This window comes from Vicia villosa, linkage group LG2 (assembly GCF_029867415.1).
Source record: "Vicia villosa cultivar HV-30 ecotype Madison, WI linkage group LG2, Vvil1.0, whole genome shotgun sequence".
Classification (NCBI taxonomy): Eukaryota; Viridiplantae; Streptophyta; class Magnoliopsida; order Fabales; family Fabaceae; genus Vicia; species Vicia villosa.
Genome location: NC_081181.1, coordinates 78,400,870 through 78,545,048, shown reverse-complemented (window position 1 = coordinate 78,545,048; position 144,179 = coordinate 78,400,870). Strand labels below are relative to the sequence as shown.

The 144,179-nt window shown below is 36.7% G+C and overlaps 2 protein-coding genes across 2 annotated transcripts; one reads left to right on the top strand and one right to left on the bottom strand.

Annotated features, from left to right (window-relative positions):
* Window positions 1-35,657: 35,657 nt before the first annotated feature.
* LOC131649417 (uncharacterized) lies at window positions 35,658-98,950 on the bottom strand. The gene is made up of 7 exons (XM_058919176.1): window positions 98,819-98,950; window positions 98,405-98,725; window positions 97,708-98,108; window positions 97,410-97,659; window positions 36,115-36,189; window positions 35,939-36,043; window positions 35,658-35,784 (listed from the first exon to the last, which is right to left on the bottom strand). Exons 1-7 carry the CDS (start codon window positions 98,948-98,950, stop codon window positions 35,722-35,724), a joined length of 1,347 nt encoding a protein of 448 aa, XP_058775159.1. The 3' UTR covers window positions 35,658-35,721.
* A 28,391-nt stretch (window positions 98,951-127,341) lies between these two features.
* LOC131649416 (uncharacterized mitochondrial protein AtMg00810-like) lies at window positions 127,342-127,659 on the top strand. The gene has a single exon (XM_058919175.1). The coding sequence runs from the start codon at window positions 127,342-127,344 to the stop codon at window positions 127,657-127,659; it is 318 nt and encodes a 105-aa protein (XP_058775158.1).
* Window positions 127,660-144,179: the final 16,520 nt, after the last annotated feature.

Genomic DNA, 144,179 nt, shown 5'->3' with positions numbered 1-144,179 from the left:
TGGATCAGTGAAGGGCATGATTCCCATTGTGTGGAATCTGTGCTGGCAGGGCCGTATCTTAATGATGTTGGATCGGTCATGGGTTATTCCCATTTGATGATGTTGGTACCACATGCATAGTGTAAGTTGCATTCATATGCATGACTTTTATAACATGATTGGATGTATTCCAGTGTTATAAATATTGATGATGTGTTGGTTGATTGTTTTGTGATGATGAAATTTGTCTGAATGTCTGTTTATGAACCAATTGGGTGAATGATGTAACTATGATGTGTTATTATTTATGATTCAATAACATTTGTTAATTTGAATGAGACTCACCCTTACTGTTGACATTTTCAGATTGGCGAGTAGCGGCTTTTGGCTTTGGTGAGGATAGCTCATAGGCCAGTTTGTTTAAGTATAGCGTCGGTGTCATGCTCTGATATTGTAACACTGGGGAACGCTAGTTTAGAGTCTATGATGTTACTCTATTGTGTTGTTATTGTATTAATTTTGTGGGATATTGCATAGATGATGTTATGCTTATCCGTATGATGAATATTCCGTTGTGTAAAAACATGATTTTTGTGAAATTGATGATTTGTTCCTAAGTGAAGCATGACAATTGATTTATGATAAATTGTTTTAAATTGAATTGTGGCACCCTTATTTTCATGTTTTACTCTGAATTATTTTATTAATTTCCGCGGGGTTTAGAAGGGTGTTACATACAGAGTCAGAGATATCAATACCTGAAGATTTCTTCTGCTTCTTGGCTTTCTTTGCAGCATGACCTTCTTTTGTGACCTTTCTCTTCAACTTATTCAGTTTCATCTTCTTATCCTTTTTCTTTAACTCATCCAAAGATGGAAGAGTTCTTCCACGAATTCATGCAGGGTCAACTTATGACTGGTCTCTTACACAAGATTCTAGATAAAGTTAAACAGATTCTGATAGTTCTTCCGTTTTCCGTGAACATCTGAGGGAAATCAACAACAAGAGTTCTCCTGGTCAGAATATCAGGAAACACCTTAGGAGTGGTGGTTACTTTTTCAATTAATTGCATTCTTCTCAACTTTTTCGGATCTTGAATAGAGCCAGCTGCTCTCAGAGTATCTGTCAGACCACTCTCAGTCAGAATGTTTGATATCAATCTTCCCATGGGAATGGTATTCTTCTTGATCTTGGGATAGTTCAGAAGTTCTGCTTCCCTTGATTCTTTTACATGAGTACACATATGATTGAATAGAACATGAGGCAGGTTGATTCTCATACCCTTTCCAATGCAGTACATAATGAACTACTGATCCTGACTTATGTTGGTTGCAGAATTTGTAGCTTTTCTATGAAAGAAAGATCCCAGAATGATCTTTGCCCAAACTCTGTACGAAGGCTTCAAATCTGTAGAGTGAGGTGAGCCTTTTCCAGAAGTAAACAACTCTGGATGAACTTTTTTCCAATCGGTTCTACCAGGGAGAGCACCAGTTATTCCACCCAAACCTTGAAGACTATCTTATCATATTCTCAGAGAAAATTACTTCTTGACCTAACACAAAGGAGATGATAGCAGTTGGAGTAACAGTGGCATGAGTCCAGAATTCCTTAACCAAGAGAGGGTAAACTGGTCCAATTAGATGTTTAAAATAGTTTGCCCATCCTTGAACCAACATATCTATTTTGATTTTTAATTCATATGCTAGAAGATTTTCAAAATAAACCATAGATTCAAAAAGAACTTCCAGTTCGTCGTATGGAATCAAACATGTTTTCAATGGAGTAGAGAAAAATTTCTTTTGTTGTTCTTGTTGAGAAGACGAAACATTGCGTTGAACATTGGATGAAGAAGCCATTGAAGCACAACTAAGATAATAAGGTTTCGTAACTTTAGGGTTTTTGAAAAGAGAGAAAAAGAGGCAAAAATGCATAAACCAATGAACAGTGAAGATGAATGGAAAGAGATGAAATGAGTGAGAGATGCGTTTATATAGGCACGAATTTGAAATATTATGCAATGAAATTCTGAATGAGAGAGATTACAGAATTTGAATTAATCACAATTAATGCTGAATGACGTTAAGAGAGATAACGTGAGATTTAAAATGATTTGCACAGTTACCTAGGGCGGCGTCTCATCACTGCACGCATGCTTGTCCCTTCAGAATGAACACGTGTTCATCATTTGGAATAGCTGGTAACAGCTGTTTTGCTTTAACAGAAATTTTGGATCAAATTAGACATATGAAACGTTAACAATAACAGAATCAGAGTATCTAAATGATCAACATATCCAGAACATCTGATAAGAAAATAAATACACATTTCAAATCTAATCCTTGTATCAGATCTTCTCATCCTTTCATTCTGGGCATAAATTCATACTGATGTTCTTCAGAATGAAGTTAAACCTATCTTCAGCAAGGGGTTTTGTAAAGATATCAGCCCACTGATGTTAAATAAAGAACACCCTTCTGAACATAGTCCCTAATGAACTGATGTTTAATCTCAATATGTTTAGCTTTAGAATGTAAGATAGGATTCTTAGATAAACAAATAGCAGAAGTATTATCACAAAATATAGGAATGTTACTCTCATATATCTAATAATTTTCTAGCTGACTTTTCATCTAGAGAATCTGTGTACTACATCCAGCAGCAGCAACATATTCTGCTTCTTTTGTAGAGAGTGCAATATTGGCTTGCTTCTTGCTATACCAGGAGATCAGGTGACTTCCCAGAAACTGACAACTTCCAGAAGTACTTTTCCTTTCAACTCTATCTCCAGCCTAATCAGCATCACAAAATCCTACTAAGTTGTATTCTTCAGATCTTCTGTAGACTAAACCAACATTAGTAGTATCTTTCAGATACCTCAGAATTCTCTTAACAGTAGTTAAGTGATATTCTCTAGGATCTGATTGGAATCTTTACACACAGGCATACACTGAATAAAATATCAGGCCTTGAAGCAGTAAGATATAGAAGAGATCCAATCATACCTCTGTAGAGTTTATGATATACCTTCTTGCTTACCTCATCCTTACCTAATAAACACGTTGGATGAATTGGAGTCTTTGCTTCTTTGCTTTCTGAAATATTGAACTTCTTCAGAAGCTCTTTCACATACTTGGTCTGATGAACATAAGTTCCTTCAGAAGTTTGATTAATCTGGATCCCAAGGAAATACTTGAGTTCTCCCATCATGCTCATTTCAAACTCTGCCTCCATAGACTTAGCAAACTCCTTTCCAAGTGTAGCATTAGATGTTCCAAATATGATATCATCAACATAAATTTGGAAAATTAAAATATCCTTTTTAAAGGTTTTACGAAAGAGAGTTGTGTCCACTTTTCCTCTAGTGAAACCATTATCTGGAAGGAAAGAACTTAATCTTTCATACCAAACTCTGGGAGCTTGCTTCAGTCCATATAATGATTTCTTTAGTTTAAAAACATGTTTTGGAGACTTAGAGTCTTCAGAACCAGGAGGTTGGTGGACATAAACTTCTTTATCTATATAACCATTTAAATAGGCACTCTTAACATCCATCTGATACAGAGTGATGTTATTCTGAGTGGAAAAGAAATTAATAGACGAATAGATTCTAACCTGGCCACTAGTGCAAAGGTTTCTGTATAGTTGTGGGCCTCCGTTTTCGGCCATACCTCTCGCGGAGAGATACGTGAACTGACTCTTTTTTTTTGTTTCTGCTTTCGTATTTGAAAATCAGAGAGTCGCCACCGACCTTTTATTTTATCCAACTAAGGAAAGGTTTATAAAAGAAACAGAAAAAAGACCTTTAAGAAATTCTGGGTAAGGGGGTAGGTTCTACAAAGGGAAGGTGTTAGCACCCTTTGTATCCATGGTTATCCATGGGCTCTTTAATTTGCTTAGCTCACTTGTTTTCAATTGCTTTTAAATGCTCGTATGTGGTTTCAAATACCTTTGTAAATTGAATTTGTAATGATCCTTGTGCGGATGTATACAAAGTGTTTTTATCTTTCAAAAGATGCTTTGGAAAAAAGAGCGTTAACTTCGTAATGATCCTTGTTTGGATATATACGAAGTATTGTCTTTTTGAAAGTTTTATTTTGAAAAAACAATGATATATGAGAGATTTGTTTGTTTTGATTTGAGCAAGCAAATTAGGAGGTCTACCCTGAGTTATAAGGTCTTTATCCTATTTCCTTTAAAAATCTATCCTTTCACCGGATATAAACAAAAGTTCGATTTTGCGTTTGAAATAATAGAATTTGACTTTGATTTTGAAAAGAATGAGAAGGGATTACCTTAAGAGGTGCAAATGTGATTGTGTTTTGATTCAGGTATTTTATCTTTGAAGTTAGTGATCTAACGGTTCAATTTTATCTTTGGCATACACGCAGTTTATATGTGCTGGAATTTAAAATGCGGAAATGTAAAATGCGGAAAGTAAATCTACGCTATTACATCGATTGTGCGGGAAATGTAAACTACGCTATTTACATGAATTTGGCAACCTATACATTTATCGAGGAATTTAAATTGCAAGAAAATAAAAGAAATGTTTTTGGATTTTTATGATTGATTTTAATTATAATTAATGCATGATTAATTAAATTAAAATGAGGAAAAAGATGAAAATAAATTTCAAACCTAAAAATTAAGTTCAAAATGTGTTCAAAATGCTTCTTAATTAATTTTAAAAACAAAACTAATTTTTTGGTTTTTTTTGAAATTTGATTTGAAATCTATTAAGTTAATTAATACATAATTATATAAATAATTACACAAATAATTAAAACTTGAAGAGAAAATTATTCAAAATATGTACAAAATTATTTTATAATATATAAACAATATTTAATATAAAGAACAATTTTTTTTATGATTTTTGATTGGTTGAAAATAATTAAAAGATAAATATATGCATATTATCTAATTAATTATACAAAATATTTAAATTATGAAGAAAAATAAAATATTTTTATATCAAAAAATAATATATTATTTTAGCAACTTAAAAATATTTTTTGTGTATTTTTTGGATTTTTAAAACTATTTTTAATTAATTTTGCAAAGAAATTAAAATAAAATAGAAAAATAAATAAAGCAGTAATCAGATGTGGTTGATTGGAGAGTCTATGGTATGGACTGCCGTGTCAGGGACGTAGGATGAGCTGGCAAGTGGATCAGAAGGTGATTAAAGTGAGGCGTATGGCAAAAGTGTGGACAGCGTAACACAGGATCCAAAGAATTTGAAAAAGCAGGCGCGCGCGTATTGACCAACCAGAGCTTGCCACGCTTCATCTTCTTCATTTTAAATTTTTGCAATTGTAGTTTAAGCCTTTACCTACGGTTTTTTCCGTCGCTAAAGCTCCTGCAAATTGAAAATCACAAGATATGCAATATAAATACAACATGAGACCATGGATCGACTGTAAATGATCCACTGAACACAACCATGGCCTTATTTTCTTTTGATTTTGCCTTAAAAGAAAAACCCCGTTTCGAGGTCATAAAACCCTAAAGTGGCATATGTCTCAAACGTCCATGAAAACCCAATTCAAGCTCCAGAAACGACCAGAGCATCAAACCAAACACAAATATGCAATTACATCTTGTTAAACATGCATGTATGATTATATTTTGGTGGGTTTTGGTTTGAACAAACCGTGAGTTCTAGGCTCGTGTTCTTGAGGTTTCAATGCTTGCAATTGATCTGGATAGGTTCAGTGAAGTTCAAGGAACGTGTTTGAGTGTTTAATTTGTATTGAAACTAGTTTAAACTTAAAATTCGAATTTCAAATTTCTTTGAATATTTCAAGATGTTACAAGTGTGTTACAAGCAAGAGTTTGGCTCTGATTTCGTCCTCTTTCATTTGTGAAGTATGATAGCCCTTATATAGGCTATGTTGTGCTTAGAATTGAAGCCAAGAAGCCTTTGGTTGCCTTTGTTGAATTCTTGATTTTTAAACATTAAAACATTTGAATTGTTGACCAAGTCTTGCTTCTCTTCAATGCTCTTGCCTTGTACCTCAATCTTCTGCAGAAAATTAAAGATTCTTGGATGACTCATGCTTAGAAACTAAGCTATCCATTATCCTTCCATTTTCCATTTTCATTTAATCTTAAAATAGGATAAAATTAAACCAAAAATGGATAAAAATGGTGTGGGCTTTGTCTTGGTCGTGGGAGGCCCACAATATCATGGCAAACATTTTTGGACCATGAAAACTTGGCCCCATTTGGAAAAAATACATTTTTGAGCAATGTTGGTTTTATGCATTTTCCCAAAATTTAGCCAACTTCAACAAGGTGTAAATCCCTCAATTTTTGTCATATGAAGGAGATCTTGCACTTTATGGAAACCTCAAAGAGTCCTCTAACCAATTTCTTTGGTCTCATGTCAAAATGATTTCTGATGCTCCTTGTGTGTCCTTTTGAAAAAAGTGTCTTTTTGTTGACTTTGAAAATGACCTGTAATGTGTTTGTTCATATTTTTCAAATTGCGAATTTAATGACCATGGGATCAATTGAATTTGAAAGATAATTGAATTTCCTTCAAAATGAGCTTTGGTTTGAATTTTTTGGATGAAGGATGAGAGAGTTATGACCAGTCAAAGTTCAGTTGACGTTTTAGGAGAAAACCCTAATTTTGAATCTTAGGGTTTTGTTGATTTTTGATCTTTCCTTGATGAATTATGATCATCCAATGATCAAATGATGAATCCTTTGAGAAAATATGGATGTTGACAAAAAATTTCATTTTTGACTGTCTGTTGACTTTTTGGTCAAACGGGCCGTCTGTTGACTGTTTGAGCTGCTGACGGTGCGTCTGAGTGAATTGAAGTTTGAAAATTTGTATGATGGTACTTTGAGATGTATGGAGGTCCATGAAATCCATTTGAAGTCTCAAAAACTTGTTTCTCCTGAAAAAACAAGAAACCCTAGTCAGGGACTGTTTGTGTAGGAGACAGTTAAGCGTACCTGATTTTTGTGCAGTACTGAGTCTCTGCTAATCATGTGATATTCAGAAGACTTCTAGGACAAAAATCTTGGAATTTTTACATTGCAATAGTTTGATTTTATTGATGGTACAAAACACGGAGAATTGTACTGTCAGCAGTTTGACTGTCAACTGACTGTTCAGGTATTAATGTAGCAGTTAGAGTGAAAAATCAACAGTCAAAGTTAATTTTCTTTTTTGTTGTTTTTGTTTTATGTGAAAGATGAAAGTTTATTTACATGACTTGTTAAAAACACAGACATAATAAATAACTAATATTTACTGTACGCGAGCAAAATTACCGATAATATCCCTGAAAAACATTTAATGCACAGAAAAATAAATATTTGACTGCCAGAAAACACATAAAATATTATCTGAATAATTAAGCAACAGTATGACAAATAGTACAACATTTAATACTGACAGTACAAATATTACATACTATAATGAACAGTACGACGAGTAAACGGTACATTTAAGAAATAAGAGATACGGCAAACTTTAAGAATGACGATTGATAACCCATGCTACAAAAAATAACATGTAGATGATTGGGAGTGCAAGCATCCCATGTCCACAGTTTTCAGGGCTATGTAGACAGAAGAAAGACATGATTACCACCACGACGGTGATGATCATAAGAAAACACGTTTCCCACCGCTTCGCCATTTTGTCGGGGAAGAAGAAAGAATGGATATGAAGTAGAAATTTGAGAGATGATTTAGAATTTGATGTGAGATTTTATGGAAAAAATGAGAGGTATTTATAGAATGAAAAGAAAGATAGAGACGTTGGGGAATGAAGTGATTCCGTACAAAAGGAAAATTTGAGTGGAAGTAAGATTTGAAAGAAAGTGTATGATAGTGTTGGGAAAAAGAGAGATGTATAGAATAAAGTTAAGATTTGATTTTTGAAAAAAGAGATTTGAAAAGATTTTTGAAAATAATAGAATATAGTACAAGAGTTAGTGGGAAACAAAAATTAATAATAATGTACTTGTTACCAGTACAGTATGAACCCTCGACTCTGCGCCTGCAAAAGATTTAATTCTGTACCAATTGTGTCAGTACTATTTATCTGTAAGTAAATTTCAAATAGCATGTGTGAAGTAATAAACAGTACTTAACGTTTGCGTAAGAATAAATTCGACAGCGAGCCAAAATACTGTATAAGAAAAATTCTAAAACTAAGTATTCCATATGTCAGGATATTTATGAAATAAAAATCCATGATTATATGAGACTCTTAATTTTTAGATTGGAGTTTTCTTGAAAAAAGATGCGGGCAAATTTTGGGGTATAACAGTTGCCCCTATTCAATCTTCTTAAACCTGAAGAGATTGTCTGAAATTTGAAGGTGGAAGATGATTGAATATTTAGATGCCCTGAAAATTTGCACTTACCTTGATCAGAAGAGATGTTGGAAGTTGCATTTGAATGTTGTCTGAGAAATGTTGTTGGAAGATTGAAACATTACCTGAGATGGGCTTTCTGATGCCACCTGGCAAATGTGTTGAGGGTTTGTTCATCAGAATGAATCCATTGATTATATCTTGATGAAGGATTTGAAAGTCTTTGTGTTGACTGTTTCGGAACCACCCAAGGTTACCGCTTTAAGTATTGGAGGATGATTGTTACGGAACTTGTCCAAAACTTTTCCGTTTTAGATTTTGGAAGTTGATCATTATGGAACCGTCTGAGGTATCAGCTTTAGATCTTCGATGGTAGATCGTTCTGGAACCGTCTGAGGTATCAGCATTAGATCTTCAATGGTAGATCGTTCTGGAACCGTTTGAGGTATCGACTTTAGATCTGCGATGGTAGATCGTTCTGGAACCGTCTGAGGTATCAGCTTTAGATCTTTGATGGTAGATTGTTCTGGAACCGTCTGAGGTATCGACTTTGGATCTTCGATGGTAGATCATTCTGGAACCGTCTGAGGTATCGACTTTGGATCTTCGATGGTAGATCGTTCTGGAACCGTCTGGAGGTATCGACTTTAGATCTGCGATGGTAGATCGTTCTGGAACCTTCTGGAGGTATCGACTTTAGATCTTCGATGGTAGATCGTTCTGGAACCATCTGAGGTATCGACTTTAGATCTGCGATGGTAGATCGTTCTGGAACCGTCTGAGGTATCAGCTTTAGATCTGTGATGCTTGTTTTTAAGTTGATAAGTGATTTGAAAGGAGAAATCTCTTCAGAATGAATCTTCGGCTTGATTATATCTGAGAGAACCATTCATGGAATTTAGGTGAACACTGCATGTGATTGAGAACATCTTTGTTGAAGATATCCGTCTGCCTGAAAAAATCAGGTTAGTGATATGCAATGTTTATGATGCATGTAATGTGAGCTAAAGGAGAAATATGCATGTTATGTTGTGTATGAATATGTGTATGGATATGCGCATGATGCATGATGTATGATGTATGATATATGAAGTATGATATATGATGTATGATGTATGATATATGATGTATGATGTATGATGTATGATGTAAGCGTGTCAAGCTTCTAGTTGGGAAAATAAATTCCCACTAGTCATCTGGACATGAATGTATTGTGATTGTTGATGATCTTTTGTCTTGTTTGAGTACCCTCGGTTGGGGAACTTCTTTGAGAACCATGGTACTCTGTTGAAGGATCTTTGACTACCGCTTGGGAATGAAAGGTAGTTGGAAGTTCTGATTTCGATGTCCTTTTAAGTGGGAGAGAGGAAGATGCATAATCCTCCGATGCACTATCTGACCCGGTCTTGGTGTGGAGATCACACTTTCTGGAGATAGCAATCTGGAACAGCCCTGCTGGGGGATAAGACTTCTTGAATTACTTCTTTCGGGAGAGAAAATCTTATTGAAGAATTTGCTGAGAGATGTGTCTCTGTTGGGGATTTCTCTTCTGATGATGCCCAGATGATTGGGACATTTCCTGAATGCTATTCCTGTTTTTCCTGGTAAACATCAATCATATTCAAATGCACATGTTCATTCAAAATTATCATTGGGACGTTTATGTATTCAAAACAGAAAAAGTGAAAATGTTGATTTTGAGCCTAAGCTGCATTGATTTTTTTTTTGAAAAAGGGCCATGATAGGCTGATTAGTACAGGGAGACAACAATCCTAGAAGTAGGAAGTTGTCATAAAGTTTTGGAAAATATTTATAAATATAAATCGCTATGTGAAAACGATCCAGTCAAGTTTCAATTCTGCTATTGCCAATCTGTCTTCGAGCATCTCATCCCTCGCTTATTGGAAGAAAGTGATTGGACTGATCGGTGTCTTTGATGTATTGAATCTTGACGGTGAGTAGGCAGTTGAACGGAACATAGTTGTACGCTTATATTCCCTAACTTTTGCCTAGGCTGCCCATTCAGGTTTTCAGCCTACCAGGACAATTTTAGTCTCTAATTTTTGCCTGGATCGCCCTTTCAGGTTTTCAATCCACCGAGACGCTCATTTTTTGCCTAAGTTGCCCTTTCGGGTTTTCAACTTAGCGAGCTGTTTTTTAAGCGAAGTATTTTTTGACTATGTCCGCATTCATAGGGTGTGGGAAATCCTCGCCATCCATGGTGGTAAGCAACATGGCACCGCCGGAGAATATTTTCTTGATTACGAATGGTCCCTCATAGGTGGGAGTCCATTTGCCTCTGGGATCACCTTGTGGTAAGATGATGCGTTTGACAACCAAGCCACCAGTTTGGTATGCTTGACTTTTGACTTTTTTGTTGAAGGCTTTGATCATACGCTTTTGGTATAGCTGACCATGACAAATAGCCGCGAGCCTCTTCTCATCAATCAAGTTTATCTGGTCTAACCGTGTTTGAATCCAATCGTCTTCGTCTAGATCGGCTTCTTTCATAATCCTTAGGGAAGGAATTTGAATTTCAATTGGAAGAACTGCCTCTATACCATAGACTAAGGAGAATGGAGTTGCCCCTGTTGAAGTACGCGCTGATGTGCGATAACCATGAAGAGCAAAAGGTAACATCTCATGCCAGTCTTTGTAGGTTACTGTCATCTTTTGTATGATTTTCTTGATGTTTTTATTGGCAGCTTCCACCGCGCCATTCATCTTTGGTCGATATGGAGAGGAATTATGATGTTTGATCTTGAACTATGTGCAAAGTTCAGTAATCATTCTGTTGTTTAGATTTGTGCCATTGTCCGTGATGATCCTTTCGGGAATGCCATACCGACAGATGAGATTATGCTTAATAAATCGGGACACAACATTCTTGGTGACAGAAGCAAATGAAGCTGCTTCTACCCACTCTGTGAAGTAGTCAATAGCGACCTGGATAAAGCGATGTCCGTTGGAGGCAGTAGGCTTGATTTCTCCAATCATATCAATATCCCACATTGCAAAAGGCCAAGGAGCCGTCAGCACGTTTAACGGGACTGGAGGTACATGTACTTTGTCAGCATATATCTGACATTTGTGACAGGTTCGGGAGTGATGATGGCAGTCTGTTTCCATGGTAGACCAGTAATACCCTGCTCTTAGGATCTTTTTAGCCATTGTATGTCCACTTGAATGAGTACCAAAGGTACCATCGTGTATGTCTTCCATAATCTGTTCTGCTTCCTTCTTGTTTACACAACGAAGTAAAGTCGAGTCATGGTTGCGTTTGTATAGGGTTCCACAACTTAGAAAGAATTTGGAAGCAAATCTCCTTAGAAACTTTCTGTCGTTAATGGATGCCCCTTCAGGGTACTCCTGAGCTTTGAGATATCTTTTTACTTCATGGAACCATGGTTTTTCTTCTGTTCCTTCGGTATCGATCTCATTGCAATAGGATGGTTCATCTTGTCTGTAAATGGTGATCATCGGCGCCTCATTGTCCCACCTGACTTTGAACATGGATGACATGGTAGCTAAGGCATCAGCTAGTTGATTTTCCTCGCGTGGGATGTGTTCGAAAGTGATTTCTTTGAAATAAGGAATCAGACTCAGCACATATTCTTTGTAAGGAATTAGATTCGGGTGCTTCGTGTCCCATTCCCCTTTGACTTGGTAAATTACTAAGGCCGAGTCTCCGTAGACCTCTAGGAACTTGATTCTTAGATCAATTGCAGCTTTAAGACCCAGAATACATGCTTCGTATTCGGCTATATTGTTAGTGCAGTTGAAGCATAATCTGGTAGTGAATGGTGTATAACCTCCTGCAGGAGAAATGATCACAGCTCCGATGCCATTGCCAAGTGCGTTAGAAGCTCCGTCAAAAACCATAGTCCACCGGGATCCTGGCTCGGGTCCTTCTTCCGGTCCTGGTTGTTTGTAGTCATTGACTAGCATAATGTCTTCGTCTGGGAAGTCAAAATTCAATGCTTGATAATCATCCACTGCCTGATGAGCTAGATGATCAGCTACCACACTTCCTTTGATTGCTTTTTGTGAAGTGTATTGAATGTCATATTCTGTTAAGATCATTTGCCATCTTGCAATTCTTCCAGAGAGAGCAGGTTTTTCGAACACGTACTTGATTAGGAAAGTGGTGTGATTTAGCATATACTGTCTTAGTCGGCGAGCCGCCCATGCTAAGGCACAACAAGTTTTTTCGAGTAGTGAGTATCTTGTTTCACACTCGGTAAACTTCTTGCTAAGATAGTAGATTGCATGCTCCTTTCGGCCGGACTCGTCATGTTGCCCCAGTACGCATCCCATTGAATCTTCTAACACAGTTAGGTACATTATCAGAGGTCTTCCTTCCACAGGTGGCAACAAGATTGGCGGTTTTTTGGAGATACTCTTTGATTTTGTCGAAGGCTAACTGGCATTTGTCATTCCACCTTTCCACTTGATCTTTCTTCAACAGTTTGAAGATCGGCACACAAGTAGTAGTCATGTGGGCAATAAATCGGGCGATGTAATTCAGACGTCCCAAGAACCCTCTGACTTGTTTCTCGGTACGGGGTATAGGCATTTCTTGAATGGCTTTGACCTTGGCAGGATCAACCTCAATACCTTTGCTGCTGACGATGAAACCTAAGAGTTTGCCGGATCTTACTCCAAAGGTACACTTATTTGGGTTCAGTCGCAACTTGTATTTCTTGAGTCTGTCAAACAGTTTGTGTAGATGACCCAGATGTTCTTCTTCGGTGTTGGACTTTGCAATCATATCATCGACATACACCTCTATCTCCTGATTAATCATATCATGAAACAGAGCTACCATTGCATGTTGACATGTAGCTCCTGCGTTCTTTAAACCAAAGGGCATTACTTTGTAACAAAAGGTTCCCCAGGGTGTTGTGAAGGTTGTTTTTTCCATGTCTTCGGGTGCCATCTTGATTTGATTGTACCCTGAGAATCCGTCCATAAAGGAGAATACCTTGCATTGTGCGGTATTATCAACCAGTACATCGATGTGAGGTAAAGGGAAATCATCTTTGAGGCTTGCCCGGTTCAGATCTCTGTAGTCTACGCACATTCTGACTTTCCCGTCTTTTTTAGGCACATGCACGATGTTAGCTATCCAAGGAGGATAACTTACAACTTTCAGGAATCCGGCATTGAATTGCTTTTCAACCTCGTCTTTGATCTTTTTTGACATATCAGGCCTACTCCTCCGTAGTTTCTGTTTGACTGGAGTGCTACCCTCTTTGATTGGCAGGCGATGAACCACAATGTCCGTGTCAAGGCCTGGCATATCTTCATAGGACCAGGCGAATATCTCGACGTAGTCTTGCAGCATTTGAATCAGTCTTTGTTTGACACTGTTTTCTAAATCAGCCCCTATTTTGACTTCTTTCTTTTCCTCATTGTTGCCCAAGTTGATAACCTCAATTGGTTCCTCATGAGGCTGTATGGCCTTCTCTTCTTGTTCTAGCAGCCTTGCAAGTTCTCTTGGTACTTCACAATCTTCCTCACTTTCGTCCTCAGTTTGGTAGATCGTATTTTCAAAGTCATGACGGGCAATAGCAGAATCGTTATTGACTGGATCCAACGTGAATGTGAATATGCATGTTATTTATGTAAGTGTGTGTGAGAAAACATGGCTATTTGAAAAGCAAAGAAAGAAAGAAAAAGGATCACAAAATTTGAATATGCAAACGTCCCATGATTTTATTGAATGCACATGATCATGATATGATAAGCCCTTATAAAAGGACCAGTGTGCTTCGGGCAAGGCACACGGCTTTCAAGCTCGTGGTTCGATAGTACAGGAACCATTTTTATCTTTGCACAATATACACAAAGAAAACATGAAATTGCATTTACTCCTGGTCAAAGGAGATCACATCCTCAGCTTTCCAGTTGTTCAATCCATTGTTGTGAGCAGGGAGTATCCAGCTGTTCTAGTTACAGTTGTCTTCTTCATCTTCCACAGCATTGATTTCATTAGTGGGGAAATGAGTCGGTGATCTTTCAGGATAAGTGATATACTCTGCTGGATACGAGAGCCCAGGCTGAGATATCTCTGTTGGCTGAGCAAGATGCTCGATAAGGCCGTCCCATCCAGTCAGGATGATGTTTTGGATAGAGACTTGTGTATCCTGGTGAGGGGTGTATTCTGACAGAAAATAACCCTCGTTATTTGGTGTTTCCCTGGCTTCTTCAAGAGTAAAATTGTCGTCGTAATGTTCATCCCATCCAATTGGGACAATGTCCTCCATAACAATTTGTGAGCTCGGAGGAGCGGAATATTTCACCATATAGTCATATTTGCCACTGGGCTCTCCTAGCGTATCCCATACTTCTTTGGGTAGATTTTGATATTGTTCAGCGATGGGACTTGTGAAACTTTTGTCATTTTCAAATTGATCACCCCATCCAGTCGGGGTAATGTCTTCCATAGAAATATAAGAATTCTGAGGTGCGGTATATTGATAATTATATTCGCCGCTTGGATCTCCCAAAGTATCCCATATTCCCATGGAAATGGGTGGAATTTCATATGGATATGGCTGATTGATATGGTTCAAGAACACTCCATCGTCTCTAATGGCATTTACTCCTTCGCTGATGAAATGTGACATTAATCCTCCAGAACGAGGACTTTGATCATTCTTTTGATTTCCACTATCATAGCCCAGGCCTAGCTTGTCGGACTTGTAGGGTATATCGGGAAGCTGTCCCCATACCGTGCAATCACCTTGTTCGATCACAATTTTGGCATCTTTGAGAGAAGCCATAGTTGTAGTTGGAGTAGCAGAAATATGCTTGGTGGTAGAGACATCTGGAGAGACCACCTCAGAAGATTGGCAGGGAGTTTCGATGAATTCGTCATCTAACTCAACATATTTGGAATTTCTCAGGTGACTAACCACATATTCCTCTTCGCCGTAAACTATGACAATCTTTCCTTTTACTGGATACTTCAACTTCTGATGCAGGGTAGAAGTTACAACGTTTGCCCCATGTATCCAAGGGCGTCCAAGTAAACAGGAATATGCCGGGTGAATTTCCATTACGTAAAAAATAGAATCAAAGACCTGAGAGCCCACTCTGATTGGGAGATTCACCTTTCGGTACACTGTTCTTGTTGACCCGTCAAAGGCTCTTACCACAACATCGCTTGGTTATAACACAGTTCCTTCGAAGTCAAGCTTTTCTAGTACTGTTTTTGGTAACACGTTCAAAGAGGAACTGTTATCTACCAGCACATGAGATAGAGAGGTGCCATTACATTCAATGGAGATATGTAGGGATTTATTGTGATTCTTTCCAGCAGGGGTTAGATCAATATCAGAGAAACCGAGGCCATTGTTCACGGTTAGATTGGCAACACAATTTTCAAATTGATCGACTGAAATCTCTTGAGGCGCATGCGCAGCTTTCAGGAACTTCATCAGAGCTTTGGCATGAGCTTCTGAATATTTTAGCAGAGATAGCATTGAGATTTTTGAAGCAATATGCCCCAATTGCTCAACAATATTGTAATCACTCTTGCAGATGATTTTCAATATTTCCTCCATTTCTTGCTTTGATGGATCCTCAGCAGTGATCTCCACCGGTGTTTGAACTTGTTCAACTTGTGGCTCTTTGCCTCGAGCGCTGTCATCTTGATTAGGAACTGGGACCCGGACTAGACCAGCAGCAACATTTGGAGAAATTTTTGGTGAAAAGATTCTTCCACTTCTCGTGATCTTGCTGGTACCCACAATATTACCCACAGTTGGAGCAGTTAACTTTGTGGCCTCTTTAGTCGAGGTATCCTGCTTAACTCCATGGACATAGACATTAGTGTCGTAACCCCACGGGACAGCTTTGTCTGAGGAGTATGGAAATGGAGTTGGACTAGCAATGATTACTGATGCTACTTTGAGTGTAGTAGAAATTTTGAACGGAGCCTTGGCAGAGATTTTGAATGGTAAGCTGGAGATCACTGAGACATCCTCTATCCTCATCCCGTTTGCAAAGACTTCGCATAACACGTCCATAGAAGGGAGCCTTTCAAACATAATGATACGGCGATCCATCCACTTTTGAATTCCCATTCTCAGATTTTCACAACCGTTGGGTGGGTATGAGCAATAAAAGCAATCGGGGTCACACCCTAGAAAGTAACCAGCTTGGGTTAGTTTTCCTTTGACTTCGAAGAGTGGAGTTGACAATTCGTTCACATCATAGATGTAAATAGTGTCCAGGATAGCGTTAACAGTTTTGTCATGCTTTGGCATAGGTGCAGTGATGACGTTTGGGGTTTCTGGAGGATCGAACTCAATTTCCCCAGCATCTATCATATCTTGTATTTTATTTTTTAGGGCCCAGCAGTGATCTGCGTCATGTCCTGGACAGTTTGAGTGATACGCACATGTTGCATCGGGGCGATAACTCGGAGAGGAAGTGTTGACATTCTTTGGAGGATCTTTAAATGTGATCAGATCTGCTTTTAGCAAATGCTGCAATGCCTGAGAGATTGGCATATTGATTCTGGTGAAATTTCTTCTTGGCGCATCTGGTCGACGCGTATATTAGGCTGTTGATCTTTTTGAGGCGCAGATGCGGAGATTAGAACTGCCCCTACAGATTGGTGATGCTCATTCTTGCGACCCTTCTGAATTTGCATTGTATTGACCTCATTTCTCCCACTGATGGGCCTTTTTGTAGTACCAGAGGAGGAGCCTATTTGAATTTTTCCATTTTGAATGCCACTTTAGACACGTTCTCCGGTCAATATCAGGTCAGTGAAACCTGATGATGAGCTTCCCAGCAAATGACTATAGAAAGCGCCAGTTAAAGTGCCCATGAACATGTCGACTAGCTCGCGATCAGATAAGGGTGGTTGAACCCTTCCAGCCATATCTCTCCATTTTTGTGCATATCCTTTGAAACTCTCTTTTGGTGCCATGGACACGCCCCTTAGTTGAGTACGGGTTGGTGCAAGATCAGCATTGTATTGGTATTGTTTGTAAAAAGCAGCAGCTAACTCTTCCCAAGTATGAACCTTTGTACTTTCCAGTTGGTAGTACCACTCAAGTAGTGTACCCGACAGACTTTCTTGGAAGAAGTGAATCCACAATTTGTTATCTGTTGTGTGAGGTTGTATCTTCCTCACATAGGATCTCAGATGTAGCTTTGGGCAAGAAACTCCATCATATTTTGCAAAGACAGGAACTTTGAATTTTGGAGGGATAACAACATCCGAGATGAGTCCCAGATCATTGAAATCTAAGCCAGGTATTTTTTGTATCTCCATAGCTTTCATACGTTCTTCCAGCTGCTGGTACTTGTCATCATCCGGTTCGTCTCCAGAATGATCATGTTCTTCATTGGAAGAGAGTGAGGGTTTAGCAGAACCCTGGTTGCTGTGATTGTCCCCTTGTTCACCATCACCGACTATTTCAGGGATTGGTGGCTTTTTGAACCTTTTGGCTAGGATTCTGATCTTTCTTTTCAGTTGGCTCAAGCCTACAGATCCTTTGGGCTTCTTTTTCTTCTTGATCATCAGGGCTTTCAGTTCTTGTTGCCCCTTTGCCAGTTCCTGAATTTCCACTTGAACTTGGGCGTTCTGTGCTTCGAGATTCTTGATGCTCATTTCAGATTCCATCTCTTCTGACTGAAATAAACAGCGAGAAGATGAGAAATCCGTCATGTGAACCTGTTATGCAATGTGTATGAATGAATGAAATGTATATGCAATGTATATGAATGCAATGTATATGCAATGTATATGAATGAAATGTATGTGCAATGTTTTCAAGGATCTTAGAGTTTAGATTTGTTAAAACAAAGGAGAAACAAACATTAGTTAAACAATTTATTTCCTGTGCTTTTTTTTCTTTGCCTCATTTGGGCTTACAAAACAGAAATAAAGGAAATGAATGATCCCTAGGTCTCCCATGGACGCTTTCTCTTTGCACCTAGGAATGTGTTGATCTGCTGTTCTTCTTGGAGTTGTCCGGTGAGCTCCAATAATCTTCTCTCATAGTCTTGACAGTGTGCTTTGAAGGTATCTCTTTCCTCTTTTAGTTGAACTCAAGATTTTTGCAACTCTTCTAGGTTAGTTGGCATATCCGGGTGTAGAATAACTTGAGTTTCGTCTCCTTCGACTTCTGGCTCAATAGTCACAGGTAGAATAGCGGGATATGGCATGATGAGTTTCTGAGCATGAGCCCGCACCCATCTAAGGTAAGGTTCCATAGGGATAGAATTCCATTGCCCTAGAGTTTTGCTTTCTATTCTATAGACACTGCCCCATGCATGTATGAACCTTCGTCGGTGTCTATGGGAATCATTCTCGTAATCAAACACAATGCCACGGATAATCATGTTATGAGGACCGTTGCTCCTTGCATATCCGAATTGGCGTAGAGCTAAAGAGGGACTGTAAGTGATGCCCCCTTTGATGCCAAGGAGTGGCACATTAGGGTACTCTCCACAATGATCAATGATAGTAATGTCTCTTTGAATGAAGTTGTTCCACCAGATATCTGAATGAGACAAAGACATAATCCTGCGAGACCATTGCATTCTTTGTTCATTTCTTAACACTGATCGGGGAAGATGAAATGTAAATCACCTTGCCAGTAGTGGTATACAGCACATAAGAGTTCCTCGTTTCTTCATGGTAAGAGTGTGTAGAGAATGTAGAATGTCTCCCAGCAATGTTGGAACCGGGTTACGGGTTAGGAAAAGGTTGATAATGTGTACACTTATGAACTGGTCGGGATTAGGGAATAAAACCAACCCATAGATCAAAAGGGCCATAACCTCCTCAAAAGCTGGATAACTTTTGTTTTCTAGTAGTAATCGAGCCTTTTCCATTAAGAACTTAGCAAGCAAACCCTTAACTCCACTCTTTGTTTCCCAATTGGACTCGATTTCTGATTTTCGCAAATGTAAAGCAGCAGCAATGATTTCAGGTTTTGGAATCCTTTCTAAACCAGTGAAAGGTAATTGATCTCGAACAGGTAATCCAATTAGTTCAGAAAACTCTTCCAAAGTGGGTACCAACTGGTAATCAGGAAATGTAAAACAATGATGTTCGGGATCAAAGAACTGGAATAAGACCCGCATCATGTCTTCTTCAAATCTTGAAGTAACCAAATGGAGTAGGTGACCATGCCTTTCGGTGAACTGAACATTCCTGGGGAATTCCAATATTAGGTCCTTAAGTTCAGATGGTACCGTTGAGATGTTGATTCGGATGTAATCTCTGGTAGCGGGAGCCATTACCTGTAATAAACAAAGGTAAACTCTTTGATCCTTGAAGTGTTCAGTGAGAAAATGATATGCTTATGATGCTTATGATGTCAAACATGTGGCACACACAAACAAATCAAACAATAGCCTTTGGGTTTAAAGGCTTGCATGAAGCTGATAGGTGATACCCTCCCCACTGAAGTTGAGTTGGTTAAAACCTGTCCTAGAATAGTATTCGGGTTCTATGATCCTTGGAGGTAACATCTCAATACGCCGCTCGGACGGCCGATCAAAATATTCCTCGAGGATAACTAACTTCGATCAATTTCAAAGCTAGCCACTTAATAGGCCACAAGTCAAGTTCAACTAAAAGGTTCTAAGACAAATTAGTGTTTGATAACATTTCGGAAGCCTAATATACCCCTTGATCGTTTTCAAGGGACATCAGTATAAACCAAAGTATCGCACTAACGATGACTACCAGATCAACCGTATCGGTACATGCCGTACAGTTTCTTTGGTCTATTGTCATATACTTAAGGTATCTCGAGATTCGGGTTAGAATCTTTCACACAAGCAAAATACCCAAACAAACCTTTGAAAAATAGAGCAATCAAGTCAAACAATTGAAAATATCGAAGTGATCTATTCTCTAAAGGTAACCCCTTTTGAAAACATTTTGATTTTTGAAAGTATGTCCCCAGCAGAGTCGCCAGTTCTGTGGGCCTCCGTTTTCGGCCATACCTCTTGCGGAGAGATACGTGAACTGACTCTTTTTTTTGTTTCTGCTTTCGTATTTGAAAATCAGAGAGTCGCCACCGACCTTTTATTTTATCCAACTAAGGAAAGGTTTATAAAAGAAACAGAAAAAAGACCTTTAAGAAATTCTGGGTAAGGGGGTAGGTTATACAAAGGGAAGGTGTTAGCACCCTTTGTATCCATGGTTATCCATGGGCTCTTTAATTTGCTTAGCTCACTTGTTTTCAATTGCTTTTAAATGCTCGTATGTGGTTTCAAATACCTTTGTAAATTGAATTTGCAATGATCCTTGTGCGGATGTATACAAAGTGTTTTTATCTTTCAAAAGATGCTTTGGAAAAAGGAGCGTTAACTTCCTAATGATCCTTGTTTGGATATATACGAAGTATTGTCTTTTTGAAAGTTTTATTTTGAAAAAACAATGATATATGAGAGATTTGTTTGTTTTGATTTGAGCAAGCAAATTAGGAGGTCTACCCTGAGTTATAAGGTCTTTATCCTATTTCCTTTAAAAATCTATCCTTTCACCGGATATAAACAAAAGTTCGGTTTTGCGTTTGAAATAATAGAATTTGACTTTGATTTTGAAAAGAATGAGAAGGGATTACCTTAAGAGGTGCAAATGTGATTGTGTTTTGATTCAGGTATTTTATCTTTGAAGTTAGTGATCTAACGGTTCAATTTTATCTTTGGCATACACGCAGTTTATATGTGCTGGAATTTAAAATGCGGAAATGTAAAATGCGGAAAGTAAATCTACGCTATTACATCGATTGTGCGGGAAATGTAAACTACGCTATTTACATGAATTTGGCAACCTATACATTTATCTAGGAATTTAAATTGCAAGAAAATAAAAGAAATGTTTTTGGATTTTTATGATTGATTTTAATTATAATTAATGCATGATTAATTAAATAAAAATGAGGAAAAAGATGAAAATAAATTTCAAACCTAAAAATTAAGTTCAAAATATGTTCAAAATGCTTCTTAATTAATTTTAAAAACAAAACTAATTTTTTGGTTTTTTTTTAAATTTGATTTGAAATCTATTAAGTTAATTAATACATAATTATATAAATAATTACACAAATAATTAAAACTTGAAGAGAAAATTATTCAAAATATGTACAAAATTATTTTATAATATATAAACAATATTTAATATAAAGAACAATTTTTTTTATGATTTTTGATTGGTTGAAAATAATTAAAAGATAAATATATGCATATTATCTAATTAATTATACAAAATATTTAAATTATGAAGAAAAATAAAATATTTTTATATCAAAAAATAATATATTATTTTAGCAACTTAAAAATATTTTTTTTGTATTTTTTGGATTTTTAAAACTATTTTTAATTAATTTTGCAAAGAAATTAAAATAAAATAGAAAAATAAATAAAGCAGTAATCAGATGTGGTTGATTGGAGAGTCTATGGTATGGACTGCCGTGTCAGGGACGTAGGATGAGTTGGCAAGTGGATCAGAAGGTGATTAAAGTGAGGCGTATGGCAAAAGTGTGGACAGCGTAACACAGGATCCAGAGAATTTGAAAAAGCTGGCGCGCGCGTTCTGACCAACCAGAGCTTGCCACGCTTCATCTTCTTCATTTTAAATTTCTGCAACTGTAGGTAAAGCCTTTACCTACGGTTTTTTCCGTCGCTAAAGCTCCTGCAAATTGAAAATCACAAGATATGCAATATAAATACAACATGAGACCATGGATCGACTGTAAATGATCCACTGAACACAACCATGGCCTTATTTTCTTTTGATTTTGCCTTAAAAGAAAAACCCCGTTTCGAGGTCATAAAACCTTAAAATGGCATATGTCTCAAACGTCCATGAAAACCCAATTCAAGCTCCAGAAACGACCAGAGCATCAAACCAAACACAAATATGCAATTACATCTTGTTAAACATGCATGTATGATTATATTTTGGTGGGTTTTGGTTTGAACAAACCATGAGTTCTAGGCTCGTTTTCTTGAGGTTTCAATGCTTGCAATTGATCTGGATAGGTTCAGTGAAGTTCAAGGAACGTGTTTGAGTGTTTAATTTGTATTGAAACTAGTTTAAACTTAAAATTCGAATTTCAAATTTCTTTGAATATTTCAAGATGTTACAAGTGTGTTACAAGCAAGAGTTTGGCTCTGATTTCGTCCTCTTTCATTTGTGAAGTATGATAGCCCTTATATAGGCTATGTTGTGCTTAGAATTGAAGCCAATAAGCCTTTGGTTGCCTTTGTTGAATTCTTGATTTTTAAACATTAAAACCTTTGAATTGTTGACCAAGTCTTGCTTCTCTTCAATGCTCTTGCCTTGTACCTCAATCTTCGGCAGAAAATTAAAGATTCTTGGATGACTCATGCTTAGAAACTAAGCTATCCATTATCCATCCATTTTCCATTTTCATTTAATCTTAAAATAGGATAAAATTAAACCAAAAATGGATAAAAATGGTATGGGCTTTGTCTTGGTCGTAGGAGGCCCACAATATCATGGCAAACATGTTTGAACCATGAAAACTTGGCCCCATTTGGAAAAAATACATTTTTGAGCAATGTTGGTTTTATGCATTTTCCCAAAATTTAGCCAACTTCAACAAGGTGTAAATCCCTCAATTTTTGTCATATGAAGGAGATCTTGCACTTTTTGGAAACCTCAAAGTGTCCTCTAACCAATGTCTTTGGTCTCATGTCAAAATGATTTGTGATGCTCCTTGTGTGTCCTTTTGAAAAAAGTGTCTTTTTGTTGACTTTGAAAATGACCTGTAATGTGTTTGTTCATATTTTTAGGAGAAAACCCTATTTTTGAATCTTAGGGTTTTGTTGATTTTTTATCTTTCCTTGATGAATTATGATCATCCAATGATCAAATGATGAATCCTTTGACAAAATATGGATGTTGACAAAAAATTTCATTTTTGACTGTCTGTTGACTTTTTGGTCAAACGGGTCGTCTGTTGACTGTTTGAGCTGCTGACGGTGCGTCTGAGTGAATTGAAGTTTGAAAATTTGTATGATGGTACTTTGAGATGTATGGAGGTCCATGAAATCCATTTGAAGTCTCAAAAACTTATTTCTCCTGAAAAAACAAGAAACCCTAGTCAGGGACTGTTTGTGTAGGAGACAGTTAAGCGTACCTGATTTTTGTGCAGTACTGAGTCTTTGCTAATCATGTGATATTCAGAAGACTTCTAGGACAAAAATCTTGGAATTTTTACATTGCAATAGTTTGATTTGATTGATGGTACAAAACACGGAGAATTGTACTGTCAGCAGTTTGACTGTCAACTGACTGTTCAGGTATTAATGTAGCAGTTAGAGTGAAAAATCAACAGTCAAAGTTTATTTTCTTTTTTGTTGTTTTTGTTTTATGTGAAAGATGAAAGTTTATTTACATGACTTGTTAAAAACACAGACATAATAAATACCTAATATTTACTGTACGCGAGCAAAATTACCGATAATATCCCTGAAAAACATTTAATGCACAGAAAAATAAATATTTGACTGGCAGAAAACACATAAAATATTATCTGAATAATTAAGCAACAGTATGACAAATAGTACAACATTTAATACTGACAGTACAAATATTACATACTATAATGAACAGTACGACGAGTAAACGGTACATTTAAGAAATAAGAGATACGGCAAACTTTAAGAATGACGATTGATAACCCATGCTACAAACAATAACAGGTAGATGATTGGGAGTGCAAGCATCCCAGGTCCACAGTTTTCAGGGCTATGTAGACAGAAGAAAGACATGATTACCACCACGACGGTGATGATCATAAGAAAACACGTTTCCCACCGCTTCGCCATTTTGTCGGGGAAGAAGAAAGAATGGATATGAAGTAGACATTTGAGAGATGATTTAGAATTTGATGTGAGATTTTATGGAAAAAATGAGAGGTATTTATAGAATGAAAAGAAGGATAGAGACGTTGGGGAATGAAGTGATCCCGTACAAAAGGAAAATTTGAGTGGAAGTAAGATTTGAAAGAAAGTGTATGATAGTGTTGGGAAAAAGAGAGATGTATAGAATAAATTTAAGATTTGATTTTTGAAAAAAGAGATTTGAAAAGATTTTTGAAAATAATGGAATATAGTACAAGAGTTAGTGGGAAACAAAAATTAATAATAATGTACTTGTTACCAGTACAGTATGAACCCTCGACTCTGCGCCTGCAAAAGATTTAATTCTGTACCAATTGTGTCAGTACTATTTATCTGTAAGTAAATTTCAAATAGCATGTGTGAAGTAATAAACAGTACTTGACGTTTGCGTAAGAATAAATTCGCCAGCGAGCCAAAATACTGTATAAGAAAAATTCTAAAACTAAGTATTTCATATGTCAGGATATTTATGAAATAAAAATCCATGATTATATGAGACTCTTAATTTTTAGATTGGAGTTTTCTTGAAAAAAGATGCGGGCAAATTTTGGGGTATAACAATAGTCAATTCCTTCTTGCTGACTATAGTCCTGAGCAACCAGACTGGCTTTGTTTCTTACAACTTCTCCTTTCTCACTCAGCTTGTTTCGGAAGACCCACTTTGTTCCATTGATGTTAAATCCTTTTGGTCTTGGAACCATGTCTTAAACATCATTCCTTGTAAACTGATTTAACTCTTCTTGCATGGCAATTATCCAGTCAGCATCTTCCAGAGCTTGGTCAACAGAAGTTAGCTCTATCAGAGATACTAGACCAAATTGACATTCTGCATTATTCTTAAGGAATGCTCTTGTTCTGATGGGATCATCTTTCTTTCCAATGATAACATCTTCTGGATGAGCATAGTTGAGTCTAGAAGATCTTCTGAGTGTTGGCTCTTCAGATATTCTAAGATTCTCCAAAGTGGCTTCAACTTGATCTTCTGATATTTCTTTACTCTTGGGTTCTTCATGATCTGAGTTAGAGATATCTAAATCTGCAAAATTCTCAAACTGCTTTGGCTTTTCAAGACCAAGCTTATTATTAAATCTGATATTGATTGATTCTTCAACTACCAGAGTTTCAGTATTGTATACTCTGTAGCCTTTTGAGCGTTCAGAATATCCAAGTAGAAAACACTTCTGAGCTTTAGAATCAAACTTATGCAGATGATTTTTAGTATTCAGAATATAGAATACACATCCAAATGGATGGAAATAAGAAATGTTGGGCTTTCTGTTCTTCCACAATTCATAAGAAGTCTTATTTAGAATAGGTCTTATGTAGATTCTATTCTGAATATAACATGTAGTATTAATTGCTTCTGCCCAGAAATGCTTAGCCATATTGGTTTCATTGATCATGGTTCTGGCCATTTCTTGTAGATTCCTATTCTTTCGTTCTACAACTCTATTTTGCTGTGGAGTTCTAGGACAAGAGAAATCATGGGCAATATCATTTTCTTTGAAATAAATTTCAAAGAATATGTTCTCTAATTCACCACCATGATCACTTCTGACCTTTATGATTTTGCATTCCTTCTCAGATTGAATCTGAGTGCAGAAGTCAAAGAGCACAATATGTGACTTATCCTTGTGTTTCAAGAACTTTACCCATGTCCATCTGCTATAGTCGTCTGCGATGAATAATCCATATTTCTTATATCTGATTGATGCTGTTTTGACTGGGCTAAAAAGATCAATGTGCAGAAGTTCTATCGGCCTAGAGGAAGAGACAACATTTTTAGACTTGAACGCAGGTTTTAAAAACTTCCCTTTCTGACATGCTTCGCAAAGAGCATCTGATTTATATTTCAGATTAGGGAGTCCTCTGACCAGATTGAGTTTGTTAATCTGAGAAATCTTCCTCAAACTAGCATGACCCAATCTTCTATGCTAGACCCACTGCTCTCCACTAACAGACATAAGGCAAGTAACCTTTTGATTCTTAAGATCTGAAAGATCAATCTTATAAATGTTGTTCTTTCTCTTGCCTGTAAATAGGATTGAGCCATCCTTCTGACTAATAGCTTTACAAGATATTTGACTAAAGATTATGTCATAACCATTGTCACTTAATTGACTTATGGACAATAAGTTATGAGCTAATCCATCTACTAAAAGAACATTAGTTATAGAGGGAGAGTTACCAATACATATGGTTCCAGAGCCAATGATTTTTCCCTTCTGGTTCCCTCCAAAATTTACTTCTCCAGCATATTTAAGTTCCAGGTCTTGGAACATAGACCTTCTTCCCGTCATGTGTCGTGAGCACCCAGAGTCTAGGTACCATGATATGTTTGCCTTTGTCTTTTGAGCCTTAAAGGAGATATGCAACAGGAATTATCTTTTACTTAGGTACCCACATTCTTTTGGATCCTTTTGGGTTAGTCCTTATCAAGTTCTGATTAAGCTGAGATTTAGCATGAGGTTTAACATAAGATTTTCTAGATTGTGTAGCAACATATTTCTTGGTGTGTGTTATGTGGAAACTCTTAGCATGTGATGTGTGCCTAATATCATGAGGATGACCATACTTGAACTGATCATACAAAGGTTTGTATGTGATAATCATCTCATCAACAGGTTCATGTTTATATGGGGTTTCACCCTCATAGCCTATACCAATTCTCTTGTTTCCACTTACTCCATATATCATAGAGGCTAGCTGACTTCTGCCTATACCTCAAGATAGAAAATTTCTAAAACTCAAGACATATTCCTTAAAAATATTGTTCACGCTTGGAATAGACTTTTCTGAACTTGAAGATGATTCAACATCTTTAGATAGTTTTAAAACTTTTTCTTTCGGTTTGAAATTTTCTATGTCAAGTTTCTTAGTTTCAGATGCAAAGAGCTTTTTCAGCTTTTTGTATTTGATACTAAGTTGACCCTTGATTTCCAGAAGTTCACTTAAGTTGGAAACTAACTCATCTCTAGAAAGTTCAGAAATTACCTCTTCAGAATCTGAGTCTGATGTAGATTCTGATTCTTCATCAACAGTAGCCATCAGTGCTATGTTGGCCTGCTCATCTTTAGAGTCTAACTCTTGGTCAGAAGAGTCTGAGTCATCCCAAGTAGCCATAAGAGCTTTCTTCTTTTCAAATCTTTTCTTGGGCTTTTCCCTATGAAGCTTTGGACATTCATTCTTGTAGTGTCCAGGCTCTTTACATTCATAGCACGTCACCTTCTTCTTGTCAGATCTTCTGTGTCCAGAAGATTCTCCCTTTTCAGGTCTTTTGAAGATCTTGAAGTTCTTGAACTTTCTCTTCTTGCTTTTCCAGGGTTGATTTACTCTTCTGGATATTAGAGACAATTCATCTTCTTCTTCTTCTTCTGATTCTGACTCTTCAGAATCTTCTTCTTCGGCCTGAAAAGCGTTAGTGAATTTTTTATTACTAGATTTTAATGCAATAGACTTACCTTTCTTTTGAGGCTCATTTGCATCCAGCTCAATCTCGTGACTCCTCAGGGCACTGATCAGCTCCTCTATAGACACTTCATTCAGATTCTTGGAAATATTGAATGCAGTCACCATGGGTCCCATCTTCTGGGTAAGCCTCTGATGATCTTCTTTACATGATTAGCTTTGGTGTAGCCTTTATCTAGCACTCTCAATCCATCAGTCAGAGTCTGGAATCTTGAAAACATTGCTTCAATGTTCTCATCTTCCTCCATCTTGAATTCTTCATACTTTTGGATTAGAGCTAAGGCCTTTGTCTCCTTTACTTGAGCATTACCTTCACGAGTCATCTTTAGAGCTTCATAGATTCATGAGTTGTTTCTCTGTTTGTTATCTTCTCATATTCAGCATGAGAGATAACATTTAGCAATATAGTTCTTGACTTGTGATGATTCTTGAATTCTTTATTTTGGTCATCACTCATAGCTTGCCTTGTAATCTTGGTTCCACGACTGTTTACAGGATGTGTGTAACCATCCAACACTAAGTCCCATAAGTCACCATCTTGACAAAGAAAGTAACTTTCAAGTCTATCCTTCCAATACTCAAAATTTTCACCATCAAAGGCTGGTGGTCTATTGTAACCATTGAAGCTACTGCTTCCATTGTTACCATTGTTTTGTTCAGGAGTAGGAGTAGATAAAATTGTTTCAACCATTTTGACTTTGTGTTTCCCCCCCCCCCCCCCCCCCCGAATCTTTTGTCTCACACGGTTAAGTGGTTGCACCTATAACCGGCGCTCTGATACCAATTGAAGGAGTGAAAACACTTAGAAAGGGGGGATTGAATAAGTGTAACTTCAAAAGCATGGAAGATAAAAACAATAACCACAATTATTTTTATCCTGGTTCGTTGTTAACCAAACTACTCCAGTCCACCCCTGACAATGTGATTTACCTCAAGTGAGGAGTTAATCCACTAATCCAAATGATTACAATGGTTTTCCACTTAGATACCCTGTAAGTCTTCTAGAGTCTACAGATCACAACTTGATCACTCTAAGAATCCTTTTACAACCAATGTAAAATAAATGTTTACAAGAGTTTGATTTGCTTCTAACAAAGCTGTAATCACAACTGCGATATTTCTCTTAAGTTCTTAACTTAACACTCACTAAGAAATTACAAAGTTTGTGAGGTTGAAGATGAAGTTCTTTAGCTTTTGAATTTGACAGCGTTTCTGTAAGATTTTGCGCAAGTGTTGTATGTTGCTTCTGATCGGAACTTCTATATATAGGCGCTTGAGAGGAAATGACTGTTGGGATGCATTTAAAGCTTTGCGTGAATAGTATAACATTGCATTTAATGTTTCACACTTTTGTCAACTACCTCGAGTCATGCTTTTGCTGCTTTTACTGACATTGCCTTTTGTAGCTTCTAACGTTTCTTTTGTTAGTCAGAGATTTGACGTTTCAGCCTTTCATCTTGTACTTTCTTCTTGACTCACATTTGTAGATAAAAACGTTTGAATATCAGAGTCATCAGCTTTGGTGCAAAACATCTTTTGTCTTCTGACCTTAAAGAGCTTTGAGTGTGATACCATCAGAGCTTGTACTTCTAACTTCCATTCTTCTGATGCTTTCCAGTTCATGTTCTGATTCTGCATGACCATCTTCTGATGTCTTGCTAGAGCATGTTCTGATGAAGCCATCCAGAACCTTCTGAGTCAGTGCTTCTAAATGCTGATTTGTGCATACTCTTCATATATTTCCTAAAATGGAAAATTTAAAGGATTAGAGTACCACATTGTCTTATACAAAATTCATACTTAATGTTATCATCAAAACTAAGAATATTGATCAGAACATTTCTTGTTCTAACAAGGTTTAGGATATTCTCAAAATAACTCATGAAGGCACATCTAAGGTGAAACTGTCTAAACTTCAAATGCTTACCACTAAGTTTGAAAATCTCAAGATGAGAGAGGATGAAACAATTTATGAATTTTACATGAATGTCCTTGAGATTGCAAATAACTCAGGAGCCTTAGGAGAAAAAATGTCTGAAGCAAAACTGGTAAGAAAAATCCACATATCATTGCCTAAGAGATTTGATATGAAGGTCAGTGTCATAGAAGAAGTCCAAGACATCAGCAGCATGAAGCTGGACGAACTCATTGGTTCTCTACAAACCTTTGAGATGAGTATTTGTGAGCCTGTTGAAAAGAAGAACAAAAGCATAGCTTTTGTTTCCAACACAGAAGATGATTCAAGAGAAAGCAATGGTGGAAGTGATGAAAATTTATCAGAAGCCATAGCCATGCTTCGACAACAGTTCAACAGGTTTATACAAAGGGTTGATCAGAAGTCCAGACCCAATGTCAAGAGCACTTCCAATGACATCAGCAAGACCTATGATCCTAGTAGAAGATTCAAAGCTAAAGAGAAGCCCAATCAAGGAAAAGGGGTTCAGTTTCATGGATGTGAAGGATATGGACACATTAGAGCTTAATGTCCTACCTACCTTAAAAATCAAAAGAAAGGGTTGTTTGTCACTTGGTCGGATGAAGACTCTGAGTCTGAATAAGAAACTACAAAACATGTCACAGTTCCAGCAAGTGTCTATGCCTCTGATGATGATTCCAATTATGACGAGCTAACCTTTGATGAACTTGCTGCCTCATACAAGAAGTTGTGCATCAAGAATGCTGAAGTCTGCAAACAAGTGAAGAAGCAAGAGATAATCATAAAGGAGATAGAAACTGAGAAGAACAGTCATCTTGCAACCATAGACTCTATCAGTAGTTAAGTGAGCACGTTGAACTACAAGCTTGATCAAATGACTAAATCCTTCAAAATGCTGAATAATGGAACTGATACTCTAGAGGAAATTCTGGACTCTGGACAAAGAGCACGAGATATGTCTTGGGTAGGATTCGTGGCTAAAGAGGAATTCACCTCTGGGATCAGGAGATCAAAACCTAAAACATGTGACAAACCAGATGTCAGCGCCAATGTCACAACATCAAGGAAACAAAAGAGGGGGCCATAGAAAGAAAAAATTCCAAAGATGGAGGTGTCATCGCTGTGGAAGATTTGGTCACATAAAGCCATTCTATTTCAGACTAGTTGGATATCCAAACCAACCTCATCAAGCCAAACCTGAATATGATACCTGTAACAGAAAGCAACAGTGGGTGGCTGAGAATGTTGCTCTGGTAGCACACTGTAATACGGTGAACTGACTTTTATTTTAAGCAACAATGTTGTGGTGAGCAAGAGTCGCCACCGACTTTTATTTTATCCAATTAGGAAAGGTATAAAATAACAGGAAAGACCTTCTTTGAAAAAAGATTGAGTTCGGGGGGTAGGTTATGAAAAGGGAAGGTGTTAGCACCCTTTTCATCCGTAGTTATCTACGGGTTCTTAGTTGCTTAGCTCACTTTGATTTGTTTGAAATGTTTGAAAGAGTTTCGTGTGGGTTTAGAAAAACAGTTTGATTTTGAAATGTTTGAAAAGACAATGTTAAAAAACATGGTGTAAAAAGAATTTGATTAGGTTTGTTGTGAGCAAGCACTTAAGAGTTCCTACCCTAGTTCGTAAGGTCTTTCTTATTCTAAAGACTTTCCTTGAGCGATAGTACTATCCATACCATATAAGGGTAGGTAGTCCTATACATTGGATGTGAGGGTCATCGAAAGGTCATCGAATCGTCATAGAGGCTATCCATACCATAAAGAGGGTAGGAAGTCCTATGAGATGTGAATAGTCATAAAGGAAACCAGTAGAGATACCTTAGCAATCCGAAGGGACTATCATCATTTATCGAAGGCAACTCGAGGGACGAGATCATTTCATCGTAGGCAACTCGAAGGGACTATGATCTTTATTCCGAAGGGACGATGATGATTTTTAATCGTGGGCAACATAGGCTAAGGTATCCCTACAATTTGAGGGACTTGACTATTAATTTCCGAAAGGCAACGAGAGAGGAGCGTACCATAGAGGTGAGTGTGTGAATAGCAATCACGTGTGTTAGATTCGAATATTTATTTATCTTGAATTAAGTTAGCTAACGATTGGTTTTAGTCTTAAGCATACAATCCTAGATAATACATCTAGACAGTTATATCAGCAGTTAATATGTGCGAAAACTAAAATGCGGAAAATAAATCTACGCTATTACAGGGTTTCGGGATTAGGGGTACATAACCAAAAATCGGGGGATGCAGAAAGTAAATGCGGGAATTGAAAGTCCTGAGCTATTACAAAAAACCTTTGCAACCTAGACATCGATTTCTAGAATTTAAAATAACATAAGTTAAATAATCAAATAAATATACACGCGACATTCATTGGAATTTGAGATGAGAAGAAGAATCGAATTGAAGAAGTTAGGGTTTGTAATATATTTAGGTTAAAGAGAAACCTAGTTACTAAATTATTAACCTAATTAACTAATTATAACTAAATTAAACCTCAACGATTAATTGATTTTATTTGTCAATCTCAAAGATTTAATCGGGACCTAATTCGGCATAACAAAATTATATACAAAATCGAATTAATCAAACAAATTAAAGCCTAATAAATACTAATTATTTTTAATGATTTAAAATTAACTAAGTAACTAATTAAATTAATCATATTATTTAGAAAGATAATTATGTAAAAAAATAATAATTAGTTGATTATCTAATCTTAATCCTATTTTTTTTACTTTTTAGTTAATGATTAATAGTTGTTTAGTGTTAATTATTAGTTAATATATTAATAAAACATAAAAGAAATAAAGAAAAGAAATAAAAAGACAAACATGAAGGCGTTGCATCCTGTGTGACACAACCTTGGAGATCCATGGTATGCTGCTGCATTAGACGCATGGGATTCGATCTGGCCGCGATCCAATGGTCTGGGATGAGGGTGTATTGTGATCGCATAGAAAGGAGTAACGCAGAATCTGCAGACACACTATAACAAGCAATTTAGAAAAATAAGATGTCTTGAATGGGTCTCGGAACCAGGTTCATCACACTTACCAAACGCACTCCTCCTGCCAATTGAGCCCTTGTCATTATGAGTAAACAAAACTCATGATGTTAAATAAATATTAAAAGGAATTAGTAAAGTCTGTGCGGTCAAACATAGGGTCCACGCGTGGGTATCTAGCCAATCAGAGCAGGGATGACTTTTTGATTGACGAATCAAAACGCACGTGCAATCCACGCGGTCACCTTCTTCTTCCTCTTGCGCCTGATTTTTTTTGCTGCGGGTTTGCCATTTTTTGCTACGAAATAATTCCTGGTTATTGCTGCATAAATCAAAACCTAATAGAAATGCGTTAAAAAAAGATTATGCGTGCCCAGGTCCACTATTTGAGACCTTGCGAATACGATGGAGTATTTATTTTGGTCTGAAACGAGCTATATCTATGGACCCAAGCCGATTAGACCTTGAAGCCCTAGCCATGGTGGTTCTTCATACCTGCATGAAAGCTCAACAACAAGTGTTCCAAACAACTAAAAACATGATTATGGATCAGTATGCACGCATGAAACTCGTTTAAATGCCATGGATTGGAAGCTTAAATTTCATGAATGTGTTCAAACCGTGAGTGACGAATGTGAAGCCTTTCCATGTATTATGAGTTTGTATGTTAGTTGGAAACGACCCCGGGTAGCTTCAGGAAGAAGATGGAAGGGCTGGGATTGATTGAATGTGGCTGCAATAACAAATCTCGTATGCCCTATTTTTTGTATTTTTTTGCGATTTTTGGAAGGTGTTTAAAGGCTGCTTCAAGGCTTAGGGTTTTGTCACTTTCTTGTTGAGTATATATAATAGAGGAGAACAGGTCAATATTAATGGAAAGAAATCAATTGAATCAAGCATTTGATGATGATGAAATTTGTTTTGAAAAAAAGCATATAAACTTTCCAATTTTGACTCATTCTATTTTTCCAATGTTTTCTTTCACGTGTTCTCAGCCTTTAGGAAGGATTTGAATTAGTCAAAGCATTTGGAAAGTTGATCATATAATCTTTATCCTATTAAATTAAGATTTTCTTTGATTTAAGTTGAATTTAAATAAATAAATTCAAGAATAAATGAAATAAAAATCATAAAATAGATGAGAATTAGCTTATGGGCCTCTTTTATGCTTTTAATCACGTGAAAACTCAAAAATTATAGGCCCATTGCTCAAAAGTTGGAAATTGGTCAAATAGGGTTTCATGGGTTCTCAATTTTTAGCCAACTTCTGACTGTCATAACGTACTCAAATTCTATCCTATGAAGGTGTTCTAGGACTTTTTGGAAAGCTCAAAGAATCCTCTAAAAGATTATTTTGGTTTCATCTTCATTGAAATTTTCATGTTCGTATACGCTTCTTTGCAAAAAGATGACTTTTTGTTGACTTTTAGAAGGACCTATAATGTCTTACTCCATATCTCTCAAATGATGCATTTCTTGGTCTTGAGCCCAACATCAAAGTTGTAGAGAATTGAATTTCCTTGAGAATGAGCTTTGGTTGAGGAATTTATGATAAAGTATGAGAGAGTTATGACCAGTCAAAGATGGGTTGACTTTCAGTTCAAAACCCTAATTTACTTTTGTTAATTTCTGAGCTCTCCTTAATGGATCATGATCAAAACTTGATCAAATGATGAATTTGAATTTACAATATTGATGTTGACAAAATATCAGGAGTTTTGACTGTTGTTTGACCATAGTTGATTTTTAGGTCAAACTAGTCGAATATTGAACATTTGAATTGTTGACTGAGCAGTCTTATGAATCAGAGCTTCAAACTTGATGTGAGGATTCCTTGAAGCCTGTAGGAAACCATGAAGTCCACTTGGGGTGTCAAGATATTTTTTCCCTGAGAAGAAACAAAACCCTAGTTGGGGTTGATTGGTTTGGAGACAAGCAAGTGAGCCTAATTCTCGTATTGTCTTGAGTAGTTGGAGATCATGAGTCAAAATATTTTGAAATATGATGGGCAAATTTTGGGGTATGACACACACACTTCTCTAAGAATGCTTGCCAAGAAAGATTGGTACCTTGACAGTGGTTGTTCAAATCATATTATTGGGAGAAAGAACTCACTAGTAGACGTCAAACTTGAGGGAACAAGTTTTCTTCAAGGGTCAAAGGCTGAAAATGTTTAAAAGACCAAGAAAAATTTGAAGACATTATGGGTCATTTTGAATCACTTTTACTTAGAAATTTTGTGATCGTATCTATAGAGAGGATAACAAAAAGGCTCATCTTACCGAAATGGCCTCAGCTGAAATAGGGCTTGAGAGGAATATTGATGGGCCTCAGGCCCAAATTGTTTGTAATCATGTTACAACCTTTCATTAATCAATAAAGGGTCTTTTATTCAACAAAAAAACTAGATTAATCATTCCCTTGATTTTATTAAGTAAATTAAATGAGAAAAAATGTTATTTATTTTTAATATTAAAATAAAAAATATTACATAACTATAAATAAAATATAAAAAGGGATTGTTGGTAATGGAAATTTATTTCTGAGAGATATTTCCTCTCAATTTTCCTCACAACAAAGTGAATTGGTGATATATTTTTAATTAAAAATCAAATTTAAAATGGCGTCTAAGAAAAGTGATTTTATCTCATTTGGTGAGTTCATTAAGATAATTCTTTATTAGAAAAAATAATATTTGTAGTAGGAAGTTTTTCACTTGTGATAAACAATTAATACATCAAATACATGTCAAAGGCACAATAATCACAAATTTGATTCATTTTGTCTTGTGATCATGGAAAGAAAACTTTTCTTTGCGAAAATATATTATGAAGATTTTAAATATATCTTATTGTTTCAATTAATTTCACAGATAATAATTTTTACACAAACACAAATAACTCATTGAAACAAATGTTCATCAAATCTTTCAAATTACAAACATTAAAATTGTATCTAAGACAACATTTTATCTCCATATTCAAACTCTAAATTTTAACATTTGCAATAATATTATTTGTCTTAAATAACTCATACATATCACGAGCACAATCAAGGAAGAAAATTAGTAAAGTCGTCAATCAGATCATCATGGCCTATGAAAAGAAAATTAACCTGAAAATAATCCAATTACAAATATAATGAGTATCACACAAGAAATTTTTTTGTGTATAGTTTTATGATCTCAATTGTAATTGTGACAAATGATTCAAAATTTACTTCAATAGAGTCGGAATTAAAATCATCAAATATACAATACTAGACATACCTCCATAATGACATCATCAAGACTTTTTTTGTTTTCTGTATATGATTTTAGGATGTCCAGAAACAATGGATAAACATGACACTGCTGAACACGTTGAAATCGAGTCTGTATTAAAAAAGAAACATCAGTTGGCTTAAAATAATATCGGACTGCAAAGACTCTAGCATAAAACTTACCTCCACCTTACGCACAAATTTCGCAGCATATTTTATATCCACGGTTGGCTTCTTAACACCTGTTTCTTGCATCTTCTGTGATTTTAAATCCATAAAATATTTATACTATTAGAGACATCAATAATAAAATACTAATCAAAAATTGAAAACAAGAAAATTTCATATAGAAAATTAAAAGGAAAAAAACTAGCAGAAAGAAATAATTTGATTTATTTCATAGTATTTACTGAACCTTAGTCATCACTTAGAGTGTAATATGAAGACCACAAATTCTGAACGAGATAATGAAAAAAAAACCAAATGAAGTGAGTAAAACAATTCACCCTTAGATGATATATATATAAGAGAATAATGTGAAAAATAAAGTGTTCACTGGATTTTTCAATAAATACTATTAAATGAGTCTTGTATATATTTATAAATATATTTTCAAAAATGGCATAAGAAACAAAAATTTCGATTAAATTAAATGTATAGGTCAAAGAACATATGTAATATATATTATTATATTTCCTAGTGCCATTTTAGTATTGTATTTTGAAAGATGAATTTATTAACATACCTTAAATCATAATCTCATTCTGATATTATAATTAATTTATTAATAATTTAGAAAATATAATAATTAATAATAATATTTTTTCCCAATAAATGTGTATATCAATCATGAAAATTTAAATACATTGAGTTTCCTTTTATTCCCAATCCCATGAAACAAGTCCAAGAAAAAATGTTTATGCATATGGCTTACAATAATTGATTAAAATTTTCACCTCGGCTTTAAATATGTTTTTTTTTTTCAACAGCCAAAGTATCCAAGTAACACTACGCCAAAATTGGTTTTTAGCAGCACATCTACAAAAGCGCTTTTAGGCAAAAGCACTGCTATAGGTTTCGCTAAAAACAAAACTAAAAACAAGGAAATAAAAGCGCTGCTATAGGGGATCCTGAAAGTACTTTTTTAAAAGCGCTTTCTAAGGCTACCTTAAGAAAGCCCTTTATAAAAGCGTTGCTATAGGTAATATATGAAAGCGCTTTTAAAATTGCTGTTATGGGGGTAGGAAACGAAAACGGTTTTTTTCTAAAAAGCGCTGGTATAGGTATGGTTATGAAGGCGCTTTCAAAAGTGCTCTCGTAGCTTATTTAAAATTACATTTTTTAAAACAAAAGAAACAAAGAGCGTGTTTTGCCTTCAGTATTGTTCTTTTCTGACACAACCCTACCTCCCTCCGCTGCTACTGTTCATCCATTCTCCATTCTCAGTTCTCCTAGCCGCATAACAAAACAACAAAATCGAACAAAATCCAAAACCCTAATCCCAAATCTGATGAAATCGATGAAACCTTACTCCAAATTCAACGAAATCGATGAAAGCGTTGTTTAAATAAACGAAGTCGTCTTTCGACAACAACTTCAACCTCTCTTCTGTGTTTCAGGTAAGCAAATTTCTATTTTAAAGATTTTTAGTTTCATTTGAACCCTTTTCTTTCAATTTAATTCGTTGTTTTCATGACTTCTGTTTCTGAATTTTGCTTGTTCATGCTCCTTTTGTAGTGCTCATTCTTAAACTTTATTTGTTTCAATTTTTTAATTTTATTTGCTCCCGTTGAATCTTGCTTGTTCCTACATTGGTTGCTTGATGTGAATTTGATGTGAGTATTGGTTGATTGCTATGAATATGATGTTAAAAAAGAGAGAGATAGCATATGGGCAGTAGGTGGGTATTGCTAGTGTAAGTATGTGGTGCTTTTAAGGTGAACCCTAATATCTGGCTCATGTACATTCTATTTCCGACTATCCCTAGTTAAAAAACAAGCAACAAAACATAGAGTCTATTCTTTTAAAAATGATCCATATGAGGTTGCTTCCAATTTTGAATTCCTGAAATCCGATGGTGAATCATATCTCATCTTACGCAGGTATTGTTAGTTGATTTACTAGTGTTGTGAAAAACGATGTCAAAAACAAAGTATAATAGGAATTAGGGAAGAAAAGAAGAACACAAGAATTGGTTATAACTGCTATTCTTTTACTTTCTCTTAAAACAATATTACAAGTTTACAAGAATAACAAATAACCTCTCTCACCCTAAATTAGGATTTTCAGCTTAGCAATGATGAGAGACTAGTATGCTATTTATAATAAACCCTAACATACTAACTAATGGGCATTTTCCACAAGGCCCATTACACAAGCCAACTTAATAAACAAGTTAACTTAACAAATTAGGGTTTAAACACTAAACCTAATTTAACATGCTAACAACCCTAGCATCTTCGACACAAGCATGTGAACAACCTTCAACTTCATGCTTAATCTTGTCGAACGAAGAATCCACCCTTCGGCCATACTAGAGTTCGATCCAATTTCTCACAAATCTCCACCTTGGACCTAACTCTACAACATCAAGGGAACAAACTAGCTTTCTTCATGCAGCTTTATCAACTGCATACAGTGGAAAAACTTGCAACTTGGCAATGTCTTAGTGATCATATCAGCAGCATTGTCTTCAGTCGAAACCTTCAGCACTTGGACTTCTCCATGCTTGATTACACCTCTGAAGAAATGCAGTCTCACATCAATGTGCTTAGTTCGCTCATGATAGGCTGAATTCTTCGACAGGTGTATTGCACTCCGACTATCACATTTACCAATGATACTTCGACCTTGAAGTTTCAGCTCCTTTGCAAAACCTTCAAGCCACAATGCTTCTTTCACAGCTTCAGTTAAGGCAATATACTCCGCTTCAGTGGTTGATAGAGCAACAACCTTCTGAAGGGTTGTTTTCCAACTAATTATTATGCCAAACATAGTGAAAACATATCCAGAAATAGATTTTCTGGAATCGTAACAACCTGCATAATCAGAGTCGACATATCATTCGATTACTGCTTTACTATCTTCACCTAAGGCTCCACCATAAATTAGGACTCTATTCAGAGACCCATTTATGTACCTTAAAATCCACTTCAATGCTTGCCAGTGAGCCTTTCCAGGATTCTCCATGTACCTGCTTACAAGACTTACTGCGTATGCTATGTCGGGTCTAGTATAGACCATAGCATACATCAAAGAACCGACTATATTAGCATATGAGATGCTATTCATATAGGCTCTTTCGACATCAGTACTGGGACACTGATCAATACTCAGCTTGAATTGAGGGTTTGTTGGAGTCACAACTGGCTTCGAATTCGACATACCAAACTTTTCAATAATCTTCCGTAGATATGCCTCTTGATATAGGCATAACTTCGACTTATTTCTATCTCTTCGAATGTCAATTCCAAGAATCCTGGAAGCAGCTCTCAGAACCTTCATATCGAACTCCTTATTGAGTTCAGCTTTCACCCTCATCACATCTTCGACACTGTTGCTTTCTATGAGAATATCATCCACAAAAAGCAACAAAATAACAAATGAATTACCAGGTCGAAATCTGAAGTAAACACAGCTGTCGAACTGACTTCTAATGAAACTTATGTGTGCCATGAACCTGTCAAATCTCCTATTCCACTGTCGAGGAGATTGTTTCAGCCCATATGAAGATCTTTTTAGCTTGCACACATAATCTTCCTTTCCCTTTTCGACATACCCTTCAGGTTGCCTCATCAGGATCGTTTCATCTAAATCACCATACAAGAACGCAGTCTTCACATCCATCTGTTCCAGTTCAATGTCGAACTGTGCCACCATGGAAGCAACATTCGAATGGACCTATGCTTCACAACAGGAGAGAACACATCATTGAAGTCGATACCTTCTTTCTGAGTGAAACCCCTTGCAACTAACCTTGCCTTGTATCTTTTCGACGTCACTCCTTCAATCCCTTCCTTAACTTTGAAAATCCATTTACAGCTGACTAACCTTGCCCCAGCAGGTTTCTTGATTAGTTCCCAAGTGTGATTATCATGAAGAGATTTCTTCTCATCATCCATGGCCTTCAGCCATTCGTCTTATTTTGACTCCTCATATCTTTCTTGTAGTCTCTAGGTTCTTCGTCTAGAACCTCACTTGCAGAGATTAAGGCATAAGCTATAAGATCTGCATACCCAAGTATCTGAGGTGCCTTGTTGACTCTTCTCGACCTATCTCTCGATAATAGGTAGTCATCGACAGTTTTCTCATCCTCAGCATCTTCTGCTTCTTCTTCGACTTCATCTGGGATATGCAATTCAGCATCAACATGCTCCACCTCAACAAGAATCTCTACATGTTCCAGCTCTTCGTCAGATGTTTCTGTACTTCGACCAACATCATCAGTTTTCTTAAAAGCCATTTCAGCTTCATTGAAAACTACATCCCGACTACTGATACACCTCCTGTGACCTGGCTCTAGGCACCATAGCCTATAAGCTTTGACTCCTTCAAGGTATCCCATGAACATGCATTTCAGAGCTCTAGGTTTGACCTTGTCTTGCCTAATGTGAGCATAGGCTACGCAGCCAAATACTCTCAGTTTGTCGAGATTTGGTGGATGTCCCAACCTAACTTTTTCAGGTGTCTTCATATCTAACGCTGTTGAAGGACATCTGTTTATCAGATATGTTGCTGTCGAAACAGCCTCAGCCCAGAACACCTTCTTTAGTCCAGCACTAGTCAACATGCATCTGACTCTCTCCAAAATAGTTCGATTAAACCTTTCAGCCAAACCATTTTGCTGTGGAGTACCTGCAGTAGTTCTGTGCCTTGCAATACCAGAGGCAGCACAAAAACTGTCAAATACCTCATTGCAAAATTCAAGGCCATTGTCGGTTCTCAACCTCTTGACCTTTCTGCCAGTCTGATTTTCAACCAGAGTCTTCCAACTTTTGAAATTCTGAAAATTTTCATACTTAGTCTTCTGGATGAATACCCATAATTTTCTGGAATATTCATCTACTATGGATAGAAAACACCTTGCTCCTGAATGTGGTGGACACCTTGCAGGCCCCCAAAGATCAGCATGGATGTAATCAAGGGATCCATGTGTTCTTTGTTTGCCTTTGTTGAACTTCACTCTGCAAGATTTTCCAAGTACACAGGGTTCACAAAACTTCAGCTTTTCGACTTTGTCTCCACCAAGCAGATTTTGTTTCCCTAATTCGACCAGACCCCTTTCACTGACATGGCACGATCTCATGTGCCAGATTTCTGTCTTCGACAAAGGTTTCGTGGATGCAACATTTGTCGAACCACTTACAACTTCAGCCTCAAGGGTATACAAGCCTTGTTTCATCACGCCTCTCAAGACTTCCTTCAACCCCTTCATGAATCTTAGGATATTTTTCTCTCCTTGGAAAACATATCCTTTCTTGTCGAATTCACCAAGAGAAAGTAGATTTCTCTTCAAATCAGGAACATACCTGACTTCAGTCAACAACCTTATTGACTCATCATGGAGTTTGAATCTCACAGATCCAACACCTGCAATTTTGCAAGCTTTATTGTTTCCCAGCAGTACTGATCCACCATCTTGATCACATAATTCCTCGAACAAGTCTTTGTTTGGAGTCATGTGCCAAGTGCAACCTGAATCCATAATCCACTCCTTCCTAGAGTCACTGCTCGAAACCACAAGGACATCAGATGATTTGAAATCATCCTCAACAATGGCTGCATTACCATTATCCTTACCTCCATGATATTTCAGACGTTCAGGGCACACCTTTCTTGTGTGACCCTTCTTCTTACAATGATAGCATTGAATGCCAGATGCTTCGCCACTGTAAGACTTCGACTAGCTTTTGCCCTTCTTCTTGTCAAACTTACCATCCTTTCGTAAGAGTTTTCCTTTAACGGCCAAACCTTCGCCAACAGTCGAAGGTTTATGCTCCTTTCGTTCGTTCAAGTCTTTAGAATACAAGGCTGATTGAACTTCTTCAAACGTCAAGGACTCCCTTCCATACAGGAGAGTTTCTTTTAAGTGAGCATGTGATCGAGGCAAGGAACACAATAGTAACAGCACTTGATCTTCATCATCTATCTTCACATCAATATTTTCAAGATCAAGAATCAGCTTGTTGAACATATCCAACTGCTCAGCCAACAATTTGTCTTCAACAATCTTGAATGAATACAAAGCCTACTTCAGGTAGAGTCGATTTACCAGCGATTTGGTCATATACAAACTTTCAAGTTTCGCCCATAACCCTGATGCCGTCGTCTCCTTTGATACCTGTCTAAGAATCTTATCACCAAGGCTCGACAAGATTGCGCTGTGTGCCTTCTCGATCATAGTTGTCTTCTCCGCTGCCGTTAATGCAGCATTCATGGCTGCCTCTCCCTTCAACGCTTCCAAACAACCCTGCTGAACCAGTAGGGCTTTCATCTTCAAGCGCCATAGACCGAAATCATTCACTCCGGTGAACTTTTCAATCTCATACATTGTTGAAGGCATCTTCTCCACGCTCACCGCACCAATTTGTTGTGAAAAACGATGTCAAAAACAAAGTATAATAGGAATTAGGGAAGAAAAGAAGAACACAAGAATTGGTTATAACTGCTATTCTTTTACTTTCTCTTAAAACAAGATTACAAGTTTACAAGAATAACAAATAACCTCTCTCACCCTAAATTAGGATTTTCAGCTTAACAATGATGAGAGACTAGTATGCTATTTATAATAAAATCTAACATACTAACTAATGGGCTTTTTCCACAAGGCCCATTACACAAGCCAACTTAATAAACAAGTTAACTTAAAAAATTAGGGTTTAAACACTAAACCTAATTTAACATGCTAACAACCCTAGCATCTTCGACACAAGCATGTGAACAACCTTCGACTTCATGCTTAATCTTGTCGAACGAAGAAGCTACCCTTCGGCCATACTAGAGTTCGATCCAATTTCTCACAACTAGTATATCTCAATAGTCATGAGGGATGCTAACTTTTTAATATATAGATTGCAGCTCGAGTTTCCTCTAGTTCTTCATCATTACTCATACCTTGATTAGAATTAGGTACATGTAAGTTTTACAGGTTTTAGTTCATGTATATGCACACATATAGCAGTTTCCTGACTAACAAGTGATGTGAAGTTGTATGATCAATGGATAGTAGTTCATGTCTATAGGAAGAATTAGAATGATGATTAGTTTTTAACTTCTTGTTAATTGTTTGTTTAATGATTGTTGTTTGTTAAATAGTATTAAGTTTGATTGTGGAAATAAAACTGGATGTTAAAAACTAGTTAATAAGTTACTACAATGTAAAGTTCATTATATATTAATAATGTTGTTAATCGTTAAGAGATGAACTTACTAACTTTGTGAATTTGCTATAGGGGTTACTTGTGAAGAGTGAAAGTTTGATCGTTTTCAAGAATCTTACATTGTGTGGTCTAGAAGTTGCATACTTCTATACAAGTAATTAATTATTCTCTCTGATCAAAGTAATTAGTTGTGCTTTGAATGAACGGCCATGATGGATCATTTCCACTTTAATTAGTTGCTTACTTCTCTACTTATGAATGATATATAATTAGTGGTTGAGTCGGTTTTTATTGGATGAATTTTTTTATAATAGAAGTTTTTCTACTTAAGATAAGAAAAATAAAAAAGTTTAGCAAAGAAAATTAAAAACAAGAAAAATGAGTAAACAATTTTCACACTTTAATATAAAATAAATAGCTTATTCAAAAATTGAAAACAAGAAAGTTTCATATAAAAAATTAAAAGGAAAAGAAACTAGCAGAAATAAATAATTTGATTTATTTCAAAATAAATAGCTTATTCAAAAATTGAAAACAAGAAAGTTTCATATAAAAAATTAAAAGGAAAAGAAACTAGGAGAAATAAATAATTTGATTTATTTCAAAATAAATAGCTTATTCAAAAATTGAAAACAAGAAAGTTTCATATAAAAAATTAAAAGGAAAAGAAACTAGCAGAAATAAATAATTTGATTTATTTCATAGTATTTACTTAACCTTGATCATCATTTAGAGACTAATATGAAGACCACAGTTTCTGAACGAGATAATGAAAAGGAAAAACAATTAAGGGTCTCTTTGATAAAAATAGCGGTTGACTGATAAGCTAGCTGATAGTTTATATGGTTGATGACTGATGACTTATAGCTTATAGCGGATGGTTGAGACTGATAGCTTATAAGCTAATTGAAGTGTTTGGTAAAATTACGGTTCAATTAACTTATAAATGTAAAATGACATAAAAGATATTTAATATATATTTATTTTATTTTAAATTAAAATAAATTATAAGGGTTAAAAATGGATTTTAATTAAAATAATAAGAATAAAAAAGGAAGAAAAAATGATAAGCCATAAGACATAAGCTAAAACGCTATTTGAAATAACGTCCGAAAAATAAGTTATAAGCTAGTAAAATAAACTATAAGCTCGTGATGAAAAGACCGTTACCAAACGAGTCTAAATTATCATATGAGCTTATAAGACATAAGACATAAACTATAAGCTCGAAAACATGGCTTACCAAACAGAACCTAAGTGAGTAAACTAATTCCCTGAGATGATATATATGAAGGAATAATGCGAAAAATAATTTGTTGACTGGATTTTCCAATAAATACTATTAAATGAGTCTTGTATATATTTATAAATATATTTTGAAAAATGGCATAAGAAACAAAAAATTCAATTTTATTAAATGGTTAGGTCAAAGTACATATGTAATATATATTATTATATTTCCTAGTCGCATTTTAGTATTATATTTTGAAAGATTAATTTATCAACATACCTTAAATCATAATCTCATTCTGATATTAAATTTTTTTTTAATAATTTAAAAAATATAATAATTAATTGATAATAATATTTCTTTCCCAATAGATGTGTATATGAATCATGAAAATTTAAATAAATTGAGTTTCTTTTCATTCCCATGAAACAAGTTCGAGAAAAAATGTTATGGCTTTCAATAATTGATTAAAATTTTCACCTCGACTTTAAATATGATTTTATCTTTCAACAGCCAAAGTATCTAAATAATAATCAACCATTCTAAAGATCTAGCATTTTAATTTTCTTTTGTTTCATCAACTTCTTAAAAAGTTAAAATAGGTTGGATGCAGTGGCGGATCTATATGGGATAGTGGCGGAACCAGAAATTTTAGATAGTCTGGGCAAAAAATTTAACTGCAAATTACATGTGACATAATATATAAATAGTCATAAAGTGTGCTACATAAGAGAGATGAAACCTAACATGCGAATATTGTGCTAAATAAAATTAGGAGGTAAGTTCCCTCTCTAAGACCTCTTTGCGGTGAATGTTTGAATAATATCAACATCTTTAATTGATTTGAATATCTCCCGCTCGGTGTAACATATCATCAAGTCATTGAACCACAAATTGTTGATTTTGTTGAGCAAATTAGACTTGATAATCCTCATTGCTGAAAAAACTCTTTCAACGGATGTTGTCGACACCGATAATATCAAAGTGAACTCAATGAATTTGTAGACTAATATATTATTAAGAAGAGACTGATGCAGTTGGAATGCATGTGAACCTGAACTCTCAGAAGATTCTGAGTTATTTAATTTACGAATGAATTTAATTGTCTTAAATTTAATAATAAACTTAACTAAGAAAGAACTTGAGGAGAGCTTACAAACCTTATCTTAATGGACTGTTTAACTTAGGAGGAGCTTACAAACCTCATATCCTTAGTAGACTATTCTATCAATTAATTTATATAGGGGATATCAAACTATTAGAAATTAAGTAATTAAAAAAAAGAAACAAACAGTAGCAAAACAAAATTAAATAAAAAAATTTATTGAATAATAAAAACCTAATCAAATAAAATGACATGTTTTCTATTTTTTTAATAAAATAAATAATCTAATAATAATAAAAGAAAACATTTTTTGTGTTTTTTAAAATATTTTTTAACACTAGAATAAATTAAGTAAATTAGACAAAAGATTAAATAAATTAGTTCTAACAAACTAAAAGGGACTTGTTTTTGCTTTTATTTATTTTGATTTAAGTATATGCATTAAATACTTTTTGGGCTTTTTTTGTATATATGTTTTAACAAAGCAATACATTCATGTTATAGAATTATCATATATGTTTATTTTTATGATAGTCATGACTAATAATAAAAAATAATAATTAATGACGTAGGAATATATAAGACAAGTCCTATATATTAGGGAAATGTTAACCAGTGCTCTAAGAGCACTCTTTAAGTAATTAAAATGGTAAGTTTTTAAAAAAAATCTTTATTGAGTATCTTAACGAGTGCCCTGAGGACACTCGTTAGCAAGAACCTCTGTTGTAATCATTGTTTAGTTTTAACGGAGTTTTTTTTTTAATTTTTGTTTTGATTCATAAATAATTAATTGGGTTGGGTCTGGACCATTGGTTATTCATCTGTTTTAATTTTCACACTCTATTTTTATTAATTTTGCCCATAATTTTATCTAAAAATTGGTCATTGAATTGGGAAGAGTACAAAGAACATAGGGGTTGAGCCCGGGCGCATGCCCGGGCTGGCTGGGCCATAGAACCGCCGGTGATATGGGAGCTGGAGTGGACCATGGCACCCCTCAACTTTCTATGGCCAAGTGGAAAAGGTTATCTCTTTTCTACCAAAGGTGAAGAGTTCAACTCTTGTTAGCACCAATTTTGTAATATTTTTTCCAAAAAACAGCAGAAGAACTTTCATGTTTATAAAAATTTAAACATAAAATAATTGCCACATAAACTAATAACAAATAGTCATTTTTATATATTTTTTCATTTTTGGCACCCCTCAAAATTTCTTCCAAGATCCGCCACTGGTTGGATGCATGTCATGCATTCTATCATCCGCCATTTAAACACATTTTCCAACAATATTTTAATCAACTATCTAACTAACCAATGAAAGAGAAGAAGATATATTCAAACTATTCTATTTTTTTTATTATATTTTTTTATTACATAAATTTACACTAATAAACTGTCAAAAGTAATTAATTATATAAAGGGATAAATAACTGTTATCCCTGTCATTAAAAGGAGTTTTGATTTACGCCCCTTTAAAAAAAAATTGAAATTTCCCCTCGTAACTTTCAGATTTCTTCGATGTTATAGGCATGAGACAATTCCATAAGGCCAACTGATTGAATATGTTTAACATTAGAACTGAAACTAATATATTATATATGTTATAATTAACGTTTTTACTCTACATTTAGTTATCAATAATATTTTTTTAACGTTAATATTTTTTTATAATATAGTTCCAGTTAACATTTTTTCTAACGTTAATATTTTTTTATAATATAGTTTCAGTAATATATATATATTTTTTTAATGTTAATATATATAGTTAATAAGCATCATTTTTTCTAACGTTAATATATATAGTTTCAGTAATTTAATATTTGTTCTAATGTTAACATTTTTTTATAATATATATTATATTGTTTTAATAAATTATATTTTATATGTTATAATTTTAAATTAACTAACATTTTATTTATAAACTAATATTTTTTATAAACTAACAAACATTTTTATAAATTAACAAACTGCATGATTTTGAATAATTAAATTTATGAACTAACATTATTCATAATTATAATAATGTTTTATTATATTAATATTTTATTATAGTGTATATATTAACGTTTTTAAAAAATAATATGTTTAAAAAATACAGAATATAAAATAATTATATACTGAGTAGTTTATAAAAAATGATATGTTTAAAAAATACAATATAAAAAAAAATGTTATATACTGAGTAAATAAAAAAACTTTATAAAAAAAAACATTATAAAAAATGCTATAGAAAAAACGTTAATTAAATATAAAACATAAAAACAATTTAAAAAAAAATACTGAATTAATATATATAAAATAATATAATTATATTGAAAAATACTGAATTAATATATATATATATATATATATATATATATATATATATATATATATATATATATATATATATATATAATACTTATTGTTAACATATTGTATATATTTAACTTACTGTTATCATAATATATATTAAAGAGGTAATAAAACAAAGTTAGAATATATATATAATATATTACTATTTCAGTTGCAACATTAAACATAATACATGAATTTGCTTATTGGTAGTGCACTTTGTCCATCTCATTTGTGACATGGGTTCGAAACCCACATGTTACAAAATTTTGGAGAATAATCCACTTACTAAATTTTATAAACTTAACATAATAATAATTAAATGATTAAAATTAATTAAAAATATAAAAAAAAAAGTCACATGGAATTTCCCAAAATTAAAATAAATAAAAATTATTTAAGGGGGTCTATAAATGGAATCTACATATTACAAGGGGGAATCTCAATTATCCCTTATATAAATAAGAGAAGAAAACATGTCTAAATTATCTTAATTGCCCTTTTTTATTACATTAATTTATACTAATAAAAGATCAAAAGATAATAATTAGCAAATGTCTCAATATTATTCATTTTCATCAACCACAAAAGTAACAGTTGACTTCAAATATTTTTCATTCCGTTAATTTATTTTCAAATTCAACATTCTTATTTTTCATTCTCTTCTCTTAATTTAAATTTCAAATTTTAAATCTCTTCACACTTCTTTTCCTCTCGTTTTCTATTTTTTATTTTAATTTTCTCTCTTCCATTTTCGGTAGCTCAAAGTTTTTAACACTGTTGGCTGGGTCTGGAACAGCGCTGCCGCCTTCTGTTTTAGCAACAGCAGTGCTGAGTTTTTATGGCAGGAAATGAGTGATAACACACAGCATATTGTCCCTTTGGCTAATGTTGCGGACGCCTTTGCTTGGAACTGCAATACGGAAGGCGTGATCACGGTGAAGTCCTGTTATGACACGTTTAAACCGCTGTTGCCTGGCCCTCCAGTAGGGGTGATCAAAACTAAACCAACCCAATAGAAAACCGCAAACCAAACCAAACCAAACTGAAACCGCAAAAAACCGCATTTGGTTCGGATTAGTTTGAGTTATCTTTTAACAAAACCGCATGGTTCGGTTTGGTTTGCGGTTTGTATTTTATAAACCGAACCAAACCGAACCAAACCACATTATGTTACAACCTAACTTTTACTTAACTCACATCTAATCCAAACTTAAATCTATAATACTTTAACCTTATGATTACGAACAATTTTCTCATCTTTACACATGATTTTAGTCTCGATCTTCTCAAATCTCTAATAGCATTATCGCGTCTTCTTTGCCACATACATTTTCCCTCTTTTTCTATAATCTCTACTCTCTTATATTCTTTCTTTTTCACCTTTTCATTTTTAGGCAAATGTTCCCTATTTCAATTTCGTTTTTATCGCACATCTTCTTCTCTAATATCTCAACTCTTTTATTTTTTCTTTTTCACCTTTACTAATCTCCCGTATCTTCTATTTTTTTGTGTCATTCTAATAATTTTTATATTGGTTTATACTATTATTTTATGTTTATTATTCCACTTTTGTCTAATTTAACTTTTACATATTAAATAGAAAGTTATTGTCAAAATATGACGGGTTTTGTTGTTATTTAATAGTGTATGAATGTCTAAATACAAAGTTTCGTTATCATCTATATGTATATGAATGGTTCAATAAAATATTTCTAAAAAACCGAACCAACCGCACCGAACCAAACCGCATTAGGTTGGTTTGGTTTGGTTCGGATTTTTTTTAAAAGTCAACCGAACCAAACCAAACCGCACGATTTTTTCTCTTGCGGTTCGGATGATTTTTTTCGTCAAAACCGCCCAAACCGCACCGCGATCACCCCTACCCTCCAGTTAGCGCCAATATCGACAAAGCTGTTGCATTTTTATAGATGATCAAAGCGCCTCCAAAAATCCTTTTCTTCGGGTGGAGGGTGATTCATAATAGACTCGCAACTAAGGATCAATTAATAAAGAGGGGAATGCTGTTAGACCCTTGTGATCATCTTTGCGTCTTTTGTTTGGTGTAGTTTGAATGCTTACAACATTTATTAGGGTCCTGCAGTGTGGTTTCTAACATCCGGAGGAAAGTTTTTGAGTGGATTGGTTCGGTTGACAGTTTAACTTTGGAGGAGTTTGAGGGGTTTGTTTGTACTGCGGAGAAGCTGAAGAATTAAGACAAGAAGATTATGGTCTCGGTCACTTGGTTGGCAACGGCGTGGTGTATTTGGAATAGAAGGAACGCGATCATTTATATGAATGAGTCTTTTAGTTTCATAGAATGCATGTCGCAGGATGTTTTTAGTTCTTGGTTGTGGCTTCTCTCTTTTTATAAGTTAAGGGATCTTTGTAACTTCCACACATGGAATATTCTATCCTTTTCTTGTTTTGAGATGTAGGAGTTTTACTCATTGTAATAGGTTGGAGTACCTCTTATACTCTTTTTATAATTCCATTGCCTATTAAATTATTTTTTTAAAATTTAAATAAAAAAATTGAACCCCTTTTTAATGTAACTTAAAAAACAAAAAAAATATTTAATATTAAAAAATAATTCATAATTATAAAATTACTAAATTATTTTAACATATTATTCAGAAAACAAGTGAGTATACATGATTATTTAATACAATTGAAATTATATTATTATTATTATTTATTTTAAATTTACATGTGTATTTAAATACATATTATAGATAATAATTAATATAATTGTAAATAATTATCTTTTCATCTCACAGGTCAATATCAATGTATTTTATTTTATTAAAAAATTACATTTATTTGTGAGAAAAAATATTTATTGTTAAATATCAAAATTTTCCTTTTTTTTCTTTCTTCATTTTATGATCTTTTTTTTATATAATTATATAAAATAATTATATTTATAAAAAAATATTTATTTTACACTTAAGTAATTTATTTTAAATTTACACATCTATCTAAATATATTTTATATTATATCAAAAGGTATTTTACATGAGTGAAGCCATAAGTATCTTATTAGTTTTTTGGGCCAAACTACGGTGAGAGACCTTAATAGATCTCTCACATAAGCAATATGTACTTTTTTTTTCATTTTTAACATTTAATGACAGTTTCAAGCTATCACAAAATGAGTAGTAAAAGTATTTTGACACTTTGAAACTGTTCAAAATGAACAGCGAAAGGTTTCGATGGTTTTTAAACCATCACTAAATGAATAGTAAAATTTTTGCAACAGTTTGAAATCGTCACTTAATGAACAGTAATCATCATGAAATAAACAGTAAATTAGGTGAAAAATAATTAATTGGGCGCATGCCTCTTTCTGTCCCGAGTATTCCGATACAAGCTGTAAAGCTTGTCGTTCAAATAATTGTTAGCCTCTAAAAAATTAATCGAAATTGGAGACAATATTTTTATAATTAAATCAGGTAAAAAAGGATTGATTGGGTGTAAACCTCTTTATTTCCCGAGTATTTGTATACTAGCTATAGAGCTTTTCAAAGTTTATTCAAACTTAAATACCACTTTTCTAGATTGAATCGGGTGAAAAAGTATTGATGGGGTGTATGCCTCTTCCTTTCTGATTTTCTGGATCGAAGCTGTAGAGATTCTCATTTAGAGGCCCATCTTCCAAACAAATACACAATAGTTAACTGATCAGTGGTTTTTACACGTTTATTTACAGTTATTTTCTGTTATATATGATTTATAATGTTAAGTGTTTCATTGCATTCTTCGTCATTTTATGTGTTGTTTGTGTGTTTTACTGTTTTTAGGCTCGGATGAATAAATCGGCACAAATTAGTGCAAAACTTGGAGTTTCAAAAGAAGTTCAAAAATCATGCTTCATGAGGCCTGACACGGGTGTCCGTGTCACACGACATGGTGCGTGTCAAACCAACTGCACTAGGGACGTAAGAAAACAAAGTCACAGACACAGACACGGCTGCCCGTGTCGCTTGACATAGCCCGTGTTAAATCATCTGCATGGACATGTGATTTGAAGCAAGGGATACAAGTTGATAGGAATTCTGATTTTTTTGAAGTTTTAAGTGTTTTGGATAATTAAGGGTATTTTGGACATTTTGCATTATTGAGGGATGACCTAATACTATTTATACCTTATTTAGAGAAGAAAGGAAAGACTTTATTTTGGCAAGCGAAGAATATCACGAGAAAAGATTAGAGAAGACAAGGGTTTTGGCGAGAAGGGGATTTTCATTAACGGAAGCGATTGAAGATCAATTTCACCTCCAACACTTGTAATGTCTATAATTTATCTTTTGAGTTCTTTAAACAATATGAGTAGCTAAGCCCCCCAATGCTAGGGGGTGTCCTTGATTAGAATTTGTAATGACTTTGATTTCCCAATTTCAGTAATATATTTGTCTTTCATGTTCAATTAAATTGTACAATATTTCTAAAGCTTTCCTCGTCGAACCAATAGGATTGATGTATGACTAGCAATTAGGCTGGACCGCCATTGTTAGGGTTTTTGTACAATTAGAATATAGTAGATGTTTCATAGGAATATGGATATCCTATAGTAACCGGAATATTCTTGATAATTCAATGGCTTGATTTCATCATAATTCGCTAAAGAATTGTGATTTAGGATGAATGTTCATAGGTTTACCCATTGAGAAATTAGGAGCAAACATCCTAAGAACTAGTAATTGATAAGTTAGAATTTGTTATTGAAATAAGGATTCAGAGTTGATACATGTTAATGCACACACCTACCCTTGCATGTTACTCATATTTGGCCATGTCAATCTTTTACATTTATTTCCAAATTAATTCAGAATTATCAAAACCAAAACCCCAAGGCTTTTGTTTAATTGAATTCAAACAGAACTCTGTAACATCACACATTTCTTGAGATCAATAATTTGGGATTTCCCATTATTACTACATTGGCAGATTAGTACACTTCTTAATTTAGCGATCAAGTTTTTGACGTCGTTGCCGGGGATTGCCATAATATAAAATTTTTCTTTTAGTTCAATTAAAATTTTGTTGCTCGTCATCTAAAATTTTATTTTCAGCTTTATTATTATTTTTCTTCAATTTCTACTAATCTGTTCTAATATTTGTATGTGAGGAAAGTCTTTAACTAATTTACTTTTTGACGCAGAACCAGAAAGATCCTTGCACGCTAGGATCAAATAAGCCAAACAAGCAAGGCTGACCGAGTCAAACGAAGAACCGCTAATTCCAGAACCCAAAAAAGAGGAAGAAGCTTCTAATCATTCGGACACTGGTTCAAAATCAGATACAAAATTAGAGACAGTGATAGTAATGGGGGGAACCTCAAGAAAGGCTCCATCGAGATTATGGTGCTACAAATACACCGGGGGATAGACTAAATATTGTCCACATTTCAATTTCATCCAAGCTCCCTCAATCAGCTTGAAAGAAAACCTTTCACTGAAAAGGTTAATGAAGATGCAAACAAGCACTTATAGAGATTTTTGACCATGTGCACCATGTTGAAAATTAATAGTCATATGGAAGAAACAAAGGAAGTTAATGATGTTCCCTTTAACCTTAGTTGATAAGGCACAAGAGTCGTTCTATTCTCTCCCAACGTGGAGTATCACATTGTGGGAAGAGAAGGAAAAGGCCTTCCTGAATGAGTATTTTCCAGCGTCAGTATTTTTACGAAAAAGGTATGAAATTCCGAACTTCAAGTAGAAGGAAGGTGAGTCTTAGGGAGATGCATATAAAAGATTTAAGAGGACCCTCATGGCGTGCCTAACTCACAATATGGATCAAACTGAGAAGATCCACATGTTTGTGAATGGTCTTAGAATTAAGACCAAACAATTGATTGATATTGCAACCGGTGGCTCATCTAATTTTACCACAACAACTAGTATTAGATAATTGAGTCACGACGAATGAACATTTAGAGTTGTATGATAGGTGTGCAAGAAAACATGGAGGATTTATTGATCTGAAGATGGAAACCAATAAAATTCATGTTGAAGATCCAATAGTTGCAGAAGTTGAGAAAAAATGGAAGGCTATGAATATAGGTACACAACAGGTGGCTCAAGTTCAACAAGCTCTGCCTGTCAGGTGTAAAATTTATAGTGGCCCTCACCAAACTATGTATTGTTTTTCAATTCCTCAACAGATTGAAGAAATCAATTTCTTGATGCATAAAAATCCTTTTTCTAACACCTATAATCCAGGATGGAAGAATCATCCCAACTTTTCTTGGATAGATCAACAACAACAAACTCCTCAGAACGCGGAGTGGGAAGTAACTATCGAGAAAATGGATGCACACTGTTCTCAATTTCAAAAGAAGACATGGAACAACTAGAGGAACACCACATGTTCAATAAAAAAATTGGAAGTTCAAGTGGGTCAGATATCACAACTTCTAACTCTACAGGCACAGGGTACCCTTCAGAGCACAACTGTGACAAACTCTAAAAACAAAGAAAATGTCAATGCGGTCACAATAGATGATAACTTGGTCATAGAAGTGGATCTGGAAGTGAGAGAAAATCAGAAAGACCCCGAAGTAGCTGCACTCCCAATTAAACCACTTGAAGAGAAAAATAAGAAGGAGGCTAAAACGATGATCAAGTTACCGTACCCTCTAGAGTGGCAAAGAAGGACTCAAGAGAGAAAGATTTTGTGAAGTTTGCATCACTTTTGGAAAAGCTATAGATCAACTTACCTTTCTTTGAAGCACTTGAGAATATGCATTTGTACAAGAAATTCATGAAAGAGGTGATTTCTAAAAAGAGACCAGTGGGAGTTGCTCTTTTGAAGTTATTCATCTATTCAAATAATTTTTGAATTTTTGAACGGTTGTGAAAAACGATGTCAAGAACAAAGTATAATAGGGAATTAGGGAGGAGTAGAAGAACACAAGTATTGGTTATAACTGATACTCTTTTACTTTCTTTTAAAACAAGATTACAAGTTTACAAGAATAACAAATAACTTCTCTCACCATAAATTAGGATCTGCAGCTTAGCAATGATGAGAGAATAGTATGCTATTTATAATAAAACCTAACATACTAACTAATGAGCTTTTTCTACAAGGCCCATTACACAAGCCAACTTAATAAACAAGCTAACTTAACAAATTAGGGTTTAACACTAAACCTAATTTAACATGCTAACAACCCTAACATCTTCGACACAAGCATGTGAACAACCTTCGACATCATGCTTAATCCTGTCAAACCAAGAAGCTACCCTTTGACCATATTAGAGTTTGATCCAATATCTCACAAATCTCCACCTTGGACCTAACTATACAACATAAAGGGAACAAACTAACTTTCTTCATGCAGCTTTATCAACTGCATAGAGTGGAAAAACTTGCAACTCGGCAATGTCTTGGTGATCATATCAGCAGCATTGTCTTCAGTCGAAACCTTCAGCACTTGGACTTCTCCATGCTCGATTACTCCTCTGACGAAGTGTAGCCTCACATCAATGTGCTTAGTTCGCTCATGATAGGCTGAATTCTTCGACAGGTGTATTGCACTTTGACTATCACATTTAACAGTGATACATTGACCTTGAAGTTTTAGCTCCTTTGCAAAACCTTCAAGCCACAATGCTTCTTTCACAGCTTCAGTGAGAGCAATATATTCTGTTTCAGTGGTTGATAGAGAAAAAACCTTCTGAAGTGTTGCTTTCCAACTAATTGTTGTGCCAAACATAGTGAAAACATATCCAGAAATATATTTTCTAGAATCCATACAACCTGCATAATCAGAGTCGACATATCCTTTGATTGCTGCTTTACTATCTTCACCCAAGGCTCCACCATAAATTAAGACTCTGTTCAGAGACCCATTTATGTACCTTAAAATCCACTTCAATGCTTGCCAGCGAGCCTTTCCAGGATTCTCCATGTACCTGCTTACAAGACTTACTGCATATGCTATGTCGGGTCTAGTACAGACCATAGCGTACATCAAAGAACCAACTATAGTAGCATATGGGATGCTATCCATATAGGCTCTTTCGACATCAGTACTGGGACACTGATCAATACTCAGCTTGAATTGAGGGTTTGTTGGAGTCACAACTGGCTTCGAATTCGACATACTAAACTTTTTGAGAATCTTCCGTAGATATGCCTCTTGAGATAAATATAACTTCGACTTCTTTCTATCTCTTTGAATGTCAATTCCAAGAATCCTGGAAGAAGCTCCCAGATGCTTCATATCGAACTCCTTATTGAGTTCAGCCTTCACCCTCATCACATCTTCAACATTGTTGCTTGCTATGAGAATATCATCCACATAAAGCAACAATATAACAAATGAATTACCAGGTCAAAATCTGAAGTAAACGCAGTGGTCGAACTGACTTCTAATGAAACTTATGCGTGTCATGAACTTGTCGAATCTCCTATTCCACTGTCGAGGAGATTGTTTCATCCCATACAAAGATCTCTTTAACTTGCACACACAATCTTCCTTCCCCTTTTCGACATACCCTTCAGGTTGCCTCATCAGGATCGTTTCATCTAGATCACCATACAAGAACGCAGTCTTCACATCCATTTGTTCCAGTTCAAGATCGAACTGTGCCACCATGGCAAGCAACATTCAAATGGACCTATGCTTCACAACAGGAGAAAACACATCATTGAAGTCGACACCTTCTTTCTGAGTGAAACCCCTTGCAACTAACCTTGCCTTGTATCTTTTCGACGTCACTCCATCATTTCCTTCCTTAACTTTGAAAATCCATTTACAGCTGACTAACCTTGCCCCAGCAGGTTTCTTGATCAGTTCCCAAGTGTGATTATCATGAAGAGATTTCATCTCATCATCCATGGCCTTCAGCCAATCAGTCTTATTTCGACTCCTCATAACTTCCTCGTAGTCCCTAGGTTCTTCGTCTAGAACTTCACTTGCAGAGATTAAGGCATAAGCTATAAGATCTGCATACCCAAGTCTCTGAGGTGCCTTGATGACTCTTCTCGACCTATCTCTCGACAATAGGCAGTCATCATCAGTTTCCTCAACTTCCTCAGCATCTTCTGCTTCTTCTTCGACTTCATCGGGGATATGCAATTTAGCTTCAACATGCTCCACCTCAACAGGAATCTCTACCTGTTCTAGCTCTTCTGCACTTCGACCATCATCATCAGTTTTCTTGAAGCTATTTCAGCTTCATTGAAAACTACATCTCGACTGGTGATACACCTCCTGTGACCTGGCTCTAGGCACCATAGCCTATAAGCTTTGACTCCTTCAAGGTATCCCATGAACATGCATTTCATAGCTCTAGGTTCGACCTTGTCTTGCCTAATGTGAGCATAGGCTATGCAACCAAATACTCTCAGTTTGTCAAGATCTGGTGGATGTCCCGGCCAAACTTCTTCAGGTGTCTTCATATCTAACGTTGTCGAAGGACATCTGTTAATCAGATATGTTGCTGTCGAAACAGGCTCAGCCCAGAACACCTTCTTTAGTCCAGCACTAGTCAAAATGGAAGGATGCAATTGAAGCAGAATTAAACTCACTCTATAAAAGACAAGTTTTTGGACCTGTAGTCTGAACACCTGAAGGTGTGAAGCCAGTTGGATACATATGGGTTTTCGTACGTAAAAAAAATGAAAAAGGTGAAATTGTGAGTTACAAAGCTCGACTTGTCGCTCAGGGATTTTCCCAAAGACCTGGAATTGATTTTGATGAGACATATTCACCTGTAATGGATGCAAGCACTTTTCGATATCTAATAAGCCTAGTAGCACATGAAAGGCTTAATTTTCACATGATGGATGTTGTAACAGCTTATCTGTATGTTTCACATGAAACTCCCTTAAGGGTTCAATGTACCAGATGCACACAACTCCGAATCTCGAGAATGTTACTCCATAAGATTGAACAAGTCTCTCTATGGGCTGAAATAGTCTGGAAGAATGTGGTATAATCGCCTCAGTGAATATTTTCTTAGAGAAGGATAAACAAATAACTCCATTTGTCCTTGTATTTTTATAAAAAGATCAAGAAAGGAATTCGCAATAATAGCTGTCTATGTGGATGACATAAATATTATTGGAACTCCTGAAGAGCTCCCAAAAGCTATGAGTTGTTTAAAGAAAGAGTTTGAGATGAAGGACCTAGGAAAGACAAAATTATGTCTAGGTTTGCAAATTGAACATTTAGACAAAGGAATATTTGTAAATCAAGAAGGCTATATAGAAAAAGTGTTAAAACGCTTCTATATGGACAAAAGTCATTCGTTGTCTACTCTAATGGTTGTTAGATAATTAGATGTGGAGAAAGATCCTTTCAGACCTCGAGAAAAGGATGAAGAATTGCTTGGTCCTAAAGTACCATATCTCAGTGCAATTGGAGCACTAATGTACCTTACTAATTATACACATCCTGATATATCATTTGCTGTAAATCTATTAGAAAGATATAGTTCTTTACCTACATGAAGACATTGGAACAGAATCAAACATATACTTCGTTACCTTAGAGATGCAGGTTACTTGTCAGATCCTCATAATGGTATATCACAAACTGGTTATTTATTTACATGTGGGGGTACAACTATTTCATGGAGATCGGTGAAACAAACCATAACAGCAACATCATCTAATCATGCATAACTTTTAGCATTACATGAGACAAGTCAAGAATGCGTTTGGTTGAGATCCTTAATTCAGCACATCCAAAATACTTGTGGTTTATCTTTTGAAAAATTAAATACAACGATGATATTTGAAGATAATACCGCATGCATCGCTCAATTGAAAGATGGTTACATTAAAGGAGACCGGAAAAAACACATTTCCCCAAAGTTATTCTTTACTCATGATCTCCAAGAGAATGGTGATATAAATATCCAACAAATTTGTTCATGTGATAACCTTGCAGACCTTTTCACAAGGTCACTCCCAAGCAGAATTTTTAATCAACTAGTACACAAGATTGGTCTTCATCAAAGAAATGACTGTTTAACTGAGGGGGAGAAATAACAGGATATTATACTCTTTTTCCTTCACTAGATTTTTTTTCCACTGGGTTTTTTCTAGTAAGATTTTGACGAGGCATATCCTCAATGGACATCCAAGGGGGAGTGTTATAAATTTTTTGGACATCCTCAATGAAATTAATAGTAAATCAGGTGAAATGAATAGGAAATCGTCACTAAATTTTTGGGCGCAGAAGTTGACGCGGGTGCATGTTTTCAGTTACACGGCCCGTGTCGGCCAATGCGCTAGGAATTCTGTTTTTTGGAGTTTTAAGTGTCTTGGATCATTAAGTGTATTTTGGGCATTTTGCATTGCTGAGGGATGACCTAATACTATTTATACCTTATTTAGAGAAGAAAGAAAAGACTTTATTTTGGTAAGCGAAGAATATCAAGAGAAAAGATTAGAAAAGACAAGGGTTTCGGCGAGAAGGGGATTTTCATGAACGAAAGCGATTGAAGATCAATTTCATCTCCAACACTTGTAACGTCTATAATTTATCTTTTGAGTTCTTTAAATAATATGAGTAGCTAAACCATCCAATTCTAGGGGGTGTCCCTGATTAGAATTTGTAATGACTTTGATTTCCCAATTTCAGTAGTATATTTGTCTTTCATGTTCAATTTAATTTACAATGTTTCTAAAGCTTTCCTCGTCGAACCAACAGGATTGATGTACGACTAGCAATTAGGTTGGACCGCCATTGTTAGGGTTTTTGTTCAATTAGACTATAGTAGAAATTGCCTAGGAATAGGGATACCCTATAGTAACCGGAATATTCTTGACAATTCAAAGGCTTGATTTCATCATAATTCATTAAAGAATTAGGATTTAAGATGAATGTTCAGAGGTTTAACCACTAAGGAATTAGGAACAAACATCCTTAAGAACTGGCATTTGATAATTGTTGAAGCGGTAAAGCGGCGGGAAAAAGTAAGTATTTATTTAGTTTTCTCATATCGTCTCCACATGGGATTAGGGGTTATCGAATCGCCGTCCGACAATTTCTCGTGTTAATGAGTTTGAGTTAAAATGGGTTAAAATGGTAAATGCGGGAATTAAACTTATGAACATAAAAATAATTCATTTTTCGGAAAGTAGAGAACTCTCAGGTTTGCATTTCATCTACCTTATCAAATACTTAAACTTCCTACCCGGTTGTACTCAATCTAAATCACTCGTCAATATCATCACGTACCACTCACATAGAGGTTAGGTCGTTTTCTTTAGGTTACGTCTGAGGCGAAAGCATTGGCGTGCTGCGAGGAAGTTGTTACCGTGCACAATAAAGGCACCATTTTGTTGGAGCGGTAAAGCGGCAAGCAAAAAGTAATAGGTATTATTTATTACCGGGTGATATTGGTTATATCGTATCGTAGTCCACAGAGATTGGTGAGAAGAACTATCGTTCGACTATCTCGCATTCTAAGTTTCATGATTTGGGTGCGGAAAGGTAAATGCAGGAAAAGTAAATAAAAGCGAATAAACAATCTCAATAGTGTAAGAGAAATAGTTATGGAATTGCATTTCGTTCTACCTGTCTAATACTTAAATCGGGAGATCTTATCGCAACACACTCATAATACGCATCAACATCACCAAGCATCAATCGAGACACCACATCAGTGTCCATGTATGAAACATCGACAGAAGCTCAACCGCACTATTCACATCAGCGATGTCTCAACCGACACAAACAACACAGAGGCATTAAATTCGATACCCATGGCGGTTATTAGCCCTAAATCCATTTCTGAAATCTAGAAACTAGCAGTTATCATTACTAATCAAAATCTATGGTGTCCATTTCTGCAACAACACAAATCTAGAGCATTTAAGCAAAAAGATCAAGAACAACAACAATGATGATTTGTAAAGCGAATATATAAACGATCCCAAGATCGACAAATGTACATATAATAAAAGTAGAAATATACATACAAAACCCACCATTAGAATGAAACATAGGGAAGAAAGAAGATGAACCGAAAACTCTCACTGTGTAAAGGCAATCGAGACAAATCCATAGCCAATCCACATGATGTAGCACCCAATGGTGTTTCCTAAGCATTTAAACTATCAAAAATGGATCAGAGCTCTTCCATGGGGGGAATAGGTGATAAAAACCCTAGAAAATTTGTTCTAAACTATATATACAAAAACTGAAATCGCAGAGCGCGGAACGCGCCATAATAGCGCGCGACGCGAGCTATCACTAAAGGTACTAAACCGCCCTAGAACGCGTGACACGTCCTAATAGCGCACGACGCGCCCAAGCTTCTGCCTGAATTATTTCTTTTTCTCCTACAGTGCACGACGCGAGCTACACCAGAACAATAACTTTTATTTCTTCAAAACGCGTCCGCAGCCGTGTCTTCGACACTTTATTCCTCGAGGCTCCGAAATGCAAAAATACCTACAAAAAGACAACAAAACTATCAAACGATACATATTTACATAAAAACGTAATAAAACACAAACGATACAAATATACATAAAACGGGGAATTATTCAAACGGTATTAACAAAAAGTATCGATAAGTGCCACTATTTATATACACAAAATAACTACATTTTGGCACTTATCAAACTCTTCCCAACTTGAATTTGTTTGTCCTCAAACAAGGCCAAACACTCAAATCGCAAAAGTAAAAATCCAAAGAATCAAGAATCAACAAGATTTGGAAAAACGAAACAATTGTACGGTTCAAACAAAAACGCACAAACAAAGTAAACACTTACCACAATCCTACAACGAACATGAAAATGAAACTAATCATAAGTAAAAAAATCATACACAACATTCTAAAACAAAACAAGCTCAATCACGAATCACGCCTAGCAAAAACTCATCGGTAGATGAAAAACACCGAAAGGCGAGGACTTTGAACACTCATCCAACAATCTTGCAAACAAAAGACAAAATTATGCGTTCATCTAAAAATGGTATTGAAAATGCAAGGGCACGAATCACAAGGGCTTTCAAGGTTGTAATGTGGCTCGGTTAACAAACAAGGGATAAGACCTAAAGCTAATCGAAACAAAAACTTTTCTAAACCTAAGGAAGTAATTACTTCCACAAAGTTTCAAACAATGAAATTTCAATCAAACTTCTTCTTCATCACATGTTTCACACCAAACACAATATTGATTAATGATCAGTGGTTTTCACACATATTTTATCGTTGTTTTTAAGTATGTTTAAGTTTGGTTATTGAGTGTTTTATTTCTTTATTCGTCATTTTATGCTTTGGTTGTATGTTTTAATGTTTTCAGGTTCATATGGAGAAATCGGAGTAAATCAGTGCGAAACTCGGAAGTTTTAAGGAAGTTCAGAAAACATGCTACAGGAGGCCTGACACGGGTGGTCGTGTTGCCCAACACGGGCCGTGTCAGGAAGAGAGTTCAAGAAGGTGGAAAAAACAGGGGGCCAACACGGGTGCCCGTGTTGCACAACACGGCCCGTGTTGGGTGATGACGCTGATTTCAGTGATTTTTATTATTTAGTTCAGTGGTTGGCCTGCAGGGGTGTTTTTGGAATTTCCAACCAACTTAAGTGAGTCTGCACTATTTAGGAGGGTTTTCAAGATGAATTAGGGATCTTTTTGCCACACGAAGAATTGGAGGATTGATAGAAGAAGCCTATGCAATTGGAGAAGAACAGAGAACTCTCATGAGCGGAAGCCATTGAAGATCATAGTTCATCATCTATATTGTAATGTCTTTATTTGATATCTTTGTAATTTCTTTGGATGATATGAGTAGCTAAACCCCCCAATGCTAGGGGGGTGTCCCTGATTAACATTTGTGATGATTTTGAATTCCGAATTTCAATAACATGTTTCTCTTTTACATTCAATTTAATGGTATAAGGTTTTTAATGCTTTCCTTGTCGGACCAACTGGATTGATTTATGACTGACAATTAGGATTGACCTCCATTGTTAGGGTTTTTATACCATTATATTATAGTAGATATCACCTAGGACTAGGGATACCCTATAGTAACCGGATTGGTCTTGATTATAATAATATTTGATTTGATCACTAATTTCGAAGGACTTTGGGATTAGGATTTCAATGTTCAAAAGTTTGCCCACTAAGGACTTAGGAGCAAACACCCTTAAGAACCGGTAATTGATAAGTTGAACTTTGTTAATGAAATAAGGGTTCAGAATTGTTACATGTTAATGCACACACCTACCCTGGCATGTTACTCATATTTGGCCAATTCAACCTTTTTAAGTTTATTTGCAATTTAATTTGTAATCACAAAAACCAAAACCCCAAGGCTTTTTGTTTAATTGAAGTGTGACTAACTCTATAATCTCACGCAGTCCTTGAGATCGATATTCGGGGAATTTTCCCTTTATTACTACAGAGGCAAAATAGTACACTTGCTATTTTACCGATCAAGTTTTTGGCGCCGTTGCCGGGGACTGCCGAAAATTGTAGAGTTTTTAGTTTTATTTCAATTAGAATTTTGTTGCTCTGCGACTAAAATTTTATTTTCAAAAAAAAAAAAAAAAAAAAGAGAAAAATATTTTTATATTATTTTTGTTCCTCATTCTAATAATTGTCTAATCTGTTTATGCGAGGCAAGGCCTCAGCAGAATTTCTTTTTGACGCAGAAATTGAAAGGACTTTTCACGCAAGGCGTAGACAAACTCGTCAAGCTAAACTGGAATCTGAGGAAGAAGTAATTACAGTTCATTCTGGTTCAGACACCGAAAGTGAAGAAGAGATCATGGGCGAGGTACCACCACCAGAGAGACTTCTCGGAGACTATGGTGCTAGAAACACACCGGGAGGAAGACTTACTATTGTCAACCAACCGGTGAATGTTCCTAATTTTCAATTGCATCCAAGCACCATCACTCAGCTCGAAAGAAAGCCTTTCACCGGAAAGGTTAATGAAGATGCAAACAAGCACCTACAGAGGTTTCTGACCATGAGTACAACTTTAAAAATCGAAGGTCATACAGAAGAGGCCAAGAAGCTGAGAATGTTTCCATTCACCTTGGCAGAAGAAGCAGAAGAGTGGTTTTATTCCCTTCCAGCGGGCAGCATTACATCATGGGAAGAGATGGAAAAAGCTTTCTTAAATGAGTATTTTCCCGCCTCGGTATTTATAAGGAAGAGGTATGACATTCTGAATTTCAAGCAGCAGGAGGGTGAGCCCTTAGGAGATGCCTACAAAAGATTCAAAAGAATTCTAGTGGCATGTCCCACTCACAATATGGACAAGACTGAACAGATGCAAGTATTTGTCAATGGGCTCAGGATGAAAACAAAGCAGTTAATTGATACAGCAGCTGGAGGCTCGACAAATTTCACAACAGCCTCAGGAATCACCAAAATCATTGAAGCAATAGCTGCAAATGAGCATTTGGAATTGTATGACAGGTGTGCTAGCAAACCGGAAGGAATCATTGATCTCAAGCTGGAGACTTCTAAAACTCGGGTTGAAGATGCGATAGCCGCAGAAGTTGAAAAGAAATTGAAGGCAATGAATATAGGTAAACAACAGGTGGCTCAAGTTCAACAAGCTCAACCTGTCAGCTGTGAAATCTGTAATGGCCCACACCAAACGATGTACTGTTTCGCTACTCCCAAGCAGATTGAAGAAATCAAATTCCTAAGGCAAAATAACCCGTATTCTAACACCTATAATCCAGGGTGGAAGAATCATCCAAATTTTGCTTGGAAAGATCAACAACAACAAGGTACCCAGAAGGCAGAGTGGGAAGTGGCAATTGAAAGATTAGCTGGGCAGTGTTCTCAGTTCCAAGAAGAAACAAGAAACAACCACAGAAACACTTCAGCCTCAATTAAAAATCTGGAAGTTCAAGTGGGGCAGATAGCACAGCATCTCACTCTACAGGCACAAGGTACCCTTCCGAGCTCAACTGTGAAAAATCCGAAAGACCAAGAGAAGATTAATGCTGTTACTACAAGAAGTAGGAGAGTAGCAGAGTCTGAAAAAGAAAAAGAGGAAATAGATGACCCCATGGTAATAGAGGTGGATCTGGAAATAAGAGAGAATCCAAAAGAGCCAGAAGTTGTGGTGCCACCAGTTAAACCAATTGAAGAAAAAAATAAGAAAGACGCTGAACCGGTGATAAAACTACCTTTCCCCTCCAGAGTGACAAAGAAGGTTTCAAGAGAGAGAGACTTTGAAAAGTTTACAAAATTGTTCAAAAAGTTAGAGGTAAATCTACCATTCTTTGAAGCACTTGAACACATGCCCTTGTATAAAAAATTTATGAAGGAGGTGTTGGCGAAAAAGAGATCACTAGGAGGAGAGCCAAAAATTGCAACGGAGAAGTGTGGTATAGTTTCGACAGCAAGAAATATCCCAATAAAGAGGAAAGACCCTGGGGCGGTGGCGATACCATGCACTATCAAGAATATAGCATTTAAAAAGGTACTCCTCGATTCTGGGTCTAGTGTGAGTTTAATGCCTTTGTCCATTTTCAAAAAGCTTGAATTAGAAAAGATTAGTGAAAGTAAGACACAGTTAAGGTTCGCTGATCACACCGTTAAGAAATCATATGGGGTAGCTGAAGATGTACTAGTGGAAGTTGATAAGTTTGTATTCCCTGTTGACTTCCACATCATGGATATTCCGGAAGACGAAGAAACTCCTATCCTTCTTGGGAGACCATTTTTGTCGACAGGGCGCTGCAACCTCGACATTGAAAAAGGGACACTAACGCTAAAATCATTTGATGAAGAAGTAACCTTGAAGATGTTAGGAGTTAAGAAAAATAGAGCGGGTATGAATGAGAAAACTTCAGCTGGTATGACAGAAGGTGAAAAAGAAGAAAAAAATCCTAAAAATCTCCAAGAAAAAGTTTCAAGCATAGCCTCTCGGGTGGAACCAACTTATGTAGCTGTCAAAAGTCCTAAGAAAGCTAAAGGAGTCATAAAGAATGTGGGAAGCAAATTGAAGAGAGAAGTTATCCATGCTTTTCATCTTCATGAGTTCGTGGTTGCGAAAGTGACAAGCAACAAGGTTTGGAAAAGGAAATACCCTCCATAATAAAGGGTAATGGACAGTCGAGCCATGCGACGTTAAACGAAGCGCTTCGTGGGAGGCAACCAACGGTTTTAATAATTAATTTTTCTGTCTGTTTATGTTATTTTCAGGAAATAAAAGAGGACGTCTCTAGTGAAAGCTCGGAAGTGATCATTAGAGTGCATTACCCTTTGTGAGGCAGCTCTCTCAGGCTCGTTCTGAAACATTGAGGCCAATGTTTAGTTCAAGTTTGGGGGAGGCTCTTCTCTTTGCATTTTATTTTTATGTTAGTTTTATGTTTTTGGTATGATGTGAAACCATAAAGTGAATTCTGCCCAAATTTTTACCGAAATTTTAAATTTTTGTTGAAGAAGTTTTGATCCTAAAGAGCGATCGGGAATAGTATATAGAGATGAAGCGAGGATTGTTTGAGGATAGGAAGTGCGGAATAATGTGACAAGAGGTTTGTTTAAGCACCTTTGGTTCCCTGAAAGAGATACGAGTCTAACGTGTAGATTTGCACCATAGTACTTGTCTCCTGAGAAGTACTTCTCGAGTAGTTTATTGATACAGTCTGGCATAATTCGGATTCACTTGCATGATGGCTGGTTGAGAAAGAAAAAAGAGATATAAAGTTGGCACCAAATGATGAAAAGGCGGTAAAAGGCAATCGGCTCGCTAAGTTGGGTAACCCTCACCCGGTTATTCAGCCCAAAGGAGATTGATCCCCAAACGTCGTCCAAAAGGACAATATATAACTGCAAGGTTTGAAAATTTCATCGGTAATAAAAAGTAGCCAATGCTGCTAGTTTGGTGCCAGGAAAAAAATAATAAGAAGCCTTGATCCGTCTCATGCAGGTGATGATTATTATAAGAAATGCAGTGCCTTAATATGATTGTCCGAATGAAAGAGGAGGAAAATCGGAAAGAGACTTAAGTGCAAAGCATAGTTGGAGAGGTATCCGAAACGGGAGCTTGAGGATTAATGTGGTAACAAAACTCGTCGCGTCATGTGAATGCCAAATCACTGTTTCTTGATCATTACAGACAGATATCTCACGTATGAACACCGTGTGCTTTGAAGGTCATTAACTTTTGTAATTGTCGCTTGAGGTCAAGCAACGGTTTAAGTTTGGGGGAGTTTGATCAGTGGTTTTCACACATATTTTATCGTTGTTTTTAAGTATGTTTAAGTTTGGTTATTGAGTGTTTTATTTCTTTATTCGTCATTTTATGCTTTGGTTGTATGTTTTAATGTTTTCAGGTTCATATGGAGAAATCGGAGTAAATCAGTGCGAAACTCGGAAGTTTTAAGGAAGTTCAGAAAACATGCTACAGGAGGCCTGACACGGGTGGTCGTGTTGCCCAACACGGGCCGTGTCAGGAAGAGAGTTCAAGAAGGTGGAAAAAACAGGGGGCCAACACGGGTGCCCGTGTTGCACAACACGGCCCGTGTTGGGTGATGACGCTGATTTCAGTGATTTTTATTATTTAGTTCAGTGGTTGGCCTGCAGGGGTGTTTTTGGAATTTCCAACCAACTTAAGTGAGTCTGCACTATTTAGGAGGGTTTTCAAGATGAATTAGGGATCTTTTTGCCACACGAAGAATTGGAGGATTGATAGAAGAAGCCTATGCAATTGGAGAAGAACAGAGAACTCTCATGAGCGGAAGCCATTGAAGATCATAGTTCATCATCTCTATTGTAATGTCTTTATTTGATATCTTTGTAATTTCTTTGGATGATATGAGTAGCTAAACCCCCCAATGCTAGGGGGGTGTCCCTGATTAACATTTGTGATGATTTTGAATTCCGAATTTCAATAACATGTTTCTCTTTTACATTCAATTTAATGGTATAAGGTTTTTAATGCTTTCCTCGTCGGACCAACTGGATTGATTTATGACTGACAATTAGGATTGACCTCCATTGTTAGGGTTTTTATACCATTATATTATAGTAGATATCACCTAGGACTAGGGATACCCTATAGTAACCGGATTGTTCTTGATTATAATAATATTTGATTTGATCACTAATTTCGAAGGACTTTGGGATTAGGATTTCAATGTTCAAAAGTTTGCCCACTAAGGACTTAGGAGCAAACACCCTTAAGAACCGGTAATTGATAAGTTGAACTTTGTTAATGAAATAAGGGTTCAGAATTGTTACATGTTAATGCACACACCTACCCTGGCATGTTACTCATATTTGGCCAATTCAACCTTTTTAAGTTTATTTGCAATTTAATTTGTAATCACAAAAACCAAAACCCCAAGGCTTTTTGTTTAATTGAAGTGTGACTAACTCTATAATCTCACGCAGTCCTTGAGATCGATATTCGGGGAATTTTCCCTTTATTACTACAGAGGCAAAATAGTACACTTGCTATTTTACCGATCAATTAACACAAATCTTATTCCAAACTCTTTTTGATATTTTTTTCTTCAAATTTTTTCTCTTTTTTTTTTCTTTTTTTTTCTATTCTTTCTTTCTCACACTTTTTTTTCTTTTTCTTTTCTTTTCACAACCTCACATCAACCACAACATAAGCAAGCAAATATCCTCTCCCAACTTGAATTCAAACGTAACATAAAGTGAATACTCCCTACTTTCTAAGGCAAGGTAAAAATACAACTAAACATCATAGTTACGCTTCAAGAGAAATGATAATCAAAATACATCAAAAAGGTGAACTATGTCTCAAGTTCAAAAGCAAAATGGACAATGACAAAAAGGCTCAAAGGGTTACGAATGGTCACACACTCACAAGGTAAATTGACATTTGGCTATGGTAGTTGTGCTCAAAATCAAACAAGTGCCTTGATCACTTCCGTGCATTCACAAAATCAATTCAAAAGAAAGATTAAACATAATAATATCCAGTTAAAACAAGAAATGTCGGTCACTCGCATATGTACACAATGGAAAGCCACCTCACATTTATGGTAAAAAAGGAAAACTAATTATGATTCAAGTCATGAGCAAGTTATGCAAAAAGAATGAGTAGTATGAAAATTGTATAAATGAAAAGTCTCCTAAACATTCTATGCTATAGAAAGCGATAAACGAGTACCTTGCTATGTACAAATTCGATCAATCATTACCGTACAATCGGCATGTTGAAACAATCAAATTAAGAAAATTACCAATTGCGACCACAAGCAAACAAGCCAAAATTTGAATCTAAACACAAACAAGTGAATTAAAAATAAAACTATAAAATACTATACTATAAATCCTGGGTGTAAGTGAAAAAAAGGCTAGGCAAGTGAACCATTAAAAAGAATTCACTGGCCAAAAGCAACACAGCGCGCGATGTAACACCCTTCTAAACCCCGTGGCAATTTAAATAAATATATCAGAGTAAAAACATAAACACAAGGGTGCCACAATTATTTAAAATAAATAAACCAATCATGGTCAAGTCATGCTTCATTAGGAAACGATTCACCAAAATATAATCATGTTTATCACAGCGGAATAAGAAACATCGTCAAATACAACTAAATGGAATATAATCCAACACCAAATAAAATAGAGTAATCTCATAAAACTCTATAACTATCGTCCCCCAGTGTTACAAGATCAGAGCATGACCGATACGACCCAACATAAATGGATAAACTCTACGAGTCATTCTCACCAAGCACTAATGCCGCTACTCCTCAATCTGAAAATGACAACATGTAAGGGTGAGTTTCATTTGCAGTTAGTAAATATTATGCAATTCATAAGCAACAAGCATCATAATATACTGTTCACCCAATTATACATATTTAGATTCACATCTATTATTCATCAATTCACACAATAATAGATTACAACACATAACACAGAAATCCATACAATCATGTTATGACAAAATGCATATGACACAGCTAACACTATGCATGTGGTACCAATAAACTGTGGAATCAATCCATCTTACCGATCTACGCCTCGTCGAGATACGGCCCACCGACACAATTTCCTCACAATGAGAAATATTTCCACCAACGATCCAAACATCACCGGGATCCATCATCAAATGCATATGAATGAATTAAACACACATAACATACTTAAAACATCATTGAATCACGATGAACAACTCATCTCAACACCACATCACCGAATAAGTATGTACATGTTTTCAATATCATTCAAATAGTCATGCATTCATCACAATCATAATAATAATCACAACCAATTTTTCATCACATCGAATTCATTTTCACACCTATCTCATATACACACAATGTTCAATTCCCGTCAAGTAATTAAATCGAGTTTTAAAGAAATAAAGTCGGTCACTGCCCATATTCATCATTCATCATATAAAACATTTAATTACTTGCACAACGCCCAAAACGGCATTTAGAAAGGATTCACGACTCAAAAGATACGCCATTTTAAAGTTTTAGAAAAATTCTCGCACAATAAGGTTCGCTTAGCGACGCAAGGCAGAAGCGAATTCCTTCAGAACTCCGCTCATCAGACCTCTAGCAACGTTAGACAGAATCTAACCAGGTCGGGACCTTTGCTTAGCGGACGCCCCTCCGCTCAGCGGACCTGCGACTTTACCAATTCTCAAGTCTGCGACAGACCTGCGAATTCACACCCTTTTCACCCAAAAACGATTCCAGACATCATATACAGGTACACAAACATCAAATTTATCATCATACATCATCATACCTCAAAAATAATGCATTATAACCATCAATGATACAATTTCATCAATTCAATCCAAATCATAATACCCTAACCTAACAATCCCAATATCTAATTGAATCAAACCATACATCAATCTACCTATTACCTAAGACCACATAAGAGATACTAAAAGGAAGAGTCCCCCTTACCTCGATGAATCTCTTGAATGCTCTTCTTCCGGTCTCACGTTCTTGCCTCTTTCTCTTCTCTTGCCCTTTTTACGTGTTCTTCCTCTTTCTCCCCAAATGGTTCTTTTCTTATTTTATGAAAATAAAATAAAATAAAATAACTTAGTAAAAGGCCTAACCAAATAGCACCCCTCTTTTACTAACGTCACACCATAAGCCCAATAGCTCTTACTCCATCATTTTCCAATTAAATCCAAATAAAATACTAAAATTCCAATTATTTACTTTAAATCCAAATTAAATTAATAAACGGAAAATATGGGGTGTTACAACTCTCCCCCACTAAAAGAGTTTTCGTCCTCGAAAACATACCTTAGACGAAAAGTTCTGGTTAAGAGTCTTTCATTTGGCTTTCTAGCTCCCATGTAACATTTCCACTGGCTGGTCCTCCCCAAACCACTTTCAGCGTTACTATCTCTTTACCTCGCAACTGCTTCACTTTACGATCCTCAATCCTCATAGGTAATGTCTCTACAGTCAGATTATCTCGCACATGTATATCATCTACCTGAATCTCATGAGACGGATCTGCAATGTATTTCCTCAACTAGGATACATGGAATACATCATGCAAATTAGCAAGTGCAGACGGTAAAGTAATCTGATAAGCAACCTTCCCGATCTTCTTAGTAATCTGATATGGACCAATGAAACGCAGAGTTAACTTCCTCGACTTCAAGGCTCTCACAATGCCAGTCATCGGAGTAACTCGCATGAATACATGATCTCCTTCCTTAAATTCAATATCCTTCCTTCTTTTATCTTGGTAACTTTTCTGAAGACTCTGAGAAGCTCTCATCTTCTCCTGAATCATCTTGATCTTTTCAGTAGTTTGTTGCACAATCTCCGGTCCAACCACCGCATTTTCTCCAGATTCATACCAACACAACGGCTTCAAACGGAGCCATACCAATACTCGAATGATAACTATTGTTGTAGGTAAACTCAATAAAAGGTAAATAGCTATCCCAAGTACCACCTTTCTCCAATAAACAAGCTCGCAACAAATCCTCTAACGATTGAATCGTCCTCTCTGTCTGACTATCTGTCTGCGGATGATAAGCAGAACTCAACCTCAACTTAGTACCTAAGGCTTCTTGCACTCCTGTCCAGAACTTAGAAGTAAACCTCAGGTCTTTATCCGACACAATACTAGCCGGAACACCATGCAAACTCACTATCTTCTCAACATACAACTGAGCTAACTTCTCCATCGAATAATCCATTCTTATTGGAATAAAGTGAGCAGATTTTGTCAACCTGTCTACAATGACCCAGATAGAATCACAATTCTTGATTGTTCTAGGTAAACCAGATACAAAGTCCATAGAAATTCCGTCCCACTTCCAATATGGAACTAACAACGGCTCCATTAATCCAGACAGTTTCTGATACTCAATTTTCGACTTCTGACAAATTAAGCAAGCATAAACAAACTCAGAAATTTCCTTCTTCATTCTAGGCCACCAAAACAACTTCTTCAAATCATGATACATCTTGGTAGCACTAGGATGAATACTCAATCCACTTCGGTGTCCTTCTTCCAGAATACTCTCTCTGATCTCAGTAACACCGGGTACACACACTCGATCTCCAAACCTCATAATAACGCCATTCTTGTCAATTCGGAATTCACCTCCTTAACCTTGGTTAATCAATGTCAACTTATCTACCAAGCCAACGTCAGATTTCTGTCCGTTTCTAATTTCCGCAAGGATACTATTAGTCAACTTCAACATCTCCAACTTAACACTATAGAAGTACTTTCACATACAAAACTCAAATCTCGAAATTGCTCAATTAAATCCAATTCTCGCACCATTAGGATAGACATATGCAATGACTTCCTACTCAATGCATCAGCAACAACATTTTCTTTACCAGGATGGTAATTCCAACCGAAATCATAGTCCTTTAGAAATTCTAACTATCTTCTTTGCCTCATATTAAGCTCCTTCGGATCGAAGAGATACTTCAGACTCTTATGATCGCTAAATACCTCAAATCGAGAACCATAAAGATAATGTCTCCAGAGCTTCAACACAAACACCACAGCCGCCGATTCTAAATCATGAGTCGGATAATTCATTTCATGAATTTTCAACTGCCTCGAAGCATAAGCCACTACCTGCGTATCTTGCATCAACACACCGCCTAAACCCATCAATGAAGCATCACAATACACATTGAAAGACTTTGCTGGATTAGGAAAAATTAAGATTGGAGCACTCGTCAATCTCTTCTTCAATTCTTGAAAACCTTTTTCACATTCTGAATCCCATACAAATACTTGTCCTTTCCTCGTTAACTTAGTCATTGGCAACGCTAACTTCGAAAACCCCTCAATGAACTTTCAATAGTAACCTACCAGACCAAGAAAACTACGAATCTCTGAAGCATTCTTCGGCGTCTCCCACTGAGATACTGCTTCTACCTTCATAGGATCCACCGCGATACCATTCTTCGAAATCACATGGCCAAGAAAACTTACTTCCTTCATCCAGAATTCACATTTAGACAATTTCGCATACAACTTCTTTTCCCTCAATAACTCCAATACCACTCTTAAATGATCTGCATGTTCTTCATCACTCTTCGAGTAAATTAGAATGTCATCAATGAACACTACCACGAACTTGTCAAGATACGGGTGAAATATCTTGTTCATATACTCCATGAAAACACTAGGTGCATCAATAACACCAAATGGTAAAACAAAATATTCATAATGTCCATACCTCGTGCAGAATTCCGTTTTCTGAATATCTTCCGCCTTCACACAAATTTGGTGATATCCAGACCTCAGATCAATCTTTCTAAACACACAAGCTCCAACCAGTTGATTCATCAAATCATCAATCCTTGGCAAAAGGTATCGGTTCTTGATTGTCACTTTGTTCAGTTGTCTATAATCAACACATAGTCTCATTGAACCTTCTTTCTTCTTAACCAACAGTACCGGTGCACCCCACGATGACACACTAGGACGATTAAACTTCTTTTCCAACAATTCCTCTAATTGTTTCTTCAGTTCAGCTAATTCTGATGCCGACATACGATACGATGCCATCGAAACAGGACTAGTTCCAGGAATCAATTCTATGGCGAACTTCACTTCTCTTTCAGGTGGAAACTCACTAACATCTACTGGAAATACTTCTGGATACTCATTCACTACCCGTAGTCCATCAGTGTTATCGCCCCCTTTCACTTCCATTGAAGAGCACAACATAAATACCACAGCTCCATCATTGACAACCAAATTCATCTGTTTGACCGACATAGTCAAATCCTCAACACTAACCTCTTTAGGAAAAATAACCGTCTTCGTAAAACAATTGATATGAACTCGATTAAATTACAACCAGTTCATCCCCAAAATGACGTCAAGTTGTTCAAGAGGAAGGCACACTAAATCCATTCCAAACTTTCTACCAAAAATATCAACAGGACAGTTCAAACATGCGGATGAAGTAGTTACTGAACCCGACGTAGGAGTGTCAATAATCATACTTCCATGAATAACAGATATTTCTAATCCCAATCGTTTAGCACAATCCAATGAAATGAACGAATGAGTCGCTCCAGTATCAATAATGGCAACTAAAGGTGTGTCATGGATGAAACACGTACCTTTAATCAGACAATCTTCCGGAGTAGTCTCTGACCCAAACAAAGCAAAGACTTTCCCACCAGCCTGATCCTTCTTTGGTTTAGTGTAGTGTGGACTAATGTGACCCTCTTCACCGTAATTGTAGCAAGTCACGATCTTCATCCTACAATCAGAAGCATTTCTTCTCTCCACTCTTGCACTCGTTCCTTCTAAGCCCAGTCTCACCATAGTTGTAGCACCTAACGGGAGCACCAGAATCTCCCCCACTAGGCCTCTTCCAATCCTCAACTCTAGGATTTCCTCTACCATATGGCTTACCTCAATCCATAGGCTTATTACCTTTCTTGTCAACCAACCCGCGAGAGTGAGATGATTTCATCTTAAGGTTATCCTCTTTGAAGATCCTACTACAGTCCACCAAATTGACAAATCGCCGAATTCTCTGGTACCTGATTCCTTGCTTAATCTCATCATGAAGACCATTCTCAAACTTGATGCACTTTGAGAATTCACCAGCCTCATCATTTTTGTAATGAACGTTGTACTTCGCCAGCTCAACAAATTTCGAAGCATACTCTGGTACCGTCATATTACCTTCAGCTCAAAAAATTCAATTTCTTTCCTGCCTCGAACATCTTCAGGAAAATATGTAACACCCCTTTTCTAACCCCAAATATATCATACAATCAAACAGAGTAAGCATGCATAAAGGAAAAAGGGCGCCACATGTTGATTTTCACCAAATGAAAATCCCAAAATAACATACATACAACATCCATAATACGCAAAGATCATATTGTAACACAAATGTAATCTCATATTCTCATACATTATGCATAAACGCTTGCGGAAACAATTCGAATTTCTATTAAGGATTTTCAATGAATATATCCCATACTATATTCATCTACCAAATTCAAATAACATCAATATCTTTGTTACTTGAACATCACAATTCTAGGCTACAACGGCCTATAATTAACATATCCAAATGTCATCACATACATCCAATATTCAACAAAACATAGAAAATAGCAAATTCAACAGGAACATAAGTCTAAGAAAACCCCCAGGTGTTACATGATCAACGCATATGACTCTCTACCTAATCAAAACGAAACCTCAGAGCTCTTCGGCTAATCCACGAATCAAGCGACTACTCTTCTGAACCTGCACGTTACCAACCAAGGGTAACATTCAAACAGAAGGGTGAGAATTCAAATTCTAAATAGAAAATATAATAATGGGAAATGCAACACAACTAAGCATACATTTCACAACTCTTTACTCTTCTCAAAACATGCATTTATCTCCAATATAAAGTTAACATGTTCGATACAATTAAACATCACAATTAATTCACAACCTCATATATTGATGATTTACATATATACACATATATCATTCATACATATTTATATACTTCACATTTCACATCAAATATGTATTAATCACATATATCTCATTCTCATCACACCCTCTAATTCACATCAAATGATTCTCCATTCCACATATATACATATAAATTAAATTCACATCCACACATTCATACAACATAATCACACATAACAACATTTCACACCGACACGTGTGACTCAAGTGTGACTCTATGCAATATGCATGTGGATCCCTCCGTTATCATTTCCGGTCATGCCGTTTGTCATTCTCTCTAGACTAGATAACCACCTCAAAGCCCCATACTCGTTAAGCTTTCAAACCTCATACTCGTTAGGTTTGGGACAAGTAAATAACCTTCACGAGATTACCCAACATTTCCACTTTCAAAGACTCATGCTTGTGTACGTGTGCAACAAAACAAGACTCATGCATTTAAGACGATCTCTCTATCTCTTAAACTACACAATCACATCTTTCCAACTTTGCACATCATTACACAACATGACATTCCACCAATATCAAACATCAATTAGAATTTAGCAATCAATCACATAATTCACGGCTATCATATCATACAATGCCTCCAAGAATATTGATCATACATAATTCATCCATAACATACATATATAATTACATGTTATTCCCAATTAACATCATAATAAAATTAAACAATTTCTAATCCATTCTATTCTATCATATAGACAATTATTTAAGCTTCAATATGCTTCAAACGACACCTAAAGAGGAGTTACGGATCAAAAGTTATGATATTTCAAAGTTTAGAAAATGTTTTGTAAAACAGGGTCCCCTCAGCGAAGGGGTCCAAAAGCGAACTCCAAACAAGTTCCGCTTAGCGGAGTGCTAGCGACACCAGGCAGAGATTTTTAACTTTCGCAGCTCCGCTCAGAGGACCAGCTCCGCTCAGCGGGGCCTGCGATATTCAGAAAAACACAGCAAAACTCAGAACTGCGAAAATCACATCCTACCACTCCAAATCGCTTCCAAACATCAATAAACATCAAATACAACCAGTATTCATCATTATTGAACAACATATATCATTAAAATCATGTTTAATCATGTAAATCCATAGAAATAGCATAGAAATTAGGGTTCATACATTTCTCATGAAATAGTAAAGAATGAAGAGATTCACATAACACATACATTACCCAATCATAGATTCTACAAGAATTTGTATTCAAACCCTTACCTCTAACTCTTAATCCACGCTCTTCAAGAATCTACAAATTCCTTCTCCTCCTCTTCTATGTTCTTCTTCTCTTCTATACTCTTCTTTCTATCTTTTTCCTTTTTTCTTTCTAATTAGGTTATGACATAACATTCTCTCCTAATTCTCATATTTCATTGGGCTTAACCCACCCAATACTCTTTCTCACTCAACTAAGACTAATTAACTAATTTCTAATAAAATTCTACCATTTATTAATTAGCTAAATAACATATTACCACCCAATTAAATAATTACCACTCAAACAATAATTAAATAAAACACAAACAATTATCAAATATCAAATAATCCTAATTAATTAAATCTAATAAAAATAGGGTGCTACAACTCTTCCCCACTTAAAAGATTTTCGGCCTAAAAAATTACCTCAAACAAACAACTCCGGATACGATTCCCTCATGTTATCCTCGAGTTCCCAAGTGATATTACCATCGGCCACTCCACCCCATATCACTTTCACCAAAGCAATCTCCTTACCACGAAGCTTTTTCACCTCTCGATCTTCAATTCGCATAGGTGATGTGTCAACCGTCAAATTATCTCTTACTTGAACATCATCTAATTGAACAACATGCGATGGATCCGCAATGTACCTCCTCAATTGAGACACATGGAAAACATCATGAATATTAGAAAGAGACGGTGGCAACGCAATTCGATATGCCACTTCACCTACCCTTTCTGAAATCTGATAAGGACCAATGAAACGCGACGTCAACTTACGCGACTTCAATGCTCTACCAACACCCGTTATTGGTGTAACTCGAAGAAACACATGATCATCCTTCTCAAACTCAAGAGCCTTCCTCCTCTTATCATGATAACTCTTCTTCTCTTGAATAATCTTAATCTTATCTGTAGTCTCTTGAATTAACTCAGGTCCAACCACAACACTCTCTCCCGATTCATACCAACACAAAGGAGTTCTACACCTTCTACCATTAAGAGCCTCAAAAGGTGCCATTCCAATACTCGAATGGAAACTGTTGTTATAAGTAAACTCAATCAAAGGTAAGAAACTATCCCAATTTCCTCCTTGTTCCAAAACACATGACCTCAAAAGATCTTCAAGCGACTGAATAGTCCTCTCCGATTGACCATCGGTTTGCGGATGATACGCCAAACTCAAACGCAACTTCGTACCCAAAGCACTTTGCAAACCTTCCCAGAATCTAGAAATGAACCTTGGATACCTATCCGAAACGATACTTGGCGGAATACCATGCAAATACACAATCTTCTCAATGTATAACTTAGCAAGTCTTTCCATCGAATAATCCATCCTCATCGGAATAAAATGAGCACATTTCTTCAATCTATCCACAACAAACCAAATTGCTTCACAATTACTCGATGTTCTCGGCAAACCCGATACAAAATCCATAGAGATACTATCCCACTTCCACTCGGGAATAGATAACGGTTGCATCAAACCAGACGACTTTTGATGTTCAATCTTTGACTTTTGACAAGTCAAACATGAATAAACAAATTCTACTATATCCTTCTTCATACCTTGCCACCAAAACATTTTCCTCAAATCTTAATACATTTTAGTAGCACCGGGATGAATACTCAAACCACTTCTATTCCCCTCCTCAAGAATTCTCTTTCTCAAATCCACAACATCCGGAATACAAACCCGATCATGACATCTCATAATATCGTTCTCTTCAATCCGAAAATCACCACCTTTACCTTGGTTAATCAATGTCATAATGTCCACCAATTTCAATTCCGATTTTTTACCTTCTCTAATCTCATCAAGAATACCACTGTAAGCTTCAACATACCAAGCTTAACACGCGAAGACGTCGCTTCACAAACCAAACTCAAATCTCTAAATCGTTCCAACAATTCCAATTCTTGAATCATCAACATAGACATATGCAATGATTTCTTGCTCAATGCATCGGCTACAACATTCCCTTTTCCAGGATGGTAGTTCAAACTAAACTCATAATCTTTCAAGAATTCCAGCCATCTTCGTTGCCTCATATTCAACTCTCTTTGATCAAACAAATACTTCAAACTCTTGTGGTCACTATACACGTCAAATCTTGATCCAAACAAATAATGCCTCCAAAGTTTCAAAACTAACACAACAACGGCCAACTCCAAATTATGCGTCGGATAATTCCTCTCATGAATATTAAGTTGCCTTGAAGCATAAGCTACCACTTGCCCTTTTTGCATCAAAACGCCTCCCAAACACAACAATGAAGCATCACAATACACAACAAACAGTTCAAACGGATCCGGCAAAATCAAAATAGGAGCAGAAGTCAACCTTCTCTTAAGCTCTTGAAAATTCGCTTTACACAGCGAAGTCCAGATGAAAGCTTGACCTTTCCTAGTCAACAACGTCAACGGAAAAGATAACTTAGAAAATCCCTCAATGAACTTCCTATAATAACAAGCCAAACCAAGAAAACTTCTAATCTCAGAAACAGACTTAGGAGCTTCCCATTGAGATATAGCTTCAATCTTCGACGGGTCAACAGAAATACCTCCACTAGAGATCACATGGCCAAGAAAACTCACTTCCTTTAACCAGAATTCACAATTAGAAAGCTTAGCAAACAACCTCTTCTCTTTCAACACCGATAACACAATTCTCAAATGCTCAGCATGACCATTTTCACTCTTGGAATAGATCCAAATATCATAAATGAACACAACCACAAATTTATCCAGATAATCATGAAAAATCCTATTCACACACTCCATGAATACACCAGGTGCATTAGTCACACCAAACGGCATAACAAAATACTCATAATGACCATACCTCGTCCTAAAAGCAGTTTTCTGAATATCCTCCGCTTTTACATGAATCTGATGATACCCAGACCTCAAATCAATACTGCTAAACACACAAGCTCCAACTAACTGATCCATTAAATCATCAATCCTTGGAAGTGGATACTTGTTCTTAATCGTCACTTTGTTCAATTTCCTATAATCGACATAAAGCCTCATAGAACCTTCCTTCTTCTTAACCAACAAAACAGGTGCACCCCACAACGATACACTAGGACGAATAAACTTCTTCTCCAATAAATCCTCAAGTTAACTCTTCAATTCTTTCAACTCGGAAGCAGACATCCTATATGGAGCCATCGATACAGGACTAGTTCCAGGAACTAAATCAACCGAAAACTTAACTTCACGTTCTGGCGGTAAATCACTTACATCCTCAGGAAATACCTTCGTAAAATCACAAACTATTGGCAAATCCTCAATGGTTCATAGTTCTTCTCATGAACTCTCAACTGTCTTTATGCATAAGAAACAACCTTACCATTTTGCATGAGCTAACCTCCTAAACCCATATTAGAAGCATCACAATAAACCACGAACGATTCTTTCGGATTAGGCAATATCAGAATCGGTGTCGACGCCAACCTTTTCTTCAACTCAACAAAGCTATCTTCACAAGAAACATCCCATACAAAAGCTCTACCCTTACAAGTCAACTTAGTCAACGGAAGAGCTAACTTAGTCAATGGCGCCAATTTGATCCGCTGTCGCGCGCGGATCAAAAACAAGTTATTTTGAAAACGTAATATAGCAATAATGACTCGAGTCGTATCACAAGGATTCTTGTTTTGTTATTAACTAATATAAATAAAATTGGGGTTTATGGTTTTAGATAGATTTATGAACAATAGAGCAAATAAGAGATTAAAATAAGTGATTATAAAATAAGCTAAAACGACAATTTGCTGATTCGGTTCCTATCTATCATTGATTATTGTAATTCCAACCTCCTAAGCGGATTATCTATTCCTATTAGATCATAATATCCATTGACAAGCGCAATTGATAGTATAAGTTATATGTTCCTATTATCTGAATTAAGCAAACGAGATTAAGTTTCATGAATTAAGCAAACATGAATTAAACGGACACGATAACGAATTAAGCAAACGATAACGTGACTATAGTTAGGATCATACAACCAATCGAATTAAATCAATATAGTCTATGCAAATCGAATTAAGCAAACAAGATACATAGATTAATATTGAAAGGAATAGAACTGAATTATAATTATAATAACCTCAAGGTCGGAACCTGAATACAGCAAATTGTCTCAAATGAATTAGTTCTCCATGGAATTCGTACAAGCTTGACTCATAATTTCTTGAATAATAAAAACGTAACAATGAACATTAGCGGCCAGACCTAGGTACTAGAGAGAAACAAGAATTCGGGTCATAACCCAACTGGGTCAAACAGACATAACCCAGGCCCAAATCTAACGATCCAAAACTAAATAAAAAACTAGTGCTGCAACTTCAACGAATTTCTGGAAAATATGAGTTCAGAATCTGACTTTGACTCCAACACGAGAATTGTAGCTCTTTCTCTTAGCTTTCCGGCGATTATTAGAACTCCTCAATCAGATTCCTGAAACTCCAGTTATGATCGTTTTCGTGAAAGCTGCTAAAGCTGAAAATTAAGTACGAAAATCAAATAACAATAAAAATAATTTAAAATATAAAAACATTATAAAATACAAAAATAAGACAAGCAAACCATGGAAATGTATAAGTACAACCGTAGAGGAATGTGCATCAAAATGCACTGATCAAATTCCCCCACACTTGAACTTTTGCACTCTGAGCAAAATGAAAAACAAAACAAAGAAAGCAGAAATACATCAACAGTTACTCATCCTAGGCTACCAATCTTCTTCGGGTAAGTTTGCATCGACAGGTACTAATCTTGCACACTAAGGACATCATAAGAACACTAACCACAGATATGCCGACATAAGCCTCCTAAATACACAAACCAATTCAAATCATATTATTATACCATAGCCTAACTTACTCATCCTTTTTGCTCTTTTTCATTCAGGCGCAATCACATTAAGCCCGTTATCTCCACACACTTATAGCAGGACGACCGGTTAGTGACTCTGATCCTTTTACACGGGGTTCCGGTACTTGCGTGGCATAACCCTTTGCTTACTCAGATGTAGTTGCGGGGGATCGGACCGTAATCCTCCCTACCAAGTTCAGCACCAGAAACCGCTGAACCAACTAACAAAGAGTTTTGAAAACTTTTTTTTTGAAGATTACACAACCGTTGGGTTAAGTGACCGGGTGAGTATCACCAAACTTAGAAGGTGTATTACCTTTTTCTTTTCTCTTTTTTTCTTTTCTTTTCGGAACATTCACTTATATTGATCGGCTTCTTGCGTAAAGTGTGTGAGAGATGGTGCCGACTGCTGAAATAAACTACTCAAGAGCTGTCAGAGAATGAGAATTTAAGGCTAAAACATAATAAAAAATTCAAATCGATTTCCATATGCAGGAGACTTACGGTGTTAGAACGATACCGATCTTGTGAATTTTTCCCACGTCTCCGCAAACTCGACTCAAATTAGTCTATAGCCTAAAATTTTCAAGAAGATGCATTTTTTTATTGGTTGAAATTAAAACAAAAACAAAAAAATTGAAAGAAAACAAAACAAATAAATAATTCTCTCCCCCACACTTAAGACATACATTGTCCTCAATGAAAGAACATTAATATAAAATAAGAGTGAGAGAAAGGAAAGAACACACCCGAGTAGTCAAGGAGGATAAGTGATCACATAAGCCGCCTTTCCCAAAGAGAGGTCTTCTATATTCTCTTCTTCCAAAGTGGAGCTCTCATGGAGTAGGTTTCGGTAATGCTCATCGTCCTTAAAAAGTGGTTTAGCTCCTTCGCCTTTTATTCCAGGATCAAAGAATGTTCTTCTAAAAGTAAAAGTGTCAAATGGGCACGTGAAGGTGCTCTCATCTTTCACAACATCAAGGAACCAAAGGTTATGGGGCTGCCTCACTACTTTTGCTGCATCTTTAAGTGAGATCCTATGCACACACATGGACGAACTAATATCATAAATGTCATCCAAGGTCCATCCAGTTCCTTTGTTATGCTTCTTCAAAACCTGCAAAAACTTACTTTCTTGATCAAAATAAAGTTTAGAAGAAATTATAACCGGAAGTTTTTCATTCATCTCTAAATAAGCATATTTAAGATTTTGAGAAACTGGTTTCAGCTTCCGGGAAGGTGGTTGTTCAATGGATGGTTTGATCCGGGCAGCCGGGGTGTCGAGAGCTTCATCTACATGAACAACTTCATTTGCAACCTCATCTGTAGTAAGAATATCAACTTGCAAGGCAACCTCAATTTCAGTACAAACAGAGCAAATTTTAGTGTCAGTACAAACATCACAAGAGTAAACATCATCAAAATCAGACAATGATGGAAAATCATCTGCAAACAAATCAGTACAAGTATCATCAACATTTTCAGAAAGCAACTCTATTTGAAAAACAGAATTCTTTTCCAAGCGTTGTTGGTTTGATCCTTGAGCTTGCTGCATGGCATTCATCAAAGTGGCAAGCTGTCCAATCTGTGTTTGCAAAGTCTGGAGAGTAGAATCTACTTGCTGTTGATACTGAAGATTATTTGCAGCCATTTGTTTGACAATATCCTCTAGTGAAGGTTCGAAAGGTGCAGAGCACACAACCTGAAATTCCTTCAGATGCTTATGCGGATCCTCACCTACAAAACCATTAAACCTAGGCAACAAATGTGTTAAACCATATTCCAATTCAAACGGTGCATCACCCGCAGGATAGTCAATACATAAACCATTATAGTTCACATTAGGGACAGCCAACTGCGTTAGTGTTCTTTGTTCAGCCATGGGTTCAACAAACACCGAAATACCGATTATGTCTCATACATGCAGAAACGAATAGAAAGAATAAAAACGATTAAACTAAATTCAGAAAAATATAAAAACACGAAATTTAATCTAAATAAGACAAATAAGAATTTTGGGAATTTTTTTGGATTTTTTGACTCTATGAAAACAGTAAAAAATTCATTAAAAATAGAAAAACGATGAATTTGGCGATTTGGAGTCGAATTTCCCTTACTCTTCTAGAGTATGGGAGTATTAATCGCACGATTTTTTTACTTCCAGTAGGAAAAAACTTTTTACAATCGAACACAATTTTTTCAAAAACTGAATTTTTCGACTCTAAACGCGAATTGGCCAAAACCGTGAAGAAACTACGGCCTAAACGCGAGAACACTAAACCTATGACTCTAAAAATGATTAATAATAACAAGAATCCCCGGCAACGGCGCCAATTTGATCCGCTGTCGCGCGCGGATCCAAAACGAGTTATTTTGAAAACGTAATATAGCGACAATGACTCGAGTCGTATCACAAGGATTCTTGTTTTGTTATTAACTAATATAAATAAAATTGGGGTTTATGGTTTTAGATCGATTTATGAACAATAGAGCAAATAAGAGATTAAAATAAGTGATTATAAAATAAGCTAAAACGACAATTTGCTGATTCGTTTCCTATCTATCATTGATTATTGTAATTCCAACCTCCTAAGCGGATTATCTATTCCTATTCGATCATAATATCCATTGACAAGCGCAATTGATAGTATAAGTTATATTTTCCTATTATCCGAATTAAGCAAACGGGATTAAGTTTCATGAATTAAGCAAACATGAATTAAACGGACACGATAACGAATTAAGCAAACGATAACGTGACTATAGTTAGGATCATACAACCAATCGAATTAAATCAATATAGTCTATGCAAATCGAATTAAGCAAACAAGATACATAGATTAATATTGAAAGGAATAGAACTGAATTATAATTATAATAACCTCAAGGTCGGAACCTGAATACAGCAAATTGTCTCAAAGGAATTAGTTCTCCATGGAATTCGTACAAGCTTGACTCATAATTTCTTGAATAATAAAAACGTAACAATGAACATTAGCGGCCAGACCTAGGTACTAGAGAGAAACAAGAATTCGGGTCATAACCCAACTGGGTCAAACAGACATAACCCAGGCCCAAATCTAACGATCCAAAACTAAATAAAAAACTAGTGCTGCAACTTCAACGAATTTCTGGAAAATATGAGTTCAGAATCTGACTTTGACTCCAACACGAGAATTGTAGCTCTTTCTCTTAGCTTTCCGTCGATTATTAGAACGCCTCAATCGGATTCCTGAAACTCCAGTTATGATCGTTTTCGTGAAAGCTGCTAAAGCTGAAAATTAAGTACGAAAATCAAATAACAATAAAAATAATTTAAAATATAAAAACATTATAAAATACAAAAATAAGACAAGCAAACCATGGAAATGTATAAGTACAACCGTAGAGGAATGTGCATCAAAATGCACTGATCAAATTCCCCCACACTTGAACTTTTGCACTCTGAGCAAAATGAAAAACAAAACAAAGAAAGCAGAAATACATCAACAGTTACTCATCCTAGGCTACCAATCTTCTTCGGGTAAGTTTGCATCGACAGGTACTAATCTTGCACACTAAGGACATCATAAGAACACTAACCACAGATATGTCGACATAAGCCTCCTAAATACACAAACCAATTCAAATCATATTATTATACCATAGCCTAACTTACTCATCCTTTTTGCTCTTTTTCATTCAGGCGCAATCACATTAAGCCCGTTATCTCCACACACTTATAGCAGGACGACCGGTTAGTGACTCTGATCCTTTTACACGGGGTTCCGGTACTTGCGTGGCATAACCCTTTGCTTACTCAGATGTAGTTGCGGGGGATCGGACCGTAATCCTCCCTACCAAGTTCAGCACCAGAAACCGCTGAACCAACTAACAAAGAGTTTTGAAAACTTTTTTTTTGAAGATTACACAACCGTTGGGTTAAGTGACCGGGTGAGTATCACCAAACTTAGAAGGTGTATTACCTTTTTCTTTTCTCTTTTTTTCTTTTCTTTTCGGAACATTCACTTATATTGATCGGCTTCTTGCGTAAAGTGTGTGAGAGATGGTGCCGACTGCTGAAATAAACTACTCAAGAGCTGTCAGAGAATGAGAATTTAAGGCTAAAACATAATAAAAAATTCAAATCGATTTCCATATGCAGGAGACTTACGGTGTTAGAACGATACCGATCTTGTGAATTTTTCCCACGTCTCCGCAAACTCGACTCAAATTAGTCTATAGCCTAAAATTTTCAAGAAGATGCATTTTTTTATTGGTTGAAATTAAAACAAAAACAAAAAAATTGAAAGAAAACAAAACAAATAAATAATTCTCTCCCCCACACTTAAGACATACATTGTCCTCAATGAAAGAACATTAATATAAAATAAGAGTGAGAGAAAGGAAAGAACACACCCGAGTAGTCAAGGAGGATAAGTGATCACATAAGCCGCCTTTCCCAAAGAGAGGTCTTCTATATTCTCTTCTTCCAAAGTGGAGCTCTCATGGAGTAGGATTCGGTAATGCTCATCGTCCTTAAAAAGTGGTTTAGCTCCTTCGCCTTTTATTCCAGGATCAAAGAATGTTCTTCTAAAAGTAAAAGTGTCAAATGGGCACGTGAAGGTGCTCTCATCTTTCACAACATCAAGGAACCAAAGGTTATGGGGCTGCCTCACTACTTTTGCTGCATCTTTAAGTGAGATCCTATGCACACACATGGACGAACTAATATCATAAATGTCATCCAAGGTCCATCCAGTTCCTTTGTTATGCTTCTTCAAAACCTGCAAAAACTTACTTTCTTGATCAAAATAAAGTTTAGAAGAAATTATAACCGGAAGTTTTTCATTCATCTCTAAATAAGCATATTTAAGATTTTGAGAAACTGGTTTCAGCTTCCGGGAAGGTGGTTGTTCAATGGATGGTTTGATCCGGGCAGCCGGGGTGTCGAGAGCTTCATCTACATGAACAACTTCATTTGCAACCTCATCTGTAGTAAGAATATCAACTTGCAAGGCAACCTCAATTTCAGTACAAACAGAGCAAATTTTAGTGTCAGTACAAACATCACAAGAGTAAACATCATCAAAATCAGACAATGATGGAAAATCATCTGCAAACAAATCAGTACAAGTATCATCAACATTTTCAGAAAGCAACTCTATTTGAAAAACAGAATTCTTTTCCAAGCGTTGTTGGTTTGATCCTTGAGCTTGCTGCATGGCATTCATCAAAGTGGCAAGCTGTCCAATCTGTGTTTGCAAAGTCTGGAGAGTAGAATCTACTTGCTGTTGATACTGAAGATTATTTGCAGCCATTTGTTTGACAATATCCTCTAGTGAAGGTTCGAAAGGTGCAGAGCACACAACCTGAAATTCCTTCAGATGCTTATGCGGATCCTCACCTACAAAACCATTAAACCTAGGCAACAAATGTGTTAAACCATATTCCAATTCAAACGGTGCATCACCCGCAGGATAGTCAATACATAAACCATTATAGTTCACATTAGGGACAGCCAACTGCGTTAGTGTTCTTTGTTCAGCCATGGGTTCAACAAACACCGAAATACCGATTATGTCTCATACATGCAGAAACGAATAGAAAGAATAAAAACGATTAAACTAAATTCAGAAAAATATAAAAACACGAAATTTAATCTAAATAAGACAAATAAGAATTTTGGGAATTTTTTTGGATTTTTTGACTCTATGAAAACAGTAAAAAATTCATTAAAAATAGAAAAACGATGAATTTGGCGATTTGGAGTCGAATTTCCCTTACTCTTCTAGAGTATGGGAGTATTAATCGCACGATTTTTTTACTTCCAGTAGGAAAAAACTTTTTACAATCGAACACAATTTTTTCAAAAACTGAATTTTTCGACTCTAAACGCGAATTGGCCAAAACCGTGAAGAAACTACGGCCTAAACGCGAGAACACTAAACCTATGACTCTAAAAATGATTAATAATAACAAGAATCCCCGGCAACGGCGCCAATTTGATCCGCTGTCGCGCGCGGATCCAAAACGAGTTATTTTGAAAACGTAATATAGCGACAATGACTCGAGTCGTATCACAAGGATTCTTGTTTTGTTATTAACTAATATAAATAAAATTGGGGTTTATGGTTTTAGATCGATTTATGAACAATAGAGCAAATAAGAGATTAAAATAAGTGATTATAAAATAAGCTAAAACGACAATTTGCTGATTCGTTTCCTATCTATCATTGATTATTGTAATTCCAACCTCCTAAGCGGATTATCTATTCCTATTCGATCATAATATCCATTGACAAGCGCAATTGATAGTATAAGTTATATTTTCCTATTATCCGAATTAAGCAAACGGGATTAAGTTTCATGAATTAAGCAAACATGAATTAAACGGACACGATAACGAATTAAGCAAACGATAACGTGACTATAGTTAGGATCATACAACCAATCGAATTAAATCAATATAGTCTATGCAAATCGAATTAAGCAAACAAGATACATAGATTAATATTGAAAGGAATAGAACTGAATTATAATTATAATAACCTCAAGGTCGGAACCTGAATACAGCAAATTGTCTCAAAGGAATTAGTTCTCCATGGAATTCGTACAAGCTTGACTCATAATTTCTTGAATAATAAAAACGTAACAATGAACATTAGCGGCCAGACCTAGGTACTAGAGAGAAACAAGAATTCGGGTCATAACCCAACTGGGTCAAACAGACATAACCCAGGCCCAAATCTAACGATCCAAAACTAAATAAAAAACTAGTGCTGCAACTTCAACGAATTTCTGGAAAATATGAGTTCAGAATCTGACTTTGACTCCAACACGAGAATTGTAGCTCTTTCTCTTAGCTTTCCGTCGATTATTAGAACGCCTCAATCGGATTCCTGAAACTCCAGTTATGATCGTTTTCGTGAAAGCTGCTAAAGCTGAAAATTAAGTACGAAAATCAAATAACAATAAAAATAATTTAAAATATAAAAACATTATAAAATACAAAAATAAGACAAGCAAACCATGGAAATGTATAAGTACAACCGTAGAGGAATGTGCATCAAAATGCACTGATCAAATTCCCCCACACTTGAACTTTTGCACTCTGAGCAAAATGAAAAACAAAACAAAGAAAGCAGAAATACATCAACAGTTACTCATCCTAGGCTACCAATCTTCTTCGGGTAAGTTTGCATCGACAGGTACTAATCTTGCACACTAAGGACATCATAAGAACACTAACCACAGATATGTCGACATAAGCCTCCTAAATACACAAACCAATTCAAATCATATTATTATACCATAGCCTAACTTACTCATCCTTTTTGCTCTTTTTCATTCAGGCGCAATCACATTAAGCCCGTTATCTCCACACACTTATAGCAGGACGACCGGTTAGTGACTCTGATCCTTTTACACGGGGTTCCGGTACTTGCGTGGCATAACCCTTTGCTTACTCAGATGTAGTTGCGGGGGATCGGACCGTAATCCTCCCTACCAAGTTCAGCACCAGAAACCGCTGAACCAACTAACAAAGAGTTTTGAAAACTTTTTTTTTGAAGATTACACAACCGTTGGGTTAAGTGACCGGGTGAGTATCACCAAACTTAGAAGGTGTATTACCTTTTTCTTTTCTCTTTTTTTCTTTTCTTTTCGGAACATTCACTTATATTGATCGGCTTCTTGCGTAAAGTGTGTGAGAGATGGTGCCGACTGCTGAAATAAACTACTCAAGAGCTGTCAGAGAATGAGAATTTAAGGCTAAAACATAATAAAAAATTCAAATCGATTTCCATATGCAGGAGACTTACGGTGTTAGAACGATACCGATCTTGTGAATTTTTCCCACGTCTCCGCAAACTCGACTCAAATTAGTCTATAGCCTAAAATTTTCAAGAAGATGCATTTTTTTATTGGTTGAAATTAAAACAAAAACAAAAAAATTGAAAGAAAACAAAACAAATAAATAATTCTCTCCCCCACACTTAAGACATACATTGTCCTCAATGAAAGAACATTAATATAAAATAAGAGTGAGAGAAAGGAAAGAACACACCCGAGTAGTCAAGGAGGATAAGTGATCACATAAGCCGCCTTTCCCAAAGAGAGGTCTTCTATATTCTCTTCTTCCAAAGTGGAGCTCTCATGGAGTAGGTTTCGGTAATGCTCATCGTCCTTAAAAAGTGGTTTAGCTCCTTCGCCTTTTATTCCAGGATCAAAGAATGTTCTTCTAAAAGTAAAAGTGTCAAATGGGCACGTGAAGGTGCTCTCATCTTTCACAACATCAAGGAACCAAAGGTTATGGGGCTGCCTCACTACTTTTGCTGCATCTTTAAGTGAGATCCTATGCACACACATGGACGAACTAATATCATAAATGTCATCCAAGGTCCATCCAGTTCCTTTGTTATGCTTCTTCAAAACCTGCAAAAACTTACTTTCTTGATCAAAATAAAGTTTAGAAGAAATTATAACCGGAAGTTTTTCATTCATCTCTAAATAAGCATATTTAAGATTTTGAGAAACTGGTTTCAGCTTCCGGGAAGGTGGTTGTTCAATGGATGGTTTGATCCGGGCAGCCGGGGTGTCGAGAGCTTCATCTACATGAACAACTTCATTTGCAACCTCATCTGTAGTAAGAATATCAACTTGCAAGGCAACCTCAATTTCAGTACAAACAGAGCAAATTTTAGTGTCAGTACAAACATCACAAGAGTAAACATCATCAAAATCAGACAATGATGGAAAATCATCTGCAAACAAATCAGTACAAGTATCATCAACATTTTCAGAAAGCAACTCTATTTGAAAAACAGAATTCTTTTCCAAGCGTTGTTGGTTTGATCCTTGAGCTTGCTGCATGGCATTCATCAAAGTGGCAAGCTGTCCAATCTGTGTTTGCAAAGTCTGGAGAGTAGAATCTACTTGCTGTTGATACTGAAGATTATTTGCAGCCATTTGTTTGACAATATCCTCTAGTGAAGGTTCGAAAGGTGCAGAGCACACAACCTGAAATTCCTTCAGATGCTTATGCGGATCCTCACCTACAAAACCATTAAACCTAGGCAACAAATGTGTTAAACCATATTCCAATTCAAACGGTGCATCACCCGCAGGATAGTCAATACATAAACCATTATAGTTCACATTAGGGACAGCCAACTGCGTTAGTGTTCTTTGTTCAGCCATGGGTTCAACAAACACCGAAATACCGATTATGTCTCATACATGCAGAAACGAATAGAAAGAATAAAAACGATTAAACTAAATTCAGAAAAATATAAAAACACGAAATTTAATCTAAATAAGACAAATAAGAATTTTGGGAATTTTTTTTGGATTTTTTGACTCTATGAAAACAGTAAAAAATTCATTAAAAATAGAAAAACGATGAATTTGGCGATTTGGAGTCGAATTTCCCTTACTCTTCTAGAGTATGGGAGTATTAATCGCACGATTTTTTTACTTCCAGTAGGAAAAAACTTTTTACAATCGAACACAATTTTTTCAAAAACTGAATTTTTCGACTCTAAACGCGAATTGGCCAAAACCGTGAAGAAACTACGGCCTAAACGCGAGAACACTAAACCTATGACTCTAAAAATGATTAATAATAACAAGAATCCCCGGCAACGGCGCCAATTTGATCCGCTGTCGCGCGCGGATCCAAAACGAGTTATTTTGAAAACGTAATATAGCGACAATGACTCGAGTCGTATCACAAGGATTCTTGTTTTGTTATTAACTAATATAAATAAAATTGGGGTTTATGGTTTTAGATCGATTTATGAACAATAGAGCAAATAAGAGATTAAAATAAGTGATTATAAAATAAGCTAAAACGACAATTTGCTGATTCGTTTCCTATCTATCATTGATTATTGTAATTCCAACCTCCTAAGCGGATTATCTATTCCTATTCGATCATAATATCCATTGACAAGCGCAATTGATAGTATAAGTTATATTTTCCTATTATCCGAATTAAGCAAACGGGATTAAGTTTCATGAATTAAGCAAACATGAATTAAACGGACACGATAACGAATTAAGCAAACGATAACGTGACTATAGTTAGGATCATACAACCAATCGAATTAAATCAATATAGTCTATGCAAATCGAATTAAGCAAACAAGATACATAGATTAATATTGAAAGGAATAGAACTGAATTATAATTATAATAACCTCAAGGTCGGAACCTGAATACAGCAAATTGTCTCAAAGGAATTAGTTCTCCATGGAATTCGTACAAGCTTGACTCATAATTTCTTGAATAATAAAAACGTAACAATGAACATTAGCGGCCAGACCTAGGTACTAGAGAGAAACAAGAATTCGGGTCATAACCCAACTGGGTCAAACAGACATAACCCAGGCCCAAATCTAACGATCCAAAACTAAATAAAAAACTAGTGCTGCAACTTCAACGAATTTCTGGAAAATATGAGTTCAGAATCTGACTTTGACTCCAACACGAGAATTGTAGCTCTTTCTCTTAGCTTTCCGTCGATTATTAGAACGCCTCAATCGGATTCCTGAAACTCCAGTTATGATCGTTTTCGTGAAAGCTGCTAAAGCTGAAAATTAAGTACGAAAATCAAATAACAATAAAAATAATTTAAAATATAAAAACATTATAAAATACAAAAATAAGACAAGCAAACCATGGAAATGTATAAGTACAACCGTAGAGGAATGTGCATCAAAATGCACTGATCAAATTCCCCCACACTTGAACTTTTGCACTCTGAGCAAAATGAAAAACAAAACAAAGAAAGCAGAAATACATCAACAGTTACTCATCCTAGGCTACCAATCTTCTTCGGGTAAGTTTGCATCGACAGGTACTAATCTTGCACACTAAGGACATCATAAGAACACTAACCACAGATATGTCGACATAAGCCTCCTAAATACACAAACCAATTCAAATCATATTATTATACCATAGCCTAACTTACTCATCCTTTTTGCTCTTTTTCATTCAGGCGCAATCACATTAAGCCCGTTATCTCCACACACTTATAGCAGGACGACCGGTTAGTGACTCTGATCCTTTTACACGGGGTTCCGGTACTTGCGTGGCATAACCCTTTGCTTACTCAGATGTAGTTGCGGGGGATCGGACCGTAATCCTCCCTACCAAGTTCAGCACCAGAAACCGCTGAACCAACTAACAAAGAGTTTTGAAAACTTTTTTTTTGAAGATTACACAACCGTTGGGTTAAGTGACCGGGTGAGTATCACCAAACTTAGAAGGTGTATTACCTTTTTCTTTTCTCTTTTTTTCTTTTCTTTTCGGAACATTCACTTATATTGATCGGCTTCTTGCGTAAAGTGTGTGAGAGATGGTGCCGACTGCTGAAATAAACTACTCAAGAGCTGTCAGAGAATGAGAATTTAAGGCTAAAACATAATAAAAAATTCAAATCGATTTCCATATGCAGGAGACTTACGGTGTTAGAACGATACCGATCTTGTGAATTTTTCCCACGTCTCCGCAAACTCGACTCAAATTAGTCTATAGCCTAAAATTTTCAAGAAGATGCATTTTTTTATTGGTTGAAATTAAAACAAAAACAAAAAAATTGAAAGAAAACAAAACAAATAAATAATTCTCTCCCCCACACTTAAGACATACATTGTCCTCAATGAAAGAACATTAATATAAAATAAGAGTGAGAGAAAGGAAAGAACACACCCGAGTAGTCAAGGAGGATAAGTGATCACATAAGCCGCCTTTCCCAAAGAGAGGTCTTCTATATTCTCTTCTTCCAAAGTGGAGCTCTCATGGAGTAGGTTTCGGTAATGCTCATCGTCCTTAAAAAGTGGTTTAGCTCCTTCGCCTTTTATTCCAGGATCAAAGAATGTTCTTCTAAAAGTAAAAGTGTCAAATGGGCACGTGAAGGTGCTCTCATCTTTCACAACATCAAGGAACCAAAGGTTATGGGGCTGCCTCACTACTTTTGCTGCATCTTTAAGTGAGATCCTATGCACACACATGGACGAACTAATATCATAAATGTCATCCAAGGTCCATCCAGTTCCTTTGTTATGCTTCTTCAAAACCTGCAAAAACTTACTTTCTTGATCAAAATAAAGTTTAGAAGAAATTATAACCGGAAGTTTTTCATTCATCTCTAAATAAGCATATTTAAGATTTTGAGAAACTGGTTTCAGCTTCCGGGAAGGTGGTTGTTCAATGGATGGTTTGATCCGGGCAGCCGGGGTGTCGAGAGCTTCATCTACATGAACAACTTCATTTGCAACCTCATCTGTAGTAAGAATATCAACTTGCAAGGCAACCTCAATTTCAGTACAAACAGAGCAAATTTTAGTGTCAGTACAAACATCACAAGAGTAAACATCATCAAAATCAGACAATGATGGAAAATCATCTGCAAACAAATCAGTACAAGTATCATCAACATTTTCAGAAAGCAACTCTATTTGAAAAACAGAATTCTTTTCCAAGCGTTGTTGGTTTGATCCTTGAGCTTGCTGCATGGCATTCATCAAAGTGGCAAGCTGTCCAATCTGTGTTTGCAAAGTCTGGAGAGTAGAATCTACTTGCTGTTGATACTGAAGATTATTTGCAGCCATTTGTTTGACAATATCCTCTAGTGAAGGTTCGAAAGGTGCAGAGCACACAACCTGAAATTCCTTCAGATGCTTATGCGGATCCTCACCTACAAAACCATTAAACCTAGGCAACAAATGTGTTAAACCATATTCCAATTCAAACGGTGCATCACCCGCAGGATAGTCAATACATAAACCATTATAGTTCACATTAGGGACAGCCAACTGCGTTAGTGTTCTTTGTTCAGCCATGGGTTCAACAAACACCGAAATACCGATTATGTCTCATACATGCAGAAACGAATAGAAAGAATAAAAACGATTAAACTAAATTCAGAAAAATATAAAAACACGAAATTTAATCTAAATAAGACAAATAAGAATTTTGGGAATTTTTTTGGATTTTTTGACTCTATGAAAACAGTAAAAAATTCATTAAAAATAGAAAAACGATGAATTTGGCGATTTGGAGTCGAATTTCCCTTACTCTTCTAGAGTATGGGAGTATTAATCGCACGATTTTTTTACTTCCAGTAGGAAAAAACTTTTTACAATCGAACACAATTTTTTCAAAAACTGAATTTTTCGACTCTAAACGCGAATTGGCCAAAACCGTGAAGAAACTACGGCCTAAACGCGAGAACACTAAACCTATGACTCTAAAAATGATTAATAATAACAAGAATCCCCGGCAACGGCGCCAATTTGATCCGCTGTCGCGCGCGGATCCAAAACGAGTTATTTTGAAAACGTAATATAGCGACAATGACTCGAGTCGTATCACAAGGATTCTTGTTTTGTTATTAACTAATATAAATAAAATTGGGGTTTATGGTTTTAGATCGATTTATGAACAATAGAGCAAATAAGAGATTAAAATAAGTGATTATAAAATAAGCTAAAACGACAATTTGCTGATTCGTTTCCTATCTATCATTGATTATTGTAATTCCAACCTCCTAAGCGGATTATCTATTCCTATTCGATCATAATATCCATTGACAAGCGCAATTGATAGTATAAGTTATATTTTCCTATTATCCGAATTAAGCAAACGGGATTAAGTTTCATGAATTAAGCAAACATGAATTAAACGGACACGATAACGAATTAAGCAAACGATAACGTGACTATAGTTAGGATCATACAACCAATCGAATTAAATCAATATAGTCTATGCAAATCGAATTAAGCAAACAAGATACATAGATTAATATTGAAAGGAATAGAACTGAATTATAATTATAATAACCTCAAGGTCGGAACCTGAATACAGCAAATTGTCTCAAAGGAATTAGTTCTCCATGGAATTCGTACAAGCTTGACTCATAATTTCTTGAATAATAAAAACGTAACAATGATCATTAGCGGCCAGACCTAGGTACTAGAGAGAAACAAGAATTCGGGTCATAACCCAACTGGGTCAAACAGACATAACCCAGGCCCAAATCTAACGATCCAAAACTAAATAAAAAACTAGTGCTGCAACTTCAACGAATTTTTGGAAAATATGAGTTCAGAATCTGACTTTGACTCCAACACGAGAATTGTAGATCTTTCTCTTAGCTTTCCGGCGATTATTAGAACGCCTCAATCGGATTCCTGAAACTCCAGTTATGATCGTTTTCGTGAAAGCTGCTAAAGCTGAAAATTAAGTACGAAAATCAAATAACAATAAAAATAATTTAAAATATAAAAACATTATAAAATACAAAAATAAGACAAGCAAACCATGGAATTGTATAAGTACAACCGTAGAGGAATGTGCATCAAAATGCACTGATCAGTAAATCACTTACATCCTCAGGAAATACCTCCGCAAAATCACAAACTATTAGCAAATCCTCAATGGTTCATAGTTCTTCTCATGAACTCTCAACTGTCTTTATGCATAAGAAACAACCTTACCATTTTGCATGAGCTAACCTCCTAAACCCATATTAGAAGCATCACAATAAACCACAAACGATTCTTTCGGATTAGGCAATATCAGAATCGGTGTCGACGTCAACCTTTTCTTCAACTCAACAAAGCTCTCTTCACAAGAAACACCCCATACGAAAGCACTACCCTTACAAGTCAACTTAGTCAACGGAAGGGTTAACTTAGAGAAACCATCAATGAACCTTCTATTATAACCGGCTAATCCCAAAAAGCTTTGAATCTCGGTAGCCGACTTAGGAGTTTCTATCTCAACACGGCATCAACTTTAGACGTATCCACAATAATACCATCACCCGAAATGACATGACCAAGGAAGCTAACTGCTTTCAACCAGAACTCACACTTAGACAACTTAGCATATAAATTATTATCTTTCAAGACTTATAATACCAACTTCAAATGCTCAACATGATCTGATTCTGATTTAGAGTAAATCAAAATGTCATCAATGAATACCACCACAAAAAGATCCAGATACTCATGGAAAATGAAGTTAATGTACTCCATAAATACTCCAGGTGCATTAGTAACACCGAAAGGCATCACAGAATACTCATAGTGTCTATAACGTGTTCTGAAAGCCGTCTTCTGCATGCCCTCATCTTTCACCTTAATCTGATGGTAACCCGACCTCAGATCAATCTTGCTAAACACACGAGCACCAACCAATTGATCCATCAAATCATCGATTCTTGGAAGTGGATACTTGTTCTTGATTTTCACCTTATTCAACTGAGGATAATCAATACAAATCCTCATACTTCCAACCTTTTTCTTAACCAACAATACTGGAGCTCCCCACAGCGACACACTAGGTCTCACAAACTTCTTCTCAAGCAACTCTTCCAACTGCTTCTTCAACTCAGACAACTCCAATGCAGACATCTTGTAAGGTGCCATAGACACATGTCTAGTACCAGGTACAAGATCAATAGAGAACTTAGCTTCTCTCTCAGGCGGCACATCGGGAATTTCATTAGGGAAAACTTCAAGAAATTCACATACCACCTTTAACCTTTCTATCACAACCTGATTCTCAACAGACATCGAAGCAACCAATGCGAACACTTGAACATCTTCTTTCATTAACAAACACAACTGTTTTGACGATAACAACTCTAAGCTTTCCTCTTCAGGAGAAGAAAACCTCACAGACTTATCAAAACAATTAATATGAACATGGTTATGCTCTAACCAGTTCATCCCCAAAATCACATCTAAACCTCTCAACACAATTGACACGAGACACTTTAGACACATAAGAGAAGTAGTCACCAAACCCTTAGCCAGTGTGTTGACAACCATTTCTCCGTTCATGAAAGATAACACAAGACCCAATCTTTCAACATAATCAACAGATATAAAGCATTGCTTAGCACCGATATCAATAATAGTAATCAAAGGAATGTTATTAATGAGACATGTACCTCTGATGAGTGAATCCTTACTAGTGGTCTGAGTTCCCAACAAGGCGAACACCTTCCCAATAGATTGCTCCTTCTTGGGCTTCCGACACTCGCTTCCGATGTGGCCTTCTTCACCACAATTGAAACAAACCATCTCCTTATGCTTACATTCAGGTGCTTCATGTCCAAACTTACCACAACGGAAACATCTATTGGTACAAGTAGTACACACAGTGCTCTTGTGACCAACTTTGCCACACTTGAAGCACACAATACCAGTAGGAGCATCTCCCCCACTAGTTCTCTTACCCTCAACTGTTTCTACTTACCTTTTCCACTCGGAGCTTCATAAGGATTACCACGACCTTGTTGACTTTTGCCCCTTTTCTCATTTATCACACGATAATGGGAATTGTTGTCCTCCTCATAGATCCGACAACAATCAACCAGATCAGCAAAGATACGAATCTTCTGGTAACTAATTGCCTTCTTAATCGCCTGACGCAAACCATTCTCAAACTTAATGCACTTGGAAAACTCGCCATTCGGCCCATCATAGTGTTGGTAAAACTTTTCCAACTCACCAATCTTAGCAGCATACTCCACAATAGATTTGTTCCTTTCACTTAGCTCAAGGAGTTCAATTTCCTTCTTGCCACGGACATCTTCATGAAAGTACTTCCTCAAGAACTCCATGTGAAACACAATCCAAGATATCTCCTCGCCACTTGCTTCCAATCTCCTACGGTTCTCTAGCCACCAATCATCTGCCTCAACTACTAGCATATGAGTCCCATACTGAACATTCTGTTCAGGAGTGCAATCCATGACACGGAAAATCCTTTCAATCTCCTTAAGCCATGTCAATGCGCCATCAGGATCATAAGTTCCCTTAAACACATGAGGGTTCTCTTTTTGGAAGGTAGCCAAACTCAGAGAAGCAGCATTCTCACCACCATTCGGTTGGTTCTCTAACGCTTGAGCCGTTGCTTCCAAAGCAGTAGCTATCGCAGCATCATTCCTCCCAACCATTACAAGTCTTCACTACAACACAAAAACAATCAGCACAAAATAACAATACACGCTCGTTAAACTACACTACGACACGACACATGACCGGACAAGACCGACCTTCTCTGATACCACTAATGTAACACCCCAAATCTACCCCGCAATTAACAGGAAATATTAGAGTACAAAATTTCAAAACGAATAGAACATAACGATTTGGAGCGTCACATTTTAGACAACAAAAATCACATGCACATATCATGCTCATTTACTTAGATACATAACACACGTGTAGGAGAACAATATCAAATCGTTAATCATTGTCATCCAATAAGTACTCACATCGCAGCGGAAAATCATATGTCAACCACAATACAAATCATAATATCATGGCCAAACACGACACAATACATCTAACAAGTCTCAACACAATATAAGGATAAAGTTTAAAAAGGATAAACATTAAGAAACAAAACATAAACAAGTGATCCAACGTCCCCCGAGTGCTACGTATCAGAGCATCAACATACACTGACTCAAGCTATAGGTACACGACTACTCCGCGTCATTATCTGCACGTTACCAACAAAGGATAACATTCAAGCAGAAAGGGTGAGATATCATTGATTATAAAGGAGCGTATGATAATATTAAAAGCACATAAATAATCATACATTTGGTCACCACTTCCCACCATATAACATGTATCATAATTAACAACATTCATTGAGTCACCAAAAACATTCACATCAAGTTCAATGAGACATACATAGTCAATTATCACACATAATCAATGGAATAATTAGCACTCCATCACCAATTATCATTCACATTATGCACACACAAATATCCAATTACGACTCTTATGTGACTTTACTTACGCAACTCGAACAATGCAAATGCATGTGGTACCATTGGAGTAAACTCAGTTCTCAAACATTGCCATTAGGCCCTCGTCGTTGCCATCTTTCTGGCTAATAGTCGTTGCCATCTTTCAGGCTAATAGTCTTTTCCATCACCGGGCTAAAAGACACTTATGCAATGGATGCGACACATGACATACATCCACAAATCACATATTCACATCATCCAAACATAAAGTAAAAGACACGTATATTTTTGTCCTGGTTCACCTTCTGAATAAGACTACCTCTAGTACACCTTCTTCAGGTGATTTTTCACTCAATAGAGGTCTTAATCCACCATAACAAAACTTGATTACATCTGCGAGTGACTAACCCCTTGATGACTGAACCGTTCAGTGATCCCATCTGGATATAACGTTCATCATGATAGTAACCTGCACAGCTACATATTGGGACTAACCCCGCACAAGCCAACTGCTCGTGACTAACTATAGATGATGAACCATTCAATGATCCCATCAGATACAATGTTCATCTATCTTCTAGAGATTACAGGTGTGCTTCTTAATTAAGTAGATGGTCTCTTATTCTCAATACGTATGTTTACGACACACTGACTAGATATCATTTATGGTGCCTAAAAAATCTATCAGAAGTTTCCTAAGAAATAACATACTACGAGCAACAAATCTATGTGTCTTACAAATAATTACAAGAATAATACATAATCTTGTAGTCTTCTATTCTTGAACTTCTGAATGATATCTTCTTCTTCTGAAAGCAGATTAAGAGCAGCAACTCTTATATTGGTTGCTTCTTGTCATGATCTTCATCTCCAAATCTTCTTAAGCTGATTTAGAGCAACGTCTATATTGTTGATTGCTTCTGATTCGATCTTCATTTCTTCTTCAAGCAGATACAGAGCATCAACTCTATTTTGAGTTGCTTCTTCAAATGATCTTCTAAAAGCAGATTTAGAGCAACAACTCTAGTGAATTGCTTCTTCATATTGATCTTCAGCTTCTCCTTATTCAATACTAATTTTAAAGCTCGTTACAGCTGATGACACATTGATTAACATCAGTAAACATGAAACATTCTACGAGCAACACCTCAGTGTCTTCAATTTCCTTTGTCTTTCAATATGGTTAATTTAACACTTAATCAAGTATTCATGGATATCTTCAAACTCCATTGGAGGATACTGCCTAAAGCAAGGATTTCTTTGTCATCTTCTTGTGTCTTATTCGCATAGGCTTATGATTAGTGTATAACAACACCGTGGATTAATTCATCGCATACTGAGTATGTGTTCCCTCTTGTGTATTTTCTGACTCATGGATTCATATTTCTTCAATCAAGCTTTTCGTGCCTAGTTACTTTCTACTGATTTTCTCTCATGTATATTTCTTTTGGTCGCATACTATAGATGCACTCCTCAGATTCCCCATGAACTCACACTTAGGATTCTCCTCAGTTGCACATTCAAGTTTGAAGTGTGATCTATATATAGTTGGACATGTTACCGTTAGAATATAACTGTTTCAATCTAGTTGAAGACGGCTTTGAATGCATTGCTCTGATTGGCTGCATGTGTTCACAACAGAGCCTTATCCTTTGTAAGATGGTCTCAGTCATTGGAATGCTTCTCTAGATAAACTTTGTCTTTCCAACGCGTTGCATGTGGTTTGCTTCTTCAATCCACCTTGGGAGTTGTTCCTTTTAAATGTTGTAACTGTTTTTCCAATGATGATGTTTGTAACGGATTCCCATCTGATTATAAGCTTTGTATTTTATTCAATTTGTATATTGAGCTGTAGATTCTTCATTAGTTCTGATTCTGTGCTTGTTGTATGTGAGTGTTGATATTGCTTGTTCTTCTGAGTGGTCTTGTTTTTTATTGTTGCTTCTTTTGCTTCTGATCTGCTGACATTTGACTTGTTCTTAATCAGAACATCTGATGAATGATGTTTTGGATTTGTCAATGATGATGTTTAATTTCTTATCTGAGTCGTTTTCTGATGTAGTCAATGTACTCTTTTTCTGATGAATCCAGTATAAGACTTATAGCATAATATCTGCACACTAAGTGAAACCATTAGTAACAAAATTGTTACTCATAAAATATATGCTTGTTATCATCAAAACCAGATTCTGAACATAGATTATAAATCTTGTTCTAACACTATCGTTCACCTAAAAACCACAAAATAAACAAAAATTGTTGAGTAGAAATATGACGCTCTGATTCCTCAAAAGGGATATGTATGCATCATGTCGCGGGGCTTGAGCAAGCACAATTTTGTAAATATTCCTTCTTTTCCCCATGCTTCTTTTCTCTCTTTCTACATGCCTTTCCCTTTGGTATTAAGCTTTAGACATTAGTTTTACACCCTTTCATTAGAAACAAACATAGGTTGATCTCGTCGAGTACGACGGACATGAGAGGTGCTAATACCTTCCTCTCTTATAACCGAATTCGTACACGGCTCTCTGTTCGTAAGACCTTGCTCTTATTCTTGTTAGGTTTTCTTATATTCCTTCTCCTTTTGAGATAAATGTATTAGTGGTGACTCTGGTAATTTTTTTGCGGTAGCGACAAGATGCAATATGGTCACAAATTGAAGATTCTCAAAATCTATGGTGGAGATGAGTATACCTCGATTTCATTTTGGATGTATTGTGATGATGAGGTTATTGTGCATGAGATTTTGCTTCCCTATACATCCTAAAAAAATGGTATTGCCCAGGGGAAAAATCGTTCGATTATGAATATGGTTCGAAGCATCTTAAGCGGTGAAAGCCTACTGAAGGAACTATGGGGAAAAGAAGTTTCTATAACCACCTATTTATTGAATAGATTCCCTACTAAGAAGCTTGAGAATCATACACTAGAAGAGCTATGGTCTGGATTCAAACCGAATATAAGCCATTTGAGAGTTTTCAGTTTGGTAGCACATCGACATGTGTCTGGTCAACTTAGAAAAAAGTCGGACAACAAGGGAGAGGAAATGATTTTTGTTGGATATCAATCCACAGGTGGTTACAAACTGTTTAATGCGAGAAACCAGAAGATTATGATTAGTTAGGATGTAATTTTTGATGAAAATGGCAGCAACAGTCCCACTGTAATCGGTTAAGGCTAGCCAGTGCAATTTGTGGTAACCGGTTACCAACAGAAAAAAAAGAATCCCAATACAGAACGTCGTGTAATCGGTTATAGCCAACCAATGCAATATGGCGTAACCGGTTACATGCAGAACAGAGCTCCAACATCATAATTTTTTGATGATCTTGTATGTCCTGAAATCGTCATGCAGTCCCTAAATGAACTTCAAAATGAAGAAAACCAAAGAAGATCAACAAGGAAAAGGGTGTTACCTTTGAGACTCCAAAAATGTGAGAGATTCCAAGATAATGAAGACAATAATGAAGGTGATTTCGTTCATTTTGTGCTTGGGATTTAGTTGATCTACCGCATGGAAAGAAGCCAATTGGTGTGCGTTGGTTCTATAAAGTGGAGGCAAATATCAAAGGCAAGATAATCAAGTATAAGGCTCGATTGGTTTGCGAAGAGATTTTCGCAACGTGAAGGTATAGACTTTGAGGAAGTGTTTGCACTAGTGCCTAGGGTGGAGACCATCTGTTTGGTTGTTGGTATTGCTAACAACAACAATTAGGGGATTTATCAAATAGACATCAAATTTGCATTTTTGAATGGTCCACTTGATGAAGAGTTTATGTTGAGAAGCCCCCCGGATTTATAGTGAAGAATCAAGAGATGAGATACTACAAGTTGCATAAAGCATTATATGATTTAAAACAAGCTCCAAGAGCTTAGAACAAATGCATTGATGGCTTTTTGGTTGAAATTGGTTTCAACCGGTGTGTGTCCAAACATGGTGATTATGTGAGATCATATATGAATTGAAGGATAGAAAAACACTTAGAAAGGGGGGGGGTTTGAATAAGTGTAACTTTAAAAACTTGACAGATAAAAATAAATTGCACAGTTATTTTTATCCTGGTTCGTTGTTAACTAAACTACTCCAGTCCACCCCCGCAGAGATGATTTACCTCAACTGAGGATTTAATCCACTAATCGCACGGATTACAATGGTTCTCCACTTAGTCAGCAACTAAGTCTTCCAGAGTCTTCTGATCACACACTGATCACTCCAGGAACAACTGCTTAGATACCCTCTAATACTTTTCTAGAGTATTCTGATCCACACGATCACTCTAGTTACAACCTGCTTAGATAACCTCTAAGACTTCCTAGAGTATTCTGATCCACACGATCACTCTAGTTCCTTACAACTTAATGCAATCAATTCTAAGAGTATTACAAATGCTTCTTAAAAGCTATAATCACAAACTGTGATATTTCTCTTAACGTTTAAGCTTAATCTCACTAATATATTACAACAGCAATGTAGTGAGCTTTGATGAAGATGAAGATTCTGAGCTTTGAGTAGAACAGAGTTTCAGCAAGTTAATATGAGTTGTTTTTGTTCAGAATCGTTAACCTTGCTTCTCATCAGAACTTCATATTTATAGGCGTTGGAGAAGATGACCGTTGAGTGCATTTAATGCTTTGCGTGTTCCGTACAGCATCGCATTTAATGTTATACGCTTTTGTCAACTACCTCGAGCCTTGTTCACGCTGTGTCTACTGACGTTGCCTATAATAGCTTTTAACGTTCCTTTTGTCAGTCAGCGTAGCTTGCCACTTGTACTTCCTTCTGATCTGATGTTTGTGAATACAACGTTTGAATATCATCAGAGTCAAACAGCTTGGTGCAAAGCATCTTCTGATCTTCTGACCTTGAAGTGCTTCTGAGCGTGATACCATCAGAACTTCAGTGCTTCTGATCTCATGTTCTTCTGATGCTTCCATAGACCCATGTTCTGATTCTGCTTCGACCATCTTCTGATGTCTTGCCAGACCATGTTCTGATGTTGCATGTTGAACCCTTGAGACAAAGCTTCTGAGCGCTGAATTATGCATACTCTTTATATATTTCCTGAAAAGGAAATTGCATTGGATTAGAGTACCATATTATCTTAAGCAAAATTCATATTATTGTTATCATCAAAACTAAGATAATTGATCAGAACAAATCTTGTTCTAACAATCTCCCCCTTTTTGATGATGACAAAAACATATATAAATGATATGAATTTGCGATCAGAAAGAGCAGACGGCAAAAGACATATTACACAGCTATAGCATAAGCATATGAATATGTCTCCCCCTGAGATTAACAATCTCCCCCTGAGATAAATAATCTCCCCCTGAAATAAATACTCGAAGAACTTTAATAAAAGACTTCCCTGATTATTTCGGTAGAGACGATCACATAAGCTTCTGTCTTCAGAGAATTCATAGCTTCTGACTTCTGCTTCCATTGGACAGCTTCAGAACTAGAATTACTTTAGATCCTTAGAACACTCACAGCTTCTGATTCCTGCTTCCATCTAGGACAGCTTCAGAACTTGAGTTTCTTTGATTTTCAGAACATTCACAGCTTCTGATTTCTGCTTCCATTTAGGACAGCTTCAGAACTTGAATTTCTTTGATCTTCAGAACATTCACAGCTTCTGATTTCTGCTTCCATTTAGGACAGCTTCAGAACTTGAGTTTTCTGGATCTTTAGAACATTCACAGCTTCTGATTTCTGCTTCCCTCGGATAGCTTCAGAGCTTTGAATTTCTACCAACATCACTTCATGCTAGATTTGTATCAGAACATTGTTGAATGTACCAGAGCATCATCAGAGCATCTCTACATCCTGAAATGTTACAGAACAAAAACTAAACGACAAAAGTCAGCATGAACGAGTCAGAACATAAAATGTATATTAGAACACATGATATGTATCAGAGCCATATAGGCTAAAATAATGTATCAGAGCAAATAGAATTTTGTCTGAGCAAATAGACAAATATGGATCAAATTCTATTATCAGTGCTTCTGATTCATTCTTCTTTCTTGCTTCTGATTTCTGAAGCTTGATAGCACTCGGCTTGCTTCAGTTTCCATGAGCTTATTCTTTTTACAGAATAACACTTCTTATGGTTTTGCTTCTTGTGTTTGCTTTGAAGATTCTCTTCACTTCTTTATACCTGCAAAACACTTAAACCATATAGAACTTGCAGTTCTTGTTAGTACATGTGTGGGAGCTTTACCCAGCAACTGATAGATTAATCAAATCATTTATCATTTATCTTCTCCCCCTTTTTGTCATAACATCAAAAAGAATATTTCAAAAGATTCAGATGAATAAAACGACAAATAAAGTCACAGGAATGTAAAAACAAAGAAACTTTTCATTGATAATCAAAAAGAAAGATTACACGAGAGGAATGCAGGAAAACAGATGCAACAAGGAAAGAAAACTACAAAGACCAAAGGACTAAGATCCTAGCCTACGCAAAATCCGCGCCAGAACATCATGAATCCCGTCAGTGCTTGTAGCTTGCCTTGCCATGAAGGAGCGAAACTCAGCATTGGCTACTTCTTGCGCGTCCAAACGAGAAGCCAGCATAGCTTGATTCTGATGAAGAGCTTCCAAGGTCTCCATCAGAGCTGAGGTTTCACCAGAAGAGGAGGCACCAGTATTTCTGCCAAAAGGGACAGCAATCTCAGCAGGGTGATCTTCTGGAAGATCTTCAGCTTGTGCATCTTCCATTTCCTCATCTGAGTCTGACTCAGAAGTCGCCTTAGCATATTCTGGTTCAGGCAGCTCAGAAGTTCCAGCGTCCAACGCTTGAAGAATAGCTGCTAGGTTTGTTGGAGGAGTAGGACCAGCAACTTCAGCAGGATAAACCACTACTGGAAAGACCATGTGAGGTGCTTTTTCAGAAGGGTTCATTCTGAACCAGTTAAACAGCCACTGAAAATCTCCAGTCAGCACAGGAAACCATGGTTTCCACACCACGATGTCTCTGCAGAGATTTTCTTCTTCCAACTCATCTGCCGGTATCTTCTTCTCAAGAACACTTCTGTTCCTGATGAGATGGTGATAGCTGCTTTCACCAGCTTCCAACCGAAGACCACGAATACCAGGAGCTTCAGACATGATCCTTCTCTGAGTGTCTGTAGCCCTAACCAGAAAATCCTGACGAAAGGTATCCCAAAGGTTGCTTGTAGCATACTCATCCAGATGGTTAAGGTGAGCAGCACCCAGAATCTCCAACCAGCCATTTACATCAGAATGTAAAAGCTCCAGAAATGATTGAGTGGTAGGGGTTGGAGAGTTGACAGTGAACCTGGAGTCGGGAAGAACAACACTATAGGGATTAGGTGTTCTGGTGGGAAAAGGGTGTGAGAGAGATGAAGAAATATCTGATGGATGGGTTGAAGGAGAGGAGATATCAGATGGTGAAGACGGTGGTTCCGAGAGGATGAATGAGGAGGAAGAGGTGGTGGAGGTCTTTGAAGAGGGAGTGATCCTTACTCTTTTTGGTTTGGTTTCTGGTTCAGCAGTTGCCTTTCTCTTTTGTTTCCGATCATTATCTTGATTCCCAGAGCTTGACGATGGATTCATGATGAAGTTGCAGATATTGGAAACTGCTAGGGTTTATGATATGAATGTAAAGAGAGAGAACGAAAAAGAAACTGAATGCAAAGTGAGAGAGATATAAGAGGGAAAAGAAACGTTTGAAGAATATAAAAAGAAAACTGAAAGAGAGTAAATGATGAAAAGCATTTAATGTTACGTGACGTGAGGAGAGATAATAATGACAAAAGACGTGATTTGCACAGTTACCTAAGTAGACGTCCCCTCAACTGCACGCACGCTTGTCCAGGAATAGTGAACACGTGTTTACCATCTGGATAGCCAGTTACAGCTGTTTTGCTTTTGAAGAGATTCTGAATCAACTTAGACAATGAAATGTTAGTAATAACTGAATCACAATTCTAATTGATTTCAATCAGAATTTCTTAAAAAAAATTTCGTTTCAGAAGATACCCATACATAAGAACTTCTCATCTTCTCATTTTGGGCTTGTTTCTGAAGACCCATTTTGTATCTATTATATTGAATCCATCTGGTCTAGGAACAAGATCCCAAACATCATTCCTTGTAAACTGATTCAGTTCTTCTTGCATAGCAATTATCCAGTCTGGATCTTCTAGAGCATGATCAACAGAAGTTGGCTCGATCAAAGATACAAGACCTAATTGACAGTCTGCATTGTTCTTAAGGAATGCTCTTGTTCTGATTGGATCATCCTTCTTTCCAAGAATGACATCTTCTGAATGATCAGAGATGAGTCTGGATGATCTTCTGACAGATGGTTCTTCAGAAATGCTTAGATTCTCCAGAGAAGCTGATACTTGATCTTCCGATTCTTTGCTTCTGAGAAGCTCTGCTTCTGATGCGTTGCTTCTTGGCTCAACAACTTCTGATATATCAATATCACAATCTGCAAAATTATCAAACTGCTTTGGTTTTTCAGAACCAAGCTTATCATCAAACCTGATATTGATTGATTCTTCTACAATCAATGTTTCAGTATTGTATACTCTGTAGCCTTTTGAGCGTTCAGAATATCCAAGAAGGAAACATTTTTGTGCTTTGGAATCAAACTTACCAAGATGATCTTTAGTGTACAGAATAAAGCATACACATCCAAAAGGATGGAAATATGAAATGTTGGGCTTTTTATTCTTCCACAATTCATAAGGAGTCTTATTTAGAATAGGTCTGATAGAGATTTTATTCTGAATATAGCATGCAGTGTTTATTGCTTCTGCCCAGAAATGCTTAGCCATATTGGTTTCATTGATCATAGTTCTGGCCATTTCTTGCAGAGTCCTATTCTTTCGTTCTACAACTCCATTTTGCTGTGGAGTTCTAGGACAAGAGAAATCATGGGCAATACCATTTTCTTTGAAGAATTCTTCAAAGGATCTGTTCTCAAATTCACCACCATGATCACTTCTAACCTTTATGATTTTACACTCTTTTTCAGATTGAATCTGAATGCAGAAATCAAAGAACACTGAATGAGTCTCATCCTTGTGTTTCAAGAATTTTACCCACGTCCAGCGGCTATAATCATCTACGATGACTAATCCATATTTCTTCCCTCTGACAGATGCTGTTTTGACTGGGCCAAACAGATCAATGTGCAAGAGTTCTAATGGCCTTGAGGTAGAAACAACATTCTTGGACTTGAATGCAGGTTTGGAGAACTTGCCCTTCTGACATGCTTCACAAAGAGCATCTGATTTGAATTTCAGATTAGGGAGTCCTCTGACCAGATTTAGTTTGTTAATCTGAGAAATCTTTCTCAAACTAGCATGACCTAATCTTCTGTGCCAGACCCACTGCTCTTCAGAAACAGACATAAGACAAGTCACCTTCTGACTCATAAGATCTTGCAGATCTGTCTTATAAATGTTGTTCTTCCTCTTGCCTGTAAATAGGATTGAGCCATCCTTCTGATTTACAGCCTTGCAAGACTTTTGATTAAAGATTATATCATAACCATTGTCACTCAATTGACTGATAGATAAGAGGTTATGTGTTAATCCTTTTACAAGAAGTACATTAGAAATGGAAGGAGAGTTACCAGACTTTATAGTTCCAGAGCCAATTATCTTGCCCTTCTGATCTCCTCCAAACTTGACTTCTCCTCCAGACTTAAGCACCAGGTCTTGGAACATAGACCTTCTTCCTGTCATGTGTCGTGAGCATCCAGAGTCCAGGTACCATGACATGTTGTGCTTTGTCCTTTTTGCAGCCAAGGATATCTGCAATAGGAATAATCTTATCCTTAGGTACCCACATTTTCTTGGGTCCTTGTTAGATTTTCTCAAGTTCTGATTGAACTTGGGTTTAACATTGTAAGCAATAGGAGGAACAGCATGATAATTTTTAATATGAGTTTCATGATATTTCCTAGGTTGTGTCACATGCTTTTTGGTGTGTGTTATGTGAAAACTTTGAGCATGTGAAGTGTGCCTAATATCATGGGAGTGGCCATACTTGAACTGATCATACAATGGTTTGTATGTGAATTTCATTTCATCAACAGGTTCAAGTTTGTATGGGGTTTCACCCTCAAAACCAATGCCAACTCTTTTGTTTCCAGATACAGCATATATCATAGAAGCTAGCTGACTTCTGCCAATACTTCTAGATAAGAACTTCCTGAAACTTAAATCATATTCTTTCAGAATATGGTTTAGACTAGGAGTGGATTTTTCTGAATCAGAAGGAGGTCCAACATTATTGGATAATTTTAAAAGTTTTTCTTTTAATTCAGAATTCTCCAACTCAAGCTTCTTTGTTTCAAATTCAAATAGCTTTTTCAGCTTTTTGTATTTGAGACTAATCTGAGACTTGAATTCCAGAAGTTCAGTTAGACCGGAAACTAACTCATCTCTAGTAAGTTCAGAAAATACCTCTTCAGAATCTGATTCTGATGTAGATTCTGATCCGTCATCTTCTGTCGCCATCAGCGCACAGTTAGCCTGCTCATCTTCAGAGTCTGAATCATGTTCTGACTCATCCCAGGTTGCCATAAGACCTTTCTCCTTATGAAACTTCTTCTTGGGATTTTCCTTCTGAAGTTTTGGACATTCATTCTTGAAGTGTCCAGGCTCATTGCATTCATAGCACATGACCTTCTTCTTGTCAAATCTTCTGTCATCAGAAGATTCTCCACGTTCAAATTTCTTTGAACTTCTGACGCCTCTGAACTTCCTTTGCTTGTTCTTCCAGAGTTGATTTAGCCTTCTGGAGATCAAGGACAGTTCATCTTCTTCTTCAGATTCTGATTCTTCAGGATCTTCTTCTCTAGCCTGAAAAGCGTTAGTGCATTTCTTGATATTGGATTTTAATGCAATAGACTTACCTTTCTTTTGAGGCTCATTTGCGTCCAGCTCTATTTCATGGCTTCTCAAGGCACTGATAAGCTCTTCCAGAGAAACTTCATTCAGATTCTTTGCAATCTTGAATGCAGTCACCATAGGACCCCATCTTCTGGGTAAGCTTCTGATGATCTTCTTTACGTGATCAGCCTTGGTGTATCCCTTGTCAAGAACTCTCAATCCAGCAGTAAGAGTTTGAAATCTTGAGAACATCTTTTCAATGTCTTCATCATCCTCCATCTTGAAGGCTTCATACTTCTGGATTAAAGCGAGAGCTTTAGTCTCCTTGACTTGAGCATTTCCTTCATGAGTCATTTTCAAGGACTCATATATGTCATAGGCCGTTTCCCTGTTAGATATCTTCTCATACTCAGCATGAGAGATAGCATTCAGCAAAACAGTTCTGCATTTATGATGATTCCTGAAAAGCTTCTTCTGATCATCATTCATTTCTTGCCTTGTCAGCTTTACGCCACTGGCATTTACTGGATGTTTGTAACCATCCATCAGAAGATCCCATAGATCACCATCTAGACCAAGAAAGTAACTTTCCAGTTTATCTTTCCAGTATTCAAAGTTTTCACCATCAAATACCGGCGGTCTAGTATAACCATTGTTACCGTTGTGTTGCTCAGCAGAGCCAGATGTAGATGCAGGTGTAGACTTTGCAGTTTCATCAACCATCTTTTACTTGTGGTGTCGTTTTCTTTACCTCCCCGTTTCACTTGGGAGGACGGCACGCTAAACCCTTCACGCGAAATTTGGAAGGAGAATGCGCCCGTGGTGGGATGAATTTTATTTCAGTTCTTCCTACGATATCACACGAACTTTCTTATTTGTCCTACGAGTAGGAAAGGGAAAAAAAGATCTCAACTAAACCCTAGGAGTTTGCTAAGTGTGGGGATTTCACCTAGACTAGAAATTCTGGAGTCCGGGGGGTCGGTTATACATAGGGAAGTGTTTAAACACCCTACATATCTGTAGTACTCTACAGGAACCTTCTCTGTGTCATTGTGATTGTGTTTGCTGCTAATGATTGGGAAAGTTTCTCCTTTGTGTTAGGAGAAGGAATTGAATTGTTTTGAAAAGACAGACAGACAGACTGACTGACTATTTTTGGTATTTTATTAGCTCGCTGAGATTCCTTGTGAACCTCATGCCTACATATCCCTAGTGGAAGTCAGAGCTTAATGTAGTTCGGGGAACTAACTAGGGAAATTAATTGTTTTTGGTGCCTTGCTTGAAGCTCAAGGTTGAAGCTTGGAATTAAATCTCTGTTTACAGTAAAGAGACATGAAATCATCTTTACAGAGAGGTATTTGTACTATTCTACCACAAACATTTAAAAGTGACAGAATAACTGAATTCATTTCATTCAAGAGGGGAGTCTACTTGGTTGATCAAGTATGACAGCCATTGTGCCTCTAAAATGAAAGAAAGGTGCTCATCCAAATTAGGGAAAGTGTACAAGTCTGGGGATGTGCCAGAGCATGTCTTTCAGAGTCCTAAATGGGAGACTTTGATTGAAATTGAAATTGAAATGTTTGTTTGTTTGAATGTGGTAGAGTAGTAAAAATATCTCTCTATAGAGATAAGCTATGTCTATCTACTGTTTAAAAGATTTGACTTTAGCTGGCTTGTATGAGGCCCAAGCTTGAGGCTTTTTGATTGATTAATTAATATTATTGACTCTGGGAGATGACTCCACTGGGGATTAATTACAGGGTATTTTTGTGTTCTGTACGAAGCCCAGAATTGAGGCTGACTCTACTTAGGGAGACTCTATTTGTGTGCCTTGTACAAAGCCCAAGGTTGTGGCTAACTGTTGAGGATAATTGAATGAATGACTCTATTTTGTGTGCCTTGTACAAAGCCCAAGGTTGTGGCTAACTCTAGCTAGGGAAAACATTATTTTCTGCCTTGTACAAAGCCCAAGGTTGTGGCGGACTCTTAAATAAACTGAGTATGGATGACTCTATAGGGAAAAGATCCTATGTGTTAGGAATCTTTGACACATGAAAGTATGGTTTATCTGCCTTGTACAAAGCCCAAGGTTGTGGCTACTGAGTGATAAAGAACTCACTGGGGAGACTCTATTATCTGCCTTGTACAATGCCCAAGGTTGAGGCTGACTCTTGACAGGGGAGTTTTATTGTTTGGGTGCCTTGTATGAAGCCCAAGGTTGAGGCTAACTGTTTTTGTTGGTTTTGACTCTACTGAGGAGGTTTTATTTATTAAAAGACTGTTTTTCTTTGGAAGCTAACCCTTTCCAGGGATTTTGACTCAGCTGGTGAATTTGTCTGTTAAAAGACTGACTTTATCATGTTTTTTGGAGGCTGACCCTTTCCAGGGGTTTTGACTCTTTTGGGGAAATTATCTCCTAAGAAAAAAGAATCTTTATTTATTGACATTTATTAATTGACTTTGGAGGCTAACCCTTTCCAGGGGTTTTTATTGAAATGAAAGAATGTGTGGAAGCTAACCCTTTCCAGGGATTTTATGAAATGGAGGTTGATTTTAATTGACTTTGGAGGCTAACCCTTTCCAGGGGTTTTTATGATTGAAAAGTGGATGGCAGAAAGATTATCTAATGGAGACTTCTTGTTTAAAGCCCAAGATGAAGGCTGACACATGCTGAGGATGATCAAACATGGATCCTAGACTCTGCTAAGGAAGATTGATGAAGATAAGGGTGACAGAGACTGTCCATGTCTCTCATTCCAAAAATGTACTCAATGTAGAATTGAGACAAACTTAGCTTGTTTAAAGTCTGGTTTTAAATTGGAAGAAACTCACCAGGGTAGGCTAAAAGGTGGCTAAAGACCTGTTCCTATGTTTATAAGAAACCTGATGGGTCCTTGTATACAAGCTCAAGAGGAAGCTGGAAATGCTTTTAAGAAGCCTGTGGGTCCTTGTACAAAGCCCAAGAGGAGGCTAATCGAGGGTCCTTGTTATAGCACAAGAGAAAGCTTATGTGGTTTTGAACTTATTTTGGCTCTAAGCAAATGGGTAAGAGGTTTCACCGGGAATAATTCCTCTTTGGGTGGATGTGTCCTATTTATTTGGATTCTAAGGTTTTTGCCAAGATGTTTCACCGGGAATAATTCATCTTGGGGGTTTGAACTACAGATCTCTAATTAGGAAAGAGCCTTCACCGGGAAGACATTCTCAATCCTAGGTCATATTCCTGTAATATATATATATAGTTTAATTGTCCTAGGGTTTATACTCAAACGTAGTTCTAAACTAATATATATGCACAGTTTATGTTTGACAGTAATTTAAATAAAGACTGTAAATTGAAAACTTGTAAAGCCTAACCTGGATGGAGTGGAGGCCATTGAAGAAGTATGTACAGAGCCTCAACAGTAATTTTTGTTGTTTTGTTGATAACAGTTGAATATATATATGATAAACAGTTAATGGTTTTTGAAAACAGAAGAAGTGAAGATGGACAAAGGTCACATAGGTATCTGAAGAGTTTCACCGGGAATAATGCCCTTCAAATACCAGAAGAATGTTTTGAAAACAGAAAGAAGATTTTGAAAATACAGTTTTGAAAACAAGCTAAGAAGAGAAGGTTTTTGGGACTTACACTCTATTAGAGGCCCAATACTTTACAGTACTGGTGTAAAAGCAATTTGAAAAAAATGATTTGGAATGATGCAAGGTTTTGTTGTTTGAAAACCCTAATCATCCGTTTAATCAGAGATTGAAAACAATTTTGAATATTGACAAAAATCAACTTAATTAAGGCAAAGATGAAATCTATACCCAATTAAGACCTAAATAATTAGGGTTTTATCATAAAATTCTTCACAAAGTAATTAGGTTTAAACAAAATGAATATATATATTTTAAAGTATTTAAGAAAACATTTAAAACATACTATTTTAAACCTAATTAAAATACATGAAATAAATAATATTTTTTATGATTTTTTTGATTATTCACAAAGTAGGTATATTAAATAGCAAGTGTGTGAAAAATGAAGTGAAAATGATTTAATTTGATAAGTTTATTAATTGTGTGAAGTTTGTATATAAAAAAGAATAAAAATGGAGGCTAAAAAATTGGTTTGGCCCTAGAGAGGTTCGAACCCACGCCCTTCATGATCACATTTCAAAACTTAACCAACTGAGCTGCGCGCGCAGCTTGTTAACTATATACCCTCAATATATTATATTTTCAGATAAGCCAGGAAATTCAAATTTTACGCGCGCCATGTTCATCTTCTTCCTCGAGCTTCAGATTTTCAAATTCCTAACTCTCTGGTTTCTCAACTAAATGGCATGATGTAAACATCAATCTCACTCGTTTTTGGACAAGGAACATGATTATGGGCTCAGAATTCATTTATTCTAAGTGTAACTAACGAATTTCATTATGAACACGAAGAACACATAAACCCTAATTTTAAAATTAAATGATGCACAAGATGAATAAATGAATGATGATAGAGGGTTTTCAATCCTATGATGATGCTGAACAAGATAGAATCGAGCTTTACCACTAAGAGTACTTAAATTAAAGAGGTGGAGTTCAGAAACTTACCTCTGAAAATGGAGGTCGTGAGGATGATGGAGAGCACCTGGGCTTGAATGAATGATCTCAATAGCTTCCCTGAGACTCAATGATGCTAACTGAATGCTTATTACAGCCTGAATCCTTCTGAATTGTTCTATGGACCTCCCTCGATTTCAGCTTCAAGTGAACATGGAGGGTGTTGATTCTTGAGTTACAGATGAGCTGCAGCCATCTGGTTAGCTTCACTATGACCTGAGGAGTGTGCCTGGATGATTGGCTTGGCTCAGAACCTCCTGAATTACTCCATGGACCTCCAACTGCAAATGCTCCAAAGTGAGAGCAACAATGGTGTTCCTCCACTTACAGAAGTGATCCAGGTGCTTGGATCACCTCAAATGACCTCCCTTGAGATGTTAGAATGTTCACTTCCCAAAGATGAGCTCTGGTTTGAAGAAATCGATTCTTCTTGCCAAAGAACTTTGAAAAACAATGAACATGAGAAGAGAAAGAGAAAGCAAGGAATATGGTTGCTTTGGTGTGTTTTTGAATGAGGAATGCATCTGTATTTATAGGCAAATGGATCAGTATAGCTGCAGAGGAGTGAGCTTCCTTAGTGAAGTTGATTTGCTTTCTTAGCCATGAAGGAAGTTTGCAAGTATCTCTTATGCAATGATGAGAATTTTGATTCCATTTGATCAATCCCCTAGCCCTCGATTTTGTTTAATCTTAGGGGACAATTCTGAGCCAGAAATGAGCTCTAATTGGTTGGTGAGAAGATTCCTTGGGTGATTCATCAATTTGCCATAAATTCACAAATGTAATCATTACATAATCACATGTTCTTGTTTTTAGAATCTTCTTCAATTCTTATGGCATGGTGAAAATGAATGCATGGCATGGTTTCAGATGTGTTATGGGTCGTGTAGCATCCATAAGAGAGGTTATTTGCACAAAATTTGCAAAGTCCAAAAGTGTCCATGACCTATAATTTTACTTCATGAGGCCAACTTTGAACAAGCATAACTCTTAGCTCAAATTGAATTTGGAGAAGGTTGAACACAATTTGGAAAGCCCTAAACATCTACTTTAAATCATTAGTTTATGTCTTCTTCAGAATCATTTGGGAAATTTGTGAAAAATGAGCCCAAAGTTGGATGAAAACTAGGTTAAAACACTTAGAAAAATTTCTAAGTGTTTATGACCTAAACTTCAAAATTTCCAAAACTTCATAAATGGTTGATCTTTTGAAAAAAGTTCCTTTGTAAGATGTTGTTTTATTTTGCAAGACCTACAACTTTCATGTTGGAAGTTTTTTGAGTTGTGTAGGTGAAATTTTGAGTTCTCACTATGCCCTCAAAAACCCTAATTCCCGACTTTTTGCTCCTTGATGAATTTCTTTGAATTTCTTTGGTCAAATGACTTTAATATCCATATATTGATGATATTGATCTTTGAAAGTCATTTTTTGACCAAAAACCTTAAAAGTCAATGATGGTCCTTCACAGTTGACTTTTCCCTGACAAAGTGAATTTTTGGGCTTTTGTGTAGAAACAAGATCTTCTCCTCAAATGAATGATGTAAATGGATTATATTGAGGTAGTAGAGATTTTTGAATCATGTCTTGAGTTTTGGATTCATGCCCTGATTAAAAGTCAACTATCTCGGTGAATTAGGTCAAAAACCCTAATTGTCGACCAGAGGACAATGATGACTGTAGACTTTGAACTGAGATGTAATGTCCAGTGGATCTTGTCATATGAGTTATTTGAAGATGATTGATGTCTTTGAATGGTTCCCTGGGGCTTTTTAGGGTTTCCCAAAAGTGATCCCTGATTTTAGTCCTTGATAGGCTCCAAACCCTAGTCTGTTGATCTGAGTAATCCTGTGCTTAGATGACTGGGTGTCTTAATCAATCATAGGTGTAATAATGAGGCTTTTGAGTCTTATGATTGTATTAGAGACTAATCCCTCTATTGATTGATCCTTTGCCTGAGTTTTCTTGTCTTTGAATACCCTCGATTGAATGTCAGGCTGCTTTGGGTACTTGCTTTGACTTGATGAAAATCCTGAAGATATGTCATCTCAGGGGGGTCAAAAATTAGGGTATGACAGATGCCCCTATTTAAGTTTCTTTTATCTGGAGGGAGAGAGATTGAGATCTCGATCTCTCCTGCGTAAAAGAGACTTAAATATCAAAGAATGCCCGGATTTTGGGCGCTCCTGAGATGATAAAATCTTTGCATGACTTGATCCCGTTGTCGCGCTTGGCGGGGGATGAGGAGACAAACTCCTGCAGAAATACTTGATGTGGATTCTGGCGAATGGATGGCAGTATAGGATGCGCAATCCATCTTCTTTAACTAAGTGTTGATACTTAGAAAAAGGTAAACAACCTCCCCTCGTTTCGGATGTCCATATCTCGAAACTGGTCTTAGTTGCGTTTGGACAATATCTCAGATAAAGAGAAAATTTCCAAAGGTTTGTTTCCTCGTCAAACTTCTTATCAGCGCTTGGAGATAAGATGCCATTTGACGGCTGTAAAGAAACTTCAAAGGTTTGTTTCCTCGTCAAACTTTTTACCATCGCTTGGAGGTAAGATGCCATTTGACGGCTGTAAAGAAACTTCAAAGGTTTGTTTCCTCGTCAAACTTTTTACCATCGCTTGGAGGTAAGATGCCATTTGACGGCTGTAAAGAAACTTCACCATCTTCCCTTTTGACTTGACGTCTTTGAAAGAATGTCATATGGCCTCATGATCTTTTGAGGGGCTAATGACTTTGTTTGAAGGCGGACGAACTGTTTTTGGGGTGAAGACTGCCATTCGTCAACTGATGCCTGGGGAATCAACGAACTGTTTTCCTAAGAGGAAAACTGCCATTCATCGACTCTGTGGGGAGTTAAACATCCCAGAAACAGACAAACTGTTCGAAGAAACTGCCATTTGTCGATCTCTTGAGTATTTAACAGACAAACTGTCTTTTCTTGGGAAAAGACTGCCATTTGTCGACTTTGTCATGAAAGAAAGTGAGCAAACTGTCTTCTGCTGAAAGAGACTGCCATTTGCTGACTCTGTTATGATAAGAAGTGAGCAAACTGTCTTCTGATGAAAGAGACTGCCATTTGCTGACTCTGTTATGATAGAAAGTGAGCAAACTGTCTTCTACTGAAAGAGACTGCCATTTGCTGACTCTGTTATGATAGAAAGTGAGCAAACTGTCTTCTGCTGAAAGAGACTGCCATTTGCTGACTCTGTTATGATAGAAAGTGAGCAAACTGTCTTCTGCTGAAAGAGACTGCCATCTGCTGACTTTGTTGGGGAATCTGAACTATCTTCTGGACGAAGACTATCATTCGCTGACTCCGCTGGGGAATCATTTGTCAATCTGCTGGGAGATTCTGAATTCTTCTTTGACAAGAAGTGGCACCTCTTGACCCTGCTGGGGAAATACCAAACCTGTAGGGAATTCCAGAATGTGAAGCAGACTATCTTATCTGAAGAAGACTGTCGAATGTCGCTTTGCAGGAGAATCTCAGCTGAGGAATTCCAAAAGTGAACAAACTATCTCCTTGAGGGAGACTACCATTTGTTGACTTGCTTGGGGAGATCCTTGTGTATGAACTATTGTCTCGAAGGAAAAAGTTTCTCCGGAACTTGCAGGGGAAACTCGAGTTCATGCCTAAATGACTTAGGCATTCACAGGATCAAAGCCTGATTCGGCTATGCGATTATGATGTAATGTATGCACGAATATTATGACAATGATAAAATGTAAAGTGAATGTGAATAGAATTGTCGCGGATGGAAAATCCTAAGATACGACTTGAATTCTTGTTGGTCAGAAGATGTCCTTTTCTTGTAGTTCGAACTCTGTTGGGAATATCTGGTTATCAGTTGTCCGCTGTCCGAAGTAAGTAATATGAATTGAAGTGAAGATCCGTCATCGGGAGATGTTCGCAAAGCGACCTCATGGGGAAATCTTGGTTCCCGGAGTCTCAACCGTTCTCGGAGCAACTGTTTGCATTCTTCCTATTGTTTGTAAACCTTAGAAAGAAATTTCACCTTTATTTTTGCAAGTAAATTCATTTTTATTTTATGAAAACATTTGTTTCAAGAAAATGACTGTTTAAACTTAAAATGCATTTCAAGAAACTGAATAAGACTAGATTGCAAAGGAAAAGCACAAGGCTCAAATTATTATATATGGAATGGTAATCAGCCAAATGCTTGATTCCATGGAGTATTTACAAAGTTGGAAATTGGTAATTTTCGGGAAAAGGGCTACGATGAAACGTGACGACCGTTATCTTTCCCTTCCACTCCGAGTTGCGCTGTATTCGTGCTTCGTAGAAGATGACCTACTGTTGATGAACTCTCCGCTATGGATTTTGAATGATCAAGTGTGTCCTGAACACAGTTACTTGCCATATATCCCTAACTTTTGCGTAAACTACCCCTTTCGGGTTTTAAGTCTACCGGGATTGATATATATATTTTTTATGTCTCTAACTTTTGCCTGAATCGCCCTTTCGGGTTTTCGATTCACCGAGACGCTCTTTTTTGCCTAAGTCGCTCTTTGCGAGTTTTCAACTTAGCGAGCTGTTCTTTTGTTTATTTAGGCGAAGTATTTCTTGACTGCGTCGACGTTCACAGGACGGGTGAATTCTTCTCCATCCATAGTCGTGAGTATTAAGGCTCCTCCTGAGAAAGCTCTCTTGACCACGTAAGGGCCGTCATAATTGGGAGTCCATTTCCCTCTCGAATCTGTGAGAAAAGATTGAATCTTTTTGAGTACAAGGTCGCCTTCTTTGATTGTGCGAGGTCGAACCTTTTTGTCGAAAGCTTTCTTCATTCTTTGTTGATATAGCTGTCCGTGGCATAAAGCTGTCAGGCGCTTTTCTTCGATTAAGTTCAATTCATCGAATCTGCTTTGACACCACTCGGCTTCTGTTAATCTTGCCTCCATCAAAACTCTCATTGATGGAATCTCAACCTCTATTGGTAGGACTGCCTCCATGCCATATACAAGGGAGAAAGGGGTTGCTCCAGTCGAAGTACGTACTGATGTACGGTAACCATGAAGAGCATACGGGAGCATTTCATGCCAATCTTTGTTAGTGATGACCATCTTCTGAATGATTTTCTTGATGTTTTTGTTAGCTGCTTCTACAGCTCCATTCATCTTTGGTCTGTAAGGAGATGAATTGTGATGTTCGATCTTGAATTCTTCACAAAGCTCCTTCATCATTTTGTTATTCAAATTTGACCCATTGTCAGTGATTATCTTGCTAGGAATGCCGTAGCGACAGATGATGTGATTCTTGATAAACCTGACGACAACTTGTCTTGTAACGTTTGCATATGAAGCTGCTTCAACCCATTTGGTGAAATAGTCTATGGCTACCAAGATGAAGCGATGTCCGTTGGACGCTTTTGGTTCGATCATTCCAATCATGTCGATTCCCCACATGGAGAAAGGCCAAGGGGAAGAGAGTATGTTGAGAAGAGATGGTGGCACATGAATTCTATCGGCGTAGATCTGACATTTGTGACACCTCTTTGCGTACTGGTAGCAATCTGACTCCATCGTCAGCCAATAATATCCTGCTCTCAGTATTTTCCTTGTCATGGTATGTCCATTGGTGTGAGTACCAAAGGAACCCTCATGTATTTCTCTCATGAGTATTTCTGCTTCTTTTCTGTCAACGCATCTGAGCAGAACCATGTCGAAGTTTCTCTTGTACAGAACATCTTCATTCAGGAAGAATCTACAAGCTAACTTTCTCAAAGTCTTTCTATCTTTCTTTGATGCCCCAAGAGGGTACTCTTGCTTTTGAAGAAAGTTCTTGATGTCGTGATACCACGGTTTGTCGTCGATGATTGCTTCTACTGTGAACACATGAGCGGGCCTATCCAGGCGCATAACATCGATCCGAGGAATGTCATTCCAATGATTTATCCTAATCATGGAAGAGAGTGTGGCTAATGCATCAGCCAAATTGTTTTCTTCACGAGGAATGTGATGAAAATCTACCCTGTCGAAGAATGGTAACAATCTTCTCGCGTAGTCTTTGTAAGGAATTAGCCCTGGTTGGCGTGTTTCCCATTCTCCTTTGATTTGATTGATGACCAAAGCAGAATCTCCATATACATCCAAGTGTTTGATTCTTAGATCCACGACTTCTTCGAGACCCATGATGCAAGCTTCATATTCGGCCTCATTGTTTGTGCGTATGAAGGTTAATTTGGCGGTAAATGGAATATGGGTACCCTGAGGTGTAACAATGATTGCCCCAATTCCTCGTCCATAAGCATTGACAGCTCCGTCAAAGATTAAGCCCCACTGGGATCCTATCTCAGGTCCTTCGTCTGGTAGTGGCTCGTCGTAATCTTTCATCTTGAGGTACATGACGTCCTCGTCCGGAAAGTCGAAACTGGTTGATTCATGACCATTGAGTGGGTGGTGAGCCAGGTGCTCAGCTAGAATGCTTCCTTTCACGGCTTTCTGTGCGTGATACTCAATGTCGTATTCTGATAACAACATCTGCCAACGGGCAATTCTCCCGGTTAAAGCAGGCTTCTCAAAGATGTACTTGATTGGATCCATATGAGAGATTAAACAAGTAGTATGTCGAATCATGTACTGGAGGAGACGCTTGGCAGCCCAGGCCAAAGCACAACACGTCTTCTCGAGCATGGAGTAGCGGGATTCACAGTCAGTGAATTTCTTGCTCAGGTAGTAGATGGCATGCTCTTTTCTCTTTGTCTCGTCTTGCTGTCCAAGGACACAACCCATGGAGTCTTCTAAGACGGTTAAGTACATTATCAAAGGTCTTCCTTCCACTGAAGGAGACAAGATGGGTGGTTCGAGCAGATATTCCTTAATGCTATCGAACGCTTTTTGACAATCGTCTGTCCAGAAGCAACTTCGATTTTTCCGTAGAAGTTTGAAAATAGGAGCGCAAGTTGCAGTCATGAGATATATGAATCTCGAGATGTAATTCAGACGTCCAAGAAATCCTCTAACTTGTTTCTCGGTTCTGGGCGAAGGCATTTCTTGAATTGCCTTGACTTTGTCTGGATCTACTTCAATTCCTCGTTTGCTGACGATGAAACCAAGGAGTTTTCCTGAGTAGACACCAAAGGTGCACTTGTTGGGGTTCAGGCGAAGCTGAAACTTCCGTAAGCGTTGAAATAACTTTGTCAGATTCTGTATGTGATCTTCTTCATTTTCTGATTTAGCAATCATGTCGTCCACATAGACTTCTACTTCCTTATGCATCATATCATGGAAAAGTGTAGTCATGGCCCTTTGATAAGTTGCCCCTGCGTTCTTTAGTCCAAAAGGCATAACACGGTAGCAGAACGTGCCCCAGGGGGTGATGAAAGCTGTTTTTTCCATGTCTTCAAGTGCCATTTTGATTTGGTTGTATCCTGAAAATCCGTCCATGAATGAGAAAACTTTGGATTTTGCTGTACTGTCCACCAACATATCAATATGTGGTAAAGGAAAATCATCCTTAGGGCTAGCTTTGTTCAAATCTCTGTAGTCGACGCACATGCGGACTTTTCCGTCTTTCTTAGGAACGGGAACAATATTAGCTAACCACTGAGGTTATTCTGAAGTGACGAGGAAACCTGCGTTGATCTGCTTTTGAACTTCCTCTTTGATTTTCATGGCCATCTCCGGATGAGTTCTTCTCAATTTTTGCTTGACCGGAGGGCATTCTGCTTTTAATGGCAAGTGATGCTCCACTATACTGGTATCCAACCCTGGCATATCTTGATAAGACCAAGCGAAGACATCTGAGAATTCTTTGAGCAGCTGTATCAAACTCTCTCTGATCTATGAACTGAGCGAAGCTCCAATCTTAACCTCTTTTTTGTTTCCATCGAAACCAAGGTTAATGATCTCTAGAGGCTCATTGTATGGCTGAATGGCCTCTTCCTTTTGTTGAAGTAATCGTGAAATTTCCTTTGATATTTCTTCGTCTTCTTCTTCCTCTGCCTCGAATACAGGAAACTCAAAGCTTGGAGAAGTCATACGGTCGCACGTTTCAACGGGGTATTTTATGATTAATCTGCATATGTGTGATAAGTTTTATTTAGACAACGAGGGAAGACTCGGTGTATGCAGTTAATGGAATATTTGATGTTTTTTAGGGGTGTTTTTTAGGATTACCAATTTCGAAAAAAGAAAAGGGAAAACTGAACGAAGGAACAGAATGACATTTTTATTTATTGACAGTCATTTCTTGAAACAAAGACCTTATAAAACAAAACTCTATTGCTTTGGGCGAAGCAAAGAGGGACATTTTCCTAAGAAATAGTAAAATGCAAAGCCCTATGAAACATCTCTTCACCCTGGGCTATGGTGAGAGGACAAAATAACGGTGAAAGTTCCTACTTAGGAGTGCGAACAACAGTTGTAACTTCAACAGCTGTCCAGTAGTGGCGAACCCCATTGTGCACTAAGTAATCTGGAACCTTAGGCTTAAATTAAAGAGGTGGAGTTCAGAAACTTACCTCTGAAAATGGAGGTCGTGAGGATGATGGAGAGCACCTGGGCTTGAATGAATGATCTCAATAGCTTCCCTGAGACTCAATGATGCTAACTGAATGCTTATTACAGCCTGAATCCTTCTGAATTGTTCTATGGACCTCCCTCGATTTCAGCTTCAAGTGAACATGGAGGGTGTTGATTCTTGAGTTACAGATGAGCTGCAGCCATCTGGTTAGCTTCACTATGACCTGAGGAGTGTGCCTGGATGATTGGCTTGGCTCAGAACCTCCTGAATTACTCCATGGACCTCCAACTGCAAATGCTCCAAAGTGAGAGCAACAATGGTGTTCCTCCACTTACAGAAGTGATCCAGGTGCTTGGATCACCTCAAATGACCTCCCTTGAGATGTTAGAATGTTCACTTCCCAAAGATGAGCTCTGGTTTGAAGAAATCGATTCTTCTTGCCAAAGAACTTTGAAAAACAATGAACATGAGAAGAGAAAGAGAAAGCAAGGAATATGGTTGCTTTGGTGTGTTTTTGAATGAGGAATGCATCTGTATTTATAGGCAAATGGATCAGTATAGCTGCAGAGGAGTGAGCTTCCTTAGTGAAGTTGATTTGCTTTCTTAGCCATGAAGGAAGTTTGCAAGTATCTCTTATGCAATGATGAGAATTTTGATTCCATTTGATCAATCCCCTAGCCCTCGATTTTGTTTAATCTTAGGTGACAATTCTGAGCCAGAAATGAGCTCTAATTGGTTGGTGAGAAGATTCCTTGGGTGATTCATCAATTTGCCGTAAATTCACAAATGTAATCATTACATAATCACATGTTCTTGTTTTTAGAATCTTCTTCAATTCTTATGGCATGGTGAAAATGAATGCATGGCATGGTTTCAGATGTGTTATGGGTCGTGTAGCATCCATAAGAGAGGTTATTTGCACAAAATTTGCAAAGTCCAAAAGTGTCCATGACCTATAATTTTACTTCATGAGGCCAACTTTGAACAAGCATAACTCTTAGCTCAAATTGAATTTGGAGAAGGTTGAACACAATTTGGAAAGCCCTAAACATCTACTTTAAATCATTAGTTTATGTCTTCTTCAGAATCATTTGGGAAATTTGTGAAAAATGAGCCCAAAGTTGGATGAAAACTAGGTTAAAACACTTAGAAAAATTTCTAAGTGTTTATGACCTAAACTTCAAAATTTCCAAAACTTCATAAATGGTTGATCTTTTGAAAAAAGTTCCTTTGTAAGATGTTGTTTTATTTTGCAAGACCTACAACTTTCATGTTGGAAGTTTTTTGAGTTGTGTAGGTGAAATTTTGAGTTCTCACTATGCCCTCAAAAACCCTAATTCCCGACTTTTTGCTCCTTGATGAATTTCTTTGAATTTCTTTGGTCAAATGACTTTAATATCCATATATTGATGATATTGATCTTTGAAAGTCATTTTTTGACCAAAAACCTTAATAGTCAATGATGGTCCTTCACAGTTGACTTTTCCCTGACAAAGTGAATTTTTGGGCTTTTGTGTAGAAACAAGATCTTCTCCTCAAATGAATGATGTAAATGGATTATATTGAGGTAGTAGAGATTTTTGAATCATGTCTTGAGTTTTGGATTCATGCCCTGATTAAAAGTCAACTATCTTGGTGAATTAGGTCAAAAACCCTAATTGTCGACCAGAGGACAATGATGACTGTAGACTTTGAACTGAGATGTAATGTCCAGTGGATCTTGTCATATGAGTTATTTGAAGATGATTGATGTCTTTGAATGGTTCCCTGGGGCTTTTTAGGGTTTCCCAAAAGTGATCCCTGATTTTAGTCCTTGATAGGCTCCAAACCCTAGTCTGTTGATCTGAGTAATCCTGTGCTTAGATGACTGGGTGTCTTAATCAATCATAGGTGTAATAATGAGGCTTTTGAGTCTTATGATTGTATTAGAGACTAATCCCTCTATTGATTGATCCTTTGCCTGAGTTTTCTTGTCTTTGAATACCCTCGATTGAATGTCAGGCTGCTTTGGGTACTTGCTTTGACTTGATGAAAATCCTGAAGATATGTCATCTCAGGGGGGTCAAAAATTAGGGTATGACATTACTGAAGCGTTTTTCTCTTCCTGAATCTTTTCTAAACACGGTTAAGTGCTTGCACCTTAGAACCGGCACTCTGATGCCAATTGAAGGATAGAAAAACACTTAGAAAGGGGGGGGGGGTTTGAATAAGTGTAACTTTAAAAACTTGACAGATAAAAATAAATTGCACAGTTATTTTTATCCTGGTTCGTTGTTAACTAAACTACTCCAGTCCACCCCCGCAGAGATGATTTACCTCAACTGAGGATTTAATCCACTAATCGCACGGATTACAATGGTTCTCCACTTAGTCAGCAACTAAGTCTTCCAGAGTCTTCTGATCACACACTGATCACTCCAGGAACAACTGCTTAGATACCCTCTAAGACTTTTCTAGAGTATTCTGATCCACACGATCACTCTAGTTACAACCTGCTTAGATAACCTCCAAGACTTCCTAGAGTATTCTGATCCACACGATCACTCTAGTTCCTTACAACTTAATGTAATCAATTCTAAGAGTATTACAAATGCTTCTTAAAAGCTATAATCACAAACTGTGATATTTCTCTTAACGTTTAAGCTTAATCTCACTAATATATTACAACAGCAATGTAGTGAGCTTTGATGAAGATGAAGATTCTGAGCTTTGAGTAGAACAGAGTTTCAGCAAGTTAATATGAGTTGTTTTTGTTCAGAATCGTTAACCTTGCTTCTCATCAGAACTTCATATTTATAGGCGTTGGAGAAGATGACCGTTGAGTGCATTTAATGCTTTGCGTGTTCCGTACAGCATCGCATTTAATGTTATACGCTTTTGTCAACTACCTCGAGCCTTGTTCACGCTGTGTCTACTGACGTTGCCTATAATAGCTTTTAACGTTCCTTTTGTCAGTCAGCGTAGCTTGCCACTTGTACTTCCTTCTGATCTGATGTTTGTGAATACAACGTTTGAATATCATCAGAGTCAAACAGCTTGGTGCAAAGCATCTTCTGATCTTCTGACCTTGAAGTGCTTCTGAGCGTGATACCATCAGAACTTCAGTGCTTCTGATCTCATGTTCTTCTGATGCTTCCATAGACCCATGTTCTGATTCTGCTTCGACCATCTTCTGATGTCTTGCCAGACCATGTTCTGATGTTGCATGCTGAACCCTTGAGACAAAGCTTCTGAGCGCTGAATTATGCATACTCTTTATATATTTCCTGAAAAGGAAATTGCATTGGATTAGAGTACCATATTATCTTAAGCAAAATTCATATTATTGTTATCATCAAAACTAAGATAATTGATCAGAACAAATCTTGTTCTAACAATATGAATGATGGTGTGATAATTCTTTGCCTATATGTGGATGATCTTTCGATTACCGGAAACTGCGAGAAGAGTATCTCAAGGTTCATGATTAAACTCATGAATAGGTTTGAGATGACGGACCTTGGGATCATGACATATTTCCTTGGCATAGTGTTCCAAAAATAAATAAAAAAGTGCTCATGCATCAAAGGAGGTATGCACTTGAGATCTTGAAAAGGTGTGAAATGGAGCATTGTAATGCAACAATTACACCATGTGAAGCAAGGCTACAACCGTCCAAGAGTGAGGGTGAGCAAGAAGTGTATCCAACTCAATATCGAAGATTGATTGGATCATTGCGGTACTTGTGCAATACACGACAGGACTTGGCATTTAGTGTCGGTATTGCTAGTAGATTCATGGAGAGACTAACGGTGTCTCGTATGGAGGCGGTCAAGAGGATAATTAGATACGTCAATGGAAATCTTGATTATGGAATTCTCTTTCTAGCATCGGATATGGGCCGAAAATCCGATTTACTTGGTTTCACCGATTCCAATTAGTGTGGTGATAAAGATGATAGAAATTCAATAGTTGGACCCATCTTTATGTTTGGTAGGACCCAATCTTTCGGTGTTCGAAAAAGGAATCGGTGGTAGCACTCTCGTCTTGTAAGGACGAGTATATTGCGGCGTCATTGTGTGCTTTCCAAGCCATGTGGCTTATGAATCTATTGAAGAAGCTAGGTAGCAATGAGGGTGAGGCTACTACACTTCTTGTTGATAATGTTTATGTTATTAATCTTGCAACGATTCCGATTGCACACGGAAGGAACAAGCATATGGATGCGGTTTTAATATTTAAGGGAGCTTGTGAGTTATGGAATGTTACTATTGGGGTATTGTCGAAACAACGATCAAGTGGCAGATTTTTTGATCAAGAGGGTAACAAACGAGGTGTTCAAGAGGTTCAAGATGAGCTTGAGCATGTTGGACTTGGACCAATTGAAATGAGGTGGTGTGCTAAAATGTTGTTTTTTGGCCATTTCAGTGGGTGTACCTAGTTACCCTATAGGTCGTAACCGATTATAATAGTTTACACATAAATAATAGCGAAACTGTTAGGGTTGTAACCGGGTACGTAACCGGTTACAGCTATTACTTCCAATTCTCTCTCTCTCTCTCTCTCTCTCTCTCTCTCTCTCTCTCTCTATCTCTCCCTCTCTCTCTCTCTCCCTCTCTCTATCTATATTTCTCTATCTCTCTCAATTCTCTAAACTTCATATTCTCCAATTGAACATATTTCTCTAGTGATACACCTTTATTTTTAATAATTAATTAATGAACCTAGGTAAATTTCTAATACATCATTATTCTATGAAAATAATGTATTCCCATGTAAACCTCATTACTATATGTCAAGCTACATATTTACATATATCCATAATTTGTGGCTAGTATTTTTGACAGTCAAGACCCTAATGTAATTATCGAGGAGATAAACATTTGGATATCAATTTTATGGGGGAATAATCCTTTGGGGTAATGATTTCTGACCAATTTTTTCTAGGAGCCCCGACCTCTCTGTAATTTCATAGAAATAAATTATATAAGGCTTTTTACTAGTTTCTAAAGGTTGATTCCTTAAGGTAAAAAAATGTTTTTCTTGTAGCATGATTATTAATTATAAAGGTTGTGTTGATGAATGTTTCTGTCAAAAAGTTCATCTTAGTTGGACTTTGTGTGTTTTTTGTAGTTGTCATGTACACTCATATACCAATGTGTTTTTTATTTGTGGTTTTTCTATTCATGTTTGGAATAAGATGATTAGATGGGTGGGTGGGGTATACGATGTCAATAAATTTATTTCACATTTAATTTTAAATATTTAGTCATTAGGGGATGAGAACCCGATTGATTATAGTTTGAATTTTGTGTGGGGATTTAGGTACTTAGATTCTAAGATTGCATGTGTTACATGAATTATCTTGTGATTATTGTGTTCAAATGCTTAATATTTGTGATTTCATGCTAGCTTGATGTTTATGACTTCTACATTAATGTGTTTTTATACTTTGATATTTGACTATGGTGATGAGGAAACCTAGAGACTGATCCAAATGTAGGAAAACCAGTCTTTTTAACTCTAGGTAGGTCATAACCAATTATAGATGATTCGAAATTTATTATATGTTAAAAATGAATTTCAGGAGTCCTGATTGAAGTTGTAATCGATTACAGCGAATATGTAATTAATTACAAGTGTTAAAAAGTAATTTTTGAATTTTAGATGTGTTGTAATTGATTGAAACTACTCTATAATATATTACAGGCACACAAAAATATGAGGCAGATTGAAATAGCATAACTTAAGTTTGGTAAGTTGCATTAGAAAACTAATTCAAAGATCTATGTTATCGTTAATCAACTATTGAATGTATTTTTTATGCTTGTGATTAGTAAATAATTGTTAGATAACCTAGAATCATAGGTAAACTAGGTTATTAATCAAGGTAAGCTAATAGTGGATATTGATTAATTAGACATATCATGAAATAGTAACCATATGAGTACATTAGTTCCAAACGGGAACAATTGAGATACATGGGAGGAATGATGAGAAATTAGGCACGTGTATTAAAGGCTGCCTATCATTAGTGAGGATAATCAAGGTAAGATGGTGGATCACATCATAAAATATGACTTGACGGAAAGGACTAGTAGGAAGTCACAAGGATTGTAAAACTATGATTGATATGAGAAAGCTAGTAGATAATTGACTTTTCGTGAAGCTAGCCGTCTCTTGAATTGTACATGGTATGTTAAAGAGAGTGAATTAATATTCCTACATTGTATAAGGTTAGTTACAACTCAAACCTCTTTGTTTTAATTTATTATATGGAAGATCTATAATCAATTGGAAACATTTGTTGGTCTAGATAATCCCGTTACCGAGAGGACTTCGGGTTATAGTAAGACTCCATGGATATAGAATCATCTCAGTCCATGTAGTTGTTTATCTTTTCAGCTGACCAAGTTTCGGAAAATGGTAAATAAAAGGCTACTTGATGGATGCAAGGAGACATTACATGTATATTATATTTTTTCGTTGCGTATTATTAGAATTATTATGTTTACACATGTTTTATATATATGTACATTTTATGTAACCTATACAATATTTCATTAATATGTTAGTTAGATGATATATGATGTAAATGTGCCAATGTTTAATACTCAGTGTGTGATAACTCTAGACACAATCATATTTAGGGGTGTTAAAGTTAGTATCATAGAATGTTGGTCCTAGACCCATCCATGAGACATCAATAGTCAGATTTTTCCTTTTTGCGTGTGCATTATTTGCGTGACTTCTGAAGGATAGAAAAACACTTAGAAAGGGGGGGGTTTGAATATGTGTAGCTTTAAAACTTGTAAGATAAAAGTTATTTGCACAATGATTTTTATTCTGGTTCGTTGTTAACTAAACTACTCCAGTCCACCCCCTTGGAGTGATTTACCTCACCTGAGGATTTAATCCACTAATCACACGAGATTACAATGGTTTTCCACTTAGACAACTGCTAAGTCTTCTAGAGTATACTGATCACAGCCTGATCACTCTAGGAACAAACTGCTTAGATACCCTCTAAGACTTTCTAGAGTATATTGATCAACAACCTGATCACTCTAGTAGCAATCTGCTTAGACACCTTCTAAGACTTGCTAGAGTATACTGATCAACAACCTGATCACTCTAGTTCTTACAACTTAATGTAAACAAATTCTTTTAAGAGTTACAATGCTTCTTATAAAGCTATTATCACAACTGTGATTTTCTCTTAAGTTTAAGCTTAAATCTCACTAAGATATTACAACAGCAATGTAGTGAGCTTGATGATGAAGTGTGAGAGCTTTTGAATTTGACAGCGTTTCTGTATAATGCGCAAGTGTTGTTTCAGAATTCGTCACATTTCTTCTCATCAGAACTTCATATTTATAGGCGCTTGAGAAGATGACCGTTGGGAGCATTTAATGCTTTGCGTAATCTGTACAACATTGCATTTAATGTTTCACTCTTTTGTCAACTACCTCGAGCCTTGTTTTCGCTGTGTCTACTGACGTTGCCGTTAATAGCTTCTAACGTTCCTATTTTCAGTCAGCGTAGCCTGCCATCTTGTACTTTCTTCTGATCTGATGTTTGTGTAAACAACGTTTGAATATCATCAGAGTCAAACAGCTTGGTGCAGAGCATCTTCTTGTCTTCTGACCTTGAAGTGCTTCTGAGCGTGATACCATGAGAACTTCAGTGCTTCTGCTTCTGATCTCAGGTTCTTCTGATGCTTCCATAGACCCATGTTCTGATTCTGCTTGACCATCTTCTGATGTCTTGCCAGACCATGTTCTGATGTTGCATGCTGAACCTTCTGAGTCAGTGCTTCTTGCGCTGATTTTGTGCATACTCTTTATATAATTCCTGAAATGCAAATTGTATAGTATTAGAGTACCACATTGTCTCATACAAAATTCATATGCTTGTTATCATAAAACTAAGAATATTGATCAGAACAAATCTTGTTCTAACAATCTCCCCCTTTTTGATGATGACAAAAACATACATAAATGATATGAATTTGCGATCAGAATATCAGACGGCTTAGGACAAAATACACAACTATAGCATAAGCATATAGACATTGTGTGTGACTATGTCTCCCCCTGAGATTAACAATCTCCCCCTGAGATAAATAATCTCCCCCTGAAATAAATACTAGAAGAATTTTATAAATAAAAAACTTCCCTGGGTATTTCAGTTGAGACGTTCACATATGCTTAGTTCTTTAGAACATTCACAGCTTCTGATTCTTGCTTCCATAGGACAGCTTCAGAACTTGAATTTCTTCGATCTTCAGAATATTCATAGCTTCTGATTCTTGCTTCCATTGGACAGCTTCAGAGCTTGAATTTCATCTTGAATCATTGCATGCTAGATTGTATCAGAACATTGTTGAATGTACCAGAGCATCATCAGAGCATCTCTACATCCTGAAATGTTAGAGACCAAACTAAACGACAAAAGTCAGCCTGAATGAATCAGAACATAAAATATGTATCAGAACATATAATATGTATCAGAACAAACAACAGAAATGTTACAGAGCATATTTTGTAACCAAAAACCATGCATCAGAACATATAAGGAATAAGAATGAGTTATAGCATATTCTATCAAAATATCAGAACATTCTTCCTTCTTGTTTCTGATCCTTGAAGCTTTATAGCACTCAGCTTTCTTCAATATCCATGAGCTTGTTTCTATACAGAATCGCTTTTCCTCATGTCTTTGCTTCTCAGTTTGAGCTTTACAGAGGATCTTCAATTCCTGCAAAAACACTCAAAGACATAGAACTTTGCAAGTTCTGTTAGAAATGTGGAGCCTTTCTCCCAGCAACTGATAAAATAAATCAGATCATTTTTCACATTTTTCTCCCCCTCTTTGTCATAACATCAAAAACATAAAAGATTCAGATGAATAAACACGACAAACAATATGAGAGAAGAAAAGGATAATTATTATTAAGCACAGAGAAAGTTTTCAGAAGTACAAGAGGGAAAGAAAGATGCATAGAAAACAGATGCAGCAAACAAGGAAAACAATCTAAGACTCAATGACTAAGATGACCCTAGCTTGGTCATGATCTTGGCCAGCATGTCATGAATCCCATTGTTGCTCTCACTCTGCCTCTCCATGAAAGCGCGAAACTCAGCATTGATCAATCTTTGCTCATCCTGGTTCTTCTGAATGACTTCCAGGGTCCTTGCGAGACGAGAAGGTTCATCAAAAGAAGCTTCACAGCTTCTGTCCAGATGGATGGCATTCTGATCCGCAGCTTCCATAGTCAGATCATTTCCAAGATTTTCCTTAATAGGAATAGTTTCAGCAACATGATCTTCAGCATCTGCATACTCTACAGTAGGAACCTCAGAATCTCCATTCTCAAGAGCATGAAGAATGGCAGCTAGATCCGTGGAGCAGAAGGACCTTCAACTACTGGCGGGTCAACAACTTCTGGAATGACCAAGCTTGGGTCTTCCTCAGAAGGATTTTCCCTCAGAAAGTCAAAGAGAGATCTGAAGTCTCCAATCAGAACTGGATACTAAGGTCTCCAGACCACAATCTCTCTGCAAGGATTGGCTTCCATTGCAGCAGCAATTCTTGCTTCCTCAAGTTCATCCACAAACTTCTTTTCTTCAAAGATATATCTCCCTCCGAGACGAGCGAACCAAAAGTCTTCATAACTTCTTAGAATTCCACAAAGCCGTGGAGCAGCTTCTACACAAACTTCCTGAAGTTCTTCAAAACAAGCATCTGCTTTTCTTCGGAAGATTCTCCAGAACTTTCGCATAGCAACATCATTCTTGCCAGAACTTTCAACAATTCTGAGAGTATCAAAGACTCTTATGAGATTCCTCTTTACCAATTCAAAAATTACACCAATAGGGTATTCCCGGCGGGATTTTATTTTGGTTTTTGGAGAGTCAGGGTTAGGGACAAAATAGGGTCGAGGCTCTCTATCCAACCGATAAGTAGATTCTGCTTCATTTTCAGAATCTAACACTACCATTTCAGCTTCAGGACGAGGCTTGGGAGTGTAGTTGCAATCACGGAGCAATTGCCCATGTGATGCAGAGTCTGGAAGATCAGAAACACATGGGTTGTTTTGAGAGGTGGAAGGAATGGGTTCATAGTTTGCATGAGGAGATGGTTGAGAAGTGGATATATTTGTGTGAGGTGGATAGAGAGTTTGTAGGGGTGGTATATCAAGAACAGGGTTTTCAAGGGCCTGGTCAGAAGCAAGGTTGGTTACGGGTGGAGAAGAAGGAATGGGAACATCTGGAATGGGTGAAGGATGAGGAGTAAGGATTTTGGTTACAGGAGAAGAGGGAGGTGTAAGAACATGGACTTTTATGGGTGATTCTGATGGGGCTTTATCTGGTTAATTTACTGGTTCAGGGGTTTGGGCAACAGCTATTGGTGCATCTTCTGAACGTAAAATAGGAAGAGAACCAGGTTCTGAGAGATGTATACCTTTAGATACCTTCTGAACAGCTTCAAACACCGTTTCAAGCTTCTTCTGCTTCTTTCTCTTCTGCTCTTCCACAATCTTTGCTTTTCCTCGAGAAATTTCTCTTCTTTTGGCAGATTCCAGAGCTTCCTTCTCATTATTAGTAACCTTCTGACCTTCAACTGCTTGAGTTGTTGGTCCTTGAGAGGTTTCTACCTGCTGATTCACAGCTTCTGCTTGCTGATTCACAGCTTCTTGAATATCCTCATCTTCATCTGAGGCATCAATTATTAATTTTCTTTTTCTGATCTTCTTCTTCTCAACAGCTTTAACAATTTTCTCAGTGTTATTAGAAGGCTTTCTCTTCTTCTTCTTCTTCTCAGCGTTCTCCTTCTTATTCTTTTCAATTTCGACTGAAACAGCCTGAACTACTTCAGCAACAACTTCTTCTGGAACAGCTTTTTCAACAGAAATAGCAGCAGCTACATTCTGAACTACCTTCACCTGATTATCAGAAGGATGATCAAATTTTCTTTTGGTCCTTCTTTCCTTCTTTTCAACAGCTTCAGGAGCAGCTTCGGAAACATCTTCCGAGGCAGTAGCCCTAGAAGTAGAAGTTTTCTTGCGAACTTCTTTAATAGGAGCATCTTTTTCTTGATATTTTACTCCTTCATCTTCCTTGAGAGACTTTAGATATCTAGTTCTGACTTCTGGTACCTCACTTCTAAAGAAGGATTCAAAGTCAGCAAGAATAGGATCTCTTCTGCTTCTTGCTCCTGGAAGAGGTTGAGGGGTTTTGATGATAGTATCAATGACACTCATCTTTCTCAAATTGAGAGCATTCAGGCAACTTCCAGTGTTAACGACAAGGTCTTTGATGGTACCTTCAGCTTCCATATTCTCAACAATCTTGGAGTGAACCAGAAGCTTTGTAATGATCCTTCAAAAAGGAATGATAGTACACTTCTTCACTCTGAATGCACTCCTGGAATCCCTCACAGCATTCCACATGTGATTGAAGATTATGTTGATAACATCAACCTTCTTCTGAGTAGCAATGCAATACAGAATGTATTTCTGCTCATTGTTGACGAAATCTGCAGCGTGTGTTCCCTTCCTGTGATAGAAACAACCCAGAAGAATCTTGGTCCAGATTTTATACAGATCCCTCATGTCCTTGACACGCTTCGTTTCCTTTACGTCTGTGTAGAGATTAGACAACACATCATCCCAATCAGCCCTTTGATCAATTTCATCAGCACCCTCAGGGTTTCTTAGATCGAACATCGTTCTCATGATGTTCTCAATAATGACCACGAACTTCCCATGGACGAAAGACAGAATGGATTTAGGAGCAACAACTGCATGCACCCAAAATTCCTTTACAAGATCTGGGTAAACTGGTCCACAGAGCTCAGCAAATAATGCGGTCCATCCTTGAAAGAGAATGTCTTCTTTTAGACAAAAGTTATGTTCTTCGAGACTATCAAAGTCTACCATGAGTTCACAGATAACTTCCAAACCTTTTTTGGGAATAGAACATGCAATAACCGGAGTGATTTGCTGATCTTCTTCTTGAAGATGGAGAGGGACAGATGAGCCAACATTGTGAGATGATGAAGCAACCATTGAAACAGAACTAAAATTTGAAGAACAATATATGGGTTTGCGCTTAGGGTTTGAGAAGAGACCGAAAAGGTTGCAAAAATGCATGCAAGAAGAAAGATAGAATGGGAGCGAAAAAGATAAACGTTATAATTTGAAATGTATTTATAGAGACGGATTTTAAATAGAATGCAATAAAATTTTGAGAATGAATAGTTACAGAATCAAAAGAAATCAATTGCATTAAATGATGAGTGACGTTAGGTGAGAGAACATGGTAAATGAAATGATTTAACACAGTTACTTAGGGCGGCGTCCCATCAGATTCCTTACGCTTTTACTAACCGTACAAACACGTGTTCACCATCAGAAACTACTTGATGACAACTGTGTTGTTCTGAATAGAACTTTACACCTTCTGATTCTGATCACTGCTTTTGATTGTCATTCTTTAGAAAAGATCTAGTTCTGATAGGATCATCTTTCTTTCCAAGGATCACATCTTCTGAATGAGTTGAGGAGAGTCTAGAAGATCTTCTGATTGTTGGCTCTTCAGAAATTTGAGATTCTCTAAAGATACAGCAACTTGATCTTCTGATCCATTGCTTCTGAGACTTTCAGCTTCTGGAACTTTGCTTCTTGGTTCTTCAGCTTCTGATATGTCAATATCTATATCTGCAAAATTCTCAAACTGCTTTGGATTTTCAAGACCAAGCTTATCATCAAATATGATATTGATTGATTCTTCTACAACCAATGTTTCAGTATTGTATACTCTGTAGCCTTTTGAGCGTTCAGAATATCCAAGAAGAGAACATTTTTGTGCCTTAGAATCAAACTTACCAAGATGATCTTTAGTATTCAGAATAAAACACACACATCCAAAAGGATGAAAATATGAAATGTTGGGCTTTCTGTTCTTCCACAATTCATAAGGAGTCTTATTTAGAATAGGTCTTATAGAGATTCTTTTATGAATGTAACATGCAGTGTTTATTGCTTCTGCCCAGAAGTGCTTAGCCATATTGGTCTCATTGATCATGGTTCTGGCCGTTTCTTGCAGAGTCCTATTCTTTCGCTCTACAACTCCATTTTGTTGTGGAGTTCTAGGACAAGAGAAATCATGGGCAATACCATTTTCTTTGAAGAACTCCTCAAAGAATCTGTTCTCAAATTCGCCACCATGATCACTTCTAACCTTTATGATTTTGCACTCCTTCTCAGATTGGATCTGAGTGCAGAATTCAAAGAACACTGAATGAGACTCATCCTTGTGTTTTAAGAACTTTACCCATGTCCAGCGGCTATAATCATCTACGATGACTAATCCATATTTCTTCCCTCTGATAGATGATGTTTTGACTGGTCCAAACAGATCAATATGTAGAAGTTCTAACGGCCTTGAGGAAGAGACAACATTCTTAGATTTGAATGCAGGTTTGGAGAACTTGCCCTTCTGACATGCTTCACAAAGAGCATCTGATTTGTATTTCAGATTTGGGAGTCCTCTGACCAGATTTAGTTTGTTAATTTGAGAAATCTTTCTCAAACTAGCATGTCCTAATCTTCTGTGCCAGACCCATTGCTCTTCAGAAAAATACATAAGGCAAGTCACCTTCTGCTTCTCAAGATCTGAAAGATAAATCTTATAAATGTTGTTCTTTCTCTTGCCTGTAAATAGGATTGAGCCATCCTTCTGACTTACAGCCTTGCAAGACTTTTGATTGAAGACTATATCATAACCATTGTCACTTAATTGACTTATGGACAATAAGTTATGCGTTAATCCTTCTATAAGAAGTACATTAGTTATGGAAGGAGAGTTACCCATACTTATGGTTCCAGAGCCAATAATCTTGCCCTTCTGATCTCCTCCAAACTTGACATCTCCACCAGATTTAAGCCCCAGGTCTTGGAACATAGACCTTCTTCCTGTCATGTGTCGCGAGCACCCAGAGTCCAAGTACCATGACATTTTGTGCTTTGTCTTCTTTGCTGCCAAGGATATCTGCAACATAAATTATCTTCTCCTTAGGTACCCACAATTTCTTGGGTCCTTTCTTGTTAGTCTTCCTCAAGTTCTGATTGAACTTGGGTTTAGCATAATAGTTAACAGGAGGAACAGAATGATAACCTTTAGATTTGGCAGCATGATATTTCTTAGGTTGTGTCACATGCTTCTTCGTGTGTGCAGTATGAAAACTCTGTGCATGTGAGGTGAGCCTAATATCATGTGCATGGCCATATTTGAACTGATCATAGCCAAAACAAAACCTTTTATTTCCAGAAACACCATATATCATAGAAGCAAGATGACTTCTGCCAATACTTCTAGATAGGAACTTTCTGAAGCTCGAGTCATATACTTTCAAAATATGATTGAGACTAGGAATGGATTTTTCTGATTCAGAAGGAGATCCACTATCTTTGGATAATTTTAAAACATTTTCCTTCAGTTCAGAATTTTCCAATTCCAGCTTCTTAGTTTCAAATTCAAATTTCTTTTTCTGCTTTTTGTATTTGATACTAAGATGAGCCTTGAGTTCCAGAAGTTCAGTCAAACTAGAAACTAACTCTTCTCTAGATAGTTCAGAAAATACCTCTTCAGAATCCGATTTTGATGTAGATTCTGATCCATCATCCATTGTGGCCATCAGTGCGAAGTTAGCTTGCTCGCCTTCAAAATCTGATTCTGATTCAGATTCAGAATCATCCCATATTGTCATAAGACCTTTCTTCTTATGAAACTTCTTCTTGGGATTCTCCTTCTGAAGTTTTGGACATTCATTCTTGAAGTGTCCAGGCTCATTGTACTCGTAGCAGATGACCTTCTTCTTATCTGATCTTCTGCCACTAGAAGATTCTCCTCTTTCAGGCTTCTTTGAACTTCTGAAGTTCTTGAACCTCCTTTGCTTGCTTTTCCAGAGTTGACTAACCCTTCTGGATATCATGGACAGTTCATCTTCTTCTTCTTCTGATTCTGATTCTTCAGAATCTTCTTCTTCATCCTGAAAAGCGTTAGTGCATTTTTTAAAATTGGATTTCAACGCAATAGAATTACCTTTCTTCTGAGGCTCGTTTGCATCCAGCTCTATCTCATGGCTTCTCAAGGCACTGATTAGCTCTTCCAAGGAAACCTCATTCAGATTCTTTGCAATCATGAATGCAGTCACCATTGGGCCCCATATTCTGGGCAAGCTTCTGATGATCTTCTTTACATGACCAGCCTTGGTGTATCCTTTGTCCAGAACTCTTAATCCAGCAGTTAGCGTTTGAAATCTTGAGAACATCTTCTCAATGTTTTCATCATCCTCTATCTTGAAGGCTTCGTATTTCTGGATTAGAGCAAGAGCTTTAGTCTCCTTGACTTGAGCATTTCCTTCATGGGTCATTTTCAATGACTCATTGATCGGTCACCATTTTACACTCAATTTCATCATAAATTCGACACACGATCATCATGTTTGGTAACACTTTATGTTTATTTCCCAATGTTTTCTTTAATTTATCTAGTTTTAAGTTTATTTGTGTGAAGTTTGTTTTTGTGTCATTCTCATTGTAAATTAGGTGCTTTTGACCTCGTTTGGTAATGGTTTCAGGTTAGCTTCGGATTGATGGAAGATCGCATGGCTAAGAGGTGTGAAAAAAGGAAGCAGAAAGCAAAAAGGAACATATGGGCAGAGGCGGACACCGTGTGACCGTGTCACCTGACACGGCCGTGTCAGACCTCCTGAAGAAACTCACTCCTAAGACCAGAAGCTGACACGGTCTGCCCGTGTCAAGTGACACGTCCGTGTCAGCTGTGCGGACAGAATTTCTGAATTTTGGTTTTTCCAATCTTTTTAAAGTTCAGGGGAAGTTTGGGTATTGCGGCTGAGATCTGAAAACCTAGAGGGATTAAAAGAGGATTGAGAGACAAGGAGAAGTCACTTTTTGATCGTACGAAAGAATTCCAGAAGAGAGCAAGATAGCGTTATCAAGGTTGTGGAAGACGAAGAGATTCAACGGTGGACACCATTGAAGATCAGAGTTCTCCTAATCTTTTGTAAATGTCTAAACTTTCTGATTTTGGTTTCTTGAATATTATGATAGGCTAAACCCCCCAATTCCAGGGGGGTGTCCCTGATTTGAATTCTAATGACTTTGAGTTCCGTATTTCTTTAATCAAGTATTCGTATTATGCAATTTGATTGTTTAATGTTTTTATGCTTTCTTTGTCGGCAAAACAAAGATTGATCTACGGTTAACAATTTGTAGGACTACGGTTGTTAAGGTTTTTAAACAATTAGATCTTATAGTTATCACCTAGGACTAGGGATTTTGAAAGGTTATTTGAACATTCTTGATTAATTACATCTTTGGTTTCCAAACCTTTGTTTCTAAGGACTTAGGCATTAGGATTGCAACCCAAAAGGTTTTCACTAAGGACTTAGGAAAACACCCTTAAGAACAAATAGTTGCATCCTATGAACTTGTTAAAGAGATCTTTTTACAGAGTCATTATAAGGCAAATCATACACCTACCTTGGAATTATTCTAAATTATATCTAAAAGACAAACTCTAATTTCAGCTTATTTTTATTAATTATTATTTGAATTCACTTATTGCATTATAACAAAAACACCTATATGCCATTTTGTTTAATTGACTATTACAATAATTTATATTTACTACGCAATCCTCGTGATGGATACTTGGGGTAAAACCCATTAGAACTACACCGGTAAAAATAGTACACTTGCTATTTTTCCGATCAAGTTTTTGGCGCCGTTGCCGGGGATTGCCAAAATATAAGTTGTTAACTAGTCAATTAAAATTTTATTGCTCTGCAATTAAAATTTTATTTTTGCTGAATTTATATTTGTTTAGTTTTATTTTTCATTTTATTTACTTTAAACTAATTAACTTCTAATCTTGTATGCGAGGTAAGGCCTCAGCTGAACTTCTTTTTGACGCAGAACCAGAAAGGCTATTGCGAGCAAGACTCCGAGAAGTTAAACGGAAAAGTCTGGCTTCAAAAGGAGAATCTCCTATAGTTTCAGAATCAGAAGACGAAGAAAGAATATCTATTTCATCCGAACAGTCAGAATCTGAGCCTGAAACTATGGCAGCTGATCCACCTCCCCCAGAGAGGCTCTTAGGAGACTATGGAAGGGCTAATGCCCCGCTTAGAAGAATGACCATCGTAAACCAACCGGTCAATGTGGCACACTTCCAAATCCATCCTTCAACTATCCGACAGTTGGAAAGCAAGCCGTTTGCGGGAAGAATCAATGAAGACGCAAATAAGCATTTACAAAGATTCCTCACCACAACAACATCATTGAAGATTGAAGGCCATTCTGAAGAAGCCAAGAGACTCGTGATGTTCCCATTCACTTTATTCGAAGATGCGGAAGAGTGGTTTTACTTACTTCCAGCTGGAAGCATCACAACCTGGCAACAAATGGAAACGACTTTCCTTAATGAATATTTCCCTGCATCAGTCTTTATTCGAAAAAGATATGATATTGTGAATTTCAAGCAGAAAGAAGGGGAATCGCTGGGAGATGCATACAAAAGGTTCAAGAGTTGTTTGGTTGCTTGTCCTACTCATAACATGGACCCAACCGAGCAAATGCAGACTTTTGTTAATGGTCTCTGACTTAAGACAAAACAGCTTATCGACACTGCTGCCGGTGGCTCAACTAACTTTGCAACAGCCACTTGTATCAAGAGAATCATAGAAGCGATTGCCGCTAAAGAGCACATTGAGTTATATGACCGCCCTATGAGCCAACTAGAAGGGAAGATTTATTTGAAGCTTGCTGATCAGGTGGTTAAAATGGAAGAACAAATTGCAGCTGAGTAGAAAGAAGATCGAAGAAAATGAATCTCGGTGAACAGAAGGTAGCACAGGTTGAGCCATCCGCCTCTGTTATATGTGAAATATGTAGTGGACCACATTTTTCCATGCATTGTGTGGCAACGCAGGAACAGGTGGAACAGATTCATATGTTGAGGCAAAATAATCCTTACGCCAATACATATAATCCGGATTGGAAAAATCATCCAAATTTTGCATGGAAGGACCACCAAGGAAACTTTCAAAAGCAAGGACCAACCCAATATCAACCTCCAGCTCAGTCACAACAATACAGACCTCCTCAACAACAAGTTCCCTATCAGCAACAATTTCAACACCACCCGCAACAGTTCCAATCTCAAGCACCTCAATAATTGCAGCAACAGGTACCGAAGAAGGCAGAATGGGAGATGGCTATTGAAAAGATGGCAGCTCAAAACTCTCAATTTCAGGAAGAAACTAGGAGCAACTTGAGAAACACAGGGGCATCAATCAAAAACTTAGAGATTCAAATGAGTCAGATAGCCCAACAAATGACGAACACTCAACCACAAGGCGCTCTCCCAAGTGCCACGGTTACAAATCCCAGAGACAACAATCATGTGAACGCTGTAATTACCAGAAGCAATAAATCCAATGAAAAACCGGAGAGGAATTCCGAGGATGAGGATATGTTGATTGAAGTGGATGTCGAGATTAAAGAGAATGAGGTTATAAGTCAAGAAGTCAAGAGGGACGAAAGGGCAGTAAAAGAAAAGATAGTTACAAAACTCCCTTTCCCCACGAGAAATAGGAAGAAAGAACAACATGAGAAGAATTTCAAGAAGTTCTTAGAGATTTTCAAGAAACTTGAGCTGAATATTCCTTTCTTAGAGGCACTTGAGCAAATGCCCACTTATGCGAAATTTATGAAGGATATCATTTCGAAGAAGCGGACCATCGAGAGTGATCCGATTATTCTAACTGAAACTTGTAGTTCTATTTTGCAGGGAATGAAGATTCCGGTTAAAAAGAAAGATAGAGGTTCAGTAACTATACCATGCACAATTGGTGATAGGTCTTTCAAGAAAGCACTGATAGATTTGGGAGCAAGTGTGAGTCTTATTCCATTATCCATTTACAAAATATTGGGATTAGGTAAAGTACAAGACACACGAATGACACTCCAGTTTGCTGACCAATCAATTAAAAGACCTTACGGAGTGGTAGAAGACGTGTTGGTGAAAATCGACAAGTTCGTATTTCCGGTAGACTTTGTTATTTTAGAGATGCCCGAAGATGAAGAGATACCAATCATTTTGGGGAGACCATTTCTAGAGACCGGGAGGTGTTTGATCGACATAGAGGAAGGTACAATGACCTTGAAAGTCTATGATGAAGAATTGAAGATTGATGTGCGAAACACTATGAAGTACAAGGATGATGTTGCCACAAGTCAACACATTGAGGTAATTGAGCAAATTTGTGATGAAGAAAACTCTTTGACAAAACAGAAGTTACCCTTGGAGAGAGTTTTGAGTCTATCAATCTTCGAAGAAGAGGAGGTAATTGATGAAAAAGATAGTGAAGTTTTAGCCATGATGGAAACATCATTTGTCAAAGATTCTCGCCACAACAGATGGGGGGATCTAAGGCAACCGTTAGTGGAAGAAAGTAAAGATGAACCAAAGAAGGGGGCTGAACTAAAACAATTACCGGAGAACCTCAAATACGTCTTTTTAGACACTGGAAGTAAGTGCCCGACTATAATAAGTTCTCACCTTGAATTCCTTCAAGAAGATAAGCTTGTCAAAGTCCTTAAAAAGCATAAAAGTTCCCTTGGATGGTCAATTGAAGACTTGAAAGGAATAAGTCCAACACTTTACATGCACAAAATCTTAATGGAAGATGATCACAAACCGGTTGTCCAACCTCAACGACGACTGAATCCAGCAATGAAGGAGGTGGTTTGAAAGGAGGTGGTAAAACTTTTGGACGCCGGGATGATCTACCCAATATCTGATAGTTCATGGGTGAGTCCAGTTCATGTGGTGCCAAAGAAAAGTGGAACTACCGTTATTAAGAACGAAAAGAATGAGTTGATTCCCACAAGGACAGTTACAGGGTGGAGAGTCTGTATTGACTACCGAAGACTAAATCAGGCAACAAGAAAATATCACTTCCCGTTGCCTTTCATCGACCAGATGTTAGAAAGGTTGGCGGGTCATGAATACTATTGTTTCCTCGATGGTTACTCGGGGTATAATCAGATAGCTGTTGCACCAGAGGATCAAGAGAAGACCGCCTTTACATGCCCTTTTGGTATTTTTGCCTACAGAAGAATGCCATTCGGGTTATGTAATGCACCGACCACATTTCAACGATGCATGCAATCCATTTTTTCCGATATGCTTGAGAAGCATATGGAAGTTTTCATGGATGACTTCTCGGTTTTTGGTAAGTCTTTTGATAATTGCTTAACTAACCTTGCTATTGTTTTAGAAAGATGCCAACAGACCAACTTAATCCTAAATTGGGAGAAGTGTCACTTCATGGTGCGTGAAGGTATAGTCTTGGGCTACAAAAT

Bases quoted from the DNA above. Each gene is read 5' to 3' on its own strand.
- LOC131649417 (XM_058919176.1), bottom strand. From the start codon at position 98,950: ATGGTTGGGAGGAATGATGCTGCGATAGCTACTGCTTTGGAAGCAACG. The intron at 97,660-97,707 runs GTTAGAGCATAA...TAAGTCTGTGAG, and splicing joins GTGATTTTGGGGATGAACTG to GTTTTCTTCTCCTGAAGAGG. The intron at 35,785-35,938 runs GTATGTCTAGTA...GATTATTTTCAG, and splicing joins TTGATGATGTCATTATGGAG to GTTAATTTTCTTTTCATAGG.
- LOC131649416 (XM_058919175.1), top strand. From the start codon at position 127,342: ATGGAGCATTGTAATGCAACAATTACACCATGTGAAGCAAGGCTACAA.